Genomic DNA, 144,179 nt, shown 5'->3' with positions numbered 1-144,179 from the left:
TGAGATGCACAGAGGAGAAATCGACCAACTGCGTGCGCAGCATCATCAGTCGGTGGGCCAGCTGCAGAACATGATGCAGCAAATGCATCAACAAAGCAAGGAACTACTGAAATTGCAGGCACACCCGTGTTTTCACACTGTGATGTCTCTAATACCATATCTGGAAAAGGTGCCTTCCCAAAACCTGATGGCGTGCCATTCCAATTTGCTGGAGGTGATTAAACAGCACATGGACACGCCATTATTGCAACCACCAATTTTTAGACCCCCACAACCAACAGCGGTGCCCACCTGGCAATCATCACAGATGTACACCGGCTACAGAGGCAGTCAATATGGGCCACCGCTGTCAGGGTCCAGCTCATCCACGACCAGCACCCAAGAGAGTCCAGATTTCCAGGCAGCAACTCCCACCTTTTCTAGTAGTGGTGCCGATACAATTTGAAAAAAAAAGTCAAATTGTTCCTGGACATGCTCCTCTGAATACCTCCGATCCTCGGAGGAAGGATACCATCACAGGGCTTTTTAACTTTTGGTTTTGCTGGACTTGAACTTTAGGGCCTGGTGTCCCCGAAAGACACTACCTGGGTCACAACCTTGTGCCTGTTGCACTGCACCTGTAGTCCTGCACCTGTGCCTTTGATTCCTCTTGTTCCTTACTTTGTTGATCCTAATCACTTGCACAAGACCCTTGGAGCCATGGGTGAAGGACACCTTCACTGGTCGGTGAGAGGCCTAGCCTTTTCACTGACCTGTGTCCTTCATCCATGGCTCAGAGGGTCCTGTGCCAGTGGTTAGGTTTTAGAAGCACTAATAATTTAGGGCCTGGTGTCCCCGAAAGACACTACCTGGGTCACAACCTTGTGCCTGTTGCACTGCACCTGTAGTCCTGCTCCTGTGCCTTTGATTCCTCTTGTTCCTTACTTTGTTGATCCTAATCACTTGCACAAGACCCTTGGAGCCATGGGTGAAGGACACCTTGACTGGTCGGTGAGAGGCCTAGCCTTTTCACTGACCTGTGTCCTTCATCCATGGCTCAGAGGGTCATGTGCCAGTGGTTAGGGTTTTGAAGCACTTCAATTTTAGGGCCTGGTGTCCCTGAAAGACACTACCTGGGTCACAACCTTGTGCCTGTTGCACTGCACCTGTAGTCATGCACCTCTGCCATCGGTTCCTCTTGCTCCTCACTTTGTTCTTGTTCCTAACCACTTGCACAAGACCCTTTGAACCATGGATGAAGGACACCTTGACTGGTCGGTGAGAGGCCTAGCCTTTTCACTGACCTGTGTCCTTCACCCATGGCTCAGAGGGTCCTGTGCCAGTGGTTAGGTTTTTGAAGCACTTCAATTTTAGGGCCTGGTGTCCCCGAAAGACACTACCTGGGTCACAACCTTGTGCCTGTTGCACTGCACCTGTAGTCATGCACCTCTGCCATCGGTTCCTCTTGCTCCTCACTTTGTTCTTGTTCCTAACCACTTGCACAAGACCCTTTGAACCATGGATGAAGGACACCTTGACTGGTCGGTGAGAGGCCTAGCCTTTTCACTGACCTGTGTCCTTCACCCATGGCTCAGAGGGTCCTGTGCCAGTGGTTAGGTTTTTGAAGCACTTCAATTTTAGGGCCTGGTGTCCCCGAAAGACACTACCTGGGTCACAACCTTGTGCCTGTTGCACTGCACCTGTAGTCATGCACCTCTGCCATCGGTTCCTCTTGCTCCTCACTTTGTTCTTGTTCCTAACCACTTGCACAAGACCCTTTGAACCATGGATGAAGGACACCTTGACTGGTCGGTGAGAGGCCTAGCCTTTTCACTGACCTGTGTCCTTCACCCATGGCTCAGAGGGTCCTGTGCCAGTGGTTAGGTTTTTAAAGCACTTCAATTTTAGGGCCTGGTGTCCCCGAAAGACACTACCTGGGTCACAACCTTGTGCCTGTTGCACTGCACCTGTAGTCATGCACCTCTGCCATCGGTTCCTCTTGCTCCTCACTTTGTTCTTGTTCCTAACCACTTGCACAAGACCCTTTGAACCATGGATGAAGGACACCTTGACTGGTCGGTGAGAGGCCTAGCCTTTTCACTGACCTGTGTCCTTCACCCATGGCTCAGAGGGTCCTGTGCCAGTGGTTAGGTTTTTGAAGCACTTCAATTTTAGGGCCTGGTGTCCCCGAAAGACACTACCTTGGTCACAACCTTGTGCCTGTTGCACTGCACCTGTAGTCATGCACCTCTGCCATCGGTTCCTCTTGCTCCTCACTTTTTTCTTGTTCCTAACCACTTGCACAAGACCCTTGAAACCATGGATGAAGGACACCTACACTGGTCGGTGAGAGGCCTAGCCTTTTCACTGACCTGTGTCCTTCATCCATGGCTCAGAGGGTCCTGTGCCAGTGGTTAGGTTTTTGAAGCACTTCAATTTATTAGGGCCTGGTGTCCCCGAAAGACACTTGGGCAGCTATGCCCTACAACTCTTCCAGCACAAAGTTGGTGGTTGGTGTTCCTTAAAACTGACCGGGCTATACCATAGATATGTTATTTTTTTGTCTTCCATGTTGGAAGAATGTTTCCATGTTGGAAAGTGGTTGTTTTTGCAATAAAAAAATTTGTTTTTACATACCTCAGTGTGATGAGTAGTTGTTCTTGTGGTGTGACTGCTCTCCTGAACGTGGTATCCTTCTTCCTAAGGTCATCCTTCACCATCTCCAAAAGGGTATCAAACCTGTCAGGAGATGGAAAGGAAGAAGCTGTAAAGTATGTTGTGGGACAAGGTGTTGGGTGGAGGATGGGGGAGGTGTGTTTACAGAGGTTTGGGAGTGTTGTGGAGGGTGGGGGTGTACTGTATAGCTAGGTATACAGGGGTGTGGGGGTCAGGGTGGTGTGTTTAGCTAGGTATACAGGGATGAGGTGTTGTGGGGGTGAGGGTGGGGTGTTTAGGAATGGTGGGGGTTGGTGTATTTAGGCCTATATACTTACAGGGGAATAGACATCCGAGTGTAGCTGTAGAACTTCTGTGGGTGTCGTCTGAGGTCCCGGTAGAGGGCCTGGAACTCTCCCTTCCTCTGCCTCCTGGCTAGTAGAGGGTGCACCCACCATCTCCTGCGAGGAGCACGCCTTCTCCCCACATAGTAGTAGGTAAACAACAGGAAGGAGAGAATTCCCAGGTAATAAGCGTAAAAAATGACTGGATCCATGGTCCCAACTGCTGTCTCTGTATCCAAGGATGGTCTCCACACGTCCAGCTGTCTCCAACAATGACCCCAGAGCTTCTGCTGACCTCCCAGAACCCCAGGTATTTATACAGGTTGTTATCTCTTTAAGAATCCGGATCCGGACCGGAACCGTGTTCATACGGCACGGAAACCGTATGCAACCGGACCGGATCCGGACCGGATCCGGACAGGAACCGTACGGTTCAGGTCCGATCCGGCTCCGGTGCGGTCCGGACATCCGGTGCGGTTTTTGCAAAACCGCAAGTGTGAACGGGGCCTTACAGTTGGCCATTGGGTGACTGGGGTTCAAATTCAGAAAAGGGTGTGGAGCCACAAACAGCCAATCTGATTTTTTCATTTCAATGCAAATTATTGATACCAAAGACCACAAAGCTCACAAACTTGGTCATTAGGTAATTGTGTGTCAGGGCTAGAAAAAGTATGCAGAGCCAACACCAGCCAAATACATACCCGGGCAACGCCGGGCAATCAGCTAGTATATATATATATATTCGGATGTATGTTTGTGTGTGTGTATGTGTGTATGTATGTGCCGCAATCACTCTAAAATGCCTTTACCGATTTGAACGAAACTTGGTACACAGATCCCTTACTACCTCGGATGATAGGTTCTGGGGGTCTCGCAGCCCCCCTGCACACCTGGGCGGAGCTACGAACAGCAAATCAGATTTTACCCATTCATGTCAATGGAAAAAATTTAAAAGGCTGCCATTCTCACAGTAATCAAGTAAGAGTCTTCCCACTTGGCACAGCTGGTCACTTGGTGACCAAGGTTACAAATCCAGGAAAAGTGGGCGCGGGCGGAGCATAAAACAGCCACATTTCAGCCATTCACTTTAAATGGGAAAATGTACTGCAGCCATTTTTACACTGTTAATCGCAAGGTTTTCAAACTTGGTCACTGGGTGACTGGGATTAAGATTCAAGAAAGTGGGTGGAGCCTACAACAGCCAATCAAAATCCACCTATTGAATTTGAAGGGGAATATTTAAACTACTTCCATTCTTACACTGTTATTGGCAGAGGCTTCAAACTTGCTACAGTCAGTTATTGGGTGACGGGTCCAAATTCACTAAAGAGGTGGGGCCACAAACAGCCAATCAGATTTCTTCGGTGAATGAACGGCTTCCATTCACACATTTTAAACTCACAAACTTGGTCATTGAGTGACTGTGTGTCCAGGTTACAAAAAGTGGGCGGAGCCAAAAACAAATTTCACTGGGAAAATATAAACTGCAGCCATTCTTACACTGTTAATGGCAGGGTTCTTAAACTTTGCACAGTTGGTCAATGGGTGACTGGAATTAATATTAAGGAAAATGGGCGGAGCCTACAACAGCCAATCAAAATTCACCTGTTTATTTTCAAGGGAAATATTTAAATTGCTGCCATTCTTACACTGTCAGTAGCAGATGCCTCAAACCTGGTACAGTTGGTCACTGAGTGACTGGGGTTCAAATTCAGAAAGGGAGCAGAGCCACAAACAGCCAATCAGATTTATTTAATTTCAATGGGAATATACAAATTATTGATACCAATGACCCCAAAGCTCATAAACTTGGTAATTGAGTGACTGTATGTCAAGGTTAGAAAAAGTGGGCGGCTCCAAATACATTTTTTACATGGGGAAATATAAACTGCAGCCTTTCTTACTGTTAATGGCAGGATTCTCAAACTTGACACAGTTAGTCACTGGATGACTGGGATTAGTATTCAGAAAAGTGGGTGGAGCCTACAACAGCCAATCTAAATTCACCTATTGATTTTCAAGGAGAATATGGAAACTGCTGATAATGGCAGAGGCCTCAAACCTGCTAGTCGGTCACTAAGTGACTGGTGTTCAAATTCACTAAAGGGGCGGAGCCACAAACAGCCAATCAGATTTCTTCTACTGCTTCCATTCACACAAGTTTGATGCCAGGAACCCAAAAGCTTAAACTCTGGTCATTGACTGTGTGTCAAGGTTACAAAGAGTGGGTGGAGTCAAAAACAGATTTCCATGGGAAAATATAAACTGCAGCCCTTCTTCACTGCTAATGGCAGGGTTCTCAAACTTTGCACAGCTGGTTACTGGGTGACTGGGATTAATATTCAGAAATGTGGGTGGCGCCAACAACAGCCAATCAAAATTCACCTGTTGATTTTCAAGGGGAATATTACAATTGCTGCCATTCTTGCACTGGTAATGGCACAAGCCTCAAACCTGGTACAGTTGGTCATTGGGTCAATGGGGTTCAAATTCAGAAAAAAACGGGTTGGAGTCACAAACAGCCATTCAAAAATGATTGATGCCAAGGACCCCAAAGCTCACAAACTTGGTCATTGAATGACTGTATGTATGTCAGGGATACAAAAAAGTGGGCAAAGCCAAAAACAAATTTCACTGGGATATTCATCCAATTATAATAATCGAATCGGATAGTGGATCGGCCCCAAAGTCGCCTGATGTATGGCCACCTTTACTCAACAAAACAACAAGATAGGAGCGGAAAACAGCTGAACAATGAAGGTGAATTGACATTCGCTGCAAGAAGTAACAGCTGCAATGTACTAACTTACCAGCAGGGGGAGACAGTACACTGATACACAAAAATCATATCACAGCACTTATCAGAATGGGTGATAGATATTAGCGTCAGGATTGAATGAGTATTTTACCATCTTAATAATAACTTGTAGTATAATTCTCTGTGATGAACACAATGGGTTAGGGAATATGAGAAATGTATTGTTTTCATCCACTGATTAGTACTATATGTGATTGACAGTTCCTCTTGAGCAGATGGTAGAAAATTGCTGTGTCCTTAAAGAGACACTGAAGCGGAAAAAAAAATTATGATATTATGATTTGTATGTGTAGTACAGCTAAGAAATAAAAAAGCATTAAAGGAATAGTATCAAACTTCATCAATTTCTGGCAGTAGCATAAATCAAAATTCAATCAACAGTCTGATGGAACACAGCATATCTTTTTGCTGTGCAGTGTCTTATTTTATTTATTTTACCTTATAGATTGCGTCCCCTGAGAAACTGACGGTGACGGGGAATGGGGCAGCTCATTATATGAGAGGGGATTCCTCTATGAGTGTAGCAGTGCCTATCCTACTTTCCCCACATCATAGCGCCTTATTCAGCGCATGACCCGCCTAAGTCGCCTGCTATAAGGAGCGAGAGACAAGACAACCTCTCTCGCTCCTACTCTGCCCAGCCAATCTGCCCCAGGAGGCTTCTGTGTGTCGGGCTCGGGCTGCCGCCGCCGCATCGTCATTGCTGTTTGCTACGGAACGGCAAACACATTAGCTGGAGGAGGGCGTGTCATTGCTCCTGAAAGCATTGGAAGCAGGAGTGGAAGGGGAGGAAGGCTCATGACACGCCCTCCTCCAGCTAATGTGTTTGCCGTTCCGTAGCAAACAGCAATGACGATGCGGCGGCGGCAGCCCGAGCCCGACACACAGAAGCCTCCTAGGGCAGATTGGCTGGGCAGAGTAGGAGCGAGAGAGGTTGTCTTGTCTCTCGCTCCTCATAGCAGGCTACTTAGGCGGGTCATGCGCTGAATAATGCGCTATGATGTGGGGAAAGTAGGATAGGCACTGCTACACTCATAGAGGAATCCCCTCTCATCTAATGAGCTGCCCCATTCCCCGTCACCGTCAGTTTCTCAGGGGACGCAATCTATAAGGTAAAATAAATAAAATAAGACACTGCACAGCAAAAAGATATGCTGTGTTCCATCAGACTGCTGATTGAATTTTGATTTATGCTACTGCCAGAAATTGATGAAGTTTGACAGTATTCCTTTAAGATCAGATACATCAGTCTAATTGTTTCCAGTACAGGAAGAGTTGAGAAACTCCAGTTGTTATCTCTATGCAAACAACAGCAGAGAGCTCTGCCTCTTTCAGGAAGCGCTGCTCAAATTCTCCCCGGTGGATTTGGGGGGTCTAAAGCTCTCGTTTTGCCGCAGGGATGCAGCGGTTTACCTCTACTGAGACTCCGGAAGTGAACTAGGAGGTAAAAATAGCAATTTTTGTTCACTTCAGTCTCTCTTTAAGCGAAAGGAATATGGAGGCTGCCATATTTGTTTCCTTTTTAACAATACTAGTTGCCTGGCTGTCCTGCTGATCTTTCATGCATCAGTAGTGTCTTAAACACATACCTGAAACAAGCATGCAGCTAGTCCAGTTAAGCTGCGTGCTTGTTCAGGGTTTATGACTAAAAGTATTAAAGGCAAAGTATCAGGAGGACAACCAGGCAATCTGCATTGTTAAAAGGTTATGTTGGTTTGTAAGTTAGTTTGTAAGTTGAATTTGTTTGTAAGTTGAGTCCTGTGTTATGCATAGTGAAATGTGGATAATTATTTACTGTCAGACAACATACTGTAACGTGTCACAACAAAGACAAAAACAGTTCTGTATATTGTGAACATGGAGACAGGATGTATGAAAAGATCTGGAGGATTCCTATTGGTCTGATAAAGGACCAATGGGCAGCCCTGCAAGACTTTTGCTTCGGGAGGTTCTGGCTATACTTAGTATGCCCAGTACTTCTGGCGGCATGGGGTGGAGGCAGAAATCTTCACTCAAGGTACTAATGGGACCTTTATGAGTATATTGGCCTGGGAACATTCATTTAAGGTATTTATGGTTAATTAAGATTGTTAAAGGACTTTTCTTGTCAGTGCATTTTTAAATATCTTTTTTTTTTTGGAGGGGGGGGGGGGGGGGGAGTATTGGTAATGGGTTCTTCAGTACCCTTATATTAATTTCCCCTTGTTAAACAGAACCCCCAGAGGTGCCACCACTGATTAAGTGTAAATGGGGCCTAGGGTCAAGATCTTTTAAAATTTAATGGATGGGACATTTTAGGCTATAGATTCTTGGCAAATTTTATTGGGAAAATGAAAGCGTGTATGCTTATATAAAGGCTTAAAGAAGGCCATACACAAAAACATTTAGCCAAAATGTTTGATTTCCTCATTTTTCCTTACAAAAATGATCGATTGTATAGAAAAATGTAAAGAGAACCAATGTGGCATGTTTGTAAAAAAAACATGATACCAATCAGGGGAGCTAGTGGTAATATAAGCTAAGTTATCCTTTAGTTTCAAAGACTTTTTTATTAATTAGCAATAGAGTCATACAAGGCGTACATTTCAAAGAAAGATACAAGGTTGTATATATGGTTAGCTCATAATACAAAGTACGTGAAGCTTATATGTATATTGGTAACACAGAGAGTCTGAGATTGGGGACTTTATACAATAATAAGTCTCAAGGCCATTATAATAGATCAATGTCATTTGTTAACTTGAGCTGGAGTTACTGGCATTTAGTGCCATCTGAAAATGATGGAAATAGTTAAAGCCCCAATCAAAGGTGTTATTGATCTAATGCTTGGTGTGAAAACAAAGTAACTAATTAGTTTTAACTATAACAAAACTCTCTGCGCTGCCCGCAGCTAAGTTATCCTTTAAAGGAGGTACAATTTGGAAAAAAAGAGGTGCCCTGGTATACAGTATATAAAATTGATTAAAACCAGTTTAAAATAGAGAAAAGTTAAAGTGGCTTACCTCAGTAATGAAATTCTTGTATGAACAAAGAATTTTTAGCACAGGCAACGTGTTTCGCGGGTCTGCGCCCGCTTCCTCAGGCCAATCAGAAAAAAAAATAAGTGGAGTAAGGTTTTTTTTCTCCACCTGCTTCCTGTGGTTGGTTGCCCCCCTGCAACCCACCTTTGTGAGTAGTAAATTGACTTTACCGTTTGGTACCCTGTGTATATTAACGTACTGCACTATTGAGCTCTCGTTTTTGTTTCCTGTGTCTTTTTACTCCAGGGTGCCAAGACACCCCCACTACTCCACTTTAAAGGAGGTGCTGCACAAGCCTGCTCTCCCTGTTTTGAAAATTCAGGTTAAAGCTAAAGGTAAATCTAAGGTACCCTTTAAGGTACACAAAGCTACTTCACACTCTTATACTTGCTGCATCAGTTAGAGGTTTATCGAGGGTACCATAGTCTGGAAGACATTTCCTGTAGAATACTGATGTTCCCAGAAATGCCTGAACCGGCTTCTTCCTGATAGGCTGAGGCCATGGCATTATGGCGTCACTCTTGGGGTCTAACTCTTGGGTCTAATCTGGTGTCCAACATACTGCTCTTCTGTCATGCCAATATGACACTTACTCAAAAAGCTTCTCCAGGACTTGTGACAAGTGATTGAGGTACTCTTCCCAGGTGGCACTGAACAGCACAGTGTCATCCAGGTAAACTACTACAAATTCTTGCATCCCATCTAGTGTTGGGCGAACAGTGTTCGCCACTGTTCGGGTTCTGCAGAACATCACCCTGTTCGGGTGATGTTCGAGTTCGGCCGAACACCTCATGGTGTTCGGCCTTTTAAGTTCGGGTTCGCCCCGAACTTCTGTATGCCCCCGAACAGGGCCGAACAGGGCCCCTGTTCGGGCGAACAGGGCCCTGTTCGGCCGAACAGGCCGCAATACGGCCCCCCTATGGGGTCGCAGGCATAAGGGGGGAGCATGCCCCGATCGCGGGGGGGGTCGGAAATTCCCCCCACCCCCTCCGCTAGCGCTCCCCCCTCTGCCCGCTTCCCCATTCAAAAGTTTCAAGAAGTACCTGTATAGCGGATGGCCTGGCAGTGGCACTGTGGAGTGAGGAGGAGGAGGAGTCCGGAGAGTGACGAGTTGAGGGAGGCCGGGCAGCGGGCGTGAGGTCAGAGAAAGGGCGAGTTCCGCCCTTTCTCTGACCTCACGCCCGCTGCCCGGCCTCCCTCAACTCGTCACTCTCCGGACTCCTCCTCCTCCTCACTCCACAGTGCCACTGCCAGGCCATCCGCTATACAGGTACTTCTTGAAACTTTTGAATGGGGAAGCGGGCAGAGGGGGGAGCGCTAGCGGAGGGGGTGGGGGGAATTTCCGACCCCCCCCGCGATCGGGGCATGCTCCCCCCTTATGCCTGCGACCCCATAGGGCCCCCAAAATAGGGATGTTCGGGAAGTTCGGGGTTCGGCCCGAACATGCCGAACATCTCGGCCATGTTCGGCGAACTTTCCCGAACCCGAACATCCAGGTGTTCGCCCATCACTAATCCCATCCAGCAGGTTGGTCACAGCGGCCGCATGCAAATCACACAAAGAGTTGACTGATATAATCCAAAGCTACAGTGCATCCGGAAAGTATTCACAACGCATCTCTTTTTCCACACTTTGTTATGTTTCAGCCTTATTCCAAAATGGATTTAATTCCATTTTCCCCTCAGAATTCTACACACAACACCCCATAATGACAACATGAAGAAAGGTTGATTTTTTTTGTTTGATTGGAGGGGACCTCAGGCTTCATCTTGGCCCAGACTAGAAATAAAATGACTTCACAGCCATGCTCCTGTGTCCCGGGGCACATGTTTGCATCATTGTCCCATAGATTCAGTAGAAAGCATCCAGGAAAAAGAAAAGAAAGAAGTATAGAGAAGAAAGAAAGCGAAGAAGAAGGAATCAAGAAGTTGATCAGAGGTAGGTGGTAATAATTATACCGGGGAAGGGGATATACAGTAGTTGTAGCCAGCACTGATTCCTATAAGTCCCTAACCTGACCCATAGCTGCATCATTATTGAGGTTTGATACCCCGCCAACCTCCATACTGAGAAAAGATGTAGTCTTCAGTCTCCATTCCAGCAAAGTGGGAGGTGAACTGTCTTTCCACTTATCCACAATTAATTTTCTAGCTAAGAGAGAGAAAATATAAAGGGATAGAGTTAGAACCGAGTCCACATATCTTCTAGACTGCCCAAAAAGGGCCACAACTTCATCCATAACGAACTGGGAGTCCATACTACTTTTGATAAAAGATTCCAGTTCTGACCAGAAAGGAGCAATCATGTTGCAACTCCAGAACCAATGTATAGTTTACTTGAAATGTTTGCAAATTAGTTCAAAATAAAAAAAAATAAAAAATTGAGAAATCACATGTTTATTAGTATTAACTAGCTGATTGCCCGGCGTTGCCCGAGTATGTATTTGGTTGTTGGTGGTCCGCCCACTTTTCTAACCCTAACACACAATGACTCAATGACCTAGTTTGTGAGCTTTGCATTTTTTGGCATCAATAATTTGCATTGAAATGAAACAAATCTGACTGGCTGTGGCCAGGGCCGGATTTGTACTTTTTTCCACCCTGGGCCCAGTACCACCAACCGCCCCCCCCCCCCCCTGCATTTTTTTCGACACTGCCTACCAACACTTCTAACTTTAAAATAAACCACAAAATGTTGGTTATTTATTACGAATTAAACTTGTAGTTTATTTAAATAACAGGAAAAAACAGCAAGACATGTTTAAAATAAATGTCAATAATAAACTAACTATTACATTTGCACTACTGCAATTCGTTTTTTACCTAATCGAGATCGTGCAGCGGAACAATTATTGCCGAGATTTTACTATGCAGTGCATAGCAAAATCACGATCGCAAATGTCGGGAAATTGCCGCTAAATTTTGTACTTTTGCTGAATCGCAATCGCTAGCGTTCAGCGCGAACACTAGCGATTGCTAGTGGAAAAGGGGCCTCAGGGATACTTTAAACTTTATGCTCTGAATGGTATTTTGATCAGGGCCATGCACTCTGGTGTGCGACTGGGCTGGATTGTGGCTTCATTGTGTAAAAATGATGGTGATCAAGCAAATTTGTTACTGGGGGCTGGAGAAGCCCCAGGTAAGTATAAATCTTTCCTGGGGCTTCATCCAGCCCCCAGTAACCAGTTTGCTTGATCACCACCATTTTTACACAATGAAGCCGCAATCCAGCCCAGTCGCACACCAGAGTGCATGGCCCTGATCAAAATACCATTCAGAGCATTTTGTGCAAGCAGATAGTTAGCAAAATGGGCTGTGCAGAGCATTCCCTGTCCGCACACACACTGTAAAGTGCTAGACTGAGACAGAGAGTGTGGGCTGGACAGGGCAGAAGCAGACCATTAGGGGACACATTCAGCAAAGACAGGATGGGGGCTGGTAAGAAGCCCTCAGCATATAATTACTACCAACCTTACTACATACATTAATAACAAATACAGTGGCGGACACAGCCAGCAGTGGGCCCCTGTGCAAAATTGTAATTGTGGGCCCCCTATGACCTAATATGGACGTGGCTATAACCTGCGGCGCGCGATGCGCGGCAAAAAATAGTGGATAGAACCTACGCGCCGTGGCAAAAAAATGGGCATGGCAATGACCGGATGAGGGCGGAGCTAACTGTAACTTAAAGCGAACCCGGGGTGAGGGTTTATTTCCTTTTAAACAATACTAGTTGCCTGGCGGCCCTGCTGATCTATTTGGCTGCAGTAATAAACTGAATTACACCAGCAACAAGCATGCAGCTAATCTTCTCAGTTCTGACAATATTGTCAGAAACCCCTGACCTGCTGCATGCTTGTTCAGGGTCTATGGTTGAAAGAATAAGAGGCAGAGGACCAGCACGGCAGCCAGGCAACTGGTATTGCTTAAAAGGAGAGAAATATGGCAGCCTCAAGATTATTCTCACCTCAGGTTCCCTTGAAAAGTGCAACGCAAAGACAGTGGGCCCAAGTTTTGGTGACCCTTTCCCCAGAAAATTCACATAATTGTGCAGGTTTTCTCAAGAAAATACACATCATGTCGGCAGATATGCCCAGAAAATACGTGCAATCATTTCGGCAGATATGCCCAGAAAATACGTGCAATCAAGTCGGCAGATATGCCCAGAAAATACGTGCAATCATGTCGGCAAATATGCACAGAAAATACGAGCAATCATGTCGGCAAAAAATAGTGGATAGGGCAAAAAAAAATGGGCGTGGCAATGACCGGATGAGGGCGGAGCTAATTGTAGCTTAAAGCGAACCCGGGGTGAGGGTTTATTTCCTTTTAAACAATACTAGTTGCCTGGCGGCCCTGCTGATCTATTTGGCTGCAGTAATAAACTGAATTACACCAGCAACAAGCATGCAGCTAATCTTCTCAGTTCTGACAATATTGTCAGAAACCCCTGACCTGCTGCATGCTTGTTCAGGGTCTATGGTTGAAAGAATAAGAGGCAGAGGACCAGCACGGCAGCCAGGCAACTGGTATTGCTTAAAAGGAGAGAAATATGGCAGCCTCAAGATTATTCTCACCTCAGGTTCCCTTGAAAAGTGCAACGCAAAGACAGTAGGCCCAAGTTTTGGTGACCCTTTCCCCAGAAAATTCACATAATTATGCAGGTTTTCTCAAGAAAATACACATCATGTCGGCAGATATGCCCAGAAAATACGTGCAATCATGTCGGCAGATATGCCCAGAAAATACGTGCAATCAAGTCGGCAGATATGCCCAGAAAATACGTGCAATCATGTCGGCAGATATGCCCAGAAAATACGTGCAATCATGTCGGCAGATATGCCCAGAAAATACGTACAATCAAGTCGGCAGATATGCCCAGAAAATACGTGCAATCATGTCGGCAGATATGCCCAGAAAATACGTGCAATCATGTCGGCAGATATGCCCAGAAAATACGTGCAATCATGTCGGCAGATATGCCCAGAAAATACGTGCAATCAAGTCGGCAGATATGCACAGAAAATACGTGCAATCATGTCGTCAGATTTGCGCAGAAAATACGTGCAATCATGTGGCAGACCTGCCCAGAACATACACCTGCTAATATAAATAAAAAAACAAAAACATTTACTCACCTGCAGCAGCAGACCTCCTGTCCCAGCCTCCATCCGGCGCGCAGCTCCCATGGGTGGTTGGGTGGATGGGTGAGTGGGTTGGTAGCCTGGTGGGTGGGTGGGTAGGTAGCCTGGTGGGTAGGTAGCCTGGTGGGTGGGTTGGTAACTAGCCCGGTAGGTAGGTAGGTAGCCTGGTGGGTGGGTGGGTAGGTAGGTAGCCTGGTGGGTGGGTTGGTAACTAGCCCGTAGGTAGCCTGGTGGGTGGGTGGGTAGCCGGGTGGGTGGGTAGGTAGCCTGGTGGGTGGGTTGGTAACTAGCCCGGTAGGTAGGTAGGTAGCCTGGTGGGTGGGTGTGTAGGTAGGTAGCCTGGTGGGTTGGTAACTAGCCTGGTAGGTAGCCTGGTGGGTGGATAGGTAGGTAGCCTGGTGGGTGGGTAGGTAGCCTGTTGGGTGGGTTGGTAACTAGCCCGGTAGGTAGCCGGGTGAGTGGTTAGGTAGGTAGCCGGGTGGGTAGGTAGGTAGGTAGCCTGGTGGGTGGGTGGGTAGCCGGGTGGGTGGGTAGGTAGCCTGGTGGGTGGGTTGGTAACTAGCCCGGTAGGTAGCCGGGTGGGTGGTTAGGTAGGTAGCTGGGTGGGTAGGTAGGTAGCCGGGTGGGTGGTTAGGTAGGTAGCCGGGTGGGTAGGTAGGTAGGAAGCTTGGTGGGTAGGTAGCCTGGTGGGTGGGTGGGTAGGTAGGTAGCCTGGTGGGTGGGTAGCTGTGTGGGTGGGTAGGTAGCCTGGTGGGTGGGTTGGTAACTAGCCCGGTAGGTAGCCGGGTGGGTGGTTAGGTAGGTAGCCGGGTGGGTAGGTTGGTAGCCGGGTGGGTAGGCAGGTAGGAAGCCTGGTGGGTGGATAGGTAGCCGGGTGGGTAGGTAGGAAGCCTGGTGGGTGGGTAGGTAGCCGGGTGGGTAGGTGGTTAGGTAGCCGGGTGGGTAGGTAGCCTGGTGGGTGGGTAGGTAGCCGGGTGGGTAGGTGGTTAGGTAGCCGGGTGGGTAGATGGCCGGGTGGGTAGGTAGCTTGGTGGGTGGGTAGGTAGCCGGGTGGGTAGGTGGGTAGGTAGCCTAGTGGGTGGGTAGGTAGCCGGGTGGGTGGTTAGGTAGTCGGGTGGGTGGTTAGGTAGGAAGCCTGGTGGGTGGGTAGGCAGCCGGGTGGGTAGGTAGGTAGGAAGCCTGGTGGGTGGTTAGGTAGTCGGGTGGGTAGGTAGGTAGGAAGCCTGGTGGGTGGGTAGGTAGCCGGGTGGGTAGGCAGGTAGCTCTTAGCTATCCGGGTGGGGGGCCCCGACTCCTATCCTCCCTCCCTTCATCACCTCGGGGGGGGGGGGTCAGGAACACAGACATCATGCTTCAGGCCGGTGTTCCATCTCAGTAGCATTTGTATGCTATTCTGTCGGGTATGCTAAAATGTCTCATATCCATCAGCCCCAGCGGCCCCGCGAGACCTCCCCTAGACTCCTGGCCAATGCTGTGCAAATCTGTGACGTCACGTGCGTCACTGATTGACAGCGGGGGCGCCCTATTGAAGGATGCGCTCTCCCTCGCTCTCTCACAGCCGCAAGTTTGAGCTGCCTGGGCTGGGAGTCGGACTCCAGAGCGAAAGTCTGCCTTGTATTGGTTGGGCCAGCGGCTGGTGACTGGCTCCCAGATGCAGGCAGGCTCGCTCGAGTCCAGACTGTCCAGGGCAGGGGCCAGGGCGCACCACCAGGCATCGCATCGGCACTCAGAGACGGAGTCCGATCTGCTCACGTGGCGCCTCCTCCTCTCCTCTGGCATCCCGCCTCCCGTCCGTCATTGTAGTCACTAGCCAGGCAACTGCAGCCGCTTTCACCCGCCTTGCCTGCCTCTGCTCACATCGCACAGAGCAGAGCAGCAAGCGGGGCAGCGGGCGGCTCAGCTGTGACAGCCAGGCAGCCTATGGAGGACAGGTCACACTGTCTGTGCGTGCAGACGCAGCAGTCCCGCGGCCGCCCCATGGAATGTATCATATTTAATTCGCCCTAGTCCTATGCCTTGGGGGCCTTTCCGCAAATCCGGCCCTGGCTGTGGCTCCACCCTCTTTTCTGATTTTGAACCCCTGTCACCAAATGACCAACTGTACCAGGTTTTAAGCTTGTGTCCTTAACAGTGCAAGAATGGCAGCAATTGAATATTCCCCTTGAAAAGCAATACATGAATTTGGATTAACTTTTGTAGGCTCCACCCTCTTTTATGAATATTAATCCCAGTCATCCAGTGACCAACTGTGCAAAGTTTGAGAACCCTACCGTTAACAGTGTAAGAATGGCTGCAGTTTACATTTTCCCAGTGAAATTTCTATTTGTCTCCGCCCACTGATGACCCAGCATTGCCCGTGTATGTATTTGGCTGGTGTTGGCTATGCCCACTTTTTGTAATAGTAACAGACAATTACTTAGTTACTCAGTGACCAAATTTGTGAGCTTTGCAGTCTTTGGCATCAATAATTTGCATTGAAATGAAACAAATCTGATGGGCTGATTGTGTCTCCACCCCTTTTCTTCATTTGAACCCCAGTCACCAAATAAATAACTGTATCCAGTTTGGGGCTTGTGCCATTAACCTCCTTAGTGGTAACCCCGTGTGTGACACGGGGTAAGCCTCCGGAGGGTGCCGCTCAGGCCCTGCTGGGCCGATTTACATATTTTTTTTTTTGCTGGACGCAGCTAGCACTTTGCTAGCTGCGCCAGCACACCGATCGCCGCCACCCCGCGCCCGATCGCCGCTATCCATTGAGGAGCGCGCCCCCCCCCCCCCAGACCCCGTGCGCTGCCTGGCCAATCAGTGCCAGGCAGCACCAAGGGGTGGATCGGGACTCCCAATGACGTCACGACGTCGCCGACGACGGTGACGTCATCCCGCCCCGTCGCCATGGCGACGGAGCCCTCCAGGAAATCCCGTTCTTTGAACGGGATTTCCTGATAGGAGATCGCCGAAGGCGATCGAAGCGGGCGGGGGGATGCCGCTGAGCAGCGGCTATCATGTAGCAAGCCCTGGGCTCGCTACATGATTTAAAAAAATAAATAAAAAAAATAAAAAATAAAAACTGCTGCGCTGCCTCCTGGCGGAATTTTTCATACCGCCAGGAGGGTTAACAGTGCAAGAATGGCAGTAATGAAATACTTCCCTTGAAAATCAATAGATGAATTTTGATTGGCTTTTGTAGGCTCCATCCACTTTTATGAATAATAGCTGATGAATCGGCGTTGCCCGGGTATGTATCTGGCTGGTGTTAGCTCTGGCCACTTTTTCTAACCCTAACACACAAATAGTCAATGACCAAGTTTGTGAGCTTTGGGGTCTTTGTCATCAATAATTTGTATATTCCCATAGAAATTAAGCAAATCAGATTGACTGTTTGTGGCTCTGCATCTCTCCGGGATTTGAACCCCAGTCAACCAATGATCAGCTGTAGCAGGTTTGAGGCATCTGCTATTAATAGAGCAAAAATGGAAGCAATTTACATATTCCCCTTGAAAACCAACAGGCGAATTTTGATTGGCTATTATAGGCTCCACCCACTTCCCATAATATTAATCTCAGTCACCCAGTGGGCAAAGACCATCTGGGCAAAGTTTGAGAACCTTTGCCATTAACAGTGTAAGAATGACTGCAGTTTATATTTTGCTAGTGAAATTTGTTTTTGGCTCCACCCACTTTTTGTAACCTTGACACACAGTCACTCAATGACCAAGTTTGTGAGCTCTGGGGTCCTTGGCATCAATAATTTGTAATTTACCAGTGAGATGAAACAAATCTGATTGGCTGTTTGTAGCTCCACCCCTTTTCTGAATTTGAACCCCAGTGACCCAATGACCAACTGTACCAGGTTTGAGGCTTGTGCCATTAACAGTGCAAGAATGACAGCAATTTAAATATTCCCCTTGAAAATCAACAGGTGAATTTTGATTTTCTTTTTAGGCTCCACCCACTTTTTTAAAATATATTAATCCCAGAAAATCCCAGTGACCAAGTTTTAAGCTTTTGGGTTTTTGCCATCAAAATTGTGTGAATGGAAGCAGTTTATCCAGTAAAGTAATCTGATTGGCTGTTTGTGGCTCCACCCCTTTAGTGCATTTGAACCCCAGCCACTTCATGACCGAGCTGGTTTGAGGCTTCTGCCATTATTAGTGTAAAAGTGGCAGCAGTTTCAATATTTCCCTTAAAAATCAATAGGTGAATTTTGATTGGCTGTTGTAGGTTCCACCCACTTTCCTGAATATTAATACCATTCATCCATTGACCAACTGTGTCACGTTTGAGAACCCTGCCAATAACAGAATGGCTGAAATCAATCTAACAAATCTGATTAGCTGTTTGTGGCTCTGCCCCCTTTAGTGAATTTGGACCCCAGTCACCTATCAGCTAAGAGGCCTCTGCCATTAACAGTGTAAGAATGCTAGCAATGTAAATATTCCCCTTGAAAATCAATAGGTGAAATTTGATTGGCTGTTGTAGACTCCACCCACATTTCTGAATATTAATCCCAGTCATCCAGTGGCCCACTGTGTCAAGTTTGGGAACCCCGCCATTAACAGTGTAAGAATGACTGCAGTTTATATTTTCCCCTGGAATAAAATGTAGTTATTGGCCCGCCCACTTTTTCTAACCTTAACATACTTAACTCAATGACCAAGTTTATGAGCTTTGGGCTTTTGGTATCAATAATTTGTATATTCCCATTGAAATTAAACAAATCTGATTGGCTGTTTGTGGCTCCGCCCCCTTTCTGAATTTGAACCCCAGTCACCCAGTGACTAACAGTACCAGGTTTGAAGCATCTGCTATTAACAGTGTAAGAATGGCAGCAATGTAAATATTCCCTTTAAAAATCAACAGGTGAGTTTTAATTGGCTGTTGTAGGCTCCACCCACTCTCTTGAATATTCATCCCATTCACCCAGTGACCAACTGTGCAAAGTTTGAGAACCCTGCCAGAAACAGTGTAAGAATGGCTGCAGTTTATATTTTCCTAGTGAACTTTATTATTGGCTCCGCCCACTTTTTGTAACCTTGACACACAGTCACTCAATGACCAAGTTTGTGAGCTTTCAGGTTCCTGGCATCAAAAATGTGTGAATGGAAGCAGTTTATCCAGCAAGGAAATCTGATTGGCTGTTTGTGGCCCCGCCCCTTTAATGAATTTGGACCCCAGTCACCCAATGACCAACTGTACCAGGTTTGAAGCCTCTGCCACTAACAGTGTAAGAATGACAGCTGTTTTAATATAGGTGAATTTTGATTGGCTCTTGTAGGCTCCACCCACTTTCTTGAATCTTAATCGCATTCACCCAGTGACCAACGGTGGCAAGTTTGAGAGCCCTGCGATTAACAGTCTAAGAATGGCTGCAGTTTACATTTTTCCAATTTTTAAAATGAACGGCTGAAATTTGATTGGCTGTGTTATGCTCCTCCCACTTTTCCTGGATTCGTAACCTCAGTCACCAACTGTGCCAAGTGTGGGAACTCTGGCTTGATTACTGTGAGAATGGCAGCCTTTTACATTTTTTCCATTGACATGAATGGGTGAAATCTGATTTGCTGTTTGTAGCTCCGCCCAGGTGTGCAGGGGGGACGCGAGACCCCCAGAACCTATCATCCCAGGTAGTAAGGGATCTCTATACCAAGTTTCGTTCAAATCGGTCAAGCCGTTTTCGCGTGATCGCGGCACATACACACATACATACATACATACATCCGATTTTATATATATATAAGACAGCCTTTAGCATTGATCTCAGGTGCATCCTGTTTTCCCTGATCAACCTTGAGATGTTGTTGCAGCTTTAGGGCCTGTACACACTGCTGCGCTTGTGCTGCGCTTTTCAAATCGCATGCGTTTTTTAATCGCAAGGTCCTCTGAAAAATAATGAAAATCGTGAAGACCTGTACACACTGGTGCGATGCGCTTTTTCTATTCTCATGAAGGCTTGCGATTTAAAAATTGCATGCGATTTTAAAAACGCAGCGCAAGCGCAGCAGTGTGTACAGGCCCTAAGGGTAGGTACATACATAACATAACATAAAAGATCGCATTTATGTCATGTGCGGGTTTTTTTTGTGTGTGCAAATTAGCTGTGTTTTTACAGTTTTTTTTGGTGCGTTTGCGGGGGGGGGGGGGGGGGGGGGTAGTTTACCTCATATGCATTTTTCAAGCGTACATACAAAACATTTTTAAAGAAGAAAAAACGCATGTAAAATGCATACCATTGCATTTCCATTGACTTTCATTATGTGCATTGTTAAAGCATTTTTGCATATTATGCAACAAATCCAGCATTTTTGAAAACGCACACATGCAAAGCGCATATGCTTTTTTTCCTGCGGCCCATAGACTGCCATTAGCAGCAAAAACGCAGTGTTTTCCACAACGCTAGCGTTTCTGCTAAGTTTGCACCTAGCCTCAGGCCTCTTTTCCATGGACTGTTGAACTGTGTGCTCAGTAAGCAGTTGCCAGGCAGCAGTGAGCAGTTACCAGGCAGCAGTGAGCAGTTGCCAGGCAGCAGCGAGCAGTTACCAGGTACCAGTGAGCAGTTACCATGCAGCAGTGAGCAGTTGTGAGTTTTAGAGGCATTTCACTGCCTATCAACTGTCCATGGAGAAGAGGCCATAGGCCTGTTTTCCACAAACTGTTGAGCTGTGTGCTAAGCAAGCAGTTACCAGGCAGCAGTGAGCAGTTACCAGGCAGCAGTGAGCAGATATCAGGCAGCAGCGAGCAGTTGTGAGAGTTTGAGAGGCATTTCACTGCTTATCAACTGTCCGTGGAAAAGAGGCCTAACTGTGGTAAATTGAGTTGATTGGACATGATTTGGAAAGGGAAACACCTGTCAATATAAGATCCCACCAGAGCAGGATTATCCACCAGGCAACCTAGGCAGGTGCCTGAGGCCTAGTGGGTGTCAAGGGGCCCCTGCCACCTTCTCTGACCTCTCTCCACTTCAGCTTACCAAAGAGACCACAAGGGGGATCCAAATCTGCTACCCTGCCTTGGGCCCGTTACATCTTAATCCATCTCTGGATCGCACAGCTGACAGTTCAGTCACAGCACAAACCAAGCATGAAGTCAAAGGAGACTTTCTCGAGGCACAAATCTGGGGAAGGTTACAGAAAAACTTCTGCTGCTTTGAAGGTCCCAATGAGTGCAGTGACCTCCATCATCCATAAGTGGAAGAAATTAAAAACCACCAGGGCCCTTCCTACAGTCAACTGGCCATCTAAACTGAGCAATCAGGGGAGAAGGGCCTTAGTCAGGTAGGTAGGCGTAGAGGGTTATCCTGTACACAAAGACAATGTGTATACAAAACCCTGTGTAGGCAGGAGTAGTAGCATAGCCATAGGAGGTGCAGAGGTTGCAACTGTAGAGGGGCCCACTAGGGGCGCTCATTCATCCAACTTATCTTACTTAGCTTTACTTTGGTGCTATGCTGGTAAATAATTCTTCTATATATGCATTGCATAGTAGTAATCCGTTAACTATTTCCCTACTCATATTTTACACTTTTGGAGCAAGTTTTGGGGCTTCATATCAATAGAGTATTAGGGGCCCCATGTAAAACTCACACTGGGGCCTCAAGCTACGCCATTGGGCAGGAGGAGCATTTTGGATTTGGTGGTGCTGGGGAGAATGGTGACAAATGGGTGTCGATAGTGGTGCTGCTCTCTGAAGCCACTGGCTAGTGGTCTCTTGATCTGTATCTGCCATAAACTCACAAGGACTGGTGAAGCTGCAGTAGCAGTGAATGGTCTGCTGGAGCGATGCCTGTAGTGAGTAGCCACAGCGCTCTGTGTACCCACTCTGCCGGGTGATAAGCCTGTGGCAGCTGCAGTACGTCAAAGTGCATGGAATGATACATGTCAGATTGAAAATGAAAAACTTTTATTAAGGATATGATGAGTCTCAGGAGACCTTCTCCCTTAATCAGATAAACATATCTGCATGGAGTTTGTATGTAAAAATATCTCTCCCTGGTGGTCTAATGGCTAGGCTTCAGCGCTCTCCCCGTCACGGCCTGGGTTTGATTCCCCGTCAGGGAAGGTCTCCTTCTTCACCACCACTCCCTCTAGAATGTACGCCTTTGGCAGGACCCTCTCCCCTTGTGTATCATACTTGACTGTGTGCACGCTGCCCAAAATTATGTGAACTTGTATTTTTGCCACTACCACTCCAGAGTATGATCTGGCATTGTATTACTATCTGTATTGTGTTGTGTATCTTATTCCATTTACCTGTATTGTGCTGTCAGTCACCCATGTTATCATTGTCTGTAATCCTATGTATTGTACAGCACTGCATAATATGTTGGTGCTATATAAATCCAATAAATAATAATAATAATGTACTCCCTGTGTCTGTGTGGGTTTCCTCCTGGAACTCCGGTTTCCTCCCACATCCCAAAAACATACAGATAAGATAATTGGCTTCCCCCTAAATTGGCCCTAGACTATGACACATACACTACACAATACATACATCGACATGTGACTGTGGTAGGGATTAGATTGCGAGCCCCTCTGAGGGACAGGGAAGTGACAAGACAATATAGTCTGTACAGCGCTGCGGAAGATGTCGGTGCTATATAAATATTAAATAATAATAATAATGGGTATTGAATTCGCCTGTCAGGAATGAAAATGCAAATGTAACTCCCAGAATCCTCTGTCCTAGGGGTTTCTCAGGAACCCCTAGGACAGAGGATTCAGGGAGTTACGTAGTTTAATGGGAATATAAATACGTAGGATTCTGGGAGTTACGTAGTTTAATGGGAATATAAAAACGTAGGATTCTGGGAGTTACGTAGTTTAATGGGAATATAAATACGTAGGATTCTGGGAGTTACGTAGTTTAATGGGAATATAAATACGTAGGATTCTGGGAGTTACGTAGTTTAATGGTAATATAAAAACGTAGGATTCTGGGAGTTACGTAGTTTAATGGGAATATAAATACGTAGGATTCTGGGAGTTACGTAGTTTAATGGGAATATAAATACGTAGGATTCTGGGAGTTACGTACTTTAATGGGAATATAAATACGTAGGATTCTGGGAGTTACGTAGTTTAATGGGAATATAAATACGTAGGATTCTGGGAGTTACGTAGTTTAATGGGAATATAAGTATAATTTCTAGAGCTGGGTGGTATATAAACTATAAATTAGAGGAATTTTCTCAAGGATACATTAGGGAATATTAGGTAAAATATAAAACTCACAATAAACAGGAAATTGTAGAAAAAAATGTAGCTATATAAATAGAATAAAAATGAGCTGAATAAGAATTTAAGTGTAGTAAACTCAAGAGGTCACTAGATGGCAGCACAGGACCACCAACTACACAAGCATTACATACAAAATGTAGGGTGTACATATGTTTCTGCACATACATTAGTCATAAAAAAACAAACAGATATATAAACAGATATATGTGTGTGTATGTATGTATGTATGTATGTATATATATGTACATATATATATATATATATATATATATATATATATATATATATATATATATATATATATATATATATATATATATTGTGCCCATACACTCGTCAGATTGGCAGCAGATAGATAAGAAATGCATCTGATGATCTATCTGATGCGTTTTTAGAACATTTTTACCAGGATAGAATTCCAATAGATTTCAGTTTGAAATCTATTGAAATTCGATCTGATGGCATTCTTTTGCCATCAGATTTCCATTAAGGCCAATGCAAACTGATAAGCAATCTCATCAGATCGACCTAAATTTTCCACCCTGACAGTTCGATGGAAATCCATCGAAATCGATCGAAATCGGCCATCGATCGGTCGATTGGCCAACCGATTTGCAAACGATCAACCGATCGTTATCGATCGGTCAGAAAATCGGCTGAGTGTATGGGCTCTCTATATATATATATATATATATATATATATATATATATATATATATATATATATATATATAAATAACATATTTATGGGCAATGGTTATTATATAATATATATGTAAATTATGAATAAAAGCTGTATACACACACTAGTGTTATTAAATGAAATAGTAAAATAACCAAATAGGACTTTTTTAAGCATTATAGGGGAAACATAAAAGATATTAAGAGCATTAATATTAGGGACTCTATATAAATATGATGGATAAAAAAGCCTTATACCCTTAATAAAAAAAAATATTTTCAAACTGCCACGGAACCCTCCATGCATCTTTCTTGCATACATTGCACTTACAAGTACTGCAGCTGCCATAGGCTCATCACCCACAACACAGAGTGCTGCGGTTACTCACTACAGGCACCGCTCCAGCAGACCATCCCCGGCTACCACAGCTTCACCTTGTGAGGTTACGGCAGACCTATGGACCAGCGCTGCTTACACTGTGAGCGGCGACTCACAATGGACATCCAACACTGACAGGACCCTTTGGAGAGGAAACCTCACTAGCCTCAGTCCCCCGGCTCTATGAGGGACTACTGCAACCTTACTAATGAAACCCATATGGGTTAGTCGGCATCTGTAAAGGTGAGATAATTCCCTAGCAGGGTGCCAGGCCTTACAGTCACCTATCTGAGTGCGCTCTCTCCCCTTTTGTTTTATCCCCATCCCCTCCACCTGTCTATACAGATCATTAGTCAGGGAGGTCACCAAGAACCTGATGGTCACTCTGTCAGAGCTCCAGAGGTCCTCTATGGAGAGAGGAGAACCTACTAGAAAGACAACCATATCTGCAGCATTCCGACAATCAGGCCAGTATGGTAGAGTAACCACTCCTTAGTAAAAGGCACATGGCAGCCCGCCTGATGAGACAAAGATTGAACTCTTTGGTGTGAATGCCAATCATCATGTTTGGAGGAAACCAGGCACTGCTCATTACCAGGCCAATTCCATCCCTACAGTGAAGCATGGTGGTGGCAGCATCATGCTATGTAGATATTTTACAGTGTCAGGAACTGGGAGACTAGTCAGGATAAAGGGAAAAATGACTGCAGCAATGTACAGAGACATCCTGGATGAAAACCTGCTCCAGAGCACTCTTGAACTCAGACTGGGGTGACTGTTCATATATCAGCAGGACAACAACCCTAAGCACACAGCCAAGATATCATTGGAGTGGCTTCAGGACTAGAGATGTTGCGAACGGTTTCCGAACCGTTCGCCGGCGAACATCTCAGAATCTGTGGGCCTTCAACTACTTCCGGGTCGCAATGACCCGGAGTAGTATGCCTGCGCTGCCCGGCGGAGCGCGTCCTAGATCGCGCTCCTTTTGCCGGGCACTTTCTGTGCATGTGCGTGATGTCATGAGTGACGTCACGCTCATGCGCAGAGGGTGCCCGGCAACAGGAGCGCAATCTAGGACGCGCTCCCCCGGGCAGCGCAGGCATACTACTCCGAGTCATTGCGACCCGGAAGTAGTAGAAGGCCCAGAGAGATTCGCCCGGCGAACGGTTCGGGCCATCTCTGTTCAGGACAACTCTGTCAATGTCCTTGAGTGGCCTAGCCAGAGTCCAGACTTGAATCTGATTGAACATCTCTGGAGAGTTCTTAAAACGGCTGTGCATCCCATCCAACCAGATGGAGCTTGAGAGGTGCTACAAAGAGGAATGGTGGAAACTGGCCAAGAATAGTTGTGCAAACCTTGTGGCGTCATAACTATGCAAAAAGACTTGAGGCTGGAAGTGCTGTCAAAGCTGCATCAACAAAGTATTGAGCAAAGGCTGTGAATACTTATGTACATGTGTTTTCTCAGTTGTTTTATTTTCAATAAATGTGCCAAAACCTCAAGTAAACTGCTTTCACTTTGCCATTATGGGGTGTTGTGTGTAGAATTCTGAGGGGAAAAAATGAATTTATTCCATTTTGGAATAAGTCTGTAGCATAACAAAATGTGAAAAAGTAAGGCGCTGTGAATACTTTCTGGATGCACTGGAGATTGTAACATGTGGGAAATTTTTTACTCTATGTCAGATTTTTTACTCTATGGCCTCGATTCATCATTCTCTTTGAGATAACTTTTTCCAGTTTGTTAAATTACCGAATTCGAAGTTTAGCGATTTCTAGTTGTATTCATCAAGGTTTTTCCTCATTCGGTGTGAATTCGATAACAATTCGGTAACCATTCGGTAACGTGTCGATATTTCCATTTTACAGTGGTACTTTAACACAAGGCCATAAGATTCCCATGGAATTGTGGGTAAAAGGCAGTCCTTTGAGCACTACGTAGCAACATTCTGAATAGGGCTTTACACCTGGACCAGGATTCTGAAAGTGGTTGGGACAATCCCACAATTTGATAGGAGCCTTTTCTAAAAAATTATAGTGCAGCTAGCAAATTAGTTAACCATGACACTGCCTGTGTTCTCTTACAAGATGATTCAAGAGAAATGCAGATGTCGTGTTATAGCAAATAAATCTATTCTCTTACAAATTTATATGGCTGCAGACCTTATTCTTGCCCTTCTGCGCCTTTGAATCACTCTCAGCTGATACATAACCACTTCAAATGGCTCCATCTTCTCTGTCAGCAATGATCTGACAGGAATAACGACAGAGCAGTGAAGGAAATAACGAATCCTAAATGTAACGCTAAACCACACCCACTTTTTTTTTTCATGAATTGCACTTTATTCCGTTTTAGCGAATCGTTACAGAATCGTTACCGAATGTTCGCTAACAGCTGTAGATAACTTTGATGAATCCTGAAATGAAGTTAACAAATTCGGTATTTTACCAAACTGTTGTTAACAAATTTGCTAAGTGTTGATGAATCGAGGCCATTGTCAGATTTTTTACTCTATGTCAGATTTAAAGTGGACCCAAACTCTTGCACAGGACAGAAGGAAAACAGAGAAATGCACCCTGTGTGTATTCAGAGAGTTTAGGCCAATACCTCCACATTTGTGTCTAATCTCAAGATGCAATTTGATCCTCCCCTGTGTCACATGACAGCCTATGGCAGATAAGCAGATACGCCCATTTGAAAGCACAGACTGTAAACAATATGTCTGCTTCCATGAATCAGGAAGTACACTGCAGATTTATTTTAGGATTTGTATCAGCTGTAACAAAGAACTGTTTTTTTGTTTAAAGGTTATTATGCTGTTGTGTATTTTTTAGAGCAGAGAGGAAGTTGTGAGTTCAGGTCCGCATTAAAGGGAACCTTAACTGAACGGGGGGTAAAGAGTTTCACTTACCTGGGGCTATTACCAGCCCCCTGCAGCAGTCCTGTGCCCTCGGAGCCGCTCTGGAATCCTCCGGTCCCTCGCTGTCACTTAGTTTCGTTTTTGACGACTCACCAGTCGGCCGGCCGCCATGCGTATTATTGGATGCATTCCCTACTGCAATTAGCGCTGTAACGTGTAGCGTATTTTTGTACGCGTTGCAGTCCGCACCAGCGCTAATTGCAGTAGGGAATGCGTCCAATAATACGCATGGCGGCCGGCCGACTGGTGAGTCGTCAAAAACGAAACTAAGTGACAGCGAGGGACCGGAGGATTCCAGAGCGGCTCCGAGGGCACAGGACTGCTGCAGGGGGCTGGTAATAGCCCCAGGTAAGTGAAACTCTTTACCCCCCGTTCAGTTAAGGTTCCCTTTAAGGGCTCTCGAGGAAACAGTGACACACATATTCCACTCCAATCTGTCGTGAGCTTCAAACACTCAAAGTCCCTACAGCAAGACAGGAAACACAGGCAGAGAGTCATACAGGCTGGAGACACAGCGGTGAGTGATTTTCGGATCATTTTCACTTTTAAAAAAATGTTCCCATTAACTAAAATGGGAAAATCATGTCAAAATTGCTGCAAAATTGTCACTATCGTGATTTTCCCCCCAAAAAATTGCGATTTAGACTATTTTGCCACGATTTTAGTTTCAAAGATTTTTTGTTGAAAAATAAAGAAGAGATGGTCTCTAGCAGTCAGTAATTACAGGGAACCAATGCAGACAGCAAGAATAATGAGCAAGAGAAACATATTCTACAACTGAGTAGCAGAAATGTGCATGTCAATCAAAACAAAGAAGGCAAATGAACTCATTAACCTCCCTGGTGGTATGACCACTTTTGGATTTTAGGGTCTAACAGCAGGAAAAAAAGCACACCGCTGAGAGATCTTCAGCAGCTCTGCACATTACTCACCACCCTGGGATCAAGCAATGCAATTCTCCCTCCATCCACCGGCACTCTATTCCTATAGTGAGATCTCCATCGGCCATCGTAACGACAGACGGTGATCTCACTCGAGGGAGTGAGAGCCTCCCAGGACCAAAAGAAGAATGGCTGCTGGCGTCTGAATCCTGAGGGAGGTGAGTTGAAATGTCACAACGCTACACTCTTTATCCATACCTCCTGGTGACTACCACGAGTCAGGCTTGGGGTTGCCCCTCTGAGCTTCGGATCTCCAGCCCGAGTCTTACTCGGGGTTACCACCAGCGAGGTACCAGCAAATTTAGAACCAAAACACTAATGGCAGAGAGATGTGGACTAGGCCAGGTTTGGCGTGTGCCGGATTCTCAAAACACTCGATAGGGCAAAACATAACATTCAACATTACCACAACATGGTGAGAGGGGAGATTAGAAGAAAGTGGGGCAATTGCTCTGGGCCCCGCTCCTAAAGAGGGCCCTGCACCCTCTGCAGGATCCTCGGATTTCTCCATGACAGTTAGCAGCAGGGTGTCAGTTGCGGTGCACACTGGGTGTAGCCATGACCAGGGGGATGCTTGGGGAGGCTATAGCACCCTCTTAATTACCTGCAGCCAGCACCAGCTTCCTGACTCCTGCGGCTGCCAAAGTGCATTTAGTTAGAGCAGTTAGGAGTGCTGTTCGGCGGCTCCTCCTCCCTCCCCACAGACTTACACAGTAATCTACACAGATGTCAGCATCAAGCGTGTGTACGCTGACCTGACGTCTGTTTCGAGTGTGACACGGCGGGAAGACCTGGATGGAGTGATGCACGAGGCTGGAGAGCTTGATGGGGGAGCTGAGCTGACACACATTCCAAGTGTGCAGCTTGAAGCACAGGGCAGAGGAGGAAAGCTGATCAGCCAGCTGTGAATAGGACAGGGGACTGTATACCTATATCCTTCCCAGCAGCGAGTGCCGCTGCTGAAGTGAAGTCTGAAGAGGGGATGAAAGTAGAGAAGATGTGCTGCAGGTGTCTGTGGTGCAGACTGGAGTTGCTGGGAGCAGTGGTTCCACAGAGGAAAAAGGAAGAAGGCAAGCTTGTGAGTGACTGCAGTGATGATCTTTTTTTTGCCCAAATATTCTGGTTTATTTTCTGACCATTTATGTCATTTTTATTGTGTTTTCTCTATGGTCTGATTCAAATCTGTTATTGTAAAAATGCTCTTAATTTTTTTAAAGAAAACTCACATAAACACATGGTTTAATATGCTTTTTCTTGCATTCTGTCCATCTCCGTATTCCCACCCCAGTGCGTCTCTGATAGTATGTTCCCACAGTATGTACTCATAGTCTAATGTCTTACCATATTGGTATCATGTATTTACATAGCACTGACATCTTCTGCAGCACATTACAGAGTACATAGTCATGTCACTGACTGTCCTCAGAGGAGCTCACAATCTAATCCTACCATAGTCATAGTGTAATGTCCTACCATATTATTATTATGTATTTACATAGCACTGACATCTTCTGCAGCACATTACAGAGTACATAGTCATGTCACTGACTGTCCTCAGAGGAGCTCACAATCTAATCCTACCATAGTCATAGTCTAATGTCCTACCATATTATTATTATGTATTTATATAGCACTGACATCTCCTGCAGCGCTTTACAGAGTACATAGTCATGTCACTGACTGTCCCCAGAGGAGCTCACAATCTAATCCTACCATAGTCATAGTCTAATATCTTACCATATTGGTATTATGTATTTATATAGCACTGACATCTTCTGCATTGTTAAGGCCGGGCATACACGGCTTGTTCCTGTGCTGGAATCGAGCCGCTGGCTCGATTCCAGCTCGTCCCCGCAGGCGCCCGGATCGATTCCCGCTCATCCCTGCAGGAACTTCTTTATCAGCGCTTCGTTTTTTCTTTTGTCCTGCCCGCTGGTATCGAGCGCGGAATCGATCCGGCGGGGTATCGGACAGGTTGGAAATTATCAATCGAGCCATCAGCGGCTCGATTGATAATTTCAAATGAACCGTGTATTCCCAGCATTACAGAGTACATAGTCATGTTACTGACTGTCCTTAGAGGAGCTCACAATCTAATCCTACCATAGTCATAGTCTAATGTCCTACCTTATTATTATTATGTAATTAAATAGCAGTGACATCCTCTGTACCACTTTGCAGAGAACATAGTCATGTCACTGACTGACTGTACTCAGAGGGGCTCACAATCTAATCCTAATCTAATCATAACCGGAGTACCTGGAGGAAACCCACACAGATGGGGGGGAACATGCGAACTCCTTGCTGATGTTGGCCTGGCTGGGATTCAAACTGAGGACCCAGCACTGCAATGTGAGAGTGCTAACCATTAGGTATGTTTGTGCATATATATATATATATATATACATACACATACATGTATACAGCATATATGTGTCTCTAGGCCCCAGGCACTCTAAGGCCGCCTCTGGACCCGAGCTTTCACAATGGGAACTAGATAGCTCATCAGGCTCACTCAAAAAGGGCCTTATTTCAGACACACACGTCTCTATGGTACCATTTTCTTTCCAACTTCACTCCCTCAAAAATGACCTCCATCCAGACTCTCATAAAAGGCTATAGGAGGCCTCTAGAGGCTGTTATATTTACAAAAGGAGGTACTGATATATCTCTGTTGAAGAGCGGACATTTCTCCACCTGTCTAATCTTCTTATGATGCATATTGCATAGTATTTCCTGTAATCCAACAAATGTAATTTCACTGCAGAAACACTATTTCAATATCACATGACACAGGAAAAGGAGGTTTCTACTTAAAAGGGAGTTGAAAATTCATATAAAATAAATAAATGAAAATCATATTATCTGATAGCAAATTAATTATCCCCCTTACCTATCCAGTCTGCAGTATTTTTCTCTGGCAGGTCTGGCAGGTTTAGTAGATATTTGCCCAATAAAATATAAAAAAAATTATTTGCTTTATTTCCAGCTTGTGAGGATAACACTGACATCACTTCCTCCCTTTCTTTTGTCTTTCATGGACTTTGTTCCTGTTCCCAGGGTCATTTCTTGGGCAGTGCGGGCAGGGCGACCGCCCTGGGCGCAGACAGGCAAGTAGAAGGGGAGCGCAGGCAGAAGGACATAACCACTAGGGAGCTGGTAGCGAATGGAAGAAGATAGAAGATTACCAGTGCAATCACCTTCCTTGACTCCTCCTGGTCATCTTCACGTCACCACCATGTAATGACACCTGATGTCCTGTAGCGGCACTGCAGGCTGTCAGTGCGCAGCGCCCATGGAGCAGTCGGCTTTCCGGGCTCTCTTCACCTGTGTGTTCTCCTGGTCCCTGCTACCTCCTGGATGAGCGGCTGGTCACTAGTAAGTAGGCAGATCTACTTGTGACCTGTGGCTGTGTGACTGTCCCTAAAAAGTAAGGGTTCGTGAGTCCACGGGTGGGGGGGAAGGGGGCGCAATTTTTACACTCTCACCCTGGATGCAATTTAGACTAGAAAGTGCCCTATCTGTTCCCCTCCCTCCTTGCATGATTGATGTCCCTCCCGGGGTAGGAGGTGAAAACATGTTGCCTAGGAAACAGGGAAGGTCACTCCTGAGCATGTCAGGAGAGAGTTACCAGCACACAGGAGGTGGTGTGAGAAGATACACACACAGCAAGGACATTTTCCTCTGCTTGTGCGGCTGTTAGCGCTGGTGGGGGAGGGAGATACTTTGTAGGAAGTTTCTGAGGAGCCCTGCAGGGTCCCTGAGACTCCTCATTTTCACAGTAGGTTTGAACCCCCCCCCCCCCCCCCCCAACACACACACACACTAAATGTATTAAATTTGAGTCACAGAATCTCTGGAACCATGGCTCCTACAGACCCCAAATTTGTAGGGTAACGAGGGGCCCCCCGATCTGCTGCTACACCAAATTACAGAGTTCTAGATCGGTTTATTATTATTATTTATTTATAAAGTGGCAACACATTCCGTGGCGCTGTACAAAGTAGGAATACAAACAAGGGATACATAATGATACAGACAATGATATACATCAATTATGGACACTGGTACAAAATACAGAACTGCTGATTACAATATCATATGTAACATGATGACTAAAATGTATAACAGAATGCAAGCTATGAAATGAATAACATTCCAAGACACAAAAGGCCCTTGCGAGCTTACAATCTAAAGGAATGGGGTGGAAACAAGAGGTGGGGAAGTATACAGAATACGTACAGGCAGTGCGCGATTAGGTTATTTAGTAATGTATATGTGATAACTCTGGAACAAGCAGTGCTGGAAATCTACAATATGGCACGGGGGTCCCCTCACTATCCTGTAAATGGGGGGAATGTAGGAGGCGGGGCTGGGGGGATATTTAGCATGAAATGTAATGAATGAGGGGTGCATCTTTCCGCACATGCACAAATCTCCGGTGACCAGCAGCCATTCTCTCTCCTCCACTGCTAATTCTCCCCATACTTTCCCACCGCGCTGACAGAATAATACAAATACCCACAATGCCTCTGGCTGAGCTAGCTTCCTGCTACACAGCAACAGTACCCATAAGAGCTGGGGTTACAAACTCCATCTATAGGGGCACTAATAGGGATCTATTTATTCAGGAAAGGGGGCTACACTTATTATTTTGACTTTATTTTCATTTTTTCACAGTTTCAGCCCTCTGTAAAAGCTCAGACAGTGATACACACACAAATAAACCACAAATACGAGCTTCACATAATTTTCATTAAAGGACAAGTGTAACAAGAGTGATATGGAGGCTGCCATATTTACTTCCTTTTAAACAATACCAGTTGCCTGGCAGCCCTGCTGGTCTTTTCAGCTGCAGTACTGTCTGAATTACACCAGAAACAAGCATGCAGCTAGTCTTGTCAGATCTGACAATAATGTCATCAACACCTGATCTGCTGCATGCTTGTTCAGGGGCTGTGGCTGAAAGTATTAGAGGCAGGGGATCAGCAGGGCTGCCAGGCAACTGGTATTGTTTAAATATAATTAAATATGGCAGTCTCCATATCCCTCTCATTACAGTTGTCCTTTAAAGCGGACCTGAACTCAGAACTCCTCTCTGCTCTAAAAGCTTCACAACAGCATAATAACCTTTATACAAAAAAGCATTTCTTTGTTACAGCTGATACAAACCTTTAAACAAATCTGCACAGTTTCTACTCCCAGATTCATGGAAGCAGACATATTGTTAACCTCCTGTGCTTTCAAATGGACTTATCTGCCATCTCTGCCATACACAGTCATGTGACACAGGGGGAGATCAGATTACAACGTATGATTATACACAAATGAGGGGAATTAGACAGGCTAAACTCTCTAAATACATACAGGGTGCATTCTCTCTGTTTTCCTTCTGTCCTGTGCAAGAGTTCAGGTCCACTTTAAGACTGGAAAACAAAAATACAGAGAGAAAAAAATCTGCTTTCCTCAGCTCAGTCTGGATAAATGGGAGCTTCTAATATTTCTATGTCTGCAGCTCACATAAGGTAAATAACAATACAGAACATTCCTGGAGTCTCAAATTCTAGAATTAAATGTAAGGGGGGTTAAATTCTGACTCAGAATTGTACAAAGCAGACATATCAGTGTGACAGAAAATCTAGCTCATTCAGCTCCCAACAAAAACAAATAATTCACTTTTCAGCACTCTCTTCTTATCAAGAGAGTTTTTCAGCCAGATATGTGTTTTGGCTTTTATTTACTCTTCAGGAGAGCCATAGCTGCATGTGACTACAGTTCCTGCCTCATTTGCATAGATATTAACCCGTGTTTAGTAACCATTCTAATGGAAAATATAAAAAGTGTACACAGACAAGTTTAAACTAGGCTTAGTACTATATGTGCCCATATTTATTTCATCATGTCACCTCAGATCAGCGACTTTAACCACTTCACAACTGAGGGGTTTTACCCCTTGAGCACCAAAACAATTTTCACCTTTCAGTGCTCCTTCCATTCATTCGCCAATAACTTTATCACTACTTATCACAATGAAATGAACTATGTCTTGTTTTTTTTCGCCACCAATTAGGCTTTCTTTGGGTGGTACATTATGCCAATAATTATTTTATTCTAAATGTGTTTTAATGGGAAAATAAGAAAAAAATTGGAAACAAAATCATTATTTTTCAGTTTTTGGCCATTATAGTTTTTAAATAAGGCATGCTACCGTAATTAAAATCCACATAATTTATTAGCCCATTTGTACCAGTTATTACACCGCTTAAATTATGCCCCTATCACAATGTCTGGCTCCAACATTTTATTTGGAAATTAAGGTGCATTTTTTCAGTTTTGCGTCCATCCCTAATTACAAGCTCATAATGTATAAAGTAACAGTAATATACCCTCTTGACATACATATTAAAAGAGTTCAGTCCCTAAGGTAACTATTTATGTTAATTTAAAATGTAAAAATGTCTATGTATTTAAAAAAAATGCTTTTAAATGTAGTTGTTTTACTTTTTGGCAACAAGATGGCCTCAGTCATTTTTTTTTTTACCCATCCTGTAAGTATGTACGCTTACAGGAAGTGTAGTGAGGATGGGGACTTTTTTTTTCAGAATGATCACACAGCTTCTCATAGAAGCCACCATTCATTACTGTGGGGACTTAGATCAATTAATAGGAACAGCGTTCGGGCGGCGGTGGGCGGGAGCGAGCGGGAGCACAGACAGCGGCGGGTTGTACGTATATCTACTCCCCATGTGCAAAAGTAAAGTTTAAAGGGGCATAGATATACTGTACATGGGCGGAGAAGTGGTTAATGCTTTACAAACCAAAACACTGAGTGAAATGAGAGAGTCCTCAAGACACTGTGTAATTTTGCTTCCTTGTGAAAAAAAAAAAAAAAGAGAGACAGAGTGTATAAAAACACCTTTGCCACACTCAACACAAGTACTTGATAAGTGGTGACTTACATTGACATTCCCCACACTCAGCACCTGAAAATAGGGCTTCTCAAAAGGTAAGATTTCTCATGGTTAGACAAGGATTGCTTTCTGTGCAAAACATTTCCCACACTCAGCACATGAATTAGAATTCTCATAGGTGTGAGATCTCTCATGGTTCATAAAACATGCTTTACATCCTCAACATTTCCCACACTCAGCACACGACTATGGCTTTTCACCAGTGTGAGTTCGCTCATGTCTGACAAGATGTGATTTGCTAACAAGACATTTCCCACACTCTGCACATGAATATGGCTTTTCACCAGTGTGAGATCGCTCATGTCTGACAAGATGTGATTGGCAAACAAAACATTTCCCACACTTAGCACATGAATAAGGCTTTACACCAGTGTGAGTTCTTTCATGTCTGACAAGGTTCCATTTATGCCCAAAACATTGCCCACACTCAGCACATGAATAGGGCTTCTCCCCAGTGTGAGATCGCTCATGTGTGACAAAATGTGATTTGCTAATAAAACATTTCCCACACTCAGCACATGTATAAGGCTTTTCACCAGTGTGAGTTCTTTCATGTGCGACAAGGTTCCATTTATTCCCAAAACATTTCCCACACTCAGCACATGAATATGGCTTCTCACCAGTGTGAGATCTCTCATGTTTAACAAGGCTTGATTTACTTCCAAAATATTTCCCACACTCAGCACATGAATAGGGCTTCTCGCCAGTGTGAAATCTCTCATGAATGACAAGCTGTGATTTATGTGCAAAACAATTCCCACACTCCGTACATGAATAGGGCTTCTCACCAGTGTGTAATCTCTCATGTCTGACAAGCTGTGAATTACGTGCAAAACATTTCCCACACTCAGCACATGAATACGGCTTCTCACAAGTGTGAGATCTCTCGTGACTAAGAAGATTGGATTTACATGCAAAACATTTCCCACACTCAGCACATGAATAGGGCTTCTCACCAGTGTGAGATCTCTCATGTCTGACAAGCTTTGATTTACATGCAAAGTACTTCCCACACTCAGCACATGAATATGAATTTTCACCAGTGTGAGATCTCTCATGTTTCACAAGGTCTGATTTCCTCACAAAACATTTCCCACGTGTGGAACAGGAATGAGACCCTCCAGCAGGGGTAGAGCTGTGCTGGGTATGGAGCCCCTCAGGGTTAGACAGGTGGTGAGAGGGGTTGGAGGGAATATTTGGGGTAACCAGGATATCTGCAGGAGACTCTTGTCCAGTGACATCATCATCCGTTGTACAGTCTGTGGATACAGAGAGACGAGTCTCTGAGAGGTTCCTGATGCCGGGACTCTGAGCTGCAAATAGAGAAACATCATCACTTCCTGTTAGAGAATTCTGAGGGGAGGAACAATTATCATTAGGGATGGTCAGTGAGCTGCTGATAGTTCCAAGATGGTGCAAAGTTTATGCAGATTACAAATGCAGCCGTTGCACAAATTTGCATACAATTAGCATACAATTTGCACCCTCTCAGTTTTTTTCATGTCAGGGCTGATTAACACTCGGATCGGAAAACGTAAAATTGCAATCACCCAGCTATTGGAATTGCGATTTTGCACCATGAAATTTTAGCAATTTTTCCTTTATTTCGCTTCATGGTTCACATTTAAGAGGATGAGAATAAAATCCTAATTGCCGGTAAAATGCTGCGTGTAGCGTGTTTGTGATTTATGCACATTGCAAGCGCTGCAGTGAGGATAATCCCATAGGGATACATTGGTCACAGCACTTTGCTGATCACCAGCGAGCAACAAATCACTGAAATGTTCACCAAAGCACCCAACTGTGCACCAACCCTCACTGACATCACACGTTATCAGCCTGACTGAGAACTGCAGAAGGTTGTGCTCATTACAGGCGGCCAATCACATGACTACAACTGTGCCTTGCATGCTAATTTTATATAGCTTGGAATTAAGACAATTAAAAGCATTTTCTGACCAATCTGATTATCTGCATACAATCTGCATGACATTTGCATACATCAGAGTTATTTGCATCTCACTGACTCCTCCCACACCTAAAGCATTGGCCATACATTGAGCAGCAGTGAATGTAGAGCTTGATGAGACAGTGGAAGCAATGTGTTACTCCTGTGACAACAGACCTACCGTATATTCCGGCGTATAAGACGACTGGGCATATAAGACGGCCCCCCCAACTTTTCCAGTTAAAATAGAGTTTGGGATATACTTGCCATATAAGACTACCCCTCTTCCAACATACACCAAATAAACATTTTTAAAAATCGTATACTGGTGCTATGTATGAACAGGTACTGGTGTTGTACTGTCTTTGGTACCCAGTATAACAGTATATAGTCAATTGACTGGTTGGATTGGTCAACTCTCCCTAAGTGGATTGGTCTGCTCTCCTTGTCTACCCGTTTATCAGAGCGGTATGGAAGAATAGATTGCGCTGTGCCCATAAAACACGCCTCTTTCACCCTTCTGGCCCCGCCCTTGTATCCTATTTACCTCCTTCTCTGCCTCTCAGATCTCGCACATGTGCACCTGCGCCACTTCACTGCAGTCCTCAGCAGCGAGTTCTGAGAGGTGGTAACAGGATAGGGCGTATCACCCGGCATCAATGACACCCGGCGTATAAGACGACCCCCAACTTTTCAGAAGATTTTCAAGGGTTAAAAAGTAGTCTTATACACAGGAATATACAGTATATGTACTTATAGCAAGAGATCTGTGTTATGTTTGTAGAGCAATGTGGTGTCACTTCCACATTCTTATTACCGCTGTATTCCTCATCTGAGAGGTAAGATGATGATCACCTTATAAAATATACAGAGACAAAGGGAGCCCAAATTGTGTAGTATTAATGCCGAGTTGGTGATGTGCGAAGTGTAAAGGGAATAACAAAATAAGGCTGCATGTTAGGGCACCAGCCATATAGGCATGTGGAGAAATCTGTTTCCACTCGGCTCCCCAGGGCTTCCTCTAGGTCTTGGTCACACTCTTGATAAAGCTATAGTTGGTGGGACAGGCTTGGTGGCCCTCCTGGTGAGGAGGTGACAATGCAAAGGGGAGAAAGAGGCGCCAGGAGCAGATAAAATTGTTTAAGACTAATAAAGTTAAGACGGGGAGGGGCGTCGCTTGACTTCGCTCAGAGCAGATGCAGGCACCATAGTTCAGTGGACGTTCCCCGACTAAGCCTTTCAATCCCCCTCTGTAGTCAGAAAACCTGTCGCTATTTCTCCCCATGTGCCGCAGGAAAACAAGAGGATGGGTCAGAAATGAGGGAAAGTGAATGCGGACCTACTGATCCCCGACATCTTCTCCAGGAAGACAAAGGGCCTCTCTTCCCAAGATGGTGCAGCAGCTCCATCCTCAGCATCCTCCCCAGACCAAAGACAGCAGCTACACGAGGGCACTATCATTAAATCGGATGTGCAGCATATGTTCCAGAACCTGGAGGAGGTGATTGAAACTACAAATGCAGCTACAGTGAAATAGATTCGCTCTGGAATCTCTGTGATTGATAACAGGCTGCATGAACTGGAGGAAAGCTTGGAGAGGGTCCCGGCTTTCTGCTCCCAGTCTGACTCAGACATAAAGGAGATCAGGTCAGAGATTACTTTTATTAGTTTAGTTTAGTTTATAAGTATACTGGTTAAGAGTTCTGTCTTTGACATGGGAGACCGGGGTTCGAATCCTTCCTGGCTAGGGTCAGTACTTATTCAGTGAGGTGTTGTTCACACAATGGGCTTGATTTGCTAAGACAAATAGTACGCCTTATCAAAGTTAACATGCCTTATCAGAGTAGCATAGCAAGCGCTCCGAACTTATGCCTGCTAATTGGCAATGGCAAGAGCTCCACTCATCCTACACTGACCCCCTTCAGGTCCAATCACTTTAAAGGACATTATCCCTGCACTTTGAATGGCCCAATAGGCTGCCTGTCAATGCCCAGTACACAGCAGAAAAGGAGGGAAATGAACCCACTGACTCCGACACAAGATTAAATACAGATACGGGTTTCCATTGCAGCTTTTGTTTGTGCATATCGACTGTCAATCCAGGCTGTATTTCTGATATCATTGTTTAACCTCTTGAGGACCGCGGCATTAAACCCCCCTAGTGACCAGGCCATTTTTTGTTAATAGGGCCACTGCAGCTTTAAGGCCAAGCTGCAAGGCCGCACAGCACACAAGTGATCCACCCCCTCTTTTCCCCCCACCAACAGAACTTTGGTGGGGTCTGATCATCCCCTCCAGTGTTTATTTTTTTTTTATAAATATTATTTTTTTAATAAAAATGTGTATTTATTTTTTCATGTTGAATACCCCGCCCACCCTCCCCCTGCTGGCCAATCATTGTGATCGGCTGTCATAGGCTTCAGCCTATGACAGCAGATCACCGCCGACACTCTGGAGGGGACAGCCGTGTCACATGGCTGTATCCAGTACAGCGCTGCCTTAGATCGCAGCGCTGTTCTGCCCTAATAGACGGCGGTATCGCTGTCTAACAGTCTCCGAGCGGCGATCGCCGCACGGAGACTAAAGGCGGGGGGGAGCTCCACCCCCGAGCAGGAGATGCACGCACAGCAATTGGCGTGGAGCAGTCGGCAAGTGGTTAATACAGATGCAGCCAGCCCCTGGTCCTCACCAACAGTAAGTGCCAGGCTCTCCATGCCTCAGCATTCCTGGACCAAAGTGAGCCCTAGAAGACAACAGCAGTCCTAAACAGGATCCATGGCCGGAGCTGGAGACCCTGAAGAGGGCCGAGTATGATGCAAAAATCACTCCCTATCCTCTGTATAGCTATCCTACTGATAGGCTTTCATTAGTGTTGGTCTTTTGAGGTTTCCTGTTTTTACTCCTTGTTTCCGTCTGAAGAGACGCAATGGAAAAACCCCATCACCCGTTACGCCGATGGTTGCTATCAAGTCACACAAGTGTAGTTCTCCTCCTATTGAAGCCATTCACCTGCAGCAGTTCTTTTTAGACTCATTAGCCACACCTTTCAGACTGATAACCTTATCCTGGGCCGATCTGGATCTAACTATGGATCTCGCAAAAATCTATTAACCCTTCGCACTCTCACATGCAAATGTTCAAACAAATGCATTCACAGATTCACTCATCCAGGCACCACTGTTATCCCTACAGCTAAGTTAAAAGCCGGGGTCTTAGTTCACAGAAGAATGCATTCTTATGCTTAGTCACCTATACTGCGCAGAAGTACCCAGGTAAACATAGGTGTCCTAACTCTGGCCCTGTAACATGCATAGTGCAGACATGCAAACACATTCATTGCATCAAACCTATCTAGGGATTAGGAGCACACATCCTGACGTCCTCTCCTGGGACAGATAGCGCATCTTACCAATCGCACAAGAGAGCTAAGGAATGTATCCATGTGCACCATGCACATACACCAGCATAAGCTGTGTGCATGCTGACAAACACATACAGGGGAAGAAGGGAGTGCACTGAATTAGACCCTAGCCACAGGGGTCAGTAACAAGAAAAAAGTACATATATCCAGGCACATCGCCTCTAGTTAGGACATTAAATAAGTGATTAAGGAAAGGTAGGTGCTGAAGGGGGTGTGGCCAGAAAACAGCAAAAATCTGTTAACCCTTTGCACTCTCGCATGCAAATGTTCAAACAAATGCATTCACAGATTCACTCATCCAGGCACCACTGTTATCCCTACAGCTAAGTTATAAGCCGGGTGTGAGAAAACGCGGAAGAGCCGCCGCAAGTGCTCAGAGTGAGGCGGCTGATTCCGCGTCCAACATGGCGACTAACATGCAGGGGCACGCGTCCACTGGCCGGGCGGAGCGCGGAGAAACCGCCGCATGCCCTGTGCACAGGGCGGCGGAATCCGCGTCCGACACGGCAGTCTGTGCGCATGGGCCTGATACTGACAGTGTGGCTGAACGCGGGGAAACCGCCGCATGCTCGGATGGCGGTGCGGCTGCCCCCGCGTTCAAGCCGGCAGGTACATTGCAAGACATGTCTGGTATGGCTGGGACTGATAGTCCACACAGGTTCAGAAGGGCGCGCGCGCTGAGAGGCAGAGTTTATATGACAGCCAGAAGAGAGTCAGCTGACCCACTGGTCAGCTGACGTTTTCAGTAGTTCTCATTGGTCCAGCACTTAGGGGAGGCGCTGGAGAGCGCTTGAGTATATATACTGGGTGCTGGTCATTTCTCTGGTGTCTGGCGTTGCGAACACTACGTGGTAGCACTCAGACCTTGTCAATATCTGTGTTTATCTAGTCAGTTTCCAAGGTGTTGATGATCAAGGAGCTCACACATTAGACTAGGAATTCTGTTATTATCTGTATTATCATCTAGATCAGTTTCCAAGGTGTTGATGACCAGGGAGCTCACACCTTAGCTTAGGCATTGTTGATTATTTGTTATGACCTTCTGCTTGCCTGACTATTCTTCTGATCTCTGATTTTGTACCTTTGCCATTCTGATACTCCGTTGCCAAACTCTGCTTGCCTTTAGATTCTGCATCTGTCTTCTGATACTGTACCTTATCTGTCTGTGTGTTAACGACCTGGCCTGCCCGACCTCGAGAACTATCTTCCCAGTTAGAGAGAGTTCACAGAGCTGTCAGTGACACTCCTCATTGGTGTCACTCACGTTCTGTCCTTCCCACTCCCAGCTTGACTCCTCCCCCGGGAGAGTCCAGGCTAACGAAAGGCACTTGTATTTGTGCAGTACTCCTTACTGCTTCTGTACCTGCTCCTGAGGTGCAGTCCTCAAAGTATTGCTGTTGCACCAAACACTCACTTGTCACTCAGGTGTCCAGAGGTTAGAGATATATCTGATTATCGGTGATACTGCAGATCATCAATAATCTGGTATATATCTGCATTCTCAGTGATACTGCAGATCACCGGTAATCAGACCCTCTCTGTGTTACACCGATCGTTTCAGAACGCCAGACCCAAAATGTAAATGGAAGCACACACTGATCGTCTGGGCGCACTTGCCACTTCAGTGGAAAACATCAACCAAGTGCTGGGTAGTCACAAGACGATGATTGACGCCCTGTCTGGGTCTTTACAAACCCTCCAGACGGCTGTGGATGAGGTGCGATCCCTTCCTAGCTCTGATATACGTATGCCTGTACCTGAGAAATTTTCTGGTCACAGATCTGACTTCTGAAATTTTAGAAGTAGAGTGTTATCTTACTTTGAGTTGAGACCTAGATCCTCAGGAACTATGGCCCAGAGGGTCACATTTATTAAGACTTTGTTATCAGGCGATTCCCAAACTTGGGCGTACAGACTACCCGCTGGAGATTTAGCCTTAACCTCCGTAGACAAATTTTTTAAAGCTATGGCAATCATTTACGACGACCCAGACATTGCCTCGACTTCTGAGCGGAAGCTCAAGTTGTTGCGTCAAGGCAAGAGTCCGGTCGAGGAGTACGCAGCTGAATTTAGGAGGTGGTCAGTTTCAGCCAGGTGGGGCACCTATGCTCTTTTAGACTGTTTTCTATCAGGATTATCAGATGAAGTCTCTGACCTTATGTTAAGTCAGCCTGAACCTAAAACCGTTGATGAGGCCATCTCTGCGGCCATTAAGATCGACCGTAGGTAACGCTATCAAAGGCAGACTCGGGGTAGAAATCAGGTAAAGATGGTGTCCTACGCTGCACCTCCTGTGAATCCACCTCCTCCAGTTTCACTTCCACCTGAGCCAATGCAGATTGGTCGGTCAAGATTGTCCCAGGTGGAGCGGAGACGCAGGATGTCAGAACAGTTGTGTCTGTATTGTGCAGAGGGGGGTCATAGAGTACAGAATTGCCCAAAGAAGTCGGGAAACGCTACTGCCTAGGAGTAGTTGGGGGTAATACCCTAGGCGTACAATTTTTACCCCTAGAAGATAAACGATTACTTCTTCCTTGTACGATTACATGGGAGAATAAATCTGAGGCCTCTGAGGCCTTTGTTGATTCAGGCTCGACAGCCAATTTTATGGATTACGAATTTGCTAAAAAATTGGGTATTCCTCTCACCCCAGTGGAACCACCCATCCAGGTTACGGCAGTGGATGACTCCCCCCTGCAACGAAACCGTCCTCTGTCTCAGACACCAGAGGTGGAAGTCACTATAGGGGTGCTGCACAGAGAGAAGTTGCAGTTTTTTGTGTTACACATGACAACCTCCACAGTCATCCTTGGCATGCCATGGCTACACCTTCACTCCCCTCAGATAAATTGGGCCACGGGTCAGCTAACGAGCTGGTCAGCCCATTGTTTCCATCACTGTTTGGTGAAGGTGGCCTTGGGGCAGACCAGGATTCATGTGGAGGGAGTACCAGAACAATATTCTGAGTTTTCGGATGTGTTTTGTCCCAAAGCCGCTGATAAGTTACCTCCACATCGCCCTTTCGATTGTCCTATTGATCTCCGATCTGGTTGTATGCCCCCCTAGAGGTCATCTCTACAATTTGTCTGGGCCAGAGAAAGTGGCCATGCAGGAGTACATTTGTGAAAATTTAGCCAAGGGGTTCATTCGCCCTTCCCGGTCGCCTGCTGGCGCAGGTTTCTTTTTTGTTAAAAAGAAAGACGGAGGCCTACGGCCGTGTATTGATTACCGAGGTCTGAATAAGATTACAGTAAAGAATCGCTATCCATTACCTTTGATAGACGATTTATTCACGCAGGTCACCAACGCTAAGATCTTCTCGAAATTGGATTTGCGGGGGGCATACAACCTGGTGCGAATTAGAAGGGGCGATGAATGGAAGACGGCCTTTAACACGCCCGACGGGCATTACGAATACCTGGTGATGCCCTTTTGGGTTGTGTAACGCCCCGGCCGTTTTTCAGGAACTAATTAATGAGGTATTCAGGGAGGTGTTGGGCAAATTTGTTCTAGTGTACCTAGATGATATACTTATTTTCTCAAACAACCTCTCTGAGCACAGGACACACGTCAAGTTTGTACTGAACAAGCTAAGACTGAACATGCTTTACGCCAAATTGGAGAAATGCATCTTTGAGAAAACTTCTGTCGCTTTTTTGGGGTACATAATTTCCACCTCGGGTCTTTTGATGGATCCTGCTAAGGTCTCTGCTGTGTTAGAGTGGCCTCAGCCAGTGGGCCTGAAATCCCTTCAGAGATTTTTAGGATTTGCTAATTACTATAGAAGGTTCATAAAGGGATATTCCACTGTCATAGCACCCCTTACCAGTCTCACTAAAAAAAGGGGCAGATACTAAAAACTGGTCCCCAGAGGCTCTGGTTGCTTTCTCCACTTTAAAAGAGCTGTTTTGCTCTGCGCCCATTCTGAGACACCTCTTTCCCCTTCATTGTTGAGGTAGACGCCTCAGAGGTTGGAGTAGGGGCTGTGCTGTCTCAGCGTTCTGGGTTGCAGGGAAGATTACATCCGTGTGCCTATTTCTCTCGTAGGTTTTCACCAGCAGAGAAAAACTACGATATAGGCAACAGGGAACTGCTGGCGATTAAATTGGCCTTCGAAGAATGGCGCCATTGGCTAGAAGGAGCAGAACATACTATTACGGTTTACACAGATCACAAAAATTTGGAATACATTGAGGGGGCTAAGAGATTGAGCCCCCGTCAGGCTCGGTGGTCTTTGTTTTTCTCAAGATTTAGGTTTATAATTACGTACACTCCCGGTAGTAAAAATGTTAAGGCAGATGCCCTGTCCAGATGCTTTGAGCCAGAGACAGCACAGCCCTCAGACCCAGAGACTATTATTCCACAGAAGATTGTGTTGGCAGTCATGGAAACTTGGAAAGACTGGAGGGAGACTTTGGGTCCTTTTCAACAGGATGTTCCTGAGGGAAAGCCGGAGGGGGTTATGTTTGTGCCACTACCCTTTCGCCTCCAAATATTGCAAATGTTCCACTCGCACAAGAATGCTGGACATCCTGGGGCCTCTAGAACACAGGATTTGGTTGCTAGGTGTGCTTGGTGGCCTTCTTTGGCAACAGACTGCAAGGAGTATGTAAGGGAGTGTGCAGTATGTGCAAAGAGTAAACCCTCCCGTCTGGCACCTGTAGGAACTTTGCAGCCTTTGCCCACCCCGAGTAAACCGTGGACCCACTTGTCCATGGATTTTGTGGGGGAACTTCCGAAGTCTGAGGGCATGTCAGTCATTTGGGTGGTAGTCGACCGCTTCAGTAAAATGGCCCATTTTGTGCCCTTGAAAGGACTCCCCTCGGCCCAGGAACTGGCCGATCTTTTCATCATCCACGTTTTCCGACTACATGGTATTCCGGAAAACATAGTGTCAGATCGGGGAGTCCAATTTATTTCTAGATTTTGGAGGGCATTTTGCCATCAAATGGGCATGGATCTGTCATTTTCATCGGGCTACCACCCACAGACCAATGGTCAGACTGAGCGAGTGAATCAGTCATTAGAACAATTCTTAAGATGTTATGTTGCGGATGCGCAAAACGATTGGGTCAAATTCTTGCCGTTCGCAGAATTTGCGCACGATAATTTGAAAAGCTCTTCCTCTGGATTTTCGCCATTTCAGGTGGTGACTGGAAAGTTGCCCAAGTTCTCCCCATTGCCAGTAGCTTCCACTCCGTTTCCAGCTCTGGAGGCTTGGCAAAGATCATTTAAGGACAATTGGGAGATTGTAAAGAATAATTTGGAAAGAGCTTTTCAAAGTCAGAAAGGTCAAGCTGACAAAAGACGGTCTTTAGAGTGGAAGTTCCGACCAGGAGATTTGGTCTGGGTGTCCACACGTCATTTGACCCTGAAACAACCCTCGGCCAAGTTGGGTCCCAGGTTTGTGGGTCCTTTTCCAGTTACCAGGAAGATCAATAATGTTACTTATGCCATTGGTCTTCCTGCCAGCATGCGTGGGGTTAGATCCTTTCATGTGTCCCTGCTTAAACCCGCAGTCCATGTAGGTGCCACTCCTCCTCCTCCTGTGATGGTAGATGACCAACCTGAGTACGAAGTAGAGAAAATTTTAGACTCACGTTTAGTACAGAACTCAGTACAGTATCTAGTTCACTGGAAAGGGTATGGTATTGAGGAAAGAACATGTGTACCTGAATGTCGCATGCATGCGGACAAATTGAGAAGAGAGTTCCACGCTTTGTATCATGAGAAACCTGGTAGGAGCTGTCCGGAGTCCACTCCTCAGGGGGGGGGTACTGTGAGAAAACGCGGAAGAGCCGCCGCAAGTGCTCAGAGTGAGGCGGCTGATTCCGCGTGCAGGGGCACGCGTCCACTGGCCGGGCGGAGCGCGGAGAAACCGCCGCATGCCCTGTGCACAGGGCGGCGGAATCCGCGTCCGACGCGGCAGCCTGTGCGCATGGGCCTGATACTGACAGTGTGGCTGAACGCGGGGAAACCGCCGCATGCTCGGATGGCGGTGCGGCTGCCCCCGCGTTTAAGCCGGCGGATACATTGCAAGACATGTCTGGTATGGCTGGGACTGATAGTCCACACAGGTTCAGAAGGACGCGCGCGCGCTGAGAGGCAGAGTTTATATGACAGCCAGAAGAGAGTCAGCTGACCCAGCTGGTCAGCTGACGTTTTCAGTAGTTCTCATTGGTCCAGCACTTAGGGGAGGCGCTGGAGAGCGCTTGAGTATATACACTGGGTGCTGGTCATTTCTCTGGTGTCTGGCGTTGCGATCACTACGTGGTAGCACTCAGACCTTGTCAGTATCTGTGTTTATCTAGTCAGTTTCCAAGGTGTTGATGATCAAGGAGCTCACACCTTAGACTAGGAATTCTGTTATCTGTATTATCATCTAGATCAGTTTCCAAGGTGTTGATGACCAGGGAGCTCACAGCTTAGCTTAGGCATTGTTGATTATTTGTTATGACCTTCTGCTTCCCTGACTATTCTTCTGATCTCTGATTTTGTACCTTTGCCATTCTGATACTCCGTTGCCAAACTCTGCTTGCCTTTAGATTCTGCATCTGTCTTCTGATTCTGTACCTTATCTGTCTGTGTGTTAACGACCTGGCCTGCCCGACCTCGAGAACTATCTTCCCAGTTAGAGAAAGTTCACAGAGCTGTCAGTGACACTCCTCATTGGTGTCACTCACGTTCTGTCCTTCCCACTCTCAGCTTGACTCCACCCCCAGGAGAGTCCAGGCTAACGGAAGGCACTTGTATTTGTGCAGTACTCCTTACTGCTTCTGTACCTGCTCCTGAGGTGCAGTCCTCAAAGTATTGCTGTTGCACCAAACACTCACTTGTCACTCAGGTGTCCAGAGGTTAGAGATATATCTGATTATCGGTGATACTGCAGATCATCAATAATCTGGTATATATCTGCATTCTCAGTGATACTGCAGATCACCGGTAATCAGACCCTCTTTGTGTTACACCTATCGTTACACCGGGGTCTTAGTTCACAGAAGAATGCATTCTTATGCTTAGTCACCTATACTGCGCAGAAGTACCCAGGTAAACATAGGTGTCCTAACTCTGGCCCTGTAACATGCATAGTGCAGACATGCAAACATTCGTTGCATCAAACCTATCTAAGGATTAGGAGCACACATCCTGACGTCCTAACTATGGATCTCGGGGACTGGACCCAACACTGCCTGGGCTCAGCATACAGTGCTTCGTCCCCCAATAATAGCAGCTTTTTTTGGGGCAGCTTATGTTAATCTTGTTAGAGATATGGACCGGTTATAGCTCTCCCTTGGCTTCCAGCCAAATTATTTTATGTTTGTTCATCTCTTATTTTTATGGTTTTCTGTTTTACTGACTTCAAATATTTTTATTGATAAATCTTTATAGCAACACCAACCAGGAGACTCTGCGTTTGGTCCTACTGGGCTCAGTATATCACAGGTGCACACTTGGCCAACAGACAGACTCTCTGGTTGGTTTGGACAGACAGAAGCGCAGAGACGGTTGACATCACTTATCTCGCAATTGGACCCCTTTCTCTCCCGTCTCTCTACTGCTTAAAGACTTAAATTTGCCTTTTAGTATCTCCATCGAATTGATGGCTGCTCACACAAACTAATAGTCCTGGGGCATGTTCCCCTCCCAATAGCCAGCAGTGTCCTCCTAAAAGTCAATCCACACCCTCAGTCAATGTTGTCACTCATAATGTAAAAGGGCTTAACTCGCCCAACAAGAGACGTTTAGCTAGCCTTTAATATAAAGATATGCCGGCACATATTGTCATGCTGCAACAAACCCACTTTAAAGCGGGATTGGCACCATAAAAATCAAAATTTCAACAGCAACTGGTCTGAGTGTATTCAATGATAAAGATGCTAATCCTGCATTTAAAACTTTTTCTACTGTTATGGTTTGGAGTTATCACATACCTTAGGAGCACTGGCCCTTTAATTGCCAATGCCATTGGCTGGCAAAACAGTTGCATGCTGGGGCAGTCTTTTTATCTATAACATATTCCTTCTCTTCTCTTTATTTCCCCCTACTTCTAATGACATAAGACAGAGCACTTCCTAGTATAGACCTCAGTGGGAGTGTCTGAAGACTCTGGGAGGAGGGAGGGTAACAAATACACAATTAGCAAGAGGAGAAACAAGAGAGAGGGAGGAAATGATGTCAGGATTAGCTTCATTCAAAAGTAACCAAGATGGAAACTGTCTAGTATAGGATTTTCTGTTTTTCCTTTATAAAATTCACAGGAATCACAACGTGGACAGTGCAATACATCTGTTATGTAAGCAGAACTAGTATTTATCGACATATATGTGGTTTTTTTTCTAGGTTAGCATGGGTGTCACTGGTTCTTTAAGATACATAGAGAACCCAAATACTGTCACTGAGCCTATCCAACTGCCTTCTATGCCTCTGTACCACAGGAAAAAAAAGGGTGGCAGTTATATTATTATTTATGATAAAATAATGATAACAGGAGTGACCGACAACACAAAATAGGTAATAAGCAATAAGATACACAATGCCAGATCATACACTGAAGTAGCAGTCTCAATAATAAGTTCCCATTATTCTGTGATCAGAGTGCACAATCAAGTATGATACACAAGGAGAGAGGGTTGTGCCAGTCTAGGCCAGGAACATTTTTGGCTGAGTGAGCCATAAACGCCACATATTTTAAAATGTATTTCCCAGAGAGCCATACAATATGTTTCAAACTACGACAGTGTGCATGCGCAGCAGAGGGCTCACATCCCTGTTGCCATGGTAATGTGTTTACAGTTGATCTGCCAGACAGCGGAAGTGTCAGACACGTCTTCAGCTTCTCTTGGGTTTCAGCAACATCAGCGATTTCCCTGAGAGCCAGACAGGAGAAATACCGACTAACAGCTTGTACAATTAGCTAGTGGACTTGGGGGTTGATTCACTTTGTAGGACGAGATCCCACACTTTGGCCCAATAGGCTGCCTGTCGAGTGACAGGCAGCCTATTGGGCCAATAAAAGTGCAGGGATCTCGTCCTACAAAGTCACTGAACCTGACAGGGTTTAGAGTGGCACAATTGGAGCAGCTGTTGGTTTTGGGGGGAGTGTGAGTAAGTTAGAAGTGCACGCTACAGCAGTAACATGCCTACTTTGAAAATTTTACTTGCGCTGCTTGAGCAGTGTAGCTTAGTGAATCAACCCCTACTGATTTGTCTGTGAGCCAGATGTAGCCATCAAAAGAGCCACATCTGTCTCCCGAGCCATAGGTTCCCTACCCCTGGTCTAGGGGGAGGGGTGGTGACACGAATGGAGCAGAGATATTACATAAGAGCCTTATGTTCAACTTCATCAAGATCATTAGAGGTGAGGATGGAAGGTTTATATGTTTATAATTGTCTATGCCCCATCAGTGGGCCAGAAATATGTCTCTCATTACTTACATAAAATAAATAAAATACCCAGAATAATGTAAACTTGTATTATCAGCACTACCACTCCAGTGTATGATCTGGTATTGTGTATCTTATTACTTATTACCAGTTTTGTGTTGTTTAGCTGCACGGTGGCATAGTGGCTTTCACCTTGCAGCGCTGGGTCCTCGGTTTGAATCCCAGCCAGGTCAACATCTGCAAGGAGTTTGTATGTTCTCCCCGTGTCTGTGTGGGTTTCCTCCGGGCACTCCAGTTTCCTCCCACATCCCAAAAACATACAGAAAAGTTAACTGGCTTCCCCCTAAATTAGCCCTAGATTACGATTCAAACACTACATGATACATACATAGACATACGGCTATGGTAGGGACTAGATTATGAGCCCCTCTGAGGGACAGTTAGTGACAAGACAATATATACTCTGTACAGCGCTGCGTAATTTGTTGGGGCTATATAAATACTTCAATAAAAAATAGCTCTCCATAGGAAGGGCAAGATGATTATTTTGGGTGATTGTAATGCCTCTCTGGGTTCTGGCCCACCGGCTCTCACAGATGATCCTCAGTTTATTATTGATACTAACCTATGGGATGTCTGGAGAGCACATCGTCCCACAGCAAGGCTGTTCAAACTTTGTGTGGCCTGGGATGCACGCTGCGGACTACATTTCTTCAATTCCTCTCCTCCTCCCCCCTCCCTCCCTGCAGAGTTGCAAGCGGGCAGTAACAGAGGGTTAAAGTGAACCTCCGGACTAAAAATTAACTCAGCAGCACTGAAAAGGCTTGGTGTTTCTTTAACAGTTTCACAGCATCAGAACTTTGTTTCTCTTATACAAGCCTCATTTTTAGCTGCACAGAAGAAAACTGCCCGGGCTTTTTTCCCCTTATGCTCTGCAAAGCATTATGGGGTTTCTGATGTTATTGTTCTCGTTCTGCTGTTTTGGTGCAATTCTTTTTTTTTTTTTTACATTTTGAATTTGACATTTGAAGCCGAGTGCATGCAGCTGGGAGGGGTAATCAGGACACAGGACAGTTGGAACTCTGTCTCCTGCTCCTTGTCACCTCCTTCCAGCCAAAAAGATGGCTGCCCCCATGACAAAGATGGCAGCCTCCATGAATCACAAACATTTGCCTGTTCTTTTAAAACAGGGTGGGTAAGAAATTATATTACCTATCTATTCTAATTAACATAACTAATGTAACTTGATGACAGTATGTTTGTTTAGGCTGAAGTTCCCCTTTAAAACTAACCTGATCGACGATTCCAGTGTCGCATCTCCATGGCAACGGGGCATCACATGACACGCTGCTGGGATGTGTCGGCATATTACATGCATATACATCGCATAACCGGCCCGCAGGCCGTAGTTTGCCCAGCGCTGTCCTAGAGACGGTAGCACAACTTTTTCCCACACGGGACGGGACTTACTACTGGCTTGACTTCCTATTCATGGATGCATCCCTAAAAAAGAACATCACAGATGCTGTCGAAAATGTCACGGTCAGACCACGCTCTGGTTTAGGCTACACTCAAGTTGGGCTTTAGCTCCAAGGGTGTCGAGGTGGAGGCTTAATGACTCTTTACTATCTAAAACAGAAATAGCGCATTCTGTAAAACAGTTGTTATCTCAACACTTTCAGGCCTCTTTCACAGTGCAACGTTAAAGTCGCACGTTAGAAAATGTTTCAACGCAGACTAACGCACAGCAATACTAAGTCTGTGCGACATTCACAGTGCACACGTTGTGTTTGTGTGTAACGTGTAGCATTATTAGACAGTGCTGCGGGATGTGCGTTTAGTAATAAATCTGCTGCGTTATTTGTGTCGCACATTCTTAGTAATATTTAAAAGAATATAAATCCAACGCATTCTTCGTTTTCGTTCCATCATAAAGAAAACGTCCAAGTTAAAGTCTATAAGCGTTGCGTTAGGGCCACATTATGCAACCTTAACGTCACACCGAAACGCAACGTCCTACTGTGAAGGAGGCCTGAAACTAACTTACTTAGTGACACTTCTCAGGGAATGGGGTGAGCAGCACAAAAGGTGGTAATTTGGGGGGAACTGAGCAAACTAGCGTCACAACAGAAAAAAGATTTCCTAAAGAAAGTATGGGAGCTCAAAACTCAAAGTCTGGATTTGAAAAAGAACATTCTGCTAGAAACTGCACACAGCTTCTACTAAGACTCCAATCACTGAGCAGGGCTGTGGAGTCAACATGTCAGTAGAGGAGTCGGAGCAATTTTGGGTACCTGGAGTCGGAGTTGGAGTCCACCACTAGGAACAGCTCTCACCATGTGTGATAGCTTCCTTGACCCATAGTCACCACCACTAGTGTTTTGATATAAACCACCAGTAATCTGCTCCCTGAAGTGTCTCAGTACATGGAGGTTTCGTACTGGTAAAACAGGAAAAAGACACCAGGAGCCCAATCTGGTGTAATATCGTTTGGTTGTATAAGATTAGAATGGATGAAACAAATATATACTCACAAGTGTGGGTTGTAAACCGATGCAACCACTCTTGAGGGCATGAGGAGAAGTACCGCCTCCACTCAGCCTTTCAGGTGTAGAGAATAGGTTGCTGCTCCAAATAAGGTGGCATCTCACAATAAATTGTACGATACAATCCTACTAGTGTAGGGTATTTTGCAGTAGATAGTTCCAGGAGGCGCCCAAGGGTAAGAAAGCCAAATTAAGAGATCTCAGTGCTCCCCAGACCCGGACAATGGCCTTTTGTGGCACAAACTTGACCCGAGGAAGCGGCTGTTGCCGAGAAACGCGTTGTCATAGTGCTTATGAAATACCATTTAAAAATCTTTTTATAGAGATACTGCTTATGAGTTCCTTTTTTATAGACTCTCAATTTGGCTTTCTTACTCTTGGAACTCTTTTCACATCTCCTGGAACTATCAGTGTACGGAGGAGACGTCCTCAGTTTTACATGCTTGAATTTACTGATGCTTGTGAGTAGCGCTATTTTTTTAACCATTTCACCACTGAGGGGTTTTACCCCTGAAACACCAGTGCAATTTTTACCTTTCAGCGCTCCTTCCATTCATTCGTCTATAACTTTATAATTACTTATCGCAATGAAATGAACTATATCTTGTTTTTTTCGCCACCAATTAGGCTTTCTTTAGGTGGGACATTATGCCAAGAATTATTTTATTCTAAATGTGTTTTAATGGGAAAATAGGAAAGAATGTGGAGAAAAAAATATTATTTTTCAGTTTTCGGCCATTATAGTTTTTAAATAATACATGCTACTGTATTTAAAACCCATGAAAAGTATTTGCCCATTTATCCCGGTTATTACACCATTTAAATGATGTCCCTATCACAATATTTGGCGCCAATATTTTATTTGGAAATAAAGGTGCATTTTTTTCAGTTTTGCGTCCATCCCTAATTACAAGCCCATAGTTTATTAACCTATTTTGGTTCCTGGATGTAGAAACTACGTCCAGGAACCATGCGCGCTACCGTCCCGCGGTTCGTTAGCCAGGCAATCAGTGAATCGGGCTATGGTGCCCGATCACTGATTCCTCTCCCCCGCTGAAAAAGCGACAGCTTCTCTCAGAAGCTGCGCCTTTTCTGGCTGTTGCCTCCCCCATGCTCCACTCTAAGCGTGTGTTACGCTTAGAGTGATGTCATGTAAACAAACTCAGGGCCGCCATCTTGTGGCCAAAAAGTAAAACTACAACTAAAAGTAAAAAAAAATTTAAAATGAACACACAATTACATTATAAATCTATGGTTTACATCCCACCCTCCCAAAAATACCCAAATAAAATGTTTAATATAAAAAAAAAACATTACAATAATAAAAAAAAAACATGTAAATATTTACCTAAGGGTCTAAACTTTTTAAATATCAATGTAAAGATGAAATATTTCTATATTTTTTTAATTTTAAACTTGTAAATAGTGATAGATGCAAAACGGAAAAAATGCACCTTTATTTCCAAATAAAATATTGTCGCCATACATTGTGATAGGGACATAATTTTAACGGTGTAATAACCGGGACATATGGGCAAATACAATACGTGAGTTTTAATTATGGAAGCATGTATTATTTTAAAACTATAATGGCTGAAAACTGAGAAATAATGATTTTTTTCCGGTTTTTTTTTCTTATTCTTCCTGTTAAAATGCATTTACAGTAAAGTGGCTCTTAGCAAAATTTACCCCCCAAAGAAAGCCTAATTGGTGGCGGAAAAAAACAAGATATAGATAAGTTCATTGTGATAAGTAGTGATAAAGTTATAGGCTAATCAATGGGAGGTGAACATTGCTCAAGTGAAAACGACGGAACGCGAATGGGTTAAGTAACAGTGTTATACCCTCTTGACATAAATATTTAAAGAGTTCAGTCCCTAAGGTAACTATTTATGTATTTTTTTTATTGTAATTTTTTTTTTTATTACAAAAATAAAAATTGAGGAGTGTGGGAGGTAATGAGTTAATTTATAGTGTAAAACAATGTATTTGTATTTCAGTTAGGCTGGGAAACTTTTTTTTTTTTTTCACAATGATCGCGCTGCTTCTCATAGAAGCAGTCGATCATCGCTGGGGGGCTTAGATCAACGAACGGGACTGTTTTTTCCCTGTTCATTGATAATCGGGCGAGCAGCCAGCGGCTTGCATGAGTGCGGGAGCGCGCGCACGAGCCAGCGGGAGCGCGGACAGCGGCGGGAGGTGCGGATATCTACGCCCCTGGTGGGGAAGGGGTGGAAAAAAAGGGCCTAGATATCTACACCTGTGGTGGTAAAGCGTTTAATATACGATCAAGTAAATGGTTTTACGCTATGGGAGTTTTATCTAGTTGGCAGAACATGTGTCCCCCCACCCTTTAGATTGTAAGCCTTGGCAGGGCCTCCCCCCTCCCTTAGTGTGTCCTTCTTAATTTTACTACCCCGGCAATTACACCCTTCTCATGGACTAACTCGTACTTATTTTGCCGTGTCTCTGTAAACCGCATTTTATACACCTTGTGCTATGTTGTATAACCGTTTGCTACCTCTCTGTCTGTCACCCCTTGTTGCAATGTATGCATCCCTATTTATTGTCCAGCGCTGCGTAATATGTTGGCGCTTTATAAATACAATAAATAATAATAATAATATACTGTATGAGGTAAAGCATATCCAGTGCAGGAAGACTAGGAGAGCGCAGGCTGGGAAGCTGACAACCAGACCAGGACTGTGCATATGCGCTGAGGATGCTGTCTGTGGGTCAGGGCAGCAAGTTTATAAGGTGAGCATGGTCCCTGGTGGTGCTGGGCACAGGAGTTGTTACTGTTGGGTGACCCTTAAAGTGCACCGTGATATAGTGGATGACCAAAAGGTGGTGAATGCTTAATAAGTGATCTGCAGCCTGAGCTATGATTCTTGGTTGCATGTATATGATAACTATGCATTAAAGGACACCCGAGGTGAAAATAAAAGATCTATCTTCCTTCTCCTAAAAATGACTTTTGAAAGAGAACCCGAGGTGGGTTTCTGCCATCAATATTAGGACACTGAGACACATTCTGCACACAATGCCCAGCCTCTGTGTCCTTATAGTGTGCACCCAGCCCCCAGGCCCCCCTGCGCTCTGCTGTGCCCTCCAATATAAAAACCGCCGGACTAGCAACATACAGATTGTCGCTAGTCAGCCGTTTACCTTTAGGATGCCACTCAGTGCCGCTACCCCGCCTCCTCTATAGAGCGGCTCCCCACCTGCGTCCCTTCCCTACCCGCCTCTGTAAGCTGATTGGAGGAAGCTTACGAGGCAAATTTGCAGTGTATGCAGTGGGAACAAGTGTAATTTTTTTCTCAAAAATACCTTGTAGTTTTTGAGAAAATCGATATTAAAATTTGAGGAAAAAAGCTATTTGAATGTGGTAAAATGACAGATAACGTATCAACATGTATATAAATGAATTTATTTTTTATATAAAATGTTCAGAGTGTGAAATAAAAAAAAAATGAAGTGGGGTCCCCCCTCCCGTGCCTTTTTAACTCCTTGTCCCCATGCAGGCTGAGATAGCCAGAATGTGAAGCCCCCCGCCGCATCCATAGTATGGAGGGCTCTGGAGGAGAGGGGTGGCCAAGCTTCCCCCTATTTCAAAAGCCCTTTTCCAATCCATAGACCAGGGGCTCTACCCCACCTCCAGTGCCCCAGGAGGAGGTGGGGCTAATGACACCCGGGGAGGGGTTCATGGTGGAATCTGGGAGTCCACTTTAACCTCCCTGGCGTTCTATTAAGATCGCCAGGGAGGCTGCGGGAGGGTTTTTTTTAAATAAAAAAAAAACCTGTTTCATGCAGCCAACTGAAAGTTGGCTGCATGAAAGCCCACTAGAGGGCGCTCCGGAGGCGTTCTTCCGATCGCCTCCGGCGCCCAGAATAAACAAGGAAGGCCGCAATGAGCAGCCTTCCTTGTTTTGCTTACATCATCGCCATAGCGACGAGCGGAGTGACGTCATGGACGTCAGCCGACGTCCTGACGTCAGCCGCCTCCGATCCAGCCCTTAGCGCTGGCCGGAACTTTTGTTCCGGCTGCGCAGGGCTCGGGCAGCTGGGGGACCCTCTTTCGCCGCTACTCGCGGCGGATCGCCGCAGAGCGGCGGCGATCAGGCAGCACACGCGGCTGGCAAAGTGCCGGCTGCGTGTACTGCTTTTTATTTTGTAAAAATCGGCCCAGCAGGGCCTGAGCGGCAGCCTCCGGCGGTGATGGACGGATATATTCGTCCATACCGCTGAGGTGGTTAAGAAGGGAACCTCCAGATGCCAGCCCCCTCCCCAGGAGAAATGAGTATGTACCCCTTACCCATTTTCACTAAGAGTTAAAAGAAATAAAAACACTACAGCAAAAAGTCCTTTATTGATCTTAATTAACCATGAATACTTACCTTTAAAAAAAAGTAGGGCTGTGGAGTCGGTCCGACTCCAACTCCGACTCCTCAGTTTATGAAACCACGACTCCGACTCCAACTCCAACTCCGACTCCGGGTGCCCAAAATTGCCCCAACTCCGACTCCTCGACTCCGACTCCAACTCTGACTCCACAGCCCTGAAAAAAAGTCCCCACGCTAATATCCTCTATCCTCGGAAATGTCCCTCTGTTACCTTGATTGGAAATCTCCGCTCACCCAGCACTCCTGGCCGCAGCTCTAGCTATACTAAGTCACAGTAGGGGTGACTTAGTGTTACCGGCCCGTAATAAGCTGATAAAGGTCACTTTACATTACAGTACACAGACTTGTCACAGAAGAGGTGACTTTGTGTTACCAGCCTATAATAACCTGATAATGGTCACTGTACATTACATCGATATCAGGGTACTGTGGGTGTTCCATGGTGTCGGCGTGGGTGGGCACAATAGGTGCAGTGGGTGGGGAGGAGAGCGGGAGCCGTGCAGGAGGGATGTAGCTGTAGCTATACCAACTATAGCAAAAGCACAAAGCATTTTTAAATTTCCCTCCAGGGCTCCCCATTGGTCTATTAGGAGGAGTATTCCCATTGGACTGTGAATAGACCAATGGGGAGCCCTGGAGGAAAATTTAAAGATCCTTAGGGCTCTAGCTATACTTACAGTGGGTTGCAAAAGTATTCGGCCCCCTTGAAGTTTTCCACATTTTGTCACATTACTGCCACAAACATGCATCAATTTTATTGGAATTCCACGTGAAAGACCAATACAAAGTGGTGTACATGTGAGAAGTGGATCTAAAATCATACATCATTCCAAACATTTTTTACAAATCAATAACTGCAAAGTGGAGTGTGCGTAATTATTCGGCCCCCTGAGTCAAAACTTTGTAGAACCACCTTTTGCTGCAATTACAGCTGCCAGTCTTTTAGGGTATGTCTCTACCAGCTTTGCACATCTAGAGACTGAAATCCTTGCCCATTCTTCATTGCAAAACAGCTCCAGCTCAGTCAGATTAGATGGACAGCGTTTGTGAACAGCAGTTTTCAGATCTTGACACAAATTCTCGATTGGATTTAAATCTGGACTTTGACTGGGCCATTCTAACACATAGATATGTTTTGTTTTAAACCATTCCATTGTTGCCCTGGCTTTATGTTTAGGGTCATTGTCCTGCTGGAAGGTGAACCTCCGCCCCAGTCTCAAGTCTTTTGCAGTCTCCAAGAGGTTTTCTTCCAAGTTTGCCCTGTATTTGGCTCCATCCATCTTCCCATCAACTCTGACCAGCTTCCTTGTCCCTGCTGAAGAGATGCACCCCCCGAGCATGATGCTGCCACCACCATATTTGATAGTGGGGATGGTGTGTTCAGAGTGATGTGCAGTGTTAGTTTTCCGCCACACATAGAGTTTTGCATTTTGGCCAAAAAGTTCCATTTTGGTCTCATCTGACCAGAGCACCTTCTTCCACATGGTTGCTGTGTCCCCCACATGGCTTGTGGCAAACTGCAAATGGGACTTCTTATGCCTTCTGTTAACAATGCCTTTCTTCTTGCCACTTTTCCATAAAGGCCAACTTTGTGCAGTGCATGACTAATAGTTGTCCTATGGACAGAGTCTCCTACCTGAGCTGTAGATCTCTGCAGCTCGTCCAGAGTCACCATGGGCCTCTTGACTGCATTTCTGATCAGCGCTCTCCTTGTTCGGCCTGTGAGTTTAGGTGGATGGCCTTGTCTTGGTAGGTTTACGGTTGTGCCATACTCCTTCCATTTCTGAATGATCGCTTGAACAGTGCTCCGTGGGATGTTCAAGGCTTTGGAAATCTTTCTGTAGCCTAAGCCTGCTTTAAATTTCTCAATAACTTGATCCCTGACCTGTCTGGTGTGTTCTTTGGACTTCACGGTATTGTTGCTCCCAATATTCTCTTAGACAACCTCTGAGGCCCTCACAGAGCAGCTGTATTTGTACTGACATTAGATTACACACAAGTGCACTCTATTTAGTCATTAGCACTCATCAGGCAATGTCTATAGGCAACTGACTGCACTCAGATCAAAGATCAGATCAAAGGGGGGCCGAATAACTATGCACACACCACTTTGCAGTTATTTATTTGTAAAAAATGTTTGGAATCATATATGATTTTCGTTCCACTTCTCACATGTACACCACTTTGTATTGGTCTTTCACGTGGAATTCCAATAAAACTGATTCATGTTTGTGGCAGTAATATGACAAAATGTGGAAAACTTCAAGGGGGACGAATACTTTTGCAACCCACTGTAGTATAGCTACGTCCCTCCTGCGCGGCTCCTGCTCTCCTTCCCCCCCCCACGCCGACACCCTGGAACACCCACAGCACCCTGATTTCACTGTAATGTACAGTGACCATTATCAGCTTATTACAGGTTGGTAACACTATGTCACTCCCTACTGTGATCAGTCTGTATACAGTAATGTACAGTGACCATTATCAGCTTATTACAGGCCGGTAACACTAAGTCACCCCCACTGTGACCAGTCTGTGTACAGTGACTATTATCAGCTTATTACAGGCCGGTAACACAACATCCCTCCTGTGCGGCTCCCACTCTCCTCTCCACCCTCCGGTGGCACAATACGTCTCTATTGTGCCCACCCACGCCGACACCCTGGAACAACCACAGCACCCTGATTTCACTGTAATGTACAGTGACCATTATCAGCTTATTACAGGTTGGCAACACTATGTCACCCCCTACTGTGACAAGTCTGTGTACAGTAATGTACAGTGACCTTTATCAACTTAACACCGGCCGGTAACACTAAGTCACTTCTTCTGTGACCAATCTGTGTACAGTAATGTACAGTGACCATTATCAGTTTATTACTGGCCGGTAACACTAACTCACCCCTACTGTGACCAATCTGTGTACAGTAATGTACAGTGACCATTATCAGCTTATTACAGGCTGGTAACACTAAGTCACCCCTACTGTGACCAATCTGTGTACAGTAATGTACAGTGACCATTATCAGCTTATTACAGGCCGGTAACACAAACTCACCCCTACTGTGACCAATCTGTGTACAGTAATGTACAGTGACCATTATCAGCTTATTACAGGCTGGTAACACTAAGTCACCCCTACTGTGACCAATCTGTGTACAGTAATGTACAGTGACCATTATCAGCTTATTACAGGCCGGTAACACAAACTCACCCCTACTGTGACCAATCTGTGTACAGTAATGTACAGTGACCATTATCAGCTTATTACAGGCCGGTAACACAAACTCACCCCTACTGTGACCAATCTGTGTACAGTAATGTACAGTGACCATTATCAGCTTATTACAGGCTGGTAACACTAAGTCACCCCCTACTGTGACCAATCTGTGTACGGTAATGTACAGTGACCATTATCAGCGTATTACAGGCTGGTAACACTAAGTCACCCCTACTGTGACCAATCTGTGTACAGTAATGTACAGTGACCATTATCAGCTTATTACAGGCCGGTAACACAAACTCACCCCTACTGTGAACAATCTGTGTACAGTAATGTACAGCGACCATTATCAGTTTATTACAGGCTGGTAACCCTATGTGTGACAAAACAGAACAGGGCACTCCAAAGCAATCAGGGTGTCTGTACTGTTATTGTTAGTAAGCTGTCACCAAATACAATCAAGAATGAAAGTTTTCAATACCAAAAATCCAACATGAGTACATAGCATAACCGCTAATATGTCCGGCCTGTGAGCAGTGACAGTCATAATAACTAAAGATATTCAATATTTAATTCATGTTGATTACTCACCTACTCTACCCGCCGTAAGCGGGTCCTCATCTATAGTTGTCCCCATCATGCCACCCTCCTCCATAGACTGCTGATCACTCCTCACATAGGCCTCTCCTTCTTCTTCCTCTTTAACTCTCCCCATGCCACTTTCCTCCATAGACAGCGAATCACTCCTCACATAGGTCTCTTCTTCTTCCTCTTTAATCGTCCCAATTATGTCACTCTCCTTAAAAGAATGCTGATCACTCCTCACAAATGTCTCTTCTTCCTCTTTATTTGTCCCCATCATGTCATTCTCCTCCATAGATAGTTCCTCACCCTTCACATAGGTCTCTTGTTCTTTGAGTTCAGATCTCAGTTCTGAAATGGATAACAAATTATAGCTGTAAGATATTAATAGTAATAATCAGAGCACAGAAAAGAACAAATTGCTAGGGGGTGATAATGTCCCATAAGCTGTGATATCTGCACATTCAGCACCACAGTCCTCTCTCCCAGTGTGCCTTCCTCATCATCTGGTGCTTCTCTCCTCCTCTCCATGCACACATTCCTGGGAGGTTACAGCAATGCCGGCAGCGGTAGATGGATGAGGATGTGAAGAGAAAACAGCTGGAGATACAGGAAGAAAGGAGCTGAGGCCTGCAGCTAATTAGCTATGAATTATCATTACTTATGGCTCTGGCACATGATGAGCCCCTTGTTACCTGGCTCCACCCCCTAACTGTAACCCCCCCCCCCCCCCCCCATCATCTTTGTGCAGACTCCACCCTCTCCCTCTGCAGGACATAAAAACTCCTGTGACTGCAGTAATAAACACAAATAATGACAGGTGTATTTATCTGCATGATTTATAGCATAAGAAGTAATAGAAATCCAGAGATAAGGTAACACAGAGAGTGTGCATACGTGTGAGGCGCCAGCTGGAGGTGGGAGCTGCTCCACGAGGATCTTATGGGCTCAGTATTCCATGGCATACAAGATCAGCCAGTCACAGCTCCACTCCACACTGACATCCTCTGTAACAAAGCATGTCCACCCCGACCTCTGCTCTACTCCATATATAACATCAATCACACAATTACCTCTTCCAACAACGTGGTCTCTCCACTTCCTGCAACTTCTCTTCCTGCTGTGGTACATCAGTTCCTGTTTGTAAAATCGCCATCTAGTGGTGAATAGACTAACTGCAGCCTCTGCTTGTGGAGTCATTTGCACTCTGCCGTCTCAAAATATTCTTCTTACTGTTGTTGTTATTATTCCCTAGACTGGAGATGTAAAGCTGCCATTTGGAGGACGTACACAGAAACACGCATACACACACACGCATACATATAAATGCGCACGTATAACCCAGTCGTGAATCTGTGAATAGGTATGAACATGCAGATGGAAAGAGAAGACAAGAACAATGGGGATGATGCAATAACCTCATGAGGACCGCGGTGTTAAACCCCCCTAGTGACCAGGCCATTTTTCCCTAATTGGGCCAAGACAGCTTTAAGGCCTTGCTGCAGGGCTGTATAACTCAGGACACAAGTGATTCCCCCCCCCCCCCCCTTTTCTCCCCACCAACAGAGCTTTCTGTTAGTGGGGTCTGATCACTCCCCCAAAGTTTATTTTTATATATATATATATATATATATATATATATATATATATATATATATATATATATTTGTTTATTTTCTAAATAAATTGTACTTTTTTTTTTTTTTTTTACATTTTTTCCCTCCCACACGGCTGTCCTCAGTTCAGCGCTGCCTTAGATCACAGTGCTGTACAGAGTAATTAGACGGCGGTTTCGCCCAGCGGCGATCGCTGCTGGGAGTCTGAAGGCAGAGCGGAGCTCCATCAATCTGGCAGAAATATGCGTCCTCTCCTGAAATCCCCATTCCAGGCCATTGGCGTGTAGTGGTCTTGCGGCTGCCGCGCTGCTCACGGCCGCTATGCTTCACAGGACTGATCGCGTTTTAAGTTACGCACACTGCTGCGGATGCAGCACTCATTACTAAGGGAAGGCACGCTCCTTACATAGCAGCGAGAGCGAGTAAGTCATGCATAGAGGACGCTCCTTACATAGCAGCGAGAGCGAGTAAGCCATGCATAGAGGACGCTCCTTACATAGCAGCGAGAGCGAGTAAGTCATGCATAGAGGACGCTCCTTACATAGCAGCGAGAGCGAGTAAGTCATGCATAGAGGGCGCTCCTTACATAGCAGCGAGAGCGAGTAAGTCATGCATAGAGGACACTCCTTACATAGCAGCGAGAGCGAGTAAGTCATGCATAGAGGACGCTCCTTACATAGCAGCGAGAGCGAGTAAGCCATGCATAGCGAATGCTCCTTACATAGCAGCGAGAGCGAGTAAGTCATGCATAGAGGGCGCTCCTTACATAGCAGCGAGAGCGAGTAAGTCATGCATAGAGGACGCTCATTACATAGCAGCGAGAGCGAGTAAGTCATGCATAGAGGGCGCTCCTTACATAGCAGCGAGAGCGAGTAAGTCATGCATAGAGGATGCTCCTTACATAGCAGCGAGAGCGAGTAAGTCATGCATAGAGGGCGCTCCTTACATAGCAGCGAGAGCGAGTAAGCAATGCATAGAGGACGCTCCTTACATAGCAGCGAGAGCGAGTAAGTCATGCATAGAGGACGCTCCTTACATAGCAGCGAGAGCGAGTAAGTCATGCATAGAGGACGCTCCTTACATAGCAGCGGGAGCGAGTAAGCCATGCATAGCGAATGCTCCTTACATAGCAGCGAGAGCGAGTAACTCATGCATAGAGGACGCTCCTTACATAGCAGCGAGAGCGAGTAAGTCATGCATAGAGGACGCTCCTTACATAGCATCGAGAGCGAGCAAGTCATGCATAGAGGACGCTCATTACATAGCAGCGAGAGCGAGTAACTCATGCATAGAGGATGCTCCTTACATAGCAGCGAGAGCGAGTAAGTCATGCATAGAGGATGCTCCTTACATAGCAGCGAGTAAGTCATGCATAGAGGGCGCTCCTTACATAGCAGCGAGAGCGAGTAAGCCATGCATAGCGAATGCTCCTTACATAGCAGCGAGAGCGAGTAAGTCATGCATAGAGGATGCTCCTTACATAGCAGCGAGAGCGAGTAAGTCATGCATAGAGGATGCTCCTTACATAGCATCGAGAGCGAGCAAGTCATGCATAGAGGACGCTCATTACATAGCAGCGAGAGCGAGTAAGTCATGCATAGAGGATGCTCCTTACATAGCAGCGAGTAAGTCATGCATAGAGGGCGCTCCATACATAGCAGCGAGAGCGAGTAAGTCATGCATAGAAGACGCTCCTTACATAGCAGCGAGAGCGAGTAACTCATGCATAGAGGACGCTCCTTACATAGCATCGAGAGCGAGTAAGTCATGCATAGAGGATGCTCCTTACATAGCAGTGAGAGCGAGTAAGTCATGCATAGAGGACGCTCCTTACATAGCAGCGAGAGCGAGTAAGTCATGCATAGAGGATGCTCCTTACATAGCAGCGAGAGCGAGTAAGTCATGCATAGAGGACGCTCCTTACATAGCAGCGAGAGCGAGTAAGTCATGCATAGAGGACGCTCCTTACATAGCAGCGAGAGCGAGTAAGTCATGCATAGAGGATGCTCCTTACATAGCAGCGAGAGCGAGTAAGTCATGCATAGAGGATGCTCCTTACATAGCAGCAAGAGCGAGTAAGTCATGCATAGAGGACGCTCCTTACATAGCAGCGAGAGCGAGTAAGTCATGCATAGAGGACGCTCCTTACATAGCAGCGAGAGCGAGTAAGTCATGCATAGAGGACGCTCCTTACATAGCAGCGAGAGCGAGTAAGTCATGCATAGAGGACGCTCCTTACATAGCAGCGAGAGCGAGTAAGTCATGCATAGAGGACGCTCCTTACATAGCAGCGAGAGCGAGTAAGTCATGCATAGAGGATGCTCCTTACATAGCAGCGAGTAAGTCATGCATAGAGGGCGCTCCTTACATAGCAGCGAGAGCGAGTAAGTCATGCATAGAGGATGCTCCTTACATAGCAGCGAGTAAGTCATGCATAGAGGGCGCTCCTTACATAGCAGCGAGAGCGAGTAAGCCATGCATAGCGAATGCTCCTTACATAGCAGCGAGAGCGAGTAACTCATGCATAGAGGACGCTCCTTACATAGCAGCGAGAGCGAGTAAGTCATGCATAGAGGGCGCTCCTTACATAGCAGCGAGAGCGAGTAAGCCATGCATAGCGAATGCTCCTTACATAGCAGCGAGAGCGAGTAACTCATGCATAGAGGACGCTCCTTACATAGCAGCGAGAGCGAGTAACTCATGCATAGAGGACACTCCTTACATAGCAGCGAGAGCGAGTAAGTCATGCATAGAGGATGCTCCTTACATAGCAGCGAGAGCGAGTAAGTCATGCATAGAGGATGCTCCTTACATAGCAGCGAGAGCGAGTAAGTCATGCATAGAGGACGCTCCTTACATAGCAGCGAGAGCGAGTAAGTCATGCATAGAGGATGCTCCTTACATAGCAGTGAGAGCGAGTAACTCATGCATAGAGGACGCTCCTTACATAGCAGCGAGAGCGAGTAAGTCATGCATAGAGGACGCTCCTTACATAGCAGCGAGAGCGAGAAAGTCATGCATAGAGGACGCTCCTTACATAGCAGCGAGAGCGAGTAAGTCATGCATAGAGGACGCTCCTTACATAGCAGCGAGAGCGAGTAAGTCATGCATAGCGAATGCTCCTTACATAGCAGCGAGAGCGAGTAAGTCATGCATAGAGGATGCTCCTTACATAGCAGCGAGTAAATCATGCATAGAGGGCGCTCCTTACATAGCAGCGAGAGTGAGTAAGTCATGCATAGAGGATGCTCCTTACATAGCAGCGAGTAAGTCATGCATAGAGGGCGCTCCTTACATAGCAGCGAGAGCGAGTAAGTCATGCATAGAGGATGCTCCTTACATAGCAGCGAGTAAGTCATGCATAGAGGACGCTCCTTACATAGCAGCGAGAGCGAGTAAGCCATGCATAGCGAATGCTCCTTACATAGCAGCGAGAGCGAGTAACTCATGCATAGAGGATGCTCCTTACATAGCAGCGAGAGCGAGTAAGTCATGCATAGAGGATGCTCCTTACATAGCAGCGAGAGCGAGTAAGTCATGCATAGAGGACGCTCCTTACATAGCAGCGAGAGCGAGTAAGTCATGCATAGAGGACGCTACTTACATAGCAGCGAGAGCGAGTAAGTCATGCATAGAGGATGCTCCTTACATAGCAGCGAGTAAGTCATGCATAGAGGGCGCTCCTTACATAGCAGCGAGAGCGAGGAAGTCATGCATAGAGGATGCTCCTTACATAGCAGCGAGAGCGAGTAAGTCATGCATAGAGGACGCTCCTTACATAGCAGCGAGAGCGAGTAAATCATGCATAGAGGACGCTCCTTACATAGCAGCGAGAGCGAATAAGTCATGCATAGCGAATGCTCCTTACATAGCAGCGAGAGCGAGTAAGTCATGCATAGAGGACACTCCTTACATAGCAGCGAGTAAGTCATGCATAGAGGACGCTCCTTACATAGCAGCGAGAGCGAGTAAGTCATGCATAGAGGATGCTCCTTACATAGCAGCGAGAGCGAGTAAGTCATGCATAGAGGACACTCCTTACATAGCAGCGAGAAAGTCATGCATAGAGGACGCTCCTTACATAGCAGCGAGAGCGAGTAAGTCATGCATAGAGGATGCTCCTTACATAGCAGCGAGAGCGAGTAAGTCATGCATAGAGGACGCTCCTTACATAGCAGCGAGAGCGAGTAAGTCATGCATAGAGGACGCTCCTTACATAGCAGCGAGAGCGAGGAAGTCATGCATAGAGGACGCTCCTTACATAGCAGCGAGAGCGAGGAAGTCATGCATAGAGGACGCTCCTTACATAGCAGCGTGAGCAAGTAAGTCATGCATAGAGGGCGCTCCTTACATAGCAGCGAGAGCGAGTAAGTCATGCATAGAGGATGCTCCTTACATAGCAGCGAGTAAGTCATGCATAGAGGGCGCTCCTTACATAGCAGCGAGAGCGAGTAAGTCATGCATAACGAATGCTCCTTACATAGCAGCGAGAGCGAGTAAGTCATGCATAGCGAATGCTCCTTACATAGCAGCGAGAGCGAGTAAGTCATGCATAGAGGATGCTACTTACATAGCAGCGAGAGCGAGGAAGTCATGCATAGAGGACGCTCCTTACATAGCAGCGAGAGCGAGGAAGTCATGCATAGAGGATGCTCCTTACATACCAGTGAGAGCGAGTAAGTCATGCATAGAGGATGCTCCTTACATAGCAGCGAGAGCGAGGAAGTCATGCATAGAGGATGCTCCTTACATAGCAGTGAGAGCGAGTAAGTCATGCATAGAGGATGCTCCTTACATACCAGTGAGAGCGAGTAAGTCATGCATAGAGGACGCTCCTTACATAGCAGCGAGAGCGAGTAAGTCATGCATAGAGGATGCTCCTTACATAGCAGCGAGTAAGTCATGCATAGAGGGCGCTCCTTACATAGCAGCGAGAGCGAGTAAGTCATGCATAGAGGATGCTCCTTACATAGCAGCGAGTAAGTCATGCATAGAGGGCGCTCCTTACATAGCAGCGAGAGCGAGTAAGCCATGCATAGCGAATGCTCCTTACATAGCAGCGAGAGCGAGTAACTCATGCATAGAGGACGCTCCTTACATAGCAGCGAGAGCGAGTAAGTCATGCATAGAGGGCGCTCCTTACATAGCAGCGAGAGCGAGTAAGCCATGCATAGCGAATGCTCCTTACATAGCAGCGAGAGCGAGTAACTCATGCATAGAGGACGCTCCTTACATAGCAGCGAGAGCGAGTAACTCATGCATAGAGGACACTCCTTACATAGCAGCGAGAGCGAGTAAGTCATGCATAGAGGATGCTCCTTACATAGCAGCGAGAGCGAGTAAGTCATGCATAGAGGATGCTCCTTACATAGCAGCGAGAGCGAGTAAGTCATGCATAGAGGACGCTCCTTACATAGCAGCGAGAGCGAGTAAGTCATGCATAGAGGATGCTCCTTACATAGCAGTGAGAGCGAGTAACTCATGCATAGAGGACGCTCCTTACATAGCAGCGAGAGCGAGTAAGTCATGCATAGAGGACGCTCCTTACATAGCAGCGAGAGCGAGAAAGTCATGCATAGAGGACGCTCCTTACATAGCAGCGAGAGCGAGTAAGTCATGCATAGAGGACGCTCCTTACATAGCAGCGAGAGCGAGTAAGTCATGCATAGCGAATGCTCCTTACATAGCAGCGAGAGCGAGTAAGTCATGCATAGAGGATGCTCCTTACATAGCAGCGAGTAAATCATGCATAGAGGGCGCTCCTTACATAGCAGCGAGAGCGAGTAAGTCATGCATAGAGGATGCTCCTTACATAGCAGCGAGTAAGTCATGCATAGAGGGCGCTCCTTACATAGCAGCGAGAGCGAGTAAGTCATGCATAGAGGATGCTCCTTACATAGCAGCGAGTAAGTCATGCATAGAGGACGCTCCTTACATAGCAGCGAGAGCGAGTAAGCCATGCATAGCGAATGCTCCTTACATAGCAGCGAGAGCGAGTAACTCATGCATAGAGGATGCTCCTTACATAGCAGCGAGAGCGAGTAAGTCATGCATAGAGGATGCTCCTTACATAGCAGCGAGAGCGAGTAAGTCATGCATAGAGGACGCTCCTTACATAGCAGCGAGAGCGAGTAAGTCATGCATAGAGGACGCTCCTTACATAGCAGCGAGAGCGAGTAAGTCATGCATAGAGGATGCTCCTTACATAGCAGCGAGTAAGTCATGCATAGAGGGCGCTCCTTACATAGCAGCGAGAGCGAGGAAGTCATGCATAGAGGATGCTCCTTACATAGCAGCGAGAGCGAGTAAGTCATGCATAGAGGACGCTCCTTACATAGCAGCGAGAGCGAGTAAATCATGCATAGAGGACGCTCCTTACATAGCAGCGAGAGCGAATAAGTCATGCATAGCGAATGCTCCTTACATAGCAGCGAGAGCGAGTAAGTCATGCATAGAGGACACTCCTTACATAGCAGCGAGTAAGTCATGCATAGAGGACGCTCCTTACATAGCAGCGAGAGCGAGTAAGTCATGCATAGAGGATGCTCCTTACATAGCAGCGAGAGCGAGTAAGTCATGCATAGAGGACACTCCTTACATAGCAGCGAGAAAGTCATGCATAGAGGACGCTCCTTACATAGCAGCGAGAGCGAGTAAGTCATGCATAGAGGACGCTCCTTACATAGCAGCGAGAGCGAGTAAGTCATGCATAGAGGACGCTCCTTACATAGCAGCGAGAGCGAGTAAGTCATGCATAGAGGACGCTCCTTACATAGCAGCGAGAGCGAGGAAGTCACGCATAGAGGACGCTCCTTACATAGCAGCGAGAGCGAGGAAGTCATGCATAGAGGACGCTCCTTACATAGCAGCGAGAGCGAGTAAGTCATGCATAGAGGATGCTCCTTACATAGCAGTGAGAGCGAGTAACTCATGCATAGAGGACGCTCCTTACATAGCAGCGAGAGCGAGTAAGTCATGCATAGAGGACGCTCCTTACATAGCAGCGAGAGCGAGAAAGTCATGCATAGAGGACGCTCCTTACATAGCAGCGAGAGCGAGTAAGTCATGCATAGAGGACGCTCCTTACATAGCAGCGAGAGCGAGTAAGTCATGCATAGCGAATGCTCCTTACATAGCAGCGAGAGCGAGTAAGTCATGCATAGAGGATGCTCCTTACATAGCAGCGAGTAAATCATGCATAGAGGGCGCTCCTTACATAGCAGCGAGAGCGAGTAAGTCATGCATAGAGGATGCTCCTTACATAGCAGCGAGTAAGTCATGCATAGAGGGCGCTCCTTACATAGCAGCGAGAGCGAGTAAGTCATGCATAGAGGATGCTCCTTACATAGCAGCGAGTAAGTCATGCATAGAGGACGCTCCTTACATAGCAGCGAGAGCGAGTAAGCCATGCATAGCGAATGCTCCTTACATAGCAGCGAGAGCGAGTAACTCATGCATAGAGGATGCTCCTTACATAGCAGCGAGAGCGAGTAAGTCATGCATAGAGGATGCTCCTTACATAGCAGCGAGAGCGAGTAAGTCATGCATAGAGGACGCTCCTTACATAGCAGCGAGAGCGAGTAAGTCATGCATAGAGGACGCTCCTTACATAGCAGCGAGAGCGAGTAAGTCATGCATAGAGGATGCTCCTTACATAGCAGCGAGTAAGTCATGCATAGAGGGCGCTCCTTACATAGCAGCGAGAGCGAGGAAGTCATGCATAGAGGATGCTCCTTACATAGCAGCGAGAGCGAGTAAGTCATGCATAGAGGACGCTCCTTACATAGCAGCGAGAGCGAGTAAATCATGCATAGAGGACGCTCCTTACATAGCAGCGAGAGCGAATAAGTCATGCATAGCGAATGCTCCTTACATAGCAGCGAGAGCGAGTAAGTCATGCATAGAGGACACTCCTTACATAGCAGCGAGTAAGTCATGCATAGAGGACGCTCCTTACATAGCAGCGAGAGCGAGTAAGTCATGCATAGAGGATGCTCCTTACATAGCAGCGAGAGCGAGTAAGTCATGCATAGAGGACACTCCTTACATAGCAGCGAGAAAGTCATGCATAGAGGACGCTCCTTACATAGCAGCGAGAGCGAGTAAGTCATGCATAGAGGACGCTCCTTACATAGCAGCGAGAGCGAGTAAGTCATGCATAGAGGACGCTCCTTACATAGCAGCGAGAGCGAGTAAGTCATGCATAGAGGACGCTCCTTACATAGCAGCGAGAGCGAGGAAGTCACGCATAGAGGACGCTCCTTACATAGCAGCGAGAGCGAGGAAGTCATGCATAGAGGACGCTCCTTACATAGCAGCGAGAGCGAGTAAGTCATGCATAGAGGACGCTCCTTACATAGCAGCGAGAGCGAGGAAGTCACGCATAGAGGACGCTCCTTACATAGCAGCGAGAGCGAGGAAGTCATGCATAGAGGACGCTCCTTACATAGCAGCGTGAGCGAGTAAGTCATGCATAGAGGGCGCTCCTTACATAGCAGCGAGAGCGAGTAAGTCATGCATAGAGGATGCTCCTTACATAGCAGCGAGTAAGTCATGCATAGAGGGCGCTCCTTACATAGCAGCGAGAGCGAGTAAGTCATGCATAACGAATGCTCCTTACATAGCAGCGAGAGCGAGTAAGTCATGCATAGCGAATGCTCCTTACATAGCAGCGAGAGCGAGTAAGTCATGCATAGAGGATGTCAAAAAATATAGGAATGAACACCCGCACAGCAAATAACCTCATAGACCAGGTGATTTGCATCACCTTTAAAGGAATAAAATCAAAGATTAGAAATCTGTATTATAAATTCCCACATGCACCATGTCAGTATAAATGTATGGAAAAATGTATAAAAGGCAGCTGACTCTTGGGTGCATGTGGGAATACCTTTATTATAGAAAAGCCAAAGTCTATATCAAAATATCAACCTGATAAAACCACATATATGTTACAAAAACAGTGTAATACCCCAAGAAACTTAAACACCCCTAAAAACCCTTATAGGAGGCCATTGCGCTGACACCCTGAACTGCACAAAAAAGAGCTTATAGAGGCTGCAGTCCTCCACGCTCTCCAAAAATGTACAATTGCCAGCTGGTTTGTGAAGTTCGTCCGTGTGTACTAGATAGAACCAAAGTTCATCAGGAGCATCATCCTCAGCATAAATCCAGTTAGACCATTTGGCTGCAAGCTCAGCGGATGACAAAACTGGGCCCAATTGAAAAGCAGAGAAGTCCAAGATTTCTCAGGAACCCTCAGATGACATCTGACTCACATACATACACTATTGCTTGTTCATATTGTCATTGGACTCAATCGCAGTCCTCTCCAGGTCATGCCAGTGGAATCATGCATGGTGTATAAAGCAGGCAAAGTCATGCAGAGTCATGCAAAATGGCCTAGAGCAAGCACAGAGTCATGCAGGTAAGCTGTGTATAAGCTGTATATGGGTGTCCATGGGATGACCAAAGTCTAACCTTGAAGCAGCTGCATAGCTTGAAAGAAATCAGCGTCTTAAGCCATGTAGGTTTAGAATGCGCAATGGCAGAGTTGATGGTAAAAAATAATGTCCATATACCTATGGCCGCCTGTTGTAATCTGACACATAGAGGTGACCCCAGTTTTGTAAAATTTGTGGGCCTAGATAGAATACACCCACATGAAAGAGGAGGTGATGTTGATAGGACCCTCTTACAGGCAGAATTAAGGTGGATTTTTACATTAGATGCAACTAAAGGCAAAGGCCTGAATGATGCAGTCCAATATGGAGCATTCCTTCCCACTTGAAATGACTTTACCTTCCCCCTCCTCCTCCCTCCCTTCTCTTTTCTTTCTTTATTCCCCCCCCCTCCCCCCCCTTTTTTCTTCCCTCCACATCTCTTGTTCCCTCTCTCTTGGACCCGGATTTGCGCCTGGACCTGGATGGATGTTGGTTCGCTAGTTTAGTACCTTGTATAAGTATGCATGATTCCACTGGCATGACCTGGAGAGGACTGCGATTGAGTCCAATGACAATATGAACAAGCAATAGTGTATGTATGTGAGTCAGATGTCATCTGAGGGTTCCTGAGAAATCTTGGACTTCTCTGCTTTGCAATTGGGCCCAGTTTTGTCATCCGCTGAGCTTGCAGCCAAATGGTCTAACTGGATTTATGCTGAGGATGATGCTCCTGATGAACTTTGGTTCTATCTAGTACACACGGACGAACTTCACAAACCAGCTGGCAATTGTACATTTTTGGAGAGCGTGGAGGACTGCAGCCTCTATAAGCTCTTTTTTGTGCAGTTCAGGGTGTCAGCGCAATGGCCTCCTATAAGGGTTTTTAGGGGTGTTTAAGTTTCTTGGGGTATTACACTGTTTTTGTAACATATATGTGGTTTTATCAGGTTGATATTTTGATATAGACTTTGGCTTTTCTATAATAAAGGTATTCCCACATGCACCCAAGAGTCAGCTGCCTTTTATACATTTTTCCATGCATAGAGGATGCTCCTTACATAGCAGCGAGAGCGAGGAAGTCATGCATAGAGGACGCTCCTTACATAGCAGCGAGAGCGAGGAAGTCATGCATAGAGGATGCTCCTTACATACCAGTGAGAGCGAGTAAGTCATGCATAGAGGATGCTCCTTACATAGCAGCGAGAGCGAGGAAGTCATGCATAGAGGATGCTCCTTACATAGCAGTGAGAGCGAGTAAGTCATGCATAGAGGATGCTCCTTACATAGCAGCGAGAGCGAGTAAGTCATGCATAGAGGGCGCTCCTTACATAGCAGCGAGAGCGAGTAAGTCATGCTTAGCGAATGCTCCTTACATAGCAGCGAGAGCGAGTAAGTCATGCATAGAGGACGCTCCTTACATAGCAGCGAGAGCGAGGAAGTCATGCATAGAGGACGCTCCTTACATAGCAGCGAGAGCGAGTAAGTCATGCATAGAGGATGCTCCTTACATAGCAGTGAGAGCGAGTAACTCATGCATAGAGGACGCTCCTTACATAGCAGCGAGAGCGAGTAAATCATGCATAGAGCAGTGGTTCCCAACCTTTTCCGGCCCGGGGAACACTGCCTGACCAAATTTTTCTCCGGGGAACGGCGCGGGGGGGGGGGGGGGGGGGGGGGGGGGCGACGGGCGGAGTTGCGGCTGCATAGCTAGCATAGTTGCCCCAGTGTAGGGAGTTTAGTTGCCTCAGTATAGCCAGTATAGTGCCCCAGTATAGCCAGAATAGTGCCCCAGTATAGCCAGCATAGTGCCCCAGTATAGCCAGCATAGTGCCCCAGTATAGCCAGCATAGTGCCCCAGTATAGCTGGTATAGTGCCCCAGTATAGCCAGAATAGTGCCCCAGTATAGCCAGCATAGTGCCCCAGTATAGTGCCCCAGTATAGCCAGTATAGTGCCCCAGTATAGCCAGAATAGTGCCCCAGTATAGCCAGAATAGTGCCCCAGTATAGCTAGTATAGTGCCCCAGTATAGCCAGAATAGTGCCCCAGTATAGCCAGAATAGTGCCCCAGTATAGCCAGAATAGTGCCCCAGTATAGCCAGAATAGTGCCCCAGTATAGCCAGAATAGTGCCCCAGTATAGCCAGTATAGTGCCCCAGTATAGCTAGTATAGTGCCCCAGTATAGCCAGAATAGTGCCCCAGTATAGCCAGCATAGTGCCCCAGTATAGCTAGTATAGTGCCCCAGTATAGCCCCCCAGTATAGTGCCCCAGTATAGCCAGTATAGTGCCCCAGTATAGCCAGCATAGTGCCCCAGTATAGCCCCCCAGTATAGCTAGTATAGTGCCCCAGTATAGCCCCCCAGTATAGCCAGTATAGTGCCCCAGTATAGTGCCCAAGTATAGCTAGTATAGTGCCCCAGTATAGCCAGAATAGTGCCCCAGTATAGCTAGTATAGTGCCCCAGAATAGTGCCCTAGGATAGCCAGTATAGTGCCTCCCGCCCGTCCTCACGGCCAACGCTGTTATTACCTTAACAGCTGCCGCTCTCCCCTCTCCAGCGCGTGTATATTCTAGCAGCGTATCTCCGGCTGCTCTGTCTGTGTGATGCGGAAGGAAGCATCCGGGCAGCGGCTTCATGTAACGGCGATATGTATCGCCGTTACTATGGGAACCGAGCCCTCCCTCCTTCCGCATCACACAGACAGAGCAGCCGGAGATACGCTGCTAGAATATACAGGCACCAGAAAGGGGAGAGCGGCCGCTGCTATGCTAATAACAGCGGCGGCACGGGCGGGAGGGGGAGAAGATGACGGCACACCAGGCAACGTTCCGCGGCACACTAGTGTGCCGCGGAACACTGGTTGAAAAACACTGGCATAGAGGATGCTCCTTACATAGCAGCGAGAGCGAGTAAGTCATGCATAGAGGATGCTCCTTACATAGCAGCGAGTAAGTCATGCATAGAGGGCGCTCCTTACATAGCAGCGAGAGCGAGAAAGCCATGCATAGCGAATGCTCCTTACATAGCAGCGAGAGCGAGTAAGTCATGCATAGAGGACGCTCCTTACATAGCAGCGAGAGCGAGTAAGTCATGCATAGAGGGCGCTCCTTACATAGCAGCGAGTGCGAGTAAGCCATGCATAGAGGACGCTCCTTACATAGCAGCGAGAGCGAGTAAGTCATGCATAGAGGACGCTCCTTACATAGCAGCGAGAGCGAGTAAGTCATGCATAGAGGATGCTCCTTACATAGCAGCGAGAGCTAGCAAGTCATGCATAGAGGACGCTCCTTACATAGCAGCAAGAGCGAGTAAGTCATGCATAGAGGACGCTCCTTACATAGCAGCGAGAGCGAGTAAGTCATGCATAGAGGACGCTCCTTACATAGCAGCGGGAGCGAGTAAGTCATGCATAGAGGACGCTCCTTACATAGCAGCGAGAGCGAGTAAGTCATGCATAGAGGACGCTCCTTACATAGCAGCGAGAGCAAGTAAGCCATGCATAGCGAATGCTCCTTACATAGCAGCGAGAGCGAGTAACTCATGCATAGAGGACGCTCCTTACATAGCAGCGAGAGCGAGTAAGTCATGCATAGAGGACGCTCCTTACATAGCAGCGAGAGCGAGTAAGCCATGCATAGCGAATGCTCCTTACATAGCAGCGAGAGCGAGTAAGTCATGCATAGAGGATGCTCCTTACATAGCAGCGAGAGCGAGCAAGTCATGCATAGAGGACGCTCCTTACATAGCAGCGAGAGCGAGTAAGTCATGCATAGAGGACGCTCCTTACATAGCAGCGAGAGCGAGTAAGTCATGCATAGAGGACGCTCCTTACATAGCAGCGAGAGCGAGTAAGTCATGCATAGAGGGCGCTCCTTACATAGCGGCGAGAGCGAGTAAGTCATGCATAGAGGACGCTCCTTACATAGCAGCGAGAGCGAGTAACTCATGCATAGCGAATGCTCCTTACATAGCAGCGAGAGCGAGTAACTCATGCATAGAGGACGCTCCTTACATAGCAGCGAGAGCGAGTAACTCATGCATAGAGGACGCTCCTTACATAGCAGCGAGAGCGAGTAACTCATGCATAGCGAATGCTCCTTACATAGCAGCGAGAGCGAGTAACTCATGCATAGAGGACGCTCCTTACATAGCAGCGAGAGCGAGTAAGTCATGCATAGAGGACGCTCCTTACATAGCAGCGAGAGCGAGTAAGTCATGCATAGAGGATGCTCCTTACATAGCAGCGAGAGCGAGCAAGTCATGCATAGAGGACGCTCCTTACATAGCAGCGAGAGCGAGTAAGTCATGCATAGAGGACGCTCCTTACATAGCAGCGAGAGCGAGTAAGTCATGCATAGAGGGCGCTCCTTACATAGCAGCGAGAGCGAGTAAGCCATGCATAGAGGACGCTCCTTACATAGCAGTGAGAGCGAGTAAGTCATGCATAGAGGACGCTCCTTACATAGCAGTTAGAGCGAGTAAGTCATGCATAGAGGACGCTCCTTACATAGCAGTGAGAGCGAGTAAGTCATGCATAGCGAATGCTCCTTACATAGCAGCAAGAGCGAGTAAGTCATGCATAGAGGACGCTCCTTACATAGCAGCGAGAGCGAGGAAGTCATGCATAGAGGACGCTCCTTACATAGCAGCGAGAGCGAGTAAGCCATGCATAGAGGACGCTTCTTACATAGCAGCGAGAGCGAGTAAGTCATGCATAGAGGATGCTCCTTACATAGCAGCGAGTAAGTCATGCATAGAGGGCGCTCCTTACATAGCAGCGAGAGCGAGAAAGCCATGCATAGCGAATGCTCCTTACATAGCAGCGAGAGCGAGTAAGTCATGCATAGAGGACGCTCCTTACATAGCAGCGAGAGCGAGTAAGTCATGCATAGAGGATGCTCCTTACATAGCAACGAGAGCGAGTAAGTCATGCATAGAGGACGCTCCTTACATAGCAGCGAGAGCGAGTAAGCCATGCATAGAGGACGCTCCTTACATAGCAGCGAGAGCGAGTAAGTCATGCATAGAGGACGCTCCTTACATAGCAGCGAGAGCGAGTAAGTCATGCATAGAGGATGCTCCTTACATAGCAGCGAGAGCTAGCAAGTCATGCATAGAGGACGCTCCTTACATAGCAGCAAGAGCGAGTAAGTCATGCATAGAGGACGCTCCTTACATAGCAGCGAGAGCGAGTAACTCATGCATAGAGGACGCTCCTTACATAGCAGCGAGAGCGAGTAACTCATGCATAGAGGACGCTCCTTACATAGCAGCGAGAGCGAGTAAGTCATGCATAGAGGGCGCTCCTTACATAGCAGCGAGAGCGAGTAAGCCATGCATAGCGAATGCTCCTTACATAGCAGCGAGAGCGAGTAAGTCATGCATAGAGGACGCTCCTTACATAGCAGCGGGAGCGAGTAAGTCATGCATAGAGGACGCTCCTTACATAGCAGCGAGAGCGAGTAAGTCATGCATAGAGGACGCTCCTTACATAGCAGCGAGATCAAGTAAGCCATGCATAGCGAATGCTCCTTACATAGCAGCGAGAGCGAGTAACTCATGCATAGAGGACGCTCCTTACATAGCAGCGAGAGCGAGTAAGTCATGCATAGAGGACGCTCCTTACATAGCAGCGAGAGCGAGTAAGCCATGCATAGCGAATGCTCCTTACATAGCAGCGAGAGCGAGTAAGTCATGCATAGAGGACGCTCCTTACATAGCAGCGAGAGCGAGTAAGTCATGCATAGAGGACGCTCCTTACATAGCAGCGAGAGCGAGTAAGTCATGCATAGAGGACGCTCCTTACATAGCAGCGAGAGCGAGTAAGTCATGCATAGAGGATGCTCCTTACATAGCAGCGAGAGCGAGCAAGTCATGCATAGAGGACGCTCCTTACATAGCAGCGAGAGCGAGTAAGTCATGCATAGAGGACGCTCCTTACATAGCAGCGAGAGCGAGTAAGTCATGCATAGAGGGCGCTCCTTACATAGCAGCGAGAGCGAGTAAGCCATGCATAGAGGACGCTCCTTACATAGCAGTGAGAGCGAGTAAGTCATGCATAGAGGACGCTCCTTACATAGCAGTTAGAGCGAGTAAGTCATGCATAGAGGACGCTCCTTACATAGCAGTGAGAGCGAGTAAGTCATGCATAGCGAATGCTCCTTACATAGCAGCAAGAGCGAGTAAGTCATGCATAGAGGATGCTCCTTACATAGCAGCGAGAGCGAGGAAGTCATGCATAGAGGACGCTCCTTACATAGCAGCGAGAGCGAGTAAGTCATGCATAGAGGATGCTCCTTACATAGCAGCGAGTAAGTCATGCATAGAGGACGCTCCTTACATAGCAGCGAGAGCGAGTAAGCCATGCATAGCGAATGCTCCTTACATAGCAGCGAGAGCGAGTAAGTCATGCATAGAGGACGCTCCTTACATAGCAGCGAGAGCGAGTAAGTCATGCATAGAGGACGCTCCTTACATAGCAGCGAGAGCGAGTAAGTCATGCATAGAGGACGCTCCTTACATAGCAGCGAGAGCGAGTAAGTCATGCATAGAGGATGCTCCTTACATAGCAGCGAGAGCGAGCAAGTCATGCATAGAGGACGCTCCTTACATAGCAGCGAGAGCGAGTAAGTCATGCATAGAGGACGCTCCTTACATAGCAGCGAGAGCGAGTAAGTCATGCATAGAGGGCGCTCCTTACATAGCAGCGAGAGCGAGTAAGCCATGCATAGAGGACGCTCCTTACATAGCAGTGAGAGCGAGTAAGTCATGCATAGAGGACGCTCCTTACATAGCAGTTAGAGCGAGTAAGTCATGCATAGAGGACGCTCCTTACATAGCAGTGAGAGCGAGTAAGTCATGCATAGCGAATGCTCCTTACATAGCAGCAAGAGCGAGTAAGTCATGCATAGAGGACGCTCCTTACATAGCAGCGAGAGCGAGGAAGTCATGCATAGAGGACGCTCCTTACATAGCAGCGAGAGCGAGTAAGTCATGCATAGAGGATGCTCCTTACATAGCAGCGAGTAAGTCATGCATAGAGGGCGCTCCTTACATAGCAGCGAGAGCGAGTAAGCCATGCATAACGAATGCTCCTTACATAGCAGCGAGAGCGAGTAACTCATGCATAGAGGACGCTCCTTACATAGCAGCGAGAGCGAGTAACTCATGCATAGAGGACACTCCTTACATAGCAGCGAGAGCGAGTAAGTCATGCATAGAGGATGCTCGTTACATAGCAGCGAGTAAGTCATGCATAGAGGATGCTCCTTACATAGCAGCGAGAGCGAGTAAGTCATGCATAGAGGACGCTCGTTACATAGCAGCGAGAGCGAGTAAGTCATGCATAGAGGATGCTCCTTACATAGCAGTGAGAGCGAGTAACTCATGCATAGAGGACGCTCCTTACATAGCAGCGAGAGCGAGTAAGTCATGCATAGAGGACGCTCCTTACATAGCAGCGAGAGCGAGTAAGTCATGCATAGAGGACGCTCCTTACATAGCAGCGAGAGCGAGTAAGTCATGGATAGAGGATGCTCCTTACATAGCAGCGAGAGCGAGGAAGTCATGCATAGAGGACGCTCCTTACATAGCAGCGAGAGCGAGTAAGCCATGCATAGCGAATGCTCCTTACATAGCAGCGAGAGCGAGTAAGCCATGCATAGCGAATGCTCCTTACATAGCAGCGAGAGCGAGTAACTCATGCATAGAGGACGCTCCTTACATAGCAGCGAGAGCGAGTAAGTCATGCATAGAGGACGCTCCTTACATAGCAGCGAGAGCGAGTAAGTCATGCATAGAGGATGCTCCTTACATAGCAGCGAGAGCGAGCAAGTCATGCATAGAGGACGCTCATTACATAGCAGCGAGAGCGAGTAAGTCATGCATAGAGGACGCTCCTTACATAGCAGCGAGAGCGAGTAAGTCATGCATAGAGGACGCTCCTTACATAGCAGCGAGAGCGAGTAAGTCATGCATAGAGGACGCTCCTTACATAGCAGCGAGAGCGAGTAAGTCATGCATAGAGGGCGCTCCTTACATAGCAGCGAGAGCGAGTAAGCCATGCATAGCGAATGCTCCTTACATAGCAGCGAGAGCGAGTAAGTCATGCATACAGGACGCTCCTTACATAGCAGCGAGAGCGAGTAAGTCATGCATAGAGGACGCTCCTTACATAGCAGCGAGAGCGAGTAACTCATGCATAGAGGACGCTCCTTACAAAGCAGCGAGAGCGAGTAAGTCATGCATAGAGGACGCTCCTTACATAGCAGCGAGAGCGAGTAAGTCATGCATAGAGGATGCTCCTTACATAGCAGCGAGAGCGAGTAAGTCATGCATAGAGGACGCTCCTTACATAGCAGCGAGAGCGAGTAACTCATGCATAGAGGACGCTCCTTACAAAGCAGCGAGAGCGAGTAAGTCATGCATAGAGGACGCTCCTTACATAGCAGCGAGAGCGAGTAAGTCATGCATAGAGGATGCTCCTTACATAGCAGCGAGAGCGAGCAAGTCATGCATAGAGGACGCTCCTTACATAGCAGCGAGAGCGAGTAAGTCATGCATAGAGGACGCTCCTTACATAGCAGCGAGAGCGAGTAAGTCATGCATAGAGGACGCTCCTTACATAGCAGCGAGAGCGAGTAAGTCATGCATAGAGGGCGCTCCTTACATAGCAGCGAGAGCGAGTAAGCCATGCATAGAGGACGCTCCTTACATAGCAGTTAGAGCGAGTAAGTCATGCATAGAGGACGCTGCTTACATAGCAGTGAGGGCGAGTAAGTCATGCATAGCGAATGCTCCTTACATAGCAGCAAGAGCGAGTAAGTCATGCATAGAGGATGCTCCTTACATAGCAGCGAGAGCGAGGAAGTCATGCATAGAGGACGCTCCTTACATAGCAGCGAGAGCGAGTAAGCCATGCATAGCGAATGCTCCTTACATAGCAGCGAGAGCGAGTAACTCATGCATAGAGGACGCTCCTTACATAGCAGCGAGAGCGAGTAAGTCATGCATAGAGGGCGCTCCTTACATAGCAGCGAGAGCGAGTAAGCCATGCATAGCGAATGCTCCTTACATAGCAGCGAGAGCGAGTAACTCATGCATAGAGGACGCTCCTTACATAGCAGCGAGAGCGAGTAACTCATGCATAGAGGACACTCCTTACATAGCAGCGAGAGCGAGTAAGTCATGCATAGAGGATGCTCCTTACATAGCAGCGAGAGCGAGTAAGTCATGCATAGAGGATGCTCCTTACATAGCAGCGAGAGCGAGTAAGTCATGCATAGAGGACGCTCCTTACATAGCAGCGAGAGCGAGTAAGTCATGCATAGAGGATGCTCCTTACATAGCAGCGAGAGTGAGTAAGTCATGCATAGAGGATGCTCCTTACATAGCAGCGAGAGCGAGTATGTCATGCATAGCGAATGCTCCTTACATAGCAGCGGGAGCGAGTAAGTCATGCATAGAGGACGCTCCTTACATAGCAGCGAGAGCGAGTAAGTCATGCATAGAGGACGCTCCTTACATAGCAGCGAGAGCGAGTAAGTCATGCATAGAGGGCGCTCCTTACATAGCAGCGAGAGCGAGTAAGTCATGCATAGAGGATGCTCCTTACATAGCAGCGAGTAAGTCATGCATAGAGGACGCTCCTTACATAGCAGCGAGAGCGAGTAAGTCATGCATAGAGGACGCTCCTTACATAGCAGCGAGAGCGAGTAAGTCATGCATAGAGGGCGCTCCTTACATAGCAGCGAGAGCGAGTAAGTCATGCATAGAGGATGCTCCTTACATAGCAGCGAGTAAGTCATGCATAGAGGACGCTCCTTACATAGCAGCGAGAGCGAGTAAGTCATGCATAGAGGACGCTCCTTACATAGCAGCGAGAGCGAGTAAGTCATGCATAGAGGACGCTCCTTACATAGCAGCAAGAGCGAGTAAGTCATGCATAGAGGACGCTCTTTACATAGCAGCGAGAGCGAGTAAGTCATGCATAGAGGACGCTCCTTACATAGCAGCGAGAGCGAGTAACTCATGCATAGCGAATGCTCCTTACATAGCAGCGAGAGCGAGTAAGTCATGCATAGAGGACGCTCCTTACATAGCAGCGAGAGCGAGTAAGTCATGCATAGAGGACGCTCCTTACATAGCAGCGAGAGCGAGTAAGTCATGCATAGAGGACGCTCCTTACATAGCAGCGAGAGCGAGTAACTCATGCATAGCGAATGCTCCTTACATAGCAGCGAGAGCGAGTAAGTCATGCATAGAGGACGCTCCTTACATAGCAGCGAGAGCGAGTAAGTCATGCATAGAGGGCGCTCCTTACATAGCAGCGAGAGCGAGTAAGTCATGCATAGAGGGCGCTCCTTACATAGCAGCGAGAGCGAGTAAGTCATGCATAGAGGGCGCTCCTTACATAGCAGCGAGAGCGAGTAAGTCATGCATAGAGGATGCTCCTTACAGAGCAGCGAGAGCGAGTAAGTCATGCATAGAGGACGCTCCTTACATAGCAGCGAGAGCGAGTAAGTCATGCATAGAGGACGCTCCTTACATAGCAGCGAGAGCGAGTAAATCATGCATAGAGGACACTCCTTACATAGCAGCGAGAGTGAGTAAGTCATGCATAGCGAATGCTCCTTACATAGCAGCGAGAGCGAGTAAGTCATGCATAGAGGATGCTCCTTACATAGCAGTGAGAGCGAGTAAGTCATGCATAGAGGACGCTCCTTACATAGCAGCGAGAGTGAGTAAGTCATGCATAGAGGACGCTCCTTACATAGCAGCGAGAGCGAGTAAGTCATGCATAGCGAATGCTCCTTACATAGCAGCGAGAGCGAGTAAGTCATGCATAGAGGATGCTCCTTACATAGCAGCGAGAGCGAGTAAGTCATGCATAGAGGACGCTCCTTACATAGCAGCGAGAGCGAGTAAGTCATGCATAGAGGACGCTCCTTACATAGCAGCGAGAGCGAGTAAGTCATGCATAGAGGACGCTCCTTACATAGCAGCAAGAGCGAGTAAGTCATGCATAGAGGACGCTCATTACATAGCAGCGAGAGCGAGTAAGTCATGCATAGAGGACGCTCATTACATAGCAGCGAGAGCGAGTAAGTCATGCATAGAGGACGCTCCTTACATAGCAGCGAGAGCGAGTAAGTCATGCATAGAGGACGCTCCTTACATAGCAGCGAGAGCGAGTAAGTCATGCATAGAGGATGCTCCTTACATAGCAGCGGGAGCGAGTAAGTCATGCATAGAGGACGCTCCTTACATAGCAGCGAGAGCGAGTAAGTCATGCATAGAGGATGCTCCTTACATAGCAGCGAGAGCGAGTAAGTCATGCATAGAGGATGCTCCTTACATAGCAGCGAGAGCGAGTAAGTCATGCATAGCGAATGCTCCTTACATAGCAGCGAGAGCGAGTAAGTCATGCATAGAGGACGCTCCTTACATAGCAGCAAGAGCGAGTAAGTCATGCATAATAATAATAATAATGTGAACATTTGTATAGCGCTTTTCTCCTGTCGGACTCAAAGCGCTCAAGAGCTGCAGCCACTGGGACGCGCTCAAGAGGCCACCCTGCAGTGTTAGGGAGTCTTGCCTTGAACTCCTTACTGAATAGGTACTTGACCTAGCCAGGATTCGAACCCTGGTCTCCCATGTCAAAGGCAGAGCCCTTAACCAGTACACTATCCAGCCACTGCATAGAGGACACTCCTTACATAGCAGCGAGAGCGAGTAAGTCATGCATAGCGAATGCTCCTTACATAGCAGCGAGAGCGAGTAAGTCCTGCATAGAGGACGCTCCTTACATAGCAGCGAGAGCGAGTAAGTCATGCATAGAGGACGCTCCTTACATAGCAGCGAGAGCAAGTAAGTCATGCATAGAGGACGCTCCTTACATAGCAGCGAGAGCGAGTAAGTCATGCATAGCGAATGCTCCTTACATAGCAGCGAGAGCGAGTAAGTCATGCATAGAGGACGCTCCTTACATAGCAGCGAGAGCGAGTAACTCATGCATAGAGGACGCTCCTTACATAGCAGCGAGAGCGAGTAACTCATGCATAGAGGACGCTCCTTACATAGCAGCGAGAGCGAGTAAGTCATGCATAGAGGATGCTCCTTACATAGCAGTGAGAGCGAGTAAGTCATGCATAGAGGACGCTCCTTACATAGCAGCGAGAGTGAGTAAGTCATGCATAGAGGACGCTCCTTACATAGCAGCGAGAGCGAGTAAGTCATGCATAGAGGACGCTCCTTACATAGCAGCAAGAGCGAGTAAGTCATGCATAATAATAATAATAATGTGAACATTTGTATAGCGCTTTTCTCCTGTCGGACTCAAAGCGCTCAAGAGCTGCAGCCACTGGGACGCGCTCAAGAGGCCACCCTGCAGTGTTAGGGAGTCTTGCCTTGAACTCCTTACTGAATAGGTACTTGACCTAGCCAGGATTCGAACCCTGGTCTCCCATGTCAAAGGCAGAGCCCTTAACCAGTACACTATCCAGCCACTGCATAGAGGACACTCCTTACATAGCAGCGAGAGCGAGTAAGTCATGCATAGCGAATGCTCCTTACATAGCAGCGAGAGCGAGTAAGTCCTGCATAGAGGACGCTCCTTACATAGCAGCGAGAGCGAGTAAGTCATGCATAGAGGACGCTCCTTACATAGCAGCGAGAGCAAGTAAGTCATGCATAGAGGACGCTCCTTACATAGCAGCGAGAGCGAGTAAGTCATGCATAGCGAATGCTCCTTACATAGCAGCGAGAGCGAGTAAGTCATGCATAGAGGACGCTCCTTACATAGCAGCGAGAGCGAGTAACTCATGCATAGAGGACGCTCCTTACATAGCAGCGAGAGCGAGTAACTCATGCATAGAGGACGCTCCTTACATAGCAGCAAGAGCGAGTAAGTCATGCATAGAGGATGCTCCTTACATAGCAGTGAGAGCGAGTAAGTCATGCATAGAGGACGCTCCTTACATAGCAGCGAGAGTGAGTAAGTCATGCATAGAGGACGCTCCTTACATAGCAGCGAGAGCGAGTAAGTCATGCATAGAGGACGCTCCTAACATAGCAGCGAGAGCGAGTAAGTCATGCATAGCGAATGCTCCTTACATAGCAGCGAGAGCGAGTAAGTCATGCATAGAGGATGCTCCTTACATAGCAGCGAGAGCGAGTAAGTCATGCATAGAGGACGCTCCTTACATAGCAGCGAGAGCGAGTAAGTCATGCATAGAGGACGCTCCTTACATAGCAGCGAGAGCGAGTAAGTCATGCATAGAGGACGCTCCTTACATAGCAGCGAGAGCGAGTAAGTCATGCATAGAGGACGCTCCTTACATAGCAGCGAGAGCGAGTAAGTCATGCATAGAGGACGCTCCTTACATAGCAGCGAGAGCGAGTAAGTCATGCATAGAGGACACTCCTTACATAGCAGCGAGAGCGAGTAAGTCATGCATAGCGAATGCTCCTTACATAGCAGCGAGAGCGAGTAAGTCATGCATAGAGGATGCTCCTTACATAGCAGTGAGAGAGAGTAAGTCATGCATAGAGGACGCTCCTTACATAGCAGCGAGAGTGAGTAAGTCATGCATAGAGGACGCTCCTTACATAGCAGCGAGAGCGAGTAAGTCATGCATAGCGAATGCTCCTTACATAGCAGCGAGAGCGAGTAAGTCATGCATAGAGGATGCTCCTTACATAGCAGCGAGAGCGAGTAAGTCATGCATAGAGGACGCTCCTTACATAGCAGCGAGAGCGAGTAAGTCATGCATAGAGGACGCTCCTTACATAGCAGCGAGAGCGAGTAAGTCATGCATAGAGGACGCTCCTTACATAGCAGCGAGAGCGAGTAAGTCATGCATAGAGGACGCTCCTTACATAGCAGCGAGAGCGAGTAAGTCATGCATAGAGGACGCTCCTAACATTGCAGCGAGAGCGAGTAAGTCATGCATAGAGGACGCTCCTTACATAGCAGCGAGAGCGAGTAAGTCATGCATAGAGGACACTCCTTACATAGCAGCGAGAGCGAGTAAGTCATGCATAGAGGATGCTCCTTACATAGCAGAGAGAGCGAGTAAGTCATGCATAGAGGACGCTCCTTACATAGCAGCGAGAGCGAGTAAGTCATGCATAGAGGACGCTCCTTACATAGCAGCGAGAGCGAGTAAGTCATGCATAGAGGACGCTCCTTACATAGCAGCGAGAGCGAGTAAGTCATGCATAGAGGATGCTCCTTACATAGCAGCGAGAGCGAGTAAGTCATGCATAGCGAATGCTCCTTACATAGCAGCGAGAGCGAGTAAGTCATGCATAGAGGACGCTCCTTACATAGCAGCGAGAGCGAGTAAGTCATGCATAGCGCACACTCCTGTGCTTTAACAGCGCAGCTTAATGAATCAATCCCAATATTACATAAAGCTAAGAATATGATGCTGAAAATGTAAATTTGTCACCAGATCACATGAAAACCATCTTAGGCAATCTCTGCTTATCTGGGAAGGAAGCACTCAAAGCTGTATTCCTCATTCGGTCCCAATGGACTCCTACTTTGTCCCCCATGGATCCCTTTCTCTTCAGCTCTGAGTAGTTTGATGGTATTGGGGTTGATTCACTAACAAAAATAGCGCAAGTAACCTCCTGTTACTCGCGCTATTAAATCAGCGTGCCTTCATTTTCAGTTCCTGCACACTATGCGCCATAGTGGCAGCAAAGCGTGCATAATTAAGCTTGGTCAGAGGAGCGTGCGCTCAGCCCACCCTATGCATAGCGAGCGCTGGTACGCTCCTTGCCAATACGCCCGCTCCTTGCCAATAATGGGCACTCCACTCACCCCGCCCTGAGCCTCGGCGGGTCCAGTGACTTTAACCTTCCTGGCGGTAACCCCGAACGTGCAACACGCAGCTAGCAAAGTGCACTCTGATCGCCGCCGCTCCGCGACGATTACCCGCCGCGCCGTGCCGCCCCCCCCTGGACCCCGTGTGCTGCCTGGCCAATCAGTGCCAGGCAGCACTGAGGGGTGGATCGTCACAACGTCGGTGCCGTCATCCCGCCCGTCACCATGGCGACGGGGGAAGCCCTCCAGGAAATCGAAGGCGATCGAAGCGGGTGGGGGGATGCCGCTGCACAGCGGCTATCATGTAGCGAGCCCTGGGCTCGCTACATGATTTAAAAAAAAATTGAAAAAAAGCTGCTGCGCTGCCCCCTGGCGGTTTTTAATACACTGCCAGGAGGGTTAAAGGACGTGATTCCCGCACTTTGATTGGCCCGATAGGCTGTCTGTCAAGTTGCCACCCGCTGATATCCTTGTATCGATTACACCAGTGAAGCTCGTGCACATGTCTTATTAGTGGGCGTACTGCTTATTTATTCCCCACATATGGCATATAGATTGCAATACAAAATTTCAAGAGGAAAAATTAGGAGGGCGTATATCCCAATGAAGTCACCAAAAACACCTATCATCAATTGTTTAAAATATCATAACTTTAATTCCATATTCCAAAAATACAAAAATATTTAAAACGCCAACTCGTGGTGGATTGAGGACCCTACAACCCTCATACATAACCCACGCCTCACTTTGGATTCACCCAAGACTCACACATTCACCCCTATAACTGCTCACTATTGCAGTCACTGGTACCAGTGAAAAAGCACACATTTCCTCCAAAAGAAGAGAGAATGTTCCCAGAAGCTGTGGTGATTCAGGTAATATTGCAAAAAAGAGCAAAGAGGCATATGCACAATGCCTATTAGTTCAGTTCACTTGCATGTGGCAAATAAATGACATCAATTATTTTGCATGGGCACATCGCCGCCTACTCAAGGCAGTCTATGATGTCTGAGCTCACAGTCCATGTATCATGAGCTAGAGATGCTGGTGCTGTTAGTGGCAGATAGATTCAGCTTAGCAGAGTAACAGAGCCAAAGATGCGAAAGTATTGGCGTGCAAGCAGGGGAAGCCGACACTGTATGTGTTAGTAGAAAGCAAATGCATATGCTCATATTTAGTAGATGCTCATTCATACAGTACCAGTTCAATGGTGTCCAGCTCCCAGAGATCCTGCAGTTTAGTCCACATGCTGTTGTAGCCAGATTGTTCCGGACTTCACTAAAGGTGCGTACACACATGCGACTATAGTCGTTTGTAACGATCGTTCCCCGATCTTTACCAACGACGATCGTTACAAAAAACGAACCAACGACTATTAAGGCAAACGACGAACGAGGCAAATCGTTACAAAACAAAGTTCTGTCTTGGCGGATTTTTACCACCGACGATCGTTAGCAAAAGTGGTACATCGTTGGAAACGATCGTTCGTACCAGGCTGGACATGCGTATTTCACTTTTTCTCCAAGGAACTTCACAATTTTATGCGCAGGCGCATTAAGTGCTTTTACGTGGTGTAACGTTCGTTCTAACGATGTGATCGTTACACACTTTTTACAACTAACTTTACTTCGGTCGTTCTTTCATCAATTAAAAGTTCGTTCGTCGTCCTCAACGAACGATCGTTGTCGCATGTGTGTACGTAGCCTTAGTGTATCAGACAGTCCAGCGGCTTGAGCAGGGCAAATGGTGAAGTCCACGGGTAATCCAATTTGGGAGAACATGGAGGAGGGCGCTGGGACGACAATCACACACACGCCTGGCAAGCCACGCTGAGCCACGACATGTTTCACCGGACACTTCCGGTTTCCTCAGGTGGGCGTGGTTGGAGCATATACATTGGTTACTGATGTGATGTCCTGTTTATTTATTCACAATATATGGCATATGAATTGTTTATTGATTAAATATATATATCTGTATATACTCGCGTATACGCCTAATTTTTCAGCATAAAAAATGTGGTGAAAAGTTACCCTCTCGGCTTATATGCGAATCAGTCGAGCAAAACCTGTTGTGGAGCAGGTTTTGTTACTGGCAGAGGAGTGTAAGGATCCTGCACTAGCGATCCTGCTCTTTCCAGCTCGCTCCCTGCTATGTCCGTGCCCCCCCCCATCCCCTGCAACATGGTGTGCAGAGTGCGCTGCTCAGGACTACCTGTGTCCCCTGGCTTGTGGAGCGGAGCGTGCAGCAACGTGTCAGCGGTGCAATCATTGGGGATTCTTCCTGTGTAGCAATCGCTGTGTCTCATATCTATGAGACCATCCATTGGCTTCTTTTATGATCCTCAGGCACATCTGACTATGGGGAGGGGGGCTGACTTGTACTGGCTACTGGGGAGGGGGCTTACACACGAGTCAATCACTTTTTTCTGGATTCTGAGGTAAAAGTGGGTATCTCGGATTATACATAGGTCGGTTCATATGAGAGTACACACTGTATTTGGAATATTGATGTGACACTATGAATTTAAATGCTTGGGTTGCTCATCAGTTGTTGGGCACTAGCCACGTTATCACTGGGGGTTTTGCTCTATCGTTCTACAGACCAGCATAGCCCAATATCACCTGCTCTGACCACCAGAATACCTTAATAGATAACATGTCATAAAGAAATGAGGACTTAGTCACAGCCTTAATTACAATCAACAGATGTGTGCTTAAAGTGGACCTGAATTCCTTTCACAGGACAGAAGGAAAACAGAGAGAAATGCCCCCTGTATGTATTTAGAGAGTTTAGCCCGTCTAATTCATCCTTATCTGGGACTAATCATAAGTGTAATTTGACCCCTCAGCTGTTTCAGTTGGCTGCCTCTTCAGGATAGCTAATTTGTAAACACAGGATATTACCCTATGTCTGCTTCCATGAAAGCAGGAAGTAGACACAGTGCAGATTAATTGCAGGATTTTTTATCAGCTGTAACAAAGAATTAAAAAAAATGTTATTGTACTGTTGCTTGCTTAGAGCAGAGAGAAAGTTCTGAGTTCAGGTCTATGTTAAATAGTAGTGTGATGTCTCTCCGCCAAGCAATGCAAATGACAGTCTAAAGGGGAACACAACCTCACATAGAGTAACAGACATGATGATGTAGTAAGAACAGGATAAGAGCCTCTTCCATGAGGAAATATGATTAATTACAACCATAAAACATTTATTTAAAGTAGCCAAGTTTATTGGAGAAGTAAGGCAAATACACATTAGTGAGAGAGTACAACAAAATGTCAGATGATACATTAGAGGCCTGGAATAGGCACATCAGGATACATATAAACGTCAAGCGAGTGGCCTACTTTTAGAGAGATTGTGTATCTATCTATCTATCTATCTATCTATCTATCTATCTATCTATCTATCTATCTATCTATCTATCTATCTATATATATATATATATATATAAAATCGTGTGTGTGTGTAGGGTGTGTGTGTGTGTAGGGTGTGTGTAGGGTGTGTGTGTGTGTAGGGTGTGTGTAGGGTGTGTGTGTGTGTAGGGTGTGTGTGTGTGTAGGGTGTGTGTAGGGTGTGTGTGTGTGTAGGGTGTGTGTAGGGTGTGTGTGTGTGTGTGTAGGGTGTGTGTGTGTATGTGCCGCGATGACGCGAAAACGGCTTGACCGATTTGAACGGAACTTGGTACACAGATCCCTTACTACCTGGGATGATATGTTCTGGGGGTCTCGCGGCCCCCCTGCACACGTGGGCGGAGCTACAAACAGCAAATTAGATTTCACCCATTCAAGTCAATGGAAAAAATGTAAAAGGCTGCCATTCTCACAGTAATCAAGCCACAGTCCCCACACTTGGCACAGTTGGTCACTTGGTGACCGAGGTTACAAATCCAGGAAAAGTGGGTGGAGCATAAAACTGCCAATCAAATTTCAGTCATTCATTTAAATGGGAAAATGTAAACTGCAGCCATTCTTAGACTGTTAATCGCAGGGTTCTCAAACTTGGTACACTTGGTCACTGGGTGAATGCGATTACGATTCAAGAAAATGGGTGGAGCCTACAACAGCCAATCAAAATTCACCTATTGATTTTCAAGGGGAATATTTAAACTGCTGCTATACTTACACTTTTAATGGCAGAGGCTTCAAACCTGCTACAGTCGGTCATTGGGTGACTGGGGTCCAAATTCACTAAAGGGGTGGGGCCACATACAGCCAATCAGATTTCCTTGGTGAATAAACTGCTTCCATTCACATATTTTTTATGCCAGGAACCTGAAAGCTCACAAACTTGGTCATTGAGTGACTGTGTGTCAAGGTTACAAAAAGTGGGCGGAGCCCAAAAAAACTTTTATTGGGAAAATATAAACTGCAGCCATTTTTACACCGTTAATGGCAGGGTTCTCAAACTTTGCACAGTTGGTCACTGGGTGACTGAGATTAAGATTTTGGAAGGTGGGTGGAGCCTACAACAGCCAATAAAAATTCAACTTTTGATTTTCAAAGGGAATATTTATTCTGCTACCATTCTCTTATACTGTGAAAAGCAGATTCCTCAAAACTGGTACAGTTGGTCGCTGGGTGACTGGGGTCCAAGTTCGGAAAGGGGGCGGAGCCACAAATTTGTTTATTTTTCAATGGGAATATACAAAGCATTGATACCAAGGACCCCAAAGCCGATAAACTTGATAACTGAGTGACTGTATGTCAAGGTTAGAAAAAGTGGGCGGTGCCAACAACTACATCTTTAACATGGCAGGGTTCCCAAACTTTACACAATTGGCCACTGGGTGACTGGGATGAATATTCAGAAATGTGGGTGGAGCCTACAACAGCCAATCAAAATGTACCTATTGATTTTCAAGGGGAATATTCCCATTGCTACCATTCTCACACTGTTAGTGGCAGAGGCCTCAAACCTGATACAGTCAGTCATTGAGTGACTAGGGTCCAAATTCACTAAAGGGGTGGAGCCACAAATAGCCAATCAGATTTGTTAGATTGATTTCAGCCATTCTGTTATTGGCAGGGTTCTCAAACGTGACACAGTTGGCCACTGGGTGACTGGGACTAATATTCAGAAAAGTGGGTGGAGCCTACAGCAGCCAATCAAAATTCACCTTTTGATTTTCAAGGGGAATATTTACATTGCTGCCATGCATGCACTCTTAATGGCAGAGGCCTAAAATCTGCTACAGTCAGTCACTGGGAAACTGGGGTTTAAATTCTGAAGGGATCAGGCCAAAAACAGCCAATTAGATTTGTTTAATGTCAATGGTAAAATGCAAAAATGTTCAAATTCAGTAAAGGTGCGGAGCCAAAAACAGCCAGATTTCTTTGCTGGATAAACTGCTTCCATTAGCACAATTTTGATGCCACGAACCCAAAAGCTCACAAACTTGGTCATTGAGTAGTGACTGTGTGTCCAGGTTACAAAAAGTGGGTGGAGTTAAAAACAGATTTTTCTGGGAAATTGTAAACTGCAGCCCTTCTTCACTGTTAATGGCAGGGTTCTTTAATTTAGCATAGCTGGTTACTGGGTGACTGGGATTAATATTCAGAAAGGTGGGAGGAGCCTAAAAATGGCACTCAAAAATCACATGTCACTTTTCAAGGAGAATATAAAAAATTGCTGCCATTCTTGCACTTATGGCACAAGCCTCAAACCTGGTACAGTTGGTCATTGGGTCACTGGGGTTCAAATTCAGAAAAGGGGACAGAGCCACAAACGGTGAATCAGATTTGTTTCATTTCATGGTAAAATACAAATTATTGATGCCAAGGACCCCAGAGCTAACAAACTTGGTCAATGAGTAGTGACTTTTTGTCCAGGTTACAAAAAGTGGGCGGAGCCAAAAACAAATTTCACTGGTAAAGTGTAAACTGCAGCCCTTCTTACACTGTTTATGGCAGGGTTCACAAACTTTGCCCAGATGGTCACTGGGTGACTGAGATTAATATTCAGGGAATTCACCTGTTGATTTTCAAGTGGAATATTTAAATTGCTGCCATTTTTACACTGTTAATAGCAGATGCCTCAAACCTGCTACAGTTGGTCATTGGGTGACTTGAGTTCAAATGCTGGAGAGGGGCGGAGCCACAAACGGCCTATCTGATTCGTTTAATTTCTATGGGAATATACAAATTATTGATGCCAAGGACCCCAAATCTCACAAACTTAGTCATTGAGTGTTTGTGCGTTAGGGTTAGAAAGTGGGCGGAGCCCACATCAGTCAAATACATGCCCGGGCAACGCAGGGTCATCAGTGGGTGGAGACAAATACAAATTTCACTGGGAAAATGTAAACTGCAGCCATTCTTACATTGTTAATGGCAGGGATTTTAAACTTTGCACAGTTGGTCACTGGGTGACTGGGATTAATCTTCAGAAAAGTGGGTGGAGCCTACAAAATTAGGCTCCACCTATTGCTTTTCAAGGGGAATATTTAATTGCTACCATTCTTGAACTGTTAATGGCACAGGCCTCAAACCTGGTACAGTTGGTTATTGGGTGACTGGGGTTCAAATTCAGAAAAGGGGGTGGAGCCACAAACAGCCAATCAGATTTTTTCATTTCAATGCAAATTATTGATACCAAAGACAGCAAAGCTCACAAACTTGGTCATTAAGTAATTGTGTGTTAGGGTTAGTAAAAGTATGCAGAGCCAACACCAGCCAAATACATACCCGGGCAACGCCGGGCCATCAGCTAGTATATATATATATATATAAATATATATATAAATATATATATATATATAAATATATATATATATATATATATATATATAAATATATATATATATAAATATATATATATATATAAATATATATATAAATATATATATATATATAAATATATATATAAATATATATATATATATAAATATATATATATATATATATATATATAAATATATATATATATATATATATATAAATATATATATATATATATATATATATATATATAAAAATATATATATATATATATATATATATATATATATATATATATATATATATATATATATATATATATATATATATATATATATATATATATATATATATATATATAAATAAATATATATATATATAAATAAATAAATATATATATATATAAATAAATATATATATATATAAATAAATATATATATAAATATAAATATATATATATATATATAAATATATATATATATATATATATATATATATATATATAAATATAATATAAATATATATATATATATATATATATATATATATATATATATATATATATATATATATATATATATATATATATATATATATATATAAATATTTATATATATATATATATATATATATATATATATATATATATATATATTTTTATATTTTTATATATATATATATATATATATATATATACACACACATACACAGTGGTTTGCAAAAGTATTCGGCCCCCTTGAAGTTTTCCACATTTTGTCACATTACTGCCACAAACATGAATCAATTTCATTAGAATTCCACATGAAAGACCAATACAAAGTGGTGTACACGTGAGATGTGGAACGAAAATCATACATGATTCCAAACATTTTTTACAAATAAATAACTGCAAAGTGGTGTGTGCATAATTATTCAGCCCCCTTTGGTCTGAGTGCAGTCAGGTGCCCATAGACATTGCCTGATGAGTGGCAGGTCAGGACAGCTCCATCTCTGGATGTGTTTAAATCCAGGCTGAAAATCTACCTGGGATAAGCGGAACTGAACAAGCCTGTTATTGGCCACTGCACTCCACTCACCATACTCCCTACTTCCAGCTGTGTTGGGGAGATGGAGAGCAGTATGCTGCGGCCAGTTCAGGCTCACTAAAGGTGAAGTTATGTTTCACTGACTCTTATTTACCAAAACATTTGTACAAAACATTTCCCACACTCAGCACATGAATACGGCTTCTCACCAGTGTGAGATCTCTCATGTCTGAGTAGATGTGATTTATGCACAAAACATTTCCCACATTCAGCACATGCATATGGCTTCTCTCCAGTGTGAGATCTCTCATGGATGACAAGATTTGATTTCTGTACAAAACATTTCCCACACTCAGCACATGAATATGGCTTCTCACCAGTGTGAGATCTCTCATGGATGAAAAGATGCGGTTTCCGTAAAAAACATTTCCCACAATCTGCACATGAATAAGGCTTCTCACCAGTGTGTGATCTCTCATGGATGACAAGATGTGATTTTTGTACAAAACATTGCCCACACTCAGCACATGAATACGGCTTTTCACCAGTGTGAGATCTCTCATGGATGACAAGATGTGATTTTTGTACAAAACATTTCCCACACGCAGCACATGAATATGGTTTATCACCAGTGTGAAATCTCTCATGGGTGACAAGATGTGATTTGTGTACAAAACATTTCCCACACTCTGCACATGAATACGGCTTATCACCAGTGTGAAATCTCTCATGGGTGTCAAGCACTGATTTCTGTACAAAACATTTCCCACACTCAGCACATGAATACGGCTTCTCTCCAGAGTGAGATCTCCCATGTCTGACAAGGTCTGATTTCTTTACAAAACATTTCCCACACTCACTACACAAATATGGCTTCTCTCCAGTGTGAGATCTCCCATGAATGACAAGGTCTGATTTATGTACAAAACATTTCCCACACTCAGCACACGAATAGGGCTTCTCTCCAGTGTGCGTTCTCTCATGAATGACAAGGTCTGATTTATGTACAAAACATTTCTCACACTCAGCACATGAATACGGCTTTTCACCAGTGTGCGATCTCTCATGTATGACAAGGTTTGATTTTCGCACAAAACATTTCCCACACTCAGCACATGAATACGGCTTCTCACCAGTGTGAATTCTCTTGTGTTGGCCAAGATTTGATTTTGTCACAAAATATTTCCCACACGTGGAACAGGAATGAGACCCTCCAGCAGGGGGAGAGCTGTGCTGGGTATGAGGCCCCTCAGGATTAAACAGGTGAGGGGGGTCTGGGGGAATATTTGGGGTAACCAGGATATCTGCAGGAGACTCTTGTCCAGTGACATCATCATCCGTTGTACTGTCTGTGGATACAGAGAGACGAGTCTCTGAGAGGTTCCTGATTCCAGGACTCCGAGCTGCAAATAGAGAAACATCAACACTACTTGTTAGATAATTCGGAGGGGAGGAACAATTATCATTAGGGATGGTCAGTGAGCTGCTGATAATCCCAAGTTGAGGCAAAGTTTGTGCAGACTGGAAATGGAGCAGAAGCAGTAGCTGCATATCTCTCAGTGTTCTCCCCAGAAATATTTTCTAGCCGGGTGGTATGAAAAAGTAGCCAGGTGGGGAAGCAGGTTACGCTGGGTGCTGCTGGGTGAAAAAGTAAGGTAACACTGAACGGAAGGGGAGTGTCACACTGGGTGGGGAAAGGTCTACATCATGCTGGGGGCTGGTGGTGGTGGGGAGGTCACACTGGGTGGGGAAAGGTCAGCATCACGCCGGGTGGTGGTGGGGAGGGGGAGTGTCACACTGGGTGGGGAGAGGTCTACATCACGCTGGGGGCTGGTGGGGGGGGGGGGGGGGGGGGGAGATGACTGTTTTGAGTAACAAAATGCTACCATAGGGCACTTTGTCATAGTGGTTCTCTGCTCGCTGGCATTCAGCAAAGCTCTGTAAATGCCATGAAAAGTGCCTCAGTGTGAATGGGGCCTTAGTGCTATAGCCCCATCATCACATATATGACCAGACATCATTAACCACTCCCTGCATGCAATGTATGTGACTAGGGTTTCAGCAGTATACCGATATACCACAGTTTGGTTAAGCATGGTAATCAAACCATGCACAATAGCGTTTTACCGGTTTACGGTGGGGGAGTGGCAACGCAGCAGCGGGGATGCGAAGCAATGGCGGGAGCACGAACAGCGGCAGGGGTAAATAGATTTGCTCACTTCGCCCGGGGTCCTGCGTGCGTGTACTACATACTTATTCCTACTTTCTGTCCTTGCGTTCCATCTCCCGCTGTTACAGGGAGATGGAATGCAAGGACAGGAAGAAATGAGTAGTAAGTAGACGCGTGAAGGCCCCCCGGCAAGTGAGTATTTGTTTACACCTGACGCTCCGTCCCGCCGCCCCCCACACCTGGCTATCTTTACTGCGGGCACCTATTCCTGGCTATATATGCACTGGCTGCACTGATCCCTGGCTACCTATACTGCTGCCACCTATTACTGGCTACACCTATCCTTGGCTACCTGTACTGCTGCCACCTATTACTGGCTACACCTGTCCCTGCTACCTGTACTGCAGCCACCTATTACTTGCTACACCTATCCCCAACTACCTATACTGCGGCCACCTATTACTGGCTACACCTATCCCTTGCTACCTATACTGCGGCCATCTATTACTGGCTACACCCATCCCTGGCTACCTATATTGCGTCCACCTATTACTGGCTACACCTATCCCTGGCTACCTATGCTGCTGCCACCTATTACTGGCTACACCTATCCCTAGCTACCTATACTGCGGCCAACTATTACTGGCTACACCTATCCCTGGCTACCTATACTGCGGCCAACTATTACTGGCTACACGCATCCCAGGTTACCTATACTGCAGCCACCTACTACTGGCTACCTATACCGCTGCCACCTTTTACTGACTACACCCATCCCAGGTTACTTCTACTGTGGCCACCTATTCCTGGCTATCTACACCACGGTCACCTATTACTGGCTACACCCCTCCCAGGTTAGCTATACTGCGGCCACCTATTACTGGCTACCTATACCGTGGCCACCTATTGCTGGATACCTATACCGCAGCCACCTATTACTGGCTACACCCATCCCTGGCTACCTATACGTCGGCCACCTATTACTGGCTACTTATACTGCGGCCACCTATTGCTAGCTACACATATCCCTGGCTACCTATACTGCGGCCACCTATTACTGGCTACACCTATCCCTGGCTACCTATACTGCGGCCACCTATTACTGGCTACACCTATCCCTGGCTACACCTTTCCCTGGCTACCCATACTGCGGCCACCTATTACTGGCCACACCTATCCCTGGCTACCTATACTGCGGCCACCGATTACTGGCTAAAGGAGAGACCAGGTGACTCACCAAAAGAAAAGCGCAATAGAACTGCACATTCTATTCTGTGTCCGGCCCCAGCAAAGTTCATGTGGTTGAGCTGGTCTCTCTGCTAGGAGCTTTCTCTGCCTCTCCAAGCCACTGATAGGAAGGAGTGGAGGAGGGGGGCAGAGATGTGTCTCTGAGTGACAGTGATCTTTCCCCGCCCCTCCACACAACTGATCGGAAGGAGCTGAGGAGGAAGGCAGAGATGTGTCTGAGTGACAGTGAGCTTTCCCCTCCACACAGCTGATATGAAGGAGCTGAGGAGTGGGGCTGAGATGTGTCTGCATTCCGCTGCCAACTGTTATGTGCAGAGGAAAGAGCTTCTGCTGTAGACTGCGGCTAATAACAACAGCCGGGCAGGGACATAAATCAAGTGAGTAAAGGCTCGTACACACGCTGGATTATTAGGAATGACGGGTCCGTCAGACCCTCCCACTGGGCGGGCGTTCCAGCGACAGTCCAGCGTGTGTACAGTCAGTCTGCAGACTGATACGGCTGTTTCTGAATGATCCTCCGGGCGGATCGTTCAGAAACAGCCTCATCAGTCTGCAGACAGACTGTACACACGCTGGACTGTCTGCCGAAAACAGAGGTGCCGACAGACCCGTCGTTCCCTGCAGTCAGGCATGTGTACGAGGCTTTAGGCTCTGGTGAGAATACTAAACTTTGCATAAAATTAGCATTCAGATGGCACCATCTCAGAGTTACTGGCATGTCAAAGACCATCACACGTTATCAGCCTGACTGAGAACTGCAGAAGGTGGAGCTCATTACAGGTGGCCAATCACATGACTAAAACTTTAGCTTGCATGAAAATTTTATGTAGCTGGGAGTTCAGCCAATCTAATGCATTTCCTGACTAATCTGATTATCTGCATACAATCTGCATTACATTTGCATATACAGAGTTATTTGCATGTCACTGACCCCTCCCACACCTAAAGCATTGGCCATACATTGAGCAACAGTGAATGTAGAGCTTGATGAGACAGCGGAAGCAATGTGTTACTCCTGTGACAACAGACCTATATGTACTTATAGCAAGAGATCTGTGTTATGTTTGTAGAGCAATGTGGTGTCACTTCCACATTCTTATTACCGCTGTGTCCTCGTGTCACTCATATGCCCCGTGTAATGTACATGTTTCTCTCTCTTATTCCCAATTAAGCAAATGAAGAAGCTGTGACTAGGAATGTATATAAAAGGAAATAAATCTGCACCGTGTGCTCCTCAGTGTTGTTCACAGATTAAAAACTTACTCAATTAATATATCCAATAAGTTGGATCGCACCTGTTAAATAAGTGTGCGTACCACTTTAAAAAATTAAATATAAACAGAACACAGGTCGCGCAACAAACATCAGGTATAGATGAGGCACAAAATCATTACCTCCAGCAACCAAAGTCCTAATGCTGGGAATACACGGGTCGATTCGGCGGCCGATTAGCTGCCGGATCGACCCCCGCTGCGTCCCCGCTCGCGAGCGGATCGATTACCACTCGTCCTCGCCGGTGCTCCTTATCAGCTGCTCTATTCCCTGCCATTGTCCGCCGGCGGGGATCGAGCAGCGTGATTGGACAAGCTGAATATTATCAGCTGGCCGAATCAGCTGCTTGATACACGGAACAGAAACGTACCGTGTATCCCCAGCATAAGACTCAAAAGGGATCGATATAGTGTAAATCCGTTTTTATTTTAAAAAAAACTACACTACACTAATGTTTTAAAATAAAAAATGGATTTACACTATATCAAGCCTGTTTTTAGACTGCTTTCACAGTGGGACGTTACAGGCGCACGTTAGAGCAGCCTGTATAACACACCCCACCGCACAGTAATGAAAAATCAATGGGCTGTTCACAGTGCCCACGTTGCGTTACATTGTAACGCTGCACCTCAAGATAACGTACTGCATGCAGTACTTTATACGCGGCTAAGCCGCGTTAGACTGCTTGCACATGCTCAGTAATGTTGGGGAGGACGGGAGAGCGGCCAGGCACATGGCTAATTAATATTCACTGCACGGTGTGACGTGCAGTGTTTACTTCCTGGAGCGTCCGCTCTGTGCGGCGATTGGCTGGCGGGACCACGTGATGCCGCAGGCATCCAAGAGTACGCGTCACGGACGCCAAAGTGAGCTGCACAACGCGGCTCACTCTGACGTCCACATCCAGCACCACCAGGCGTTGCGTTAGGGGCACGTTATGCCACCATAACGTCCCCTAAAACGCAACGTCCTGGTGGGAAAGTAGCCTTAGTCTTAGGACCTTGGTTGCTGGAGGAAACCACCGTGATATATGCATTAAGCGCTGTCTGCTGATCTGTGTTGGGTCGGCCAGAGAATCTGGTGAGAAGCTTAAGTGACCGGTCGGTGGTGGTACACTGGGTGCCTGTGTTTTGTCAGTGAGCACTGGTGATACTGTGGATGCTTAAAGGGATACTGTTGGGGGGGGGTCGGAGGAAAATGAGTTGAAGTTATCCGGGGCTTCTACTGGTCCCCCGCAGCCATCCTGTGCCCGCGCAGCCACTCACCGATGCTCCGGCCCCGCCTCCGGTTCACTTCTGGAATTTCAGACTTTAAAGTCTGAAAACCACTGCGCCTGCGTTGCCGTGTCCTCGCTTCCCCTGATGTCACCCGGAGCGCACGGCGCAGGCACAGACCATACTAGGCCTGCGCAGTATGCTCCTGGTGCCATCAGCGGGAGTGAGGACACGGCAACGCAGTCGCAGTGGTTTTTAGACTTTAAAGTCTGAAATTCCAGAAGTGAATCGGAGGCGGGGCCGGAGCATTGGGGAGTGGCTGTATGGGCACAGGATGTCTGCGGGGGACCATTAGAAGCCCCGGGTAAGTTCAGCTCATTTTCCCCCGACCCCCCTACAGTATCCCTTTAAAACTATACAGTTACACTATTGCGATGCCAATCTTGTTTTACATGTATGGAGCTGTGAAGATCGGGGGAGGAATACATGTGAGATATCTGTGAGCTGGCAAGGCCAGAGGCGTATTTTGCTGATCCCAACCTGGTCAGCCATAAAATCTGGTGAGCGTATACTGGTACTATTAATGCATGGAAGTCTTTTGAAGTACTTAGAACTATCAGCACACTGAAGGACATTTAAAGGGATTTTATATGGACATTTGTTGGCTAATGTTTATGCAAAGTTGGAGGGACAGTATATTAGAGGCATAGTTTAAATACTATGATGTGCCTCATCTATAGCTGATGTTAGTTGAGCGACCCGTGTTCTGTTTTTATTTAATGTGACTGGGGATGGTCTGAAAAATCCATCAGAATGCCGATCTCTAAAACGGAAATGCCGCATTACAGCAACTCAGAAATGTCAGCCAATCACTGAGCTCAGAAGCATCGGACCAATCAGAGAATGCAGAATATTTCTGTGGAAATGGGAATCCCGCGAGATGCCTCCGCATTCTCTGATTGGTCCAATACTACAGAGTATTTCTCAGTCCTGTGATTGGAGTAACAATGTCAGGAAATGACTGTGGAAAACTGAACACCATGGTCATTTAAATGCCCCCCCTCCCCCGTTGTATAGATGGCCAGATGTTTCCCCACCCCCCTTTGCAGCACACCATTGGCCAGCAGCAGGCGGCCCTTTATGGTGGATTGGATTTGAGACGGAACCCTCCACCCAATTTGAGGAATTAGCTGCTAGTTGCAGCAGCACCACTAGTGCCGTTCCACATGGTGAGAACTGCTGCAGCTGCTCCTGTCACAGGGGCTGGATTCTCCCCAGAAATTAGTGATGAGGAGGGAGGCGTAGGCAGGGATGGTACCTCCCTTTCACTGCCCATTGGGTCACCCTACATGGTGCTGGGAAGGGTAGGAATCGTGGGGCGGCATTTGGTCTGGTGGAGCCGCCCCAGAGGGTCAAATGTAAGCCAGTCTAACTCCCTTCTGCCACCTCCTCTGTCCCATTGGGCGTAATGACTTGTAATTTACAGATATCCGTAATGCAAGCTGTAATTATAACTTTGAGTCGATTACAGAAGTGCATTTTTTTATGAATGCCCTTGCCCAGAATCTCCCTAGCAACCATAGGAAACTCTGGCCACACCCTTCCCTATATAAGGCGGATGCCATCTTGGATTAATCCCTTGCGGTTATTCAGTACTGTGTGAGAGGTTATGCTGGAGAATGCAGTGCTGTGTATTTGCATTTTGTGATTGATTTGTGCTCATATGAGACTCACTGAACCTATTATTGATAGTTTAGTGACTCAGTTAGAGAGCTAGCTTACCACTTGTTAGCTTTACCATTTTGTTAGAGAGTTAGCTTACTGCACTAGTGAAAGCAAGACGTTTTGAATCAGGATGATGCCATTTATTGGCTAACTTATAAGAAGTAAGCTTTCAGCTGTGAAGCCTTCCTCAGACTCGACTCCTGTATACTGGCAACATGTAGAGCGCACAGCTTATATGCACTGGACATTAAAAGGAGATACATTTATCACTCACCAATACTCATCCCAGTAATAATGTCCTCTTCACTAGTCCTTATCATGTCACTCTCCTCCATAGACTGCTCATCACTCTTCACATATGTTTTGTCTCCTTCCTTTTTAATTGTCCCCATCATGCCACTCTCCTCCATAGATTGTTGATCAATCATCACATACGTCTCTTCTTCTTTAATTGTACTCATGATATCACCCTTCTCCACAGACTGCTGATCACTCCTCACATATGTAATTTGTTCTTTAAGCTCAGATCTCAGTTCTGAAATGGATACAAAATTATAGCTGTGAGATATTAGCACTAATAAAGCACACAAAAGACCATATATTGCTAGGGGGTGATAATATTCCATAAGCTGTGGTTTCCGGCACATTCAGCACCACAGTCCTCTCTCCCGGTGTGCCTTGCTCATCATCTGGTGCTTCTCTCCTCCTCTCCATGCACACATTCCTGGGAGGTTACAGCAGTGCCGGCAGCGGTAGATGGAGGAGGATGTGAAGAGAGAACAGCTGGAGATATAGGAAGATAGGAGCTGAGGCCTGCAGCTAATTAGCTATGAATTATCATTACTTATGGCTCTGGCAGCTGATGAACTGGGCAGATGGGACTGCAGCTCCATATCCTGACCCTACCTGTCCATCACCTACTAACCTCAAACCTTCTAGAGCAATAGCAACAAATCTAGCAGCTGGGACAGTGCCAATACGAGGACAGAAGCAGCAGAGGCCACCCAACCACTATCCAGCTGCAGCCTCCATCTTCTCTACCTGTCCTATCAGCCACGCCCCTTGTTACCTGGCTCCACCTCTTAGCTGTGACCCAACAGCCATCATCTTTGTGCAGACTCCAACCTCACCCACTGTGAGCCACCCAACACCAGTGGCTCCTTCCTGACTGCACATTGGCTTCTTCTCATGAGAGATACAATGGATACGGTCATATGGTGCACCTGTCTCATCTGCTGAAAATGGACACAATGCACAGATCCTGCTCCTTCAGGACCTCCCTCCCTGAGACCTCCACTGATCCACAACAACTCCATTGTACATCATTGTAGTTATGACTGTTGCTATGAACAGCTGCTGGGAAAAGCTATCAGGGAAAGTGTCCCTCTTCACAGGGAAGAGATACCGGCCTGCCTTCCATAACGGCTGGGATAAACATGAAACACCTCTGACAGCACAAGAAGTGAGGGAAATCCAGAGATAAGGTAACACAGAGAGTGTGCATACGTGTGAGGCACCAGCTGGAGGTGGGAGCTGCTCCACGAGGATCTTATGGGCTCAGTATTCCATGGCATACAAGATCAGCCAATCAGAGCTCCGCACTATTCACAGATTATATTATTCTCTAGGTCTCCCTCCCTAAGGGGCAATTATGTAAACTAACCCCCCACATAGATAGTTTGTATCATTCTCAGGAATAAAGGCAACTACCCTAACAATAAAAATACTACTCCCTGCAAGCTCTCTCCATAGAGATGCATGCGCCTGGATTCCTGCTCACACCCTTTTTATCGCTAAATTTTCACCCTTTTCCTCGGTATAGAAGTCAGACATCTCATCACATGTCACTCCAGCCATTGATAACATAGCGATGGAGCTCAAGGAGTGGTCTGACTGCTGACTGGTCTGTTGGGTGACTAATATCTGGAAGACTCGGGAAGCCATCATAAAGGCATTAAGAGGCACCCAGTTGTATATAAAACTGAGTTTAAAACAAATAAAAGAGAAAAAAGGGGAGGTAGCTTACCTAAAGAATGATAAATTCATATACATAAATATAATTAATTTTTAATAAGCACAGGCAACACGTATTGTGGGTCTCTGCCCACTTCCTCGGGCCAAATAAAGTGCTGAAAGGTTACAAAACCCAGGTGCATCAAGTAGTCTCCCTCCCCAAGTTAACAAGGCAGATGTGCCCCCAGTATTAGGTAGCCCCCCTCCCCAGTATAGATAGCCACTATTAGGCAGCCCACCATCCCCATTAGAGATAGCCGGATGCATCCCCAGAACTAGGCAGCCCACCAACCCCAGATTAGATATCACAATGTACTTTGTGTATTTAGCAGTACCCCTAACCATGTTAGATAGCTATATGTACCCCAGTATTAGGCATCCTCCCCTTGAATATAGGCTGATGTTCCCCTAGTATTAGGATACCCCCCTCCCAGGCTAGATAGCCAGACGTACCCTAAGTATCGTCAGCCAAATATACCCCAAGCCAGAGCAGTGCTTTTCAGCGCTGCTAGATTTGGGCGCAGCCGGCGCCTCCATAGACTTCAATAGGAATCATTCCTATTGAAGCGCTTAGTGAGTAACGTCGGCTCTGTCAGAAGACAGAGCCGAAGTTGCTTAAAAACATAATAATTCGGCCTCCAGCAATCGCTGGACGCCGAATTATTTCATTCCCCCACTATCCATGTCGGCCTGGAGGGGGAATAGTAATTAAATCGGCCCGGACTTGTGCAGAAGCAGGATCAGCTATATACCGCTGTATCCTGCGCCCAAGTCTACCGGCGCCGATTTCAAATGTACGCACCCCAAGCAGTCTCTGTTATCAGGACAGGCAAGTGTGCCCCCAGACCCTTTCCCCAAGTCAGACAGGCAGCCTCCTCCCCAGGATAGGCAGATGTACCCCCAGTATTAGGTAGTCTCCCAAACATGCAGAGTCATAACTCTGAAGTGTTCGGGGAGGGGTGGGGAATAGGCACACCCTCAGGGCTGCACTCCCACAGACTGGTGCCCCCTGAGCCTCTGCCCTGGTCACTACCCAATATTACTAATACCCCAGGAGGAAGCTGAAAACTGGGGGGGGGGTGATTGGGGAGATACGGCTACACTGCACAGTAATATAGCAATGTTGGGGGCAGAATAGGCTATACAAGGGTAAATGCCAGCACTGGAGGGACATGGCTGTATTCAATATATATATTCTCTTGTGATGTGACTGAACGATTACTAGGAAGGTGAGATCCGACCCATAATCTATGGTGAATGTAGGGGGAGCAATAGAAAACTGGCAAACAAGTCACAGCAGTTATATATAAGTCTCATCAAGGGGGATGATCAGGATAGTGACAGGTGTACTATGTCCTCCTCTGTAACAAAGCATGTCCACCCCAAACCTCTGCTCTGCTCCATATATAACAAGATTCACACAATTACCTCTTCCAGCCGCGTGTTCTCTCACCTCCAGCAACTTCTCTTCCTCCTGTTACATCACTTCCTGTCTTTAGATTAATCTCCTCCTTTCTGTGCGTTCCACGTGGGAGATGTGAGAGCGACACCTTGTGGTGAATAAGCTAACTGCAAGCTCTTTTTGTGGAATCACAAAATTCATGTAGAATCACAAAATCATGTGGAATCATGCAGTCAGCCTTTAAATGCTATTATTGATATTGATGATGATTATTATATTTTTTTATTATCAATCACAGCACAACTCCCTTATCTTCATGTCTGTTGGACATTTCACAGGATGAACTTTGCCAATTTCAATGTATTTTGCTAAATCCACAGAAAACACAGGCAAAATCAAACTCAGTTTAACGCAGGTTATTGATGCCAAAAACCGCAAAGCTCACAAACTTGGTCATTGAGTAACTGAGTAATTGTGTGTGAGGGTTAGGAAAAGTGGGCGCAGCCAACACCAGCCAAATACATAATCAAGGCAATGCCGGGTCATCAGTGGGTGGAGACAAATACACATTTCACTGAGAAAATGTAAACTGCAGCCATTCTTACACTGTTAGCGGTAGGGTTCTCAAACTTTGCACAATTGGTCACTGGGTGAATGGGATGAATATTCAGAAAAGTGGGTGGAGCCTACAAAAGCTAATCAAAATTCACCTATTGATTTTCAAGGGGAATATGTAATTGCTGCCATTCTTGCACTGTTAATGGCACAAACATTAAACCTGGTACAGTTGGTCATTGGGTGACTGAGGTTCAAATTTAGACGAAGAGGTGGAGCCACAAACAGCCAATCAGATTTGTTCAATCTCAATGCAAATTATTGATGCCAAGACCGCAAAGCGCACAAACTTGGTCATTGAGTAATTGTGTGTTAGGGTTAAAAAAAAGTAGGCGGAGCCAACACCAGCCAAATACATACCCGAACAATGTCAGGAAATCAGTGAGTGGAGAAAAATACAAATTTGATTAGGAAAATGTAAACTGCAGCCATTCTTACACTGTTAGTGGTAGGGTTCTCAAACTTTGCACAGTTGGTCACTGGGTGACTGGGATTAATATTCAGAAAGGTGGGTGGAGCCGACAAAAGCCAATTAAAATCCACCTATTGATTTTTAAGGGGAATATTTAATTGCTGCCATTCTTGCACTGTTAATGGCACAAGCCTCTTGCACGGTTAATCACCTGTACCTGGTACACTTGGCCATTGGGTGATTGGGGTTCAAATTCAGAAAAGTGGTGGAGCCACAGCCAATTAGATTTATTTTATTTCAATGCAAATTATTGATGCCAAAGATCACAAAGCTCACAAACTTGGTCATTAATTAATTAAGTAACTGTGTGTTAGGGTTATGAAAAGTGGGCGGGGACAACACCAGCCTGATACGTACCCGGGCAACGCCGGTCGTCCAGCTAGTCTAAAATATATGAAAGTCTAATGTTTATCAGTACATTACAGAAAATAATGAACTTTATCACAATATGCTAATTTTTTGAGAAGTACCTGTATATATATATATATATATATATATATATATATATATATATATATATATATATATATATATATATATATATATATATATACACACACACACACACCTAAAGGATTATTAGGAACACCTGTTCAATTTCTCATGAATGCAATTATCTAATCAACCAATCACATGGCAGTTGCTTCTATGCATTTATGGGTGTGGTCCTGGTCAAGACAATGGGCTCTATTCTCAAAGACTTCCCGCATGCGGTAAAGTACATGCGGGAAGTTTGCACCCAAAATACCGTCAAGTTGGGATTCTCAAAATGTTCCGCATGTTTTTTCCGCATGCGGAAAAAGTGTGATAAAAGTGCGGGATTCATGCGGTAAAATTTCCGCAAAAGTCGGTATTTTCCGCAATAAAAGATCAATTCTCAAAGATGTTCAGGCGCATCATTTCTTCGTTAATTACCGAATTTTTATCACCTACAAGTAGTAGGTGATATATTCCGCATCCCATTGACTTTAATGAAGTGTGGAGGCTTAAGGGCTGTGTTTGGTGGACTTTAACTTTTTTTTTTTAAACACTTTTTCATGCGACCTTTTTACCGCATGATTCCCGCATGAATAATGGCCGTTTCCGCATCTTTTTTCCCGCATGCGGCAAACATGCGGAAAATGTTAGTGAATGCTGAAAAAATGCGGAGTTTACCGCTGGCGGGAATTTACCGGTAAAATTTTGCGGTACTTTTGGCTCTTTGAGAATAGAGCCCAAACTCCTGAACTCTAAACTGAATGTCAGAATGGGAAAGAAAGGTAATTTAAGCAATTTTGAGCATGGCATGGTTGTTGGTGCCAGATGGGCCGGTCTGAGTATTTCACAATCTGTTCAGTTACTGGGATTTTCACGCACAACCATTTCTAGGGTTTACAAAGAATGGTGTGAAAACGGAACAACATCCAGTATGCGGCAGTCCTGTGGGTGAAAATGCCTTGTTGATACTAGAGGTCAGAGGAGAATGGGCCGACTGATTCAAGCTAATAGAAGAGCAACATTGACTGAAATAACCACTCATTACAACCAAGGTATGCAGCAAAGCATTTGTGAAGCCACAACATGCACAACCTTGAGGCGGATGGGCTACACCAGCAGAAGACCCCCCCCCCCCCCCCAGGTACCACTCATCTCCACTACAAATAAGAAAAAGAGGCTACAAATTGCACAAGCTCACCAAAATTGGACAGCTGAAGACTGGATAAATGTTGCCTGGTCTGATGAGTCTCGATAGAGTCAGAGTTTGGCGTTAATAGAATGAGAACATGGATCCATCATGCCTTGTTACCACTGTGCAGCCTGGTGATGGTGGTGTAATGGTGTGTGGGATGTTTTCTTGGCACACTTTAGACCCCTTAGTGCCAATTGGGCATCGTTTATATGCCACAGGCTACCTGAGCATTGTTTCTTACCATCTCCATCCCTTCATGATTGCCATGTACCCATCCTCCGATGGCTACTTCCAGCAGGATAATGCACCATGTCACAAAGCTCAAATCATTTCAAATTGGTTTCTTGAACATGACAATGAGTTCACTGTACTAAAATGGCCCCCACAGTCACCAGATCTCAACCCAATAGAGCATCTTTGGGATGTGATGGAACGGGAGCTTCGTGCCCTGGATGTGCATCCCACAAATCTCCATCAACTGCAAGATGCTATCCTATCAATATGGGCCAACAGTTCTAAAGCAGTGTTCCCCAACCCTGTCCTCAAGGCCCACCAACAGTGCATGTTGTGTAGAAATCCACAGAGGTAGTTAATCAGCTCTACTGAGACACTAATTACCTCACCTGTGATTGTGTGTGGTTTCCTGCAAAATATGGGCCTTGGGGACAGGGTTGGGGAACTCTTTTCTAAAGATTGCTTTCAGCACCTTGTTGAATCAATGCCATGTAGAATGAAGGCAGTTCAGAAGGCAAAAGGGGGTCAAACACCGTATTAGTATGGGGTTCCTAATAATCCTTTAGGTGAGTGTGTATAAATATATATATATATATATATATATATATATATATATATATATATATATACATATATATATACATATATATACATACATACATATATACACATATATATATATATATATATATATATATATATATATATATATATATATATATATATATATATATATATATATACATATATACATACATACATACATACATACATATATATACATACATACATACATACATACATATATACATACATATATATACATACATACATACATACATACATACATACATATATATATATATATATATACATACACATATATATATATATATATATATACATATACACACACACACACACACACACACACACACACATAAATATACACAGTGGCTTGCAAAAGTATTCGGCCCCCTTGAAGTTTTCCACATTTTGTCACATTACTGCCACAAACATGAATCAATTTTATTGGAATTCCACGTGAAAGACCAATACAAAGTGGTGTACACGTGAGAAGTGGAACGAAAATCATACATTATTACAAACATTTTTTACAAATCAATAACTGCAAAGTGGGGTGTGCTTAATTATTTAGCCCTCTGAGTCAATACTTTGTAGAACCACCTTTTGCTGCAATTACAGCTGCCAATCTTTTAGGGTATGTCTCTACCAGTTTTGCACATCTAGAGACGGAAATTCTTGCCCATTCTTCTTTGCAAAACTGCTCCAGCTGAGTCAGATTAGATGGACAGCATTTGTGAACAGCAGTTTTCAGATCTTGCCACAGATTCTCGATTGGATTTAGATCTGGACTTTGACTGGGCCATTCTAACACATGGATATGTTTTGTTTTAAACCATTCCATTGTTGCCCTGGCTTTATGTTTAGAGTCATTGTCCTGCTGGAAGGTGAACCTCCGCCCCAGTCTCAAGTCTTTTGCAGACTCCAAGAGGTTTTCTTCCAAGTTTGCCCTGTATTTGGCTCCATCCATCTTCCCATCAACTCTGACCAGCTTCCTTGTCCCTGCTGAAGAGATGCACCCCCCGAGCATGATGCTGCCACCACCATATTTGTCAGTGGGGATGGTGTGTTCAGAGTGATGTGCAGTGTTAGTTTTCTGCCACACATAGGGCTTGATTCACAAAAGAGGGGCATTTTCGCGCGAATTTTCGCATTGCGAATTTTTGTGCGAAACGATAACGTTTTCACGCGTAAACACGAATTTTTGTGCAAAATCGATATCGTTTTTGCTCAAAAATTCGCGTTTGCGCGCAAAAACGTTATCGTTTTGCGCGAAAATTCGCGATTGCACGCAATGCGAAAATTCGCGCGAAAATGGCCGTGCTAACAGTTAGCACTCTTTTGTGAATCAAGCCCATAGTGTTTTGCATTTTGGCCAAAAAGTTCCATTTTGGTCTCATCTGACCAGAGCACCTTCTTCCACATGTTTGCTGTGTCCCCCACATGGCTTGTGGCAAACTGCAAACGGGACTTCTTATGCTTTTCTGTTAACAATGCCTTTCTTCTTGTCACTCTTCCATAAGAGCCAACTTTGTACAGTGCATGACTAATAGTTGTCCTATGGACAGATTCCCCCACCTGAGCTGTACATCTCTGCAGCTCGTCCAGAGTCCCCATGGGCCTCTTGACTGCATTTCTGATCAGTGCTTTCCTTGTTCGGCCTGTGAGTTTAGGTGGACGGCCTTGTCTTGGTAGGTTTACAGTTGTTCCATACTCCTTCCATTTCTGAATGATCGCTTGAACAGTGCTCCGTGGGATGTTCAAGGCTTTGGAAATCGTTTTGTAGCCTAAGCCTGCTTTAAATTTCTCAATAACTTTATCCCTGACCTGTCTGGTGTGTTCTTTGGACTTCATGGTGTTGTTGCTCCTAATATTCTCTTAGACAACCTCTGAGGCCGTCACAGAGCAGCTCTATTTGTACTGACATTAGATTACACACAGGTGCACTCTATTTAGTCATTAGCACTCATCAGGCAATGTCTATGGGCAATTGACTGCACTCAGACCAAAGGGGGCTGAATAATTATGCACACCCCACTTTGCAGTTATTGATTTGTAAAAAATGTTTCGAATCATGTATGATTTTCGTTCCACTTCTCACGTGTACACCACTTTGTGTTGGTCTTTCACGTGGCATTCCAATAAAATTGATTCATGTTTGTGGCAGTAATGTGACAAAATGAAGAAAACTTCAAGGGGGCCGAATACTTTTGCAAGCTACTATATATATATATATATATATATATATATATATATATATATATATATATATATATATATATATATATATATATATATATATATATATACACACACACAGTACAGACCAAAAGATTGGACACACCTTCTCATTCAAAAAGTTTTCTTTATTTTCATGACTCTGAACATTGTAGATTCACACTGAAGGCATCCAAACTATGAATTAACACATGTGGAAGTATAGTACATAACCAAAGTGTGAAACAACTGAAAATGTCATATTCTAGGTTCTTCAAAGTAGCCATCTATTGCTTTGAATACTGCTTTGCACACTCTTAGCATTCTCTTGATGAACTTCAAGAGGTAGTCACCTGAAATGGTTTTCACTTCACAGGTGTGCCCTGTCAGGCTTAATAAGTGGGATTTCTTGCCTTGTAAATGGGGTTGGGACCATCAGTTGCGTTGTGGAGAAGTCAGGTGGATACACAGCTGATATTCCTACTGAATAGACTGTTAGAATTTGCATTATGGCAAGAAAAAAAAGCAGCTAAGTAAAGAAAAATGAGTGGCTATCATTACTTTAAGAAATGAAGGCCAGTCAGTCCAAAAAATTGGGAAAAAATCTTTGAAAGTATCCCCAAGTGGTCTCAAAAACCATCAAAAGCCACAAAGAAACTGGCTCACATGCGGACCGCCCCAGGAAAGGAAGACCAAGAGTCGCCTCTGCTGCGGAGGATAAGTTCATCCAAGTCACCAGCCACAGAAATCGCAGGTTAACAGCACCTCAAAATAGAGACCAGGTCAATGCCACACAGAGTTCTAGCAGCAGACACATCTCTAGAACAATTGTTAAGAGGAGACTGTGTGAATCAGGCCTTCATGGTAGAATATCTGCTAGGAAACCACTGCTAAGGACAGGCAACAAGCAGAAGAGACTTGTTTGAGCTAAAGAACAGAAGGAATGGACATTAGACCAGTGGAAATCTGTGCTTTGGTCTGATGAGTCCAAATGTGAGATTTTTGGTTCCAACCACTGTGTCTTTGTGTGACGCAGAAAAGGTGAACGGATGGTCTCTACATGCCGGGTTCCCACAGTGAAGCATGGAGGAGGAGGTGTGATGGTGTGAGGGTGCTTTGCTGGTGAAACTATTTGGGATTTATTCTAAAATTGAAGGCATACTGAACCAGCATGGCTACCACAGCATCTTGCAGCGGCATGCTATTATATCCGGTTTGAATTTTGATTGGACCATCATTTATTTTTCAACAGGACAATGACCCCAAACACACCTCCAGGCTGTGCAAGGGCCATTTAACCAGGAAGGAGAGTGATGGGGTGCTGTGCCAGATGACCTGGCCTCCACAGTCACTAGACCTGAACCCAATCAAGATGGTTTGGGGTGAGCTGGAGTGCAGAGTGAAGGCAAAAGGGCCAACAAGTGCTAAGCATCTCTGGGAACTCCTTCAAGGCCATTTCAGGTGACTACCTCTTGAAGCTCAAGATATCGATTTATTTTATTGTATTTATAAAGTGCCAACATATTACGCAGTGCTGGACATTAGTTAAGGTTACAGACAATATTTAGGGGTGACATACAGCAATAAGACAATACAGGAAAACATGAAAACCAAACCACGCAGCACAGTTATATGTACAAGGAAATGCTTAGTCAGTCACTGGATGGGTGCATAAAGATTAGGTAAATTGAGTTTACTCAGTTCCATAGGATGGGTGTACGTTGATGGAGGTGCGTGATCAGGTAGGAGACACAAGGAAGAGGACCCTGCTGAAGGCTTACAATCTAGAGGGAGAGGTAGGGACACGAAAGGATGACTCTCTAATTACCAGGCTGGGAGATGGATCCCTCTCTTTTCTCTCCCTCTCTTCTACTACTACTTCTAACTCCTCTTACTTCTCCTAAGTCTCCTCTTCTTTCATCACCCCTCACTCTTATTGCATTAGCAGGGGCTCCGCACACTTTATAGTGCGGACCCTCAAGACACCACTCTTAGCCTGATACCAACATCTAGGCCAAATCCCCTCCTACCCCTTACCCTTTATTATGCATGCTCCAAATAGCCGGTTTTATACCTCTGGAACACACTTGGGCTCATCATTAAGAAATCTTCCTTCCCACCCTAATTTTATTTTTCTTATTTTCCCTACCCCCTCCTTGATGTGCACTATTGTAGAAGGCAACTTTCGCTTGCACCCTGGACCCCTAAACATTGTACAAACCGTAATGTTGAATACTTTTATTCACTTCATTGCACTATATACTCAGCTCAGGTTCTTCTGTATGTTTAGAATATTATTTCGATACAATGTTATCTGGTTGTCTTGTTCTTCCTATGAAAATGTTGTCATAAACCCATGTTTTGTTACCCCCGCTAAATTTCAATAAAAACTTTGAAAACAAAAACCATAAAATATATATTTTTTTAACATAGCCAAGTTTATTGAAGCAGTAAGGCAAATACACATTATTGAGAGAGTACAATAAAGTTTCAGACGATAAATTAAAGGGGAACTGAAGTGAGAGTGATATGGTGGCTGCCATATTTATCTCCTTTTAAACAATACCAGTTGCCCGCCTGTCCTGCTGATCTATTTGGCTACAATAGTGTATGAATCACACCAGAAACAAGCATGCAGCTTATCTTGTCAGAAACACCTGATCTGCTGCATGCTTGTTCAGGGGCTATGGCTAAAAGTATTAGAGGCAGAGGATCAGCAGGACAGCCAGGCAACTGGTATTGCTTAAAAGGAAATAAATATGGCAGCCTCCACATCTCTCTCACTTCAGTTGCCCTTTAAAGACCTAGAATAGGCACATCAGGATACATATCTGCATGAAGCAATTGGCCTACTTTTAGATATACAGTATATTTCAAAAAAAAAAAAAAAAAAACACCCTATAAAAGTCATACACATTAACAGTTGCTTTAGATAGGCAAACTGGCTCTCCAGCTGTTAAGGAACTACAAGTCCCACAATGCATTTGCCTTTACGAATCATGACTGTGGCTGACAGACTCCTGCAATGTATTATGGGACTTGTAGTTCCTTAACAGCTGGAGAGCCAAGTTTGCCCATCACTGCCTTAGAGGATACAAAATAACCACCAGTAATATGAAGGAGCTCGGACGTCAGCTGGAGATTAATAACAGTGATGGGTACTCAGTATAGGGGATATATTATAACTTAGTGTGTGGGGAATTTATCCAGGTAGAGCAGATTTTGTCACATTAGATTGGGTACCTCTGCGGTGATATACTGCCTTGTGGAGGGGAAGCATCCGATTCACAGACCTGACCCACTCAGTGCACGATGGCGCTGTGGTAAGTCTCCAACACTTGGTGAGGAGTTAGCGAGCTATGTGACGCGTCTCTATAGCAAATTGTATCAGGAATTTTCCAGTAAAGGATTCAGGAAATATATAAAGGAGGCACACCTCTGGGGCAGCCCATATAGTCATTGAGGAATTTGATGACTAACACTGAATACATGATAACCTGAGGACAGGTCCACATCATGTGTAAAAAGCATTTGGGGCAGTTAGGCTGCATACCAGAGCCTTCTGTCATGCTGCTCTTACATTATGGAACTCCTTACCTCAGCAGTTCAGGACAGCTCCATCTCTGGATGTGTTTAAATCCAGACTGAAAACCCACCTGTTCAGTTTGGCAATTGCAGAAATATAATTTTATCCTCAGTGTTAATACTTCATCCCACTACCAATTACTGAATCTGAGAGAGCCTAAGCGCTTTGAGTCCTATGGGAGAAAAGGAGCTATAAAAAAAAGGTATTGTTACATTTGGATAGGCGTAAGGTAGGCTCGGTTTATAGCGTATAAGTATAGGAGTCGATCAGGTGTGTGGGGAGCAGCATTAGTCACTCGCTCCAGTGTCACATCCCACTCATCCTCTAAGATATCCCCTACATCGCTCTCCCAGGCCGTCCAGCGGGAGGCAGCACAGGGGCTGGCTGAGGATGGCATTATCATATTACACAGAGCTGAAATAAGCTGCTTAGATGATAGGAGTCATATTTGTAGGGAAGTTCTCACACTGGGTATACATTCCATGTGTGAGCTGCAGATATTTATAAAAGACCTTATGGCGCAGGTCAAACTCAGATACTCATCTGGAAAATGCAGTTAGCTTTGTGTACCTGCCTGCATACAGCCCAGCTGTGACCTTCCAGAGGGTGCAAGCACAGGGCATTGCGCACAGTGTTCCCGCCTGCATGGAAAGGAGAATGGCTGTGACCTTCCAGAGGGTGCAAGCACAGAGCATCCCGCACAGTGTGCCTGCCTGCATGGATGGGAGCCCGGCTGTGACCTTCCAGAGGGTGCAAGCACAAGGCATCCCGCACAGTGTGCCTGCCTGCATGGATGGGAGCATGGCTGGGAACTACCAGAGGGTGCAAGCACAAGGCATACCGCGCAGTGTGCCTGCCTGCATGGACGGGAGCCTGGCTGTGACCTACCAGAGGATGCAAGCACAAGGCATCCCGCGCATTGTTCCCGCCTACATGGACGGGAGCCCGGCTGTGACCTTCCAGAGGGTGCAAGCACAAGGCATCCCGCGCAGTGTGCCTGCCTGCATGGACGGGAGCCTGGCTGTGACCTACCAGAGGATGCAAGCACAAGGCATCCCGCGCAGTGTTCCCGCCTACATGGACGGGAGCCTGGCTGTGACCTTCCAGAGGATGCAAGCACATGGCATCCCGTGCAGTGTGCTTTCCTGCATGGGCATGAATGCGGCGGCAGCTCCAGGACCGCTTAATGCCAAATGGCGACAAGTCCTGGAGCTGCAGTTTGGCAGGGAACACGTGCACGCATGCACATTCGATCGATACTTGCTGGTTCCCGGAGCTCTGCTCCGTGATTAGCCTGCTAGCCGCGATCGCGGCTAGCAGACTACTACGAGCCGACAGGGGAAAGAATTCCCCTTTGTTTACAATTGTACAGCGCTGCTATCTCCTGCAGCACTGTACGAGGCACATTGGGCTGTCCCTCAGAGAGGCTCGATGTATGTGACCTCTCATAGGCTGATGCCTATGAGAGGCGGGAAGCAGTGCCGATCGCCATCCAATGGCTATTAGGACGGCACAGGAGGGAGGGAGGAAGAAAACTGCCTTTACTCAATTAAAAAAAAAAAGAGAGAGAGATTGCAGCAGCGATCAGATGCCTTCAGAATAGTGTCCTATTGACACTAAAAGGAGTAAAAATTAATTTGTGTGGTGAGTTGTAGGGCTGTGCAGCACCCTGACCAAGCTGCACAGCCCTGTATTGTAAAAAATGGCCTGGTCGTTAGGGGGTTGAACACTGCGGTCCTCAAGTGGTTAAAGACTCTGTTTGCATTTTACAATCTCAAGCTGAGGAACATGGAGGAATTACCTCCGGGTCAGAGCAGGCCTACCAGAATCTTACCAGGAGCTGATCCCTTCCATTAACAAAATATTTTCCTCACTTCTACCTGATGTACGATGGAACATTTTATCTGCGACAGAATTCAAGGAGCACTAAGACCACACTTGGCAAAAGTAGCTAAAAAGATGGTGATACTCCCTCGTCTCTTATACCTTATGCGGGCATTACCTCTGAACCCCGATCGTCCCCTTATCAATAAATTCCAGAAAGCAGTTAACGCCTTTATCTGGAATAGGAAACCTGACCGATTCAGGAAGATTTCTCTTTACAGGCGATCTGACTCCGGTGGACCTGGTGCCCCCAATTTTTGGCTCTATTTTCTTGCCACTCGCTTCACCCAGAACCTGCCCTGGAACAGAGAGAAAGACGCCTCTCCCTGGGTGGGTTTTGAGCGAACCTCTATATTACCCTACAACAGGGGTCTCAAACTCAATTTACCTGGGGGGCCGCAGGAGGCAAAGTCAGGATGAGGCTGGGCCGCATAAAGAATTTCACAATCGCGGCGCATCGCCGCCTCTGCCCGCCCCTCTCACTCTTCCTTTACAGAGAGGGGCGGGGAGAGGCGGCGATCCGTGCGGCGATTGACGTCAGGAAATGCCGGCGGATTGCCCCCCGGTGATTTGGGGGCTCTGCAGCCCTCGTTTAGCGGCAGGGATGCGGCGGATTACTTGGGAGCACTGAAGCAAACTATAAGGAAGCTTTTGTCGGCGAGGGCCACAAAATATTGTATCGAGGGCCGCAAATGGCCCGCGGGCCGCGATTTTGAGACCCCTGCCCTACAATATATCCTCGGAATTTACCTCAATACATCCTACATCAAAAACATTCAAAAGAAAAATCTTACCGTGGGGGACAAGCTAACGCTTTGGCATAGATATAAGGACACTTTCAAACTTATTTCATCTAAACCTCCCAAACTGTCGTTTATTGGGCATCCTGATTTTCCACCGGCATTCCTAAATCATGTGCTCTTTGACTGGTGGATAGCTAATGACTACACTACCTCAAACAGGTTTTGGTTAGGTGGCAAATTTATTACCTTCGACACACTACAGATTGGTAGAGATCTACCCAGGTCACAACATTTTACCGACGCTCAAATTCCACACTTTTTTTGCTTCTGCTACAAACTCTGACGGCTTTTATTCAATTGTACTTTTTATGAGAACTTCTTCCTGGCCTCCTCTCCTGCGGCAGGGGTCATTTCAGGGTTATATTCGCATATGGCTGGGGCCACCGCAGGACAGAAAACTAAATATATGCTGGACTGGGAAACTGATTTTCAAATGTCCCTGACTCCAGTAGAGTGGAGCAGATTGGGACTAAATCTTCAAAATGCCACTAAAACTCAGGCAATTAAAGACACAGCTATGAAAATATTTACCAGATGGTACAAGACCCCAGCCAGACTGTATAAAATATTTCCAGCAGTGTCTCCTTTGTGCTTCCGTGGATCCCGGGAGGAAGGTTCTCATTCATATTTTTGGGGTCTGCCCTATAGTGAAGAATATATGGGATAAATTTATGGAAGGTTTTAAATATCTAACTAGTATAGAACTTACGCTTAATATTCAACAGGCTCTGATCTTTGCCCCTAACCATAAAGTTCCCAAAAACCGGAGGAGAGTATATAATGGGTTCATTAGCTCCATATTATGGGCAGTGGCCGAACCTGGAAACAATCAGCTATTCCCTTCACCATTGTTTTATCCAGTGTGGAAGACATTCGCAGCATGGACTTTATTCATCACACAATGCTAGATACTCTACCTATATTTCACACACACTGGGATAATTGGTCTACTTCTAAAATGTACCCCAACTAACTTGAACGAACCGGAAACTTCTTTATGTTACCTTATCTTTGGAGGACAGTTACTTCTCTTTATCACTATATATTTCAGTAACATCAGTCATATATTGTTAATACTGGTATGTTTTCTGTATATTCGTTCTTTGACCCTCTAATGCATATCTTGTCTGATATGTATTGAAAATGTCATATCTCTGCTATGTTCTGATATCTCGCATGGCCTAATCTAGGCCTATCTTGTGATAATTAAAGCAATTCTTATTGTAACTTCGCTAATCTTCAATAAAATCTTAGTTAAAGAAAGAGTCCCGGGACTCTGTATAATATGCTGCCAGGTGCGTCTAGCAAGAAATAAAAGAAACATTAGAAAATAACACTGACAACCAAAACATTTCCCACACTCAGTGCAGTAATAGAGCTTCTCCCCAGCGATGTGAGAGGGATAAGTGGAACTGAACAAGCCTGTTATTGGCCGCTGCACTCCACTCCTCCATACTCCCTACTTCCAGCTGTGTTGGGGAGATGGAGAGCAGTATGCTGCGGCCAGTTCAGGTTCACTAAAGGTGAAGTTATGTTTCACTGACTCTTACTTACCACCTGTGTGAGATCTCATGTCTGAGAAGATTTGATTTCTGTACAAAACATTTCCCACACTCAGCACATGAATAGGGCTTCTCTCCAGTGTGAGTTCTCTCATGAAGGACAAGCTCTGCTTTCCGTAAAAAACATTTCCCACACTCAGCACATGAATACGGCTTTTCACCAGTGTGAGATCTCTCATGGATGACAAGCGCTGATTTCCGTCCAAAACATTTCCCACACTTAGCACATGAATATGGCTTCTCTCCAGTGTGAGATCTCTCATGGATGACAAGGTATGATTTCTGTACAAAACATTTCCCACACTCAGCACATGAATATGGCTTCACACCAGTGTGAGTTCTCTCATGGATGATAACATGTGATTTCTGTGCAAAACATTTCCCACACTCAGCACATGAATAGGGTCTCTCTCCAGTGTGAGATCTCTCATGGATGACAAGAAATAATTTCCGTACAAAACATTTCCCACACTCAGCACACGAATAGGGCTTCTCTCCAGTGTGAGATCTCTCATGAATGACAAGGTCTCGTTTATCTACAAAACATTTCCCACACGCAGCACATGAATAGGGCTTCTCTCCAGTGTGAGATCTCTCATGGATGACAAGCATTGATTTCTGTGCAAAACATTTCCCACACTCAGAACATGAATAGGGCTTCTCACCAGTGTGAATTCTCTTGTGTTTGCCAAGATTTGATTTTTTCACAAAACATTTCCCACATGTGGAACAGGAATGAGACCCTCCAGCAGGGGGAGAGCAGTGCTGGGGAAGAGGCCCATCAGGGTTAGACAGGAGAGGGGGGTCTGGGGGAATATTTGGGGTAATCAGGATATCTGCAGGAGACTCTTGTCCAGTGACATCATCCGTTGTACAGTCTGTGGATACAGAGAGACGAGTCTCTGAGAGGTTCCTGATGCCGGGACTCTGCGCTGCAAATAGAGAAACATCATCACTTCCTGTTAGAGAATTCTGAGGGGAGGAGCAATTATCATTAGGAATGGTCAGTGAGCTGCTGATAATTCCAAGTTGAGGCAAAGTTTGTGCAGACTGGAAATGGACCAGATGCAGCAGCTGCATATCTCTCAGTGTTCTCCTCAGAAATATTTCTAGCTGGGTGGCATGAAAAAGTAGCCAGGTGGGGAAGCAGGTCACGCTGGGTGCTGCTGAGTGAAAAAGTAAGGTAACGCTGAACAGAGGGGGAGGGTCACACTGGCTGGGGAGGGGATCACACTGGGTGGGGAGAGGTCAGCATCATGCTGGGTGGTGGTGGGGAGGGTCACACTGGGTGGTGGTGGGGAGGGTCACACTGGGTGGGGTGGGAGCGGATCACACTGGGTGGGGAGAGGTCTGCATCATGCTGGGTGCTGGTGGTGGTGGGAAGGGGGAGGCGATCACACTGGGTGGGGAGAGGTCGGCATCACATTGGGTGCTGGTGGTGGTGGGGAGGGGGAGGGTGACACTGGGCAGAGGGGGAGGGGATCACACTGGGTGAGGAAAGGTCGGCATCATGCTGGGTGCTGGTGGTGGTGGGGAGGGTCACACTGGGTGGAGGGGGAGGGGATCACACTGGGTGGGGAGAGGTCGGCATCATGGTGGGTGCTGGTGGGGTGGGGGAGGATCACACTGGGTGGAGGGAGAGGGGATCACACTGGGTGGGGAGAGGTCGGCATCATGCTGGGTGCTGGTGGTGGTGGGGAGGGTCACACTGGGTGGGGAGAGGTCGGCATCATGCTGGGTGCTGGTGGTGGTGGGGAGGGTCACACTGGGTGGGGAGAGGTCGGCATCACACTGGGTGCTGGTGGTGGTGGGGGGAAATAACTGGTTTGAGTAACAAAAATCACATTGCAAATCTTCCCACAATGCTGTATGCAGTGCGTTTTCCTACAAATCCCAAATGTATACAAATGTAGTGTAAATGCTACCTTAGGGCAACGTAATCATAGTGCTTCTCTGCTCGCTGGCGTTCAGCAAAGCTCTGTAAATGCCATGAAAAGCGCCTCAGTGTGAATGGGGCCTTAGTGCTATAGCCTCATCATCACGTATATGACATCATCACATATATGACCACACATCATTAACCACTTCCTGCACGCAACGTATGCGACTAGGGTTTCAGCAGTATACTGGTATGATCGTATACCGCTGTTTGGTTGTGCATGGTAATCATGCACAATCACGTTTTACTGGTTTCTGGGGGGGGCGTCGCGCTGGTTACAGGGAGATTGAACGCAAGGACAGGAAGAAGAAAGAAGTAAGTACACATGTGAAGGACCCCCGGCCAGTGAGTATCTGTTTACACCCGGCGCTCCGCCCCCCCTCCCCCCACACCTTGCTATCTTTACTGGCTGCACCTATCCTGGCTACCTGTACTGCGGCCACCTATTACTGGCTACACCTATCCCAGGCTACCTATACTGCGGCCACCTATTACTGGCTACACCTATCCCTGGCTACCGATACTGCAGCCATCTATTACTGGCTACACCCATCCCTGGCTACCTATACTGCGGCCACCTATTACTGGCTACACCCATCCCTGGCTACCTATACTGCGGCCACCTATTACTGGCTACACCTATCCCTGGCTACCGATACTGCAGCCATCTATTACTGGCTACACCCATCCCTGGCTACCTATACTGCGGCCACCTATTACTGGCTACACCCATCCTTGGCTACCTATACTGCAGCCACCTATTACTGGCTACACCTATCCCTGGCTACCGATACTGCAGCCATCTATTACTGGCTACACCCATCCCTGGCTACCTATACTGCGGCCACCTATTACTGGCTACACCCATCCCTGGCTACCTATACTGCGGCCACCTATTACTGGCTACACCCATCCTTAGGTACCTATACAGCTGCCACCTATTACTGGCTACACCTATCCCTGGCTACCTATACTGCGGCCACCTACTACTGGCTACACCCATCCCTGGCTACCTATACTGCGGCCACCTATTACTGGCTACACCCATCCCTGGCTACCTATACTGCAGCCACCTATTACTGGCTACACCCATCCCTGGCTACCTATACTGCGGCCACCTATTACTGGCTACACCCATCCCTGGCTACCTATACAGCTGCCACCTATTACTGGCTACACCTATCCCTGGCTACCTATACTGCGGCCACCTGTTACACCCATCCCTGGCTATCTATACTGCGGCTACCTATTACTGGCTACACCTATCCCTGGCTACCTATACTGTGGGCACCTATTACTGGCTACCTATACTGCACCCACCCATTACTGGCTACACCTATCCCTGGCTACCTATACTGTGGGCACCTATTACTGGCTACACCTATCCCTGGCTACCTATACTGCGGCCACCTATAACTGGCTAAAGGGGAGACCAGGTGACTCACTAAAAGAAAAGCGCAATAGAACTACACATTGTATTCTGTGCCCGACTCCAGCAAAGTTCCTGTGGTTGAGCTTATCTCTCTGCTTTCCCCGCCCCTCCACGCAGCTGATAGGAAGGAGCTGAGGAGGAGGGCGGAGATGTGTCTCTGCATTCCACTGCCAACTGTAATGTGCAGAGGAAAGAGTTTCTGCTGGAGACCGTGGCTAATAACAAGAGCCGGGGGATAAATCAAGTGGGTTAGGCTCTGGTGAGAATACTGAACTTTGCATAAAATTAGTATACAATTTGCATCTTCTCAGAGTTACTGGCATGTCAATGACCATCACACGTTATCAGCCTGACTGAGAACTTCAGAAGGTGGAGCTCATTACAGGTGGCCAATCATGTGACTACAACTTTGGCTTGCATGAAAATTTTATGTAGCTGGGAGGTCAGCCATTCAAATGCATTTCCTGACCAATCTGATTATCTGCATACAATCTGCATGAAATTTGCATACACGTCAGAGTTATTTGCATCTCACTGACCCCTCCCACACCTAAAGCATTGGCCATACATTGAGCAGCAGTGAATGTAGAGCTTGATGAGACATTGGAAGCAATGTGTTACTCCTGTGACAACAGACCTATATGTACTTCTAGCAAGAGATCTGTGTTATGTTTGTAGAGCAATGTGGTGTCACTTCCACATTCTTATTACCGCTGTGTCCTCGTGTCACTCATATGCCCCGTGTAATGTACATGTTTCTCTCTTATTCACAATTAAGGAAAAAAGGAAACTGTGACTGGGGATGGGCTGACATTTCCATCAGAACGCCGATTTCCAAAACAGAAATGCAGGAATGTCAGAATGCCGCATTACAGCAACTCGGAAATGTCAGCCAATTACTGAGCTCGGAAGCATCGGACCAATCAGAGAATGCCGAATATTTCTGTGGAAATGGGAATCCCGCGGGATGCCTCCGCTCTCTCTGATTGGTCCAATACTACCGAGTATTTCCCAGTCCTGTGATCGGACAAAAATTTCAAAAAATTACCCCCCACAATGGAATTGCATGCGGAAATGTGCAAATTATGCACATCCACAATTATAGCTTACATTAAACATAGCAGAATTAACCGGCCAATCAGATTCTCTACCAATCCGGGGCAATTATAGGCCCTAGCAACCAGATCCTAGCTACCTATCACAGGCTATCCCTCCCCTCTTGTATATAAGAGAGGTGAGACTGTCAGCCATTTTGTGGGTTTAGTGAGGAGGAGGATATTGAGGGAGACAGTGCGCTGCATTGTGCTGCAGAGAATCAGTTGTGTGTGGATTGAGTTGTGTGCCAGAATCTGGTGAGTTGAGAGATAGTGAGTGAGTGAGGAGTGAGTAGACAGACAGATTGTAGTGCACTAGTGAGTGAGAAGGAGGAGTTTGCTGAAGTTAGTGTGATAGAGCAGAAAGTCAGATGTGAGTGTAGAGAGGCCTAGTGACAGTGAGAGAGGGTGTGCTGTAGTGTGATAGAGAGAGCAGAGGCAGACTGTAGTGTAGTGCAGGGCCGGCCCTGTACTGTCACCAGCCGCCTCCTGACCAACAGCATCTCCTCCAACATCCCCTCCCCTCTTCAGTATATGTAGCCAAATGCTGCCCCATGTAGTACACAGTAGATGGCCATATGCCCCCCTTTCCCTCCCCATAGTATAGATGGGCAGATGTTCCCCCTCCACCTTGTAATATAAGTGGTCAGATGCACCCCCCCTGTACTGTAGTTGGCCAGATGCCCCCCCTAGAAGCTTAGATTGCTTGGCAGCCCCATCCTCACCTCAGTACAGCTCCCCTCACAGGAGCACCGCCAGTCTGTCACCTCTCCGCCCGTCTCCAGCGCTGAAGCTTCCTCTTCCCCTTCTCCATCATCCATGATATTTGCAAATCTCTTTCTGCCACCAGCGTCTCTCACATGTGGCTCATCGGCACATTACCGGCAAATCGGAAGAGGGGAAGAGGAAGCTTTGGCGCTGGAGGTGAGTGACTGGCGGTGCTGCTGTGCGGAGAAGGAAGGGGAGGGACTCTCTGCCCACAAAACCAGCCAGTTCCAGCTGCCCACAGCTAATGTGAAGGATCCAAATAATGAAGCTGGGTGGACAGCTATGGACAGAATCTGGCAAGCAGCCAAACACGGTGCACGGGCAACAGCAGGAGAATTCAGGCGCTCACCCAATCTCTCATTGCACTGCAAGCTTGCAATTGAAAATTCAATTCCAAACTGCATATTTCCAGCCCACTTCCTACTACTACTAGCATTGCCTGTGTGCCCGCTCTGTCCCCCGCTTCTAGCATGTGTCCCTGCCTGTGTGCCCGCTCTGCCCCCCGCTACTAGCATGTATCCCTGCATGTGTGCCTGCTCTGTCCCCGCTACTAGCATGTGTCCCTGCCTGTGTGCCCGCTCTGTCCCCCGCTACTAGCATGTGTCCCCGCCTGTGTGCCCGCTCTTCCCCCGCTACTAGCATGTGTCCCCGCCTGTGTGCCCGCTCTGTCCCCCGCTAGTAGCATGTGTCCCTGCCTGTGTGCTCGCTCTGCCTCGCTACTAGCATGTGTCCCTACCTGTGTGCCCGCTCTGTCCCCCGCTACTAGCATGTGTCCCTGCCTGTGTGCCCGCTCTGTCCCCCGCTACTAGCATGTGTCCCTGCCTGTGTGCCCGCTCTGTCCCCCGCTACTAGCATGTGTCCCTGCCTGTGTGCCTGCTCTGTCCCCCGCTAGTAGCATGTGTCCCTGCCTGTGTGCCCGCTCTGCCCCGCTACTATCACGTGTCCTCGCCTGTGTGCCCGCTCTGCCCCCCGCTACTATCATGTGTCCTCGCCTGTGTGCCCGCTCTGCCCCCGCTACTAGCATGTGTCCCTGCCTGTGTGCCCGCTCTGTCCCCCGCTACTAGCATGTGTCCCTGCCTGTGTGCCCGCTCTGTCCCCCGCTTCTAGCATGTGTCCCTGCCTGTGTGCCCGCTCTGCCCCCCGCTACTAGCATGTATCCCTGCATGTGTGCCTGCTCTGTCCCCGCTACTAGCATGTGTCCCTGCCTGTGTGCCCGCTCTGTCCCCCGCTACTAGCATGTGTCCCCGCCTGTGTGCCCGCTCTGTCCCCCACTACTAGCATGTGTCCCTGCCTGTGTGCCCGCTCTGTCCCCCGCTACTAGCATGTGTCCCTGCCTGTATGCCCGCTCTGTCCCCCGCTACTAGCATGTGTCCCTGCCTGTGTGCCCGCTCTGTCCCCCGCTACTAGCATGTGTCCCTGCCTGTGTGCCCGCTCTGCCCCCCTCTACTAGCATGTGTCCCCGCCTGTGTGCCCGCTCTTCCCCCGCTACTAGCATGTGTCCCTGCCTGTGTGCCCGCTCTGCCCCCCGCTACTAGCATGTGTCCCTGCATGTGTGCCCGCTTTGTCCCCCGCTACTAGCATGTGTCCCTGCCTGTGTGCCCGCTCTGCCCCGCTACTATCATGTGTCCTCGCCTGTGTGCCCGCTCTGCTCCCCGCTACTAGCATGTGTCCTCGCCTGGGTGCCCACTCTGCCCCCGCTACTAGCATGTGTCCCTACCTGTGTGCCCGTTCTGCCCCCCGCTACTAGCATGTGTCCCTGCCTGTGTGCCCGCTCTGTCCCCCGCTACTAGCATGTGTCCCTGCCTGTGTGCCCGCTCTGTCCCGCTACTATCATGTGTCCTCGCCTGTGTGCCCGCTCTGTCCCCCGCTACTAGCATGTGTCCCTGCCTGTGTGCCCGCTCTGTCCCCTGCTACTAGCATGTGTCCCTGCCTTTGTGCCCACTCTGTCCCCCGCTACTAGCATGTGTCCCTGCCTGTGTGCCCGCTCTGCCCCGCTACTAGCATGTGTCCCTGCCTGTGTGCCCGCTCTGTCCCTCGCTACTAGCATGTGTCCCTGCCTGTTTGTCTGCTCTGCCCCCCGCTACTAGCGTGTGTCCCCGCCTGTGTGCCCGCTCTGTCCCCCGCTACTAGCAAGTGTCCCTGCATGATGGCAAATGTATGAAGTGTAGTGCTTCATCCCCGCTACGTCAGCCGTGTTCCCTGCTATGTCTGCCGTGTCGTCCGATATGTTCGCCGTGTCCCTCGCTATGTCAGCCGTGTCCCCCGCTATGTCCGCCGTGTCCCCCGCTACATCAGCCGTGTTTCCTTCGCTATGTCAGCCGTGTCCCCTGCTATGTCCTCCGTGTCCCCCGCTATGTCAGCCGTGTCCCTCCGCTATGTCCTCCGTGTCCCCCGCTATGTCAGCCTTGTCCCCTGCTATGTCCGCCGTGTCCCTCGCTATGTCAGCCGTGTCCCCCGCTATGTCCGCCGTGTCCCCCACTACATCAGCCGTGTTTCCTTCGCTATGTCAGCCGTGTCCCCTGCTATGTCAGCCTTGTCCCCCGCTATGTCAGCCGTGTCAAACGCTATGTTAGCAGTGTCCCCCGCTATGTCAGCAGTGTCCCCCGCTATGTCAGCCGTGTCCCCTGCTATGTCAGCCTTGTCCCCCGCTATGTCAGCCTTGTCCCCTGCTATGTCAGCCTTGTCCCCTGCTATGTCAGCAGTGTCCCCCGCTATGTCCGCTGTGTCCCCCTCTACTAGCATGTGTCTCTGTATGATGGTAAATGTATGAAGTGTAGCTGCTGCAGGCTCTTACCTCTCCAGCAGCGCCCGTGGGGATAGCCGGCATCTTCTCCGCCGGACTTCTCGCTCTAGTGACTGCGGCTTGTACTGACATGTTATCAGTACAAGCCAACATAGATGCGTCAGTACAAGCTGCAGTCACTAGAGCCGGCGGAGAAGAGGCCGGCTTTCCCCGCGGGCGCTGCTGGAGAGATAAGAGCCTGCAGCAGCTACACTTCATACATTTACCATCATACAGAGACAAATGCTAGTAGAGGGGGACACGGCTGACGTAGCGGGGGACACGGCGGAGATACAGCAGCGCTACACTGTATACATTCAAATACTGAGCAGGGACACGGCAGAGATCACCAGGACACAGGGGAAGAAACAGACACATGGGACATAGCAGGAACACCTGGGGACAGAAGGTGGACATCTGGGAGGACAGAAGCGGGGACACCTAGGGACAGAAGCGGGACCTGGCGACAGAAGGGGACACCTGGGGACATCTGGGAGGACAGAAGGGGACATAGGAGAATACCAACTGGGGGAGAACATCGCTCCTGGAACATGGACGCACCAGGTTTAGTATATATATTTTTTCCCTGGTTTTTGCCCTCTAAACCTAGGTGCGTCTTATATTCCGGAGAGTCTTATACGGCAAAAAAAATCGGTAATTTTATTTTTTGCTGTATTTAATTTTCCATATTTTTCCTTTTATTTAAAAAAAAATAATAATTTGTGTTTTAGTTTTAGTTAACCACTTGAGGACCACAGTCTTTCTACCCCTTAAGGACCGGCCACTTTTTTTCCATTCAGACCACTGCAGCTTTCACGGTTTATTGCTCGCTCATACAACCTACCACCTAAATGAATTTTGGCTCCTTTTCTTGTCACTAATAAAGCTTTCTTTTGGTGCTATTTGATTGCTCCTGCGATTTTTACTTTTTATTATATTCATCAAAAAAGACATGAATTTTGGCAAAAAAATGATTTTTTTAACTTTCTGTGCTGACAATTTTCAAATAAAGTAAAATTTCTGTATACATGCAGCGCGAAAAATGTGGACAAACATGTTTTTGATAAAAAAAAAAACCATTCAGTGTATATTTATTGGTTTGGGTAAAAGTTATAGCGTTTACAAACTATGGTGCAAAAAGTGAATTTTGCCATTTTCAAGCATCTATGACTTTTCTGACCCCCTGTCATGTTTCATGAGGGGCTAGAATTCCAGGATAGTATAAATACCCCCCAAATGACCCCATTTTGGAAAGAAGACATCCCAAAGTATTCACTGAGAGGCGTAGTGAGTTCATAGAAGATATTATTTTTTGTCACAAGTAAGCGGAAAATGACACTTTGTGACAAAAAAAAAGAAAAAAAAAAAGAATCCATTTCTTCTAACTTGCGACAAAAAAAAATGAAATCTGCCACGGACTCACCATGCCCCTCTCTGAATACCTTGAAGTGTCTACTTTCCAAAATGGGGTCATTTGTGGGGTGTGTTTACTGTCCTCGAATTTTGGGGGGTGCTAATTTGTAAGCACCCCTGTAAAGCCTAAAGGTGCTCATTGGACTTGGGGCCCCTTAGCGCAGTTAGGCTGCAAAAAAGTGCCACACATGTGGTATTGCCGTACTCAAGAGAAGTAGTAGAATGTGTTTTGGGGTGTATTTTTACACATACCCATGCTGGGTGGGAGAAATATCTCTGTAAATGACAATTTTTTCATTTTTTTTACACACAATTGTCCATTTACAGAGTTATTTCTCCCACCCAGCATGGGTATGTGTAAAAATACACCCCAAAACACATTGTACTACTTCTCCCGAGTACGGCGATACCACATGTGTGGCACTTTTTTGCACCCTAACTGCGCTAAAGGGCCCAAAGTCCAATGAGTACCTTTAGGATTTCACAAGTCATTTTGCGGAATTTGATTTCCAGACTACTCCTCACGGTTTAGGGCCCCTAAAATGCCAGGGCAGTATAGGAACCCCACAAATGACCCCATTTTAGAAAGAAGACACCCCAAGGTATTCCGTTAGGAGTATGGAGAGTTCATAGAAGATTTTATTTTTTGTCAAAAGTTAGCGGAAAATTGATTTTTATTGTTTTTTTTCACAAAGTGTCATTTTCCACTAACTTGTGACAAAAAATAAAATCTTCTATAAACTCACCATACTACTAATGGAATACCTTGGGGTGTCTTCTTTCTAAAATGGGGTCATTTGTGGGGTTCCTATACTGCCCTGGCATTTTAGGGGCCCTAAACCGTGAGGAGTAGTCTGGAAATCAAATTCCGCAAAATGACCTGTGAAATCCTAAAGGTACTCATTGGACTTTGGGCCCTTTAGCGCAGTTAGGGTGCAAAAAAGTGCCACACATGTGGTATCGCCGTACTCGGGAGAAGTAGTACAATGTGTTTTGGGGTGTATTTTTACACATACCCATGCTGGGTGGGAGAAATAACTCTGTAAATGGACAATTGTGTGTAAAAAAAATCAAAAGATTGTCATTTACAGAGGTATTTCTCCCACCCAGCATGGGTATGTGTAAAAATACACCCCAAAACACATTGTACTACTTCTCCCGAGTATGGCAATACCACATGTGTGGCACTTTTTTGCACCCTAACTGCGCTAAAGGGCCCAAAGTCCAATGAGTACCTTTAGGATTTCACAGGTCATTTTGCGGAATTTGATTTCCAGACTACTCCTCACGGTTTAGGGCCCCTAAAATGCCAGTTCAGTATAGGAACCCCACAAATGACCCCATTTTAGAAAGAAGACACCCCAAGGTATTCCGTTAGGAGTATGGTGAGTTCATAGAAGATTTTATTTTTTGTCAAAAGTTAGTGGAAAATGACACTTTGTGAAAAAAACAATAAAAATCAATTTTCCGCTAACTTTTGACAAAAAATAAAATCTTCTATGAACTCACCATACTCCTAACGGAATACCTTTGGGTGTCTTCTTTCTAGAATGGGGTCATTTGTGGGGTTACTATACTGCCCTGGCATTTTAGGGGCCCTAAACCGTGAGGAGTAGTCTTGAAACCAAATGTCGCAAAATGACCTGTGAAATCCTAAAGGTACTCATTGGACTTTGGGCCCCTTAGCGTACTTAGGGTGTAAAAAAGTGCCACACATGTGGTACCGCCGTACTCAGGAGAAGTAGTATAATGTGTTTTGGGGTGTATTTTTACACATACCCATGCTAAGTGGGAGAAATATCTCTGTAAATGACAATTGTTTGATTTGTTTTACACACAATTGACCATTTACATAGAAATTTATCCCACCCAGCATGGGTATGTGTAAAAATACACCCCAAAACACATTATACTACTTTTCCTGAGTACGGCGGTACCACATGTGTGACACTTTTTTGCAGCCTAGGTGCGCTAAGGGGCCCAACGCCCTATTCACGGGTCATTTTGAGGCATTTGTTTTCTAGACTACTCCTCGCGGTTTAGGGCCCCTAAAATGCCAGGGCAGTATAGGAACCCCACAAGTGACCCCATTTTAGAAAGAAGACACCCCAAGGTATTCCGTTAGGTGTATGGCGAGTTCATAGAAGATTTTATTTTTTGTCACAAGTTAGTGAAAAATGACACTTTGTGAAAAAAACCCAATAAAAATCAATTTCCGCTAACTTTTGACAAAAAATAAAATCTTCTATGAACTCGTCATACACCTAACAGAATACCTTGGGGTGTCTTTTTTTCTAAAATGGTGTCACTTGTGGGGTTCCTATACCGCCCTGGCATTTTACGGGCCCAAAACCGTGAGTAGTCTGGAAACCAAATGTCTCAAAATGACTGTTCAGGGGTATAAGCATCTGCAAATTTTGATGACAGGTGGTCTATGAGGGGGCGAATTTTGTGGAACCGGTCATAAGCAGGGTGGCCTTTTAGATGACAGGTTGTATTGGGCCTGATCTGATGGATAGGAGTGCTAGGGGGGTGACAGGAGGTGATTGATGGGTGTCTCAGGGGGTGGTTAGAGGGGAAAATAGATGCAATCAATGCACTGGGGAGGTGATCGGAAGGGGGTCTGAGGGGGATCTGAGGGTTTGGCCGAGTGATCAGGAGCCCACACGGGGCAAATTAGGGCCTGATCTGATGGGTAAGTGTGCTAGGGGGTGACAGGAGGTGATTGATGGGTGTCTCAAGGTGTGATTAGAGGGGGGAATAGATGCAAGCAATGCACTGGCGAGGTGATCAGGGCTGGGGTCTGAGGGCATTCTGAGGGTGTGGGCGGGTGATTGAGTGCCCTAGGGGCAGATAGGGGTCTAATCTGATAGGTAGCAGTGACAGGGGGTGATTGATGGGTAATTAGTGGGTGTTTAGGGTAGAGAACAGATGTGAACACTGCACTTGGGAGGTGATCGGACGTCGGATCTGCGGGCGATCTATTGGTGTGGGTGGGTGATCAGATTGCCCGCAAGGGGCAGGTTAGGGGCTGATTGATGGGTGGCAGTGACAGCGGGTGATTGATGGGTGGCAGTGACAGGGGGTGATTGATGGGTGATTGACAGGTGATTGACAGGTGATCAGTGGGTTATTACAGGGAAGGACAGATGTAAATAATGCCCTGGCGAATTGATAAGGGGGGGTCTGAGGGCAATCTGAGCGTGTAGGCGGGTGATTGGGTGCCCGCAAGGGGCAGATTAGGGTCTGATCTGATGGGTAACAGTGACAGGTGGTGATAGGGGGTGATTGATGGGTAATTAGTGGGTGTTTAGAGGAGAGAATAGATGGAAACACTGCGCTTGGGTGGTGATCTGATGTCGGATCTGCGGGCGATCTATTGGTGTGGGTGGGTGATACAATACAATACAATACAATACAATAACATTTGTAAAGCGCTTTTCTCCCATAGGATGCCCGCAAGGGGCAGGTTAGGGGCTGATTGATGGGTGGCAGTGACAGGGGTGATTGATGGGTGGCAGTGACAGGGGGTGATTGACAGGTGATTGACAGGTGATCAGTGGGTTATTACAGGGAAGGACAGATGTAAATAATGCCCTGGCGAATTGATAAGGGGGGGTCTGAGGGCAATCTGAGCGTGTAGGCGGGTGATTGGGTGCCCGCAAGGGGCAGATTAGGGTCTGATCTGATGGGTAACAGTGACAGGTGGTGATAGGGGGTAATTGATGGGTAATTAGTGGGTGTTTAGAGGAGAGAATAGATGGAAACACTGCGCTTGGGTGGTGATCTGATGTCGGATCTGCGGGCGATCTATTGGTGTGGGTGGGTGATCAGTTTGCCCGCAAGGGCGGGTTAGGGGCTGATTGTTGGGTGGTAGTGACAGGGGGTGATTGATGGGTGATAGGTGATTGGCAGGTGATTGACAGGTGATCAGTGGGTTATTACAGGGAAGGACAGATGTAATTAATGCACTGGTGAATTGATAAGGGGGGGGGGGTGTGAGGGCAATCTGAGCGTGTGGGCGGGTGATTGGGTGCCCGCAAGGGGCAGCTTAGGGTCTGATCTGATAGGTAACAGTGACAGGTGGTGATAGGGGGTGATTGATGGGTGATTGATGGGTAATTAGTGGGTGTTTAGAGAAGATAACAGATGTAAACAATACATTTGGGAGGTAATCTGACGGCGGGTTTGCGGGCGATCTAATGGTGTGGGTGGGTGATCAGATTGCCCGCAAGGGGCAGGTTAGGGGCTGATTGTTGGGTGGCAGTGACAGGGGGTGATTGATGGGTGATTGATGGGTGATTGACGGGTGATTGACGGTTGATTGACAGGTTATCAGGGAAGATAGATGCATACAGTACACAGGGGGGGGGGGGGTCTGGGGGGGGGTCTGGGGAGAATCTGAGGGGTGGGGGGGTGATCAGGAGGGGGCAGGGGGCAGGGGGGGGGATAAAAAAAAAATAGCGTTGACAGATAGTGACAGGGAGTGATTGATGGGTTATTAGGGGGGTGATTGGGTGCAAACAGGGGTCTGGGGGGTGGGCAGGGGGGGGTCTGAGGGGTGCTGTGGGCGATCAGTGGGCGGGGGGGGGCAGATCAGTGTGTTTGGGTGCAGACTAGGGTGGCTGCAGCCTGCCCTGGTGGTCCCTCGGACACTGGGATCACCAGGGCAGGAGGCAGCCTGTATAATACACTTTGTATACATTACAAAGTGTATTATACACTTTGTAGCGGCGATCGCGGGGTTAACATCCCGCCGGTGCTTCCGTATGGCCGGCGGGATGTTACGGCGGGTGGGCGGAGCCAGTTGCCGGGGGAAGCGCGCGTCATCAATGACGCGATCGCTCCCCCGGCATGCCTAAAGGACGCGCCGCCTGAAGGCGTATTGCGGTCCTTTAGGCGTCCACTTTGCCGCCGCCCATGGGCTGTGGGCGGTCGGCAAGTGGTTAAAGAGCGTTTCCACAATTTGTTCATTCGCCCCTTTATGGGTTGTTTTGTGTTCCCCAAGCCCCCAAATCCCTGAGCTTCCCCCTTAAATTTGTAGCGTTTCGCCCCCTATATGTTTGTTCACAATGAAGCACAGCAGGGTGATGACACTCCAAGCTGCAGGTGGAATGATGGTGGATGAGGTGGGTCCTTGTCTGGACACCAGCAGGCAAGGCCCACCCCATCAAATCCAAAACCTGTGCAAGGAGAGAACGAGGTGGTCGCAGAAGCAGGCAAGTCCCCCTGATAAGGGAATTATTTTGCAGCGCACCACTGGCCAGCTGCAGACGGCCTCTATGGTGGATTGGATTTCAGGCGGAACCTTCCACCCAATTTGAGGAATTAGCTGCTAGTTGCAGCAGCACCACTAGTGCCGTTCCACATGGTGAGAAGTGCTGCAGCTGCTCCTGTCACAGGGGCTGGATTCTCCCCAGAAACTAGTGATGAGGAGGGAGGTGTAGGCAGGGATGGTACCTCACTTTCACTGCCCATTGGGTCACCCTACATGGTGCTGGGAAGGGTAGGAGTTGTGGGGCGGCATTTGGTCAGTGCCGCCCCAGAAGGTCAAATGAAGGCCTGTCTAACTCCCTTCTGACACCTCCTCTGTCCCAGGCAGCGTTGGACGTAATGACATGTAATTTACAGATATCCGTAATGCAAGCTGCAATTATAACTTTGAGTTCATTATGGAAGTGAATTTTTTTAAAATCAGAATGTCCCTAGCAACCAATTGGAATGAGCGGAGATCTGGGCACACACTTCCCTATATAAGGCGGATGCCATCTTGGATTAACTCCTTGCTGTTACTCAGTACTGTGTGAGAGGTTGTGCTGGAGAGAGCAGTGCTGTGTATTTGCATTTTGTGATTGATTTGTGCTCAGTCGAGACTCATTGAACCTGTGATTGATAGTTTAGTGACTCAGTTAGAGAGTTAGCTTATTGCACTAATGAAAGCAAGATGTTTTGAATCTGGATGATGCCATTTATTGGCTAACTTAGAAGACAAGGAGTAAGCTTTCAGCTATGAAGCCTTCCTCAGACTCGACTCCTGTATACTGACAACATGTAGAGCACACAGCTTATATGCACTGGCCATTAAAAGGAGATACATTTATCACTCACCAATGCTCATCCCAGTAATAATGTCCTCTTCACTAGTCCTTATCATGTCACTCTCCTCCATAGACCGCTGATCATTCCACACATTTGTCTCTTCTTCCTTTTTAATTGTCCGCATCATGCCACTCTCCTCAATAGACTGCTGATCACTCTTCACATTTGTTTCTTCTTCTTCCTCTTTAATAGAACTCATCATGCCACTCTCCTCCATAGACTGCTGATCACTCCTCACATAGGTCTCTCCTTCTTCATCTTTAATTGTCCCTAACATGCCACCCTCCTCCGCAGACTGTTGATCACTCATCACATAGGTCTTTCGATCTTTGAGCTTGGATCTTAGTACTAAAAAAAAAATACATTACAGATGTAAAATATTAGTACAAATTAGTACAAATAATCAGAGCACAGAAAAGAACATACTTTGCTAGGGGTGATAATATCCCATAAGCTGTGGTATCTGCACATTCAGCACCACAGTCCTCTCTCCCAGTGTGCCTTGCTCATCATCTGGTGCTTCTCTCCTCCTCTCCATGCACACATTCCTGGGAGGTTACAGCAGTGCCGGCAGCGGTAGATGGATGAGGATGTGAAGAGAGAACAGCTGGAGATATAGGAAGATAAGAGCTGAGGCCTGCAGCTAATTAGCTATGAATTATCATTACTTATGGCTCTGGCAGCTGAGGAACTGGGCAGATGGGACTGCAGCTCCATATCCTGACCCTACCTGTCCATCACCTAACCCCAAACCTTCCAAGCGCCATAGCAACAAATCTCCCAGCTGGGACAGTGCCAGTACCAGGACAGAAGCAGGGGAGGCCACCTAACCACTCTCCAGCTGCAGCCTCCATCATCTCTGCCTGTCCTACCAGTCACGGCCCTTGTTACCTGGCTCCACCCCCTAGCTGTGACCCAACAGCCATCATCTTTGTGCAGACTCCAACCTCACCCACTGTGGGCCACACAACACCAGTGGCTCCTGACTGCACATAGGCTTCTTCTCATCAGAGATGCAATGGATACGGTCATATGGCGCACCTGTCTTATCTGCAGGAAATGGACGCAATGCAGAGATCCTGCTCCTTCAGGACCTCCCTCCCCTGGACCTCCACTGATCCACAACAACTCCATCATACAACATATTATTAGCTGCTGGCATTTCTGACTGTTGCTATGAATAGCTGCTGGGAAAAGCTATCAGGGAAAGTTTCCCCCTTCACAGGGAAGAGATGCCGGCCTGCCTTCCATAACGGCTGGGATAAACATGAAACACCTCTGACAGCACAAGAAGTGAGGGAAATCCAGAGATAAGGGAACACAGAGAGTGTGAAGCACCAGCTGGATGTGGGAGCTGCTCCACGAGGATCTTATGCGCTCAGTGGCATATATGCTCATGGCATACAAGATCGGCCAGTCACAGCTCCACTCCGCATTATTCACTTATTATATTGTTCTCTAGGTCTCCATCTCTATGGGGAAATTATGTAAATTAGCCCACCATATAGACACCTAATATCATTCTCAGTAATAAAGGCAGACTACCCTAATAGACTTCTACTACTTCCTGCAAGCTCTCTCCATAGAGATGCATGTGCCTGGATTCCTGCTCACACCCTTCATATCACTAAAAAAAATCACCCTTTTCCTCAGTATAGAATTCAGACATCTCTCCACATTTCACTGCAGCCATTGATAACATAGCAATGGAGCTCAAGGGGTGGTCTGACTGCTGACTGGTCTGGTGGATGACTAATATCTGGAAGACTTGGGAAGCCATCATAAAGGCATTAAGAGGGACCCAGTAATGTATAAATCTAAGTTCAAAACAAATAAAAGAGAAAAAAGAGGAGGTGGCTTACCTCAATAATGACAAATTCATATATATAAATATAATGAATTTTTAATAAGCACGGGCAACGCATTTTGTGGGTCTCTGCCCACTTCCTCAGGCCAAATAAAGTGCTGAAAGGTTTCAAATGCCAGGTGCATCAAGTAATCTTCCTCTCCAAGTTAACAAGGCAGATGTGCCCTAGGGTTACCGCGGTATACCGGTATGACTATCCCTGGCAACTTATACTGCGGCAACCTATTACTGGCTACAACTATCCCAGACTACTTATATTGTGGCCACCTATTACTGGGTACACCTATCTCTTACTACCTATACTGTGGCAACCTATTACTGGCTACAACTATGCCTGGCTACCTATACTGCGCTCACATATTACTGGCTACACATCTGTAAATATAGCTCCGGAGATTTAGGCGCAGCCAGTGCCGCCATAGGCAGTAATAGGAATTACGGCTTTAGCGGCGCTTGGTGCGGAGCCCAAATTACTGTAAAAACACTGTAATTCGGCCGTCAGCAATAGCTGGAAGCTGAATTACAACTTTCACCACTTTCCATGGTGACCTGGGGGGGAATATTAATTTAACACCGCGGCTTAAGCATATGTATGCCGAGGGAGTGGGGCACATCTGGCTACCATACTGAGGGGGGAACATTATTTAATGTAAGAGTCCAAATAATTGTATAATTAATCATGTTTGTATAATATAACCGTGATACCGTGGTATATTTTTTTACGGTTATCATACCATGGATTTTCATACCGATGCAAACCTAATGTGCCCCCAGTATTAGGTAGCCGCTTTCCCAGTATAGATAGCCGCTATTAGGCAACCCACCATCCCCATTAGAGATAGCCGGATGTATCCCCAGAATTAGGCAGCCCACCAACCCTGTGTATTTAGCAGTACCCCTAACCAGGTTGGATAGCCATATGTACCCCAGTATTATGCATCCTCCCCTCAAATATAGGCAGATGTACCCCCAGTATTAGGATACCCCACTCCCAGGTTAGATAGCCAGATATACCCCAAGCAGTCTCTCTTCTCAGGACAGGCAAGTGTGCCCCCAGAGCCTTTCCCCAAGTCAGACAGGCAGCCTCCTCCCCAGTATAGGCAGATGTACCCCCAGTATTAGATAGTCTCCAAAAGATGCAGAGTCATAACTCTGAAGTGTTCGGGGGAGGGGTGGGGGGGGAACAGGCACACCCTCAGGGCTGCACTCCCCGAGACTGGTGCCCCCTGAGCCTCTGCCCTGACGACTACTTAATATTACTAGTACCCCAGGCAGCTGCAAACTGGGGGGGGGGGTGGAAAATACAGCTACACTGCAGGTAATATGGCAATAATGGGGGAAGAATAGGCTAAACAGGGGTAAATCCCAGCACTACAGGGACATGGCTGTATTCAATATATATCTTCTCTTGTCTCTGTGATGTGACTGAATTATTACTAGGAAGGTGAGATCTGACCCATAATCTATGGTACATGTAGGGGGAGCAATAGAAAACTGGCAAACAAGTCACAGCAGTTATATATAAGTCTCATCAAGGGGGATGATCAGGATAGTGACAGGTGTACTATGTCCTCCTCTGTAACAAAGCATGCCCACCCCAAACCGCTGCTCTGCTCCATATATAACAGGATTCACACAATTACCTCTTCCAGCCGCTTGTTCTCTCACCTCTTGCAACTGCTCTTCCTGCTGTTACATCATTTCCTGTCTTTGGATTAATCTCCTCCTTTCTGTGCGTTCCACGTGGAAGATGTGAGAGCGACACCTTGTGGTGAATAACCTAATTGCAAGCTCCTTTTGTGGAATCACCTGCAGTCAGCCTTTGAATACGGTTTATTATTATTAATTATATTATTATTGTTGTTATTAGCACAACTCCCTTATATACATCTTCATCACCTTCTATTATCATTACCAGCACATGTGTGACTGTTGGACATTTCACAGATTGAACATTCCCAATTTCAATGTATTTTGCTAAATCCACATAGCAGAAAACACACGCAAAATCAAACTCACTAAAAGCCTATGAGTTGCATTCCAAATCACAGTTTTTGCCTCTGTTTTTGTACCATTTTAAAATTGTACATGTTGGATCTTCTTACATAGTGCAGTTTTAATATAGTGCTTTCCTATGGCGAAACATGCATGCTTTTTGCAATATATATATATATATATATATATATATATATATATATATATATATATATATATATATATATATACATACAGTATATATATGTGTGTGTGTGTACAACAATTTATTTTATTGTATTTATAAAGCCCCAACATATTACGCAGTGCTGGACATTAGTTAAGGTTACAGACAATACTTAGGAGTGACAGTGACATACAAGAATACATGCAAACCAGATCACACGCACCGCACAGTATAAGTACAAGGTAATGCTTAGTCAGTCACTGGATGGGTGCATGAAGATTATGCAAGTTGAGCTCCCTCAGATCCATAGGATGGGTGTAGGTTGATGGAGGTGCATGACCAGGTAGGAGACACAAGGAGGAGGACCCTGCCGAAGGCTTACAATCTAGAAGGAGATGTAGGGACATGAAAGGTAGGGGACCAGAGTTCAGTGTTCAGCAGCTGGTTTAGAGCACCAGTGAGGGGGGATAGACCAGGTTGAAAAGGAGCGTTTTGAGGGCATTGTTAAAGGATACCCGAAGTGACATGTGACATGATGAGATAGACATGTGTATGTACAGTGCCTAGCACACAAATAACTATGCTGTCTTCCTTTTTTTCTTTCTCTGTTTGAAATATCAGGTATGTAAGTGGCTGACTCAGTCCTGACTCAGACAGGAAGTGACTACAGTGTGACCCTCACTGATAAGACATTCCCCTTTTTATCTCTTTCTTGCTCTCAGAAGCCATTTTCTGCTACTAAAGTGTTTTATAGTTCGAATTTCTTATCAGTGAGGGTCACACTGTAGTTACTTCCTGTCTGAGTCAGGACTGAGTCAGCCACTTACATACCTAATATTTAACTCTTTCAGACAGAAAGAAAAAAAGGAACACAGCATAGTTATTTGTGCGCTAGGCACTGTACATACACATGTCTATCTCATTATGTCACATGTCACTTCGGGTATCCTTTAAAGATGTTGAAGGATGGAGTGACCCAAAAGGAGGTAGGGAGGGAGTTCCATAGTGTTGGAGCAGCTCTTGAGAAGTCCTGGAGGCATGCAAGGGACTGGGTGATGCGGGGGGTGGTCAGACGAAGTTCATTGGAGGAGGGGAGTCAGCGGCTAGGTGTGTACCTCTGAGTAAGATCAGAAATGTACGTCGGACAGGTTTTATGGACAATTTAGTAGGCCAGACACAGTATTTTGAATCTGATTCTGGAGTGGATAGGAAGACAGTGGAGGGATTCACATAGGGGAGCCGACATGGTGGAATGATGGGAGGAGTGGATAATTCTTATTGCTACATATATAACAGACTGCAGCAGGGCAATTCGGGTGATAGAGAGGCCAAACAGAAGGGCATTGCAGTGGTCGAGGCGGGAAATTATGAGGGTGTGGATTAAGAGATTAACATAGTAGCGGCCACTCTAGTGAAGTATCGTCATCGCGAAACTTCAAAGCAGTGGCCGGCGTTATAAGGAACACACGTTTCTATGTAAGCAAAGCGCATAACTAAGGAAGGCACGCTACACTTCAAGAGCGAACGTAGCATGCAGCCTTCAATTTAGAGTACGGTGTGTAATGATCGGTGTCAGCAACCTGAGAGAATCTGATTATTGGTGATCTGCAGTATCACCAAGAATACAGATATACCTGATTATTGGTGATCTGCAGAATCACCGATAATTCAAGTATAACTAACCTCTGGACACCTGAAGCATGTAAGTATTAGGTGTAAACAGAATAGAACCACCTGCGGAGCAGGTGAATCAATGCAGTAGAGACAGGCTCTACTGCAGTCAAGGACTCCAGGAGGATGAGTCCCTGACTGTTTTGCAGAGAGGCCGGATCGATAACACATGAGCAGATGAGTCATAAACAGATATCCAAGAAATGCCTAGTCTAGAGTGTGAGGTCCGTGGTCTCAACACTCAGGAACTGGTCTAAAGAATAACACAGATAATGATACAGTAATCCTAGACTTGGGTGTGAGGTCCGTGGTCTCAACACCCTGGAACTGGTCTAAGGAATAACACAGATAGTGATACAGTAATCCTAGACTTGGGTGTGAGGTCCGTGGTCTCAACACCCTGGAACTGGTCTAAGGAATAACACAGATAATGATACAGCAATACCACAGTAATCTGGCTAAGTACGGATTCCCAGGTCCTCCTGGTTCTACCGCACTATAGGATCTGACTACGGTCTGAGTGCTAACACATAAGCATTCGCAACGCCAGACAACCAGCAACTGCTAGGCAAGAAGTACACATAGTAAAGCGCTCCTCAGCGCCGCCCAGCTCTCTCCAGCCAATCCCTTGCTACGCCGGGATCAGCTGATTGCACCGATCAGCTGACCGCTCTCCTATTGGCATAAAGAGCCTGTCTTGCGGCGCGCGCGTGTAGCTCTCCATCTGTGTGCACTACTAGGTCCAGACAAACCAGATGTATGTTGCTGCGGAGAAACCGCCGGTCTGCAGGCGGAAACAGCCGAGTCCCTGTCAGACCGTGCGGCGGTGTCTCCGCAATCCATCACACGGTGCTGATCATGGAACTCGCGCTGCTATAGCAACACATTCCTTTTTTTTTCTTATAAAATATGATATTGTATTTTTCTAATTTCAAAAAGGCAGATTCTAAAAAAAAAAAAAATAACAAAATAAGCATGATGCATGAAAGATGCAAACTCAACCACAGATGCATAAAACATGCAAAATGCAGAGAAAAACACAGAAATGCACATGGCAGACAACTCATGGTACCCCCATTGTGCTCCCAGCCTTACTGTAACAATATGTGTGTGAAATTGAGCAGCAAGTACAGATGTCCATGGCAGAGAGGAGCGAAAATGGCTCTGACATTATTGCAAAACGCTTGTTGAATTTACAATCACATAAGAAGGAGGGAAACTTAAGCCACGCCCCCAGCACACTGCTCGTCACACATACCATATGTCTTTGTCTGATACAGCTCCTGGCCGGTGTCTGTTTCCCCCCAGGTGACACATGTACTGCCTGATCTCAGGATCTGCTATATGAACGCTGCTGCTATATTTTATCCTTGCTTTGTTTGTAGCCAGATGTTGTGCTAATTTAGGGTCTATGGACTCATTTGATATGGACTGATGTGTTATATGCCTGGCCATCTACATGTGTTGTCACCGCAATCTACTGAAAATAATATTCCAAATAAAACAAGTTTCTTTGGATTTGCTGTTTATAGTGTGCTGGTTTTTGCAACACAATGCTTGAAGAGTCAGCTTGTGCTCTGGCGGACGCACCGCTGCACCTGCTACTGGGGTCAGTGACCGGTCCTTCGTATGTTTCACACATGGGCTGACTTTAAACATAAATAGCAAAGCCTCTATGCATGTTAGAGTGACTAAATCTGCTGGATATGTTTATTAGTGGGCGTCCTGTTTATTTATTCCCCACATAGGGCAGATGGAATGATTATTGATTGGAATATTGATGTGACATCCTGTTTATTTATTCACAATGTATGGCATATGAATTGTGTATTGATCAGCATTATATATATATATATATATATATTACAGTGGGTTGCAAAAGTATTCGGCCCCCTTGAAGTTTTCCACATTTTGTCACATTACTGCCACACACATGAATCAATTTTATTGGAATTCCACGTGGTGTTATATTGGAATTCCACACCCCGGAACTGGTCTAAGGAATAACACAGATAGTGATACAGTAATCCTAGACTTGGGTGTGAGGTCCGTGGTCTCAACACCCTGGAACTGGTCTAAGGAATAACACAGATAATGATACAGCAATAACACAGAAATCTGGCTAAGTACGGATTCCCAGGTCCTCCTGGTTCTACCGCACTATAGGATCCGACTACGGTCTGAGTGCTAACACATAAGCATTCGCAACGCCAGACAACCAGCAACTGACAGGCAAGAAGTACACATAGTAAAGCACTCCTCAGCGCCGCCCAGCTCCCTCCAGCCAATCCCTTGCTACGCCGGGATCAGCTGATTGCACCGATCAGCTGACCGCTCTCCTATTGGCATAAAGAGCCTGTCTTGCGGGGCGCGTAGCTCTCCATCTGTGTGCACTACTAGGTCCAGACAAACCAGACGTATGTTGCTGCGGAGAAACCGTCGGTCTGCACACGGAAACAGCCGCCTCCCTGTCAGACCGCGCGGCGGTGTGTCCGCAATCCATCACAGTACCCCCCCGAGGAGTGGACTCCGGACACCTTCCACCAGGCTTCCCAGGATGTCATGTCATGGAACTCTTCCGCATGCATGCGATAATCTGGCACCCAAGATCTCTCCTCTATGCCATATCCCTTCCAGTGGACCAGATATTGCACGGAATTCTGCACCAGGCGAGAATCCAGAATCTTTTCAATCTCATACTCTGGTTGGTCATCCACCAACACAGGGGGGGGGGGGGGCAGGGAGAGGAATCCACATGTACTGCTGGTTTTAAAAGGGACACATGGAATGATCTCACACCTCTCATACTGGCTGGGAGATCGATCGCATAGGTGGCATCATTGATTTTCTTGGCCACTGGAAAAGGTCCTATAAATTTAGGGCCCAGCTTGGGTGACAGTTGCTTCAAGGCCAAATGACGAGTGGACACCCACACCAAATCTCCTGGAGAGAATTTCCACTCTACAGACCGTCGTTTATCTGCCTGTTTCTTCTGGGTTTGGAAAGCTTTCCCCAGGTTCCTCTTAACCATTCCCCAAATCTCCCTCAGGGCCCTTTGCCAATCCTCCAGAGCTGGAAAGGGTGTAGATGCAATCGGCAAGGGAGCAAACTTGGGTGATCTTCCTGATACCACCTGAAATGGGGAAAACCCAGAAGAAGAGCTCTTCAGGTTGTTGTGCGCAAATTCCGCAAATGGCAAAAACTTTACCCAATCGGATTGCGCATCCGCAACATAACACCTGAAAAACTGACCAGAGATTGGTTAACTCTCTCGCTCTGGCCGTTGGTCTGTGGGTGGTAGCCTGATGAAAATGCGAGATCCATGTCTAATTGATGGCAGAAGGCCCTCCAAAATTTTGAAACAAATTGGACTCCCCGATCTGACACTACATTCTCCGGAATGCCATGCAGCCGGAAGATGTGCTGGATGAAGAGATCCGCCAATTCCTGAGCCGAGGGGAGTCCTTTCAGAGGGACAAAATGTGCCATCTTACTGAATCGGTCCACTACCACCCAAATGACCGACTTGCCCTCAGACCGAGGGAGCTCACCCACAAAATCCATTTTGTCACATTACTGCCACAAACATGAATCAATTTTATTGGAATTCCACGTGAAAGACCAATACAAAGTGGTGTACATGTGAGAAGTGGATCGAAAATCATACATCATTCCAAACATTTTTTACAAATAAATAACTGCAAAGTGGGGTGTGCGTAATTATTCGACCCCCTGAGTCAATACTTTGTAGAACCACCTTTTGCTGCAATTACAGCTGCCAGTCTTTTAGGGTATGTCTCTACCAGCTTTGCAGATCTAGAAACTGAAATCCTTGCCCATTCTTCTTTGCAAAACAGCTCCAGCTCAGTCAGATTAGATGGACAACGTTTGTGAACAGCACAGATTCTCGATTGGATTTAGATCTGGACTTTGACTGGGCCATTCTAACACATAGATATGTCTTGTTTTAAACCATTCCATTGTTGCCCTGGCTTTATGTTTAGGGTCATTGTCCTGCTGGAAGGTGAACCTCCGCCCCAGTCTCAAGTC

General features: G+C 46.4%; 1 protein-coding gene across 1 annotated transcript; it reads right to left on the bottom strand.

The window, feature by feature from the left end:
* Nucleotides 1-33,972: 33,972 nt before the first annotated feature.
* On the bottom strand, nt 33,973-137,960 carry LOC137525345 (zinc finger protein 721-like). The gene is made up of 12 exons (XM_068246400.1): nt 137,941-137,960; nt 134,440-134,778; nt 118,896-119,835; nt 117,873-117,983; nt 103,667-103,842; nt 102,136-102,396; nt 95,562-95,635; nt 95,325-95,465; nt 94,387-95,264; nt 61,669-61,712; nt 60,605-60,946; nt 33,973-36,401 (listed from the first exon to the last, which is right to left on the bottom strand). Exons 2-12 carry the CDS (start codon nt 134,738-134,740, stop codon nt 35,275-35,277), a joined length of 4,395 nt encoding a protein of 1,464 aa, XP_068102501.1. The 5' UTR covers nt 134,741-134,778; nt 137,941-137,960; the 3' UTR covers nt 33,973-35,274.
* Nucleotides 137,961-144,179: the final 6,219 nt, after the last annotated feature.

This window comes from Hyperolius riggenbachi, chromosome 7 (genome assembly GCF_040937935.1).
Source record: "Hyperolius riggenbachi isolate aHypRig1 chromosome 7, aHypRig1.pri, whole genome shotgun sequence".
Classification (NCBI taxonomy): domain Eukaryota; kingdom Metazoa; phylum Chordata; class Amphibia; order Anura; family Hyperoliidae; genus Hyperolius; species Hyperolius riggenbachi.
This window is presented reverse-complemented; position numbering and strand designations above follow the sequence as displayed.

Excerpts from the sequence above, each read along its gene's own strand:
- LOC137525345 (XM_068246400.1), bottom strand. The coding sequence starts at position 134,740 with ATGAGTGATCAACAGTCTGCGGAGGAGGGTGGCATGTTAGGGACAATT. Across the intron at positions 119,836-134,439 it reads TATTACTGGGATGAGCATTG|CGCAGAGTCCCGGCATCAGG; the intron begins GTGAGTGATAAA and ends CTCTATTTGCAG. Across the intron at positions 102,397-103,666 it reads CTTCTATACCGAGGAAAAGG|AACTGAGATCTGAGCTTAAA; the intron begins GTGAAAATTTAG and ends TATCCATTTCAG.